The following is a 124,223-nucleotide window of genomic DNA, read 5'->3' on the forward strand; positions in this document are numbered from 1 at the left end:
TTTTTAAAGATTTTATTTTAATATTTTATTTATTTATTCATGAGAGACAGAGAGAGAGAGAGAGAGAGAGAGAGAGAGAGAGGCAGAGACACAAGCAGAGGGAGAAGCAGGCTCCCTGCAGGGATCCTGATGCAGGACTCAATCCCAGGATCCCGGGATCCCAACCTGAGCAGAAGGCAGACGCTCAACCACTGAGCCGCCCAGGCATCCCTACAATCTGGTTTTTATATTCAAAAGATGTGCTCAGTGCTTAAAACAGCGTGTGAAATCCACAGCTTTACATGGATGCAGTGGTGACACGCGGTGTGCATCACCTCCACGGCCTCGATTGGGCCCCGGGTGCCCCCCCTCCCCCGCTGGGTGCTGCCCGCTGTGAAGGCCTCCCCAGGAGGGGTGAGCCCCCAAGGGCTCATCCTGGGCACATGCATGCGCACACCAACTGGGAAAGACCAGGAAGCAGACAGGACATTCGCATGAGCTCTCAGCCTCTCTCCCTGCCCGCACCCCCATCCCCAGCCTGGCATGGGTCTGGAACGTGTAATAGCAGCCTACGGGGCAAATTAGAACAGGGAGTGAGCTCTTTCCCTGACCACAGAGAACAGGGTAGCATTTGGGGGAAGAATTGCCACAGAGCAGCAGCGCAGCCCGAGGTGAGTGTGTGTGTGTGTGTGTGTGTGTGTGTGTGTGTGTGTGTGTATGCGCGCGCTTGCACGCTCGCGTGTATGTACACATGTATGCATATGCACGCATATGCTCCCTGGTGTGTACACATGCTTGAGGGGTGTGGAAGGAGCCCAGGCTTAGGATCCAGAGGACTTATTTTTTTTTAAGATTTTATTTATTTATTCATGAGAGACACAGACACAGAGGCAGAGACACAGGCAGAGGGAGAAGCAGGCTCCCTGTGGGGAGCCCGATGTGGGACTTGATCCCAGGACCCCGGGAACATGCCCTGGGCCGAAGGCTGACGCCCAACCGCTGAGCCACCCAGGCACCCCCAGAAGCCTTCTTTATGGCCGTTTGCTTCCTGGATGGCCTATGGGAGCCTCAGTTTCCTTAGCTGAAAATGGGAGCAGCTTTGGTGGCCAGGCCCTCGGGGGCCGGGGGTGCCAGGCTGCATGGGGAGCCCGTGCGTGTGCGTGAGGGGGCAGCGAGGGGGGCAGGTTAACGCACTATCGCACGACACCAGGTGAAGATGGAAGCACTCGTCAAATGCTCACTTAGACGCCCAAGAGACCCGCGATCTGCCTTAGGTCGCAGTCGCCCTACGGGACAGATGCTGTCACAGCCCTCATTTTGCAGGTAGAGAAACTGAGGCTCAGAGAGATTAGCAATAACCCTTAGCTCCCAGCTGTTGCGCAGCTGGAACAAGATACCATAAGCCCTCGGGGAGATGCCCGGCAGCTAGGCCAGGCCCCACCAAGCGAGGGGCGAGGGTAGCCCAAGCTTGGCCGCCGACTGCTCCGACTTGGATTCGGGCCTGGCTCAGTCCGCTCTGTGGCCGTGGGCAAGTCACTTCGCCTCTCTGAGCCTCAGCATCTTCATCTGTAGAACGGGAATGAGAGCCGTACCTGCCTCCAGAGCAGGGTTTCTTGACCTCAGCGCTGTTGACATTTGGGCTGATCACTCCTTGCGGTGGGGGCTCTTCTGTGCATTGTCATATTTATCGTTTCATCATAATTAAATGCTAATAATGATTACATGTGTCTCGCCTAAGGCTATGAGCAAGGAGGTGAGTGGCTGAGAGGAGGTTTGAACCTGGGGCTGGCTGACCTTAGACCCCTTGTCATGGAGCCCTCAGAAACCCTGGATGCCATCTGGGTTGGCATTCCTTAGGAGAGGGGGTGCAGGCATGGTGGGGGGTTGGAGCTCCCCAAAGCGGGGTGTCCATCTGGCTTTGCTCCAGTGAGGGAAGGGGTGTGGTAATCAGGAGTGTGTTGACAGCAGAGGCACGTGCCCCAATGCCTCCCCTCCCCTCACCCCTAGATCCCCAATGAGGTGGACAGGGGCTGTGCCCTGGGAAGTCAGTCTTCCCCCTCCATGCCTGCACCCCAGTGGATACCTGTCCTTGCCTCAACATGCTCCCCGTTCTTACAGAACAAAGCCATCTGACATCTCCAAGATCTCTAGAAGGAGGTGTGGTCACCCCAGTCTTACAAGTAGAGAAACCAAGGCTCAGAGAGGAAGTGATTTGTCCAAGATCACATAGCTGCTGGTGTCCAGGGCCAAGACAGGAACCAAGTACATCTGATGTCAGAACCTGTGCTCCTAACCCTCCCTCCTTTGATTAGAATCACCAACAGCCCCCCAATTTATTCCCAGGGTTGGCACTGGAAATGCCTGACCTCATTTAATTCTTCCCGCAAAGCTTTGAAAACCTGTTGCCTTTACACACATTTTTTAAAAAAGATTTTATTTATTTATTCATGAGAGACACAGAGAGAGAGAGGCAGAGACACAGGCAGAGGGAGAAGCAGGCTCCACGCAGGGAGCCCGACGCAGGACTCGATCCCAGGTCTCCAGGATCATGCCCTGGGCTGAAGGCAGATGCTTAACTGCTGAGCCACTCAAGCGTCCCGTTTACACCCATTTTATTTTTATTTTTATTTTTTTTTAATTTTTATTTATTTATGATAGTCACAGAGAGAGAGAGAGAGAGAGAGAGAGAGAGAGAGAGAGAGAGAGGCAGAGACATAGGCAGAGGGAGAAGCAGGCTCCATGCACCGGGAGCCCGATGTGGGATTTGATCCCGGGTCTCCAGGATCGCGCCCTGGGCCAAAGGCAGGCGCCAAACCGCTGCGCCACCCAGGGATCCCTACACCCATTTTATTTAAAGATTTTATTTATTCATTTCTAGAGAGACAGAGCATGAGGGGAGGGGCAGAGGAGGAGGGGGAGGGAGAAGCAGACTCTGTGCTGAACACTGAGACCATGATCTGAGCTGAAACCAAGAGTCAGATGCTTAAGTGACTCAGCCACCCAGGTGCCCCTGCATCCATTTTATTTAATTTTTAAAATTTTATTTATTTATTCATGAGAGACACACAGAGAGAGGCAGAGACTCAGGCAGAGGGAGAAGCCGGCTCCCTTTGGGGAGCCTGATGTAGGACTCGATCCCAGGACCCTGGGATCACAACCTGAGCCAAAGGCAGAAGCTCAATGGCTGAGCCACTCAGGCGTCCCTGCATCCATTTTAAAGAGGAGAAAACCGAGTCTCGGGGAGCTAAAGTGACCTCTCCCAAGGTCACACTGCATGTCAATAGCAACTGGGCCTAGAACCCAGAGCTGGGTCACTCTCGAGTCTAGCCTGTCCCTCCCCACTGGTGCCCAGAGAAGGGGCCAGTCCCCGGCAGGAGCGCTGACCCTCTGTATGCCCTGTTGTACCCGCCGAGAGAGGCCTCTGGTGGTACCCCCACCTCTCTGGCCCCAGCCTTCCCTCCTGGGAGTCACAAAACAAACAAGGCGGTAACCAGTGTTTATTTGCTCCTCTGCTAATGTGTTGGGCAGGGAGAGGAAGACCTAGAAAAGAGAGCTTTTCAGACATCTCCCTGCAGCCCGGGTGGGATGGCAAGAAAGTTCCAGGAAACTCGCCCACAGTGCACCGCAGAGGGCAGCGGCCTGCCAGCCAGCCAGCGGGCACCTGGCTCCTCCCCACCCTGGCTCCTGGCTAACATTGGGCCCGGAGCGGGGGAGACCTGGGTTCTAGTCCAGCTCTCCTCCCTACAAGCTGTGTGAGTGCCCCTCCTAAAGCTCCAGTCTTGCTGTCTGAGAAATGGGAGCAAATCACACTTTTGTCTGCGAGGCACCCTTCTAGGTGTTGGGGGTGCAGGAGTGAATAAGCAGAGGTGTTCCCTGCCTCCTGGGACTCACGGCCCGGGGATGAACTAATCCCATGGAGAGATGGTCAGGGAGGGCTTCCCGGAAGGGACAATTGAGCTGGGAACACAGAGGGTAGGAGTTAGCCAGACCAACAGGGGAGGTGAGGGACGAGCACTTGGCACTGGGGAGCTGAGGTTTATAGCAAGTCAGCTATAGTGTTGGGAACTCAGTTTCCTGCTCTGCCAAAGGGGAGTTAGAAGGATGGCACCAGGGAGGATGGAGGAACGCTGGCTCACACAATGGGATTTTTGTTTTTTCTGAGCACCTCCTGGGCCCAAAGCATACATTTTATGGTCATATTTTAGTTGGTGCCTGGCACTGCGCTGGCCATGGGAATGCATGCTCTCTGCTTGGACGTGCCCATTTTACAGGTGAGAAAACCAAGGCCATGAAATATCAGCTTGCCCAACGCCACATGGTTGCTCCACATGGTGTGGAGCCTGGATGGAGGCCCGCCCTGTGGGGTCTGAAGTTGGCTGGGTTGGGCAGGAGTAAGCCCCAGGCCCCAGGTTTGGGGTCCCAGGGTGACTCTGAGGCCCTTCCTCCTCCAGCTAATGCCCAGGGTGGTTGGACCGGAGGCACATTTGCGTTTCCAGGTCCCTAAAAGAGGCTCCTGTTGCAGCTTTTGCCCGGGGCCGGCAGCCAACCACATCTGGGAGTGGTCACCCCGCACCCCTGTCATTACAACGGTGGCTTTGAAGCAGCTGGCAGCAGTGCTGTTTGCCCACGTGGGAGGGGGCTTCCTGGAGCCCCCACCTCTGGCTGGGCCCCGCCTGACTCCCCTCCTGTTCCCTTGCAGGCCGAGCAGTGCAGACGGGTCTCGGGTCGGCATGGCGGATCCCAGCGAAGGCCCCCACACCGGGCCCGGGGAGGTGGCTGAGACCCCCGGGGACGAGAGTGGCACCCCCGGCAGCGAGGCCTTCCCCCTCTCTTCGCTGGCCAACCTGTTTGAAGGGGAGGATGGCTCCCCCTCCCCCTCCCCAGCTGACACTGGTCGCCCCGCTGGCCCGGGTGACGGGAGACCAAACCTGCGCATGAAGTTCCAGGGTGCCTTCCGCAAGGGGGTGCCCAACCCCATTGACCTGCTGGAGTCCACCCTGTATGAGTCCTCCGTGGTGCCCGGACCCAAGAAGGCGCCCATGGACTCGCTCTTCGACTATGGCACTTACCGTCACCACCCCAGTGACAACAAGCGGTGGAGGAAGAAGGTCATCGAGTGAGTATTGCTGGCCGCCTGGCCAATGGTCTCCTCTGTGTTGAATCCATCCATCCACCCGTCTGTCCATCCATCCATCCATTCGCCTACCTGTCCACCCACCTGTCCACTTTTCCGTATACTTGTCTGTTCACGCATCTGTCCATCCACTCACCATCCATCCATCCATCCACCGTCTACTCATTCATTCATCCAGCTACCTGTCTTTCCACCTGCTTGTCCACTTGTCCAATCCTTCTGTCCATCATCCACCGTTCACCTATGTCTCTGCCCATTTGTCATCTCTCGCTCCAGCCATCCACCCAGAAAACCCCTAAGAACCCCCTCAGGCCCCTGTGTGTACCTGGAGGACAGTCTTGAAGGCGGGAGATGACCCGTTGTTGCCTGGTCCTTGTCTGTCCCCCTTGCCGATCACAGACTCACGTACGCCCTTGGATGAAGCCCTTGCTTGGTCCAGAGCTGTCTCCTTTAGGCACTGAGTCACTGATTCACTCAGTGCATGTTCCTCAAGCACCTTCACTGGCACACTCATCTTGGAGGGTGAGCCAGGTAATAAGCAAGTAAATAGGCATGTGAACATACCATTTGCGTTGGGGGAGGTGCTGAGGTGGAGAGGAAGCTGATACAGGAAAGGTAGTCCAGGAGGGCTTCTCGGAGGAGGCAACATCTGAGCCCCACGCTAAGGGATGACAAGGAGTAGCCACACGGGGTGAGGAAGGTGTTCCTTTGGAGGGAAGTGCACACACCAGGGCTGCTGGCTGCCTCAGCCTCTGTTCAGGGGACAGCAAAGCGCCCCAGGGTCCCCATCCCTTCCAGGTCCTGCTGGAAGCTGGTGGGCTCCGTGTCTCCCTTTCCTCTCCCTTGGAACTCTTCCTTCAAGCCCTCACCACACCCCTATTCCAGACAGGGCTAATAGCTTTGCAGGGGCTGTGCAGGAACTGGGGGGGAGGGGGGTGGCCACTAAGTGGCTGAGGTCCTAGAGGCCCTGAACACCACCTAATGAACCACGTCCCCTGGCCTGCTTCCAGCTCTCTCTGCCCCTGCAGCCCCTCCTGGCCTCAGTCTCCCCTCCCGCCCGCCCGGCTGCTATCACCTGTCCCCCTGGCTCCCCTCCTTTCTCCTCGGCTCCCTCCTTTCTGTTTCTTTCTCTGCTCTACCCTCCATTCATCTAAGGGGTTCTCCCTGTGTCCCACACACACCAGGCGCTGGGTACCTGGAGACCTAACAGAGACGATCCTTGCCCTTCCTGGGGCCCCCTGGGCTAGTGCCACTCCCAGCCCTTTGTCTCTTAAAATCTAGCACACAGTAGGTGCCTAAGTAGTGTTTGTTGAATGACCAAAGGAATATCCATTTTCTTCCTTCCTTTGTCTTTCTGCTTCCTCACTCCCAGCGCCTCGCCTCGCCTCGCCTCCTCGTGGGTCGTGTCCTTTCTCCACCCGCCTCTGCAGCTCAGCATTTCTCCTCCCACCCCCACAGCTCTGGACACACAGTGTCACCGTCGGCTAACATGTGCTGTGTCCACTGTATGGAGGGGGGTGCCTCGAACCTGGCACCCGTGTGCATGGTCTCATTTGTCTCAAATGTTTGTTGCGTGAATAAATCAATGAGCAAATGGCCCAATAAATCAATCAATTGCTTTATCTTTTAGCCCGGCGTTCCCCCTTTATTTTCTCGCTGTCTGTATCTCTTTCCATCTGGCTTTGTAAGTACTCAGTAACAGAAATGGAAGAGTGGATGGATGGATGGATGGATGGATGGATGGATGGATGGACAGATGGATGGACAGATGGATGAGTGGGTGGGTGGATGGACAAATGGATGGATGGTTGGTTGGAATGATGGGCCGATAGGTGGGTGGATGGGTGGGTGGGTGGATGGGTGGGTGGATGGGTGGATGGATGGGTGGATGGGTGGGTGGATGGATAGGTAGGCTTATATGTTTCTTTTTGTCTGTTTCTACCCAACACACAGTAGGTACTAGGTAGGGTTTGTTGGGATAAAATATTCCTTTGTTTCTCCAGCTATCCATCCCTTGTCATCCTGGTCCCTCTCTAGGGCTCCAGCTCCCCCGCCCCCAACCACAACCTCTGGGCCCCTCAGGCGGGAGATAGGGTGGGAGGGGGTCGAGCCCTCCCATCACTCTGCCTTCTGCTACCTCCAGGAAGCAGCCACAGAGTCCCAAAGCTCCTGCTCCCCAGCCGCCCCCCATCCTTAAAGTCTTCAACCGGCCTATCCTCTTTGACATCGTGTCCCGGGGCTCTACCACCGACCTGGATGGGCTGCTGCCCTTCTTGCTGACCCATAAGAAGCGCCTGACTGACGAGGAGTTCCGGGGTGAGCCACCCAGGTGGGGCTAGTGGGTGGGCCAGCCAGGGGCTGAGGGAGGCCTGGTGTTGGGGGCCCCCTTCTCTCAGCATCTTCTCCTGGGTCGGTGGGCTGCACCGGCCATGAAGAGCACTGCATAGGGAGTCTGATCCTGTGTGTCCGTTGCCATATTACTTAAGCCCTCTGGGCTTTTGCTACCATCATTCATTCATTCATTCATTCATTCTTTCAGCCTTTGTTTATGGAAAGATCAGTGTTGTAGGTAAGCAGAGTCCACTCACCTGGGTTCAAATGACGCCTCCATCACTTAAGGGATGTGTGGCCTCCGTGAGACCCAGTTTCCCCATCTGTCAACCAGGGAGTAATCATAGCGTAGTCCTCGCAGAGCATTCCCACCCAGCTTTCAGGCTCCCCTCCCTCAGCCAGAGGCTCCCTAGTCAGCCTGCCCCACACTTTTCCAGCCCAGAGAGCTCACCCCTCAGCCTTATCTGGACTCCAAACCCAAAGTCCATCAGCTCCTCTGATGCCCCAGGCCTTCCCTGCAAATTGGCAAAGTTGGCCTGTGAGCCCCTTCACCTGAGTCAGTCACCTGTTATGTGCCTGGTACCGGATGTAGGAGCCATTATTAACTGGCCAAATGACCCCATGAATCAACATGGAATGCTAGGAACCGCAGCACCTGTTACAAAGGACAGCCTGTCTTGAGAAGGCCAGGGCAGTCTACTGCTCAGGCCTGATGACGTTCAGGGATGTCAAGGAGACATTTTTTTTTTTTTTTTTAAAGATTTTATCCATCTATTTGACAGAGAGAGAGCACATGCAGGGGGAGTGAAAAAGGGAGAAGCAGGCTCCTCACTGAGCAGGGAGCCCAATCTGGGGCTTGATTGATACGGGGCTTGATTCCAGGACCCGGGGAATCACAACCTGACCCTAAGGCAGATGCCCAGCTGGCTGAGCCATGCTGGCACCCCCAGAGGGGGGGCATTATTTGAGGCTTCAAGTACTTCAGCTAAATTAAGTGGCCAAGCAGGGTGACCCAGCCAGCAGTACATTTTTCACATATGCCTCTACCAACTGGGGTCTTTGACACCAGCGCGATACAGTGCAGTTTCATGACAGTCGGAGGAGAATTCCTGAATTATCAAAAATATTCCTTCCTGGTGCTCAGCCGGCCGATGTGGCTGTTTGCGGCACGAGCTCAGAGTTGGGGCACCCTGGGGTTCCTCTCTGCGCTCAGAGGGTCTCACTGACTTCGTGAATCATCTCATTTGGAGATAACACCCACATCCAAGCCCAGACCGAAGGGTGCCTCCTGACCCCCACGTGCAGGAGGCACAGGTGGAGAAGTTGGGGGGAGAGCAAACCACCGTGTCTTCAGCGAGGCAGTACAGCTCCCGGCTGGGGCTTCCAAGGCTCTGGCTTCTCCTGGGTCTGCAGCTGAGTCGGGGGCTTCTCACCGAGGCCAGGAACCCTGGGGCCAGTGTATCTGTGTGCATGAGGGCGGGGGGTGGTCGTGCTTCCTGAAACTGGGGAGTAGTGAATGTTATTGGAGGATTAACCGGGAGACCCATGCTCGCTTGCTCGGGCCCCTTCTAAGGCCCTGCAACTAATTCTGAATTCATAATGGCGTGCTCGTTTTCATACACAGCACCCCCAAATTGTGTAAGTCTGAGGCCCTGAGAAACCTGGATCCGCCCCTGCGTGTTGTTCTAGCCAGAGGTTCAGGAGCTCGTCTGATTCTCAGGGGCATCTGTGACCACCACCCCTCAAAGTCTGACACCCTCCAATTTGACAGTAATTTTGGGCTTCCCCGCCCCCCGCCCCCAGGGCCCCCAAACCCTAGCAGCTCCCGCGGGCAGAGCCACTTCGCCACCTGGTGGTCGAGTTCTGGAACTGCGTGTCCCTCCCAGGTTCTGGGAAGATGCAGCTCTTGCCAAATCATCCCCGGACCAGGGCTGGCAGCTCCCCACCCTACGACAGCCTGTCTGGAGGTGTGGGAGCCCAAATCCAAGGTCTGGGTCCATGCCTTGCACAAACCACTTTGGGGTGTCTGTGGTTTGGAATTATCTGTGGTGACCAGCCCATCAGGTGCTGTGCGGGCATGGGGCGAACAATGACGAATGAAGCAGACACAACCCTGTCCTCAAGTTGCTCACAGTTTCCTGGGTGAGACCAACATCGATCAAGCAATCACAGAAATAAAAACAATTCTAAATTGTCACGTGTGCCGACAAGTGGCTGTGTTTGGAGGATTTGATCTAGCCAGGAAAATCTGGGAGAGCTTCCTGGGGGAGGTGACACTTAAGCTGAATCTGAATGACTTGTGATTAACCAGGTAAAACAAGAGAAAGGACCAGGGAAAGGATGAAGGGAGAGCATGTGCAAAGGCCCTGTGGCTTACTGTGATAGCATACAGAGATGACCCTCCAGCTGCTATGTGGATTGAAGGAAAGCCAGAGAGGCTGGTGGAAACCAGGCAGGTGTCTTGGGCCAGGGTGGTGGCAGTGGAGACGGGGAGTGGTGGAGGGATTGAATAAGACGTGTGGAGGAGAAGAGAGGGACAAGGCTGACACAAAGGTTTTTGGCTGGAGGGGGACACCATCCTATGCAGGCTGGGAGTGGGTTTGGGGAGTGAGCATGGAGAGCTGCAAGCTGCCTGAATTAGGAAATGGACTGACACTTCCTCAAGGCTGGAGCTGAGTGTGAGTGGGTCTGGTGAGGATCTCCAGGGCCCTTGGCCAGCTTTTAGGGCACCCCCACCCCGCACACATGCACATGAGGAACTGGAGTCTGCTCCCTGTGACTCTGGGCTGGGCGCCAATGGGTACGCCAGGAAGCAGCTGGGGACGAGACTTGCCCGAGACACCTCAGTCCTGGGGGGTGCTGAGACTGGAACCCAGGTCCCTGAGAGTCTCTCTTATTCTCCCCCACTGACTCCTGGTACCTAGGGAGAAATTCCTAAAGCACCTCCCGTGGAATAATAACCACAACAGAATATTTACTGAAGACTGTTATCTGCCTGGTGTTGGGCTCATCAACAAACATCTACCAGCTTTTCGATTTCCTCTGTGGCCTCAATTTTGCTAGAAAGGAAACCAAGGCAGAGGAAGGGTCACACAGGAATCGGGAGTAAAGCTGGGATTCGAACCCCAAGGTGCCTGGCTCCAGAGCAGGTGTCTCAGTTCACACCTGCGTCTCCCATTCCCGATCCCATTCCTGCTTCCGCCTTTCCCGAGCCCCCAGCATGATTTTGCCCCGTGCCTGGTTCACAGGGGTGTTCTCTTTTCATCAACTTGTTCTTTCTATTCTTTTTAAAGATTATTTATTTGAGAGAGACAGGGCGAGGGGGAGGGGAAGGGGCAGAGGGAGAGAACGAATCTCAAGCGGACTCCCTGCTGAGTGCGGAGCCCAATGTGAGGCTTGACCTCATGACCCTGAGATCATGACCTGAGCCAAAACCAAGAGTGGATGCTCAACCCTCAACTGACTGAGCCACCCAGGCAGCCCTCATTGACTACCTCTTTTAAGATGTAAACCAACTCATGTAACCGTAAAAATTAACACAAGGGGAAGAACATTGCACGGGGACGTTGTCAGAAGGCAGCGTTAAGGACCTGTTTGTACCAGGTGGAGACTGGCTTCATGAGATTTGACAAGGAGTTGAAAATGCTCATGGCAGGCCTTCAGTGTTATTATTGCTGCATCTGGGACCCCAGAGCCCTCTCCTGCCCTTCCTGAGGTAATTTCATGTCCACTATGGCAGGCAGTCTGCACTTTGGGGACCACTGCACCCTGTCTGCTCCCCTCTAGGGGCACTGGTGTAAATACTTCATGGGAAGAGGAGCCTCTGTTCAAATAGATGGCAAATGGGGCCTGCTGTGTCTGACTTTTAAATAGATGGCTGAGCTTCACGGTCACCATTAGCATATTAAAAGCTCTCGCAAGTGCTTAAAATAAATATGGTTGTCTTTGTTTAACCCAGGCTTCTTCACCATTTATTTGATTTTTAAAATTCCCTCCAAATTATGCTCTGGTAAATCCCAATCTCCATAGGCTGTGGCTTCCTACCTTTTGAAGAACTAACTGCCCCTCTGAGTTTCTTAGACCCCCTCAGCACCGTGAGCACAGGTAGGGAATGGGCTCAGAGGAGGGGTGACAGGGCCAGGACTCTGCCCAGTGCCCTATCCCCTGCCATCCAGTAGTCCCATACCACAGACTGAACGCCCCTCATCCTGTACGTTTATCCCCCCAGAGCCATCCACAGGGAAGACCTGCCTGCCCAAGGCCCTGCTGAATCTGAGCAATGGCCGCAATGACACCATCCCTGTGCTCCTGGACATCGCCGAGCGGACGGGCAACATGCGGGAGTTCATCAACTCGCCCTTCCGGGACATCTACTACCGAGGTGGGGTCCCGTGCCGGGGCAGGGGTGATGCAGGGTGGTGGTAGGGTGCTGTCCTTGCTCATCTGACCCCCACGCCAGCCCAAGAGCTTCCATCTATGCCCCAGGTGCCAGCATTGCAGCCAGGAACCGAGCATTGAATGACTCCCCTTTCCGATCTTGCCATTCTGAGTTTCAGAAATCCAAGATTCTGAATCCAAGACTCTGAGATGCAGTGAACCTAATGACCCATGGCCTTGGCACTCTGGACCGGAGATGCCATGGTTCCGGACACACTAAGGCTCTATGATAATTGTATGGGCCAGCATCGCTAAGAGGCAAAAATGACAGTAACCAGTCCCAGCTCCCCGGGTCTAAATTTTGAAATTCCATGAATCAGACTTGACCTTTCCAATTCCTGGATAGGAAGCTTCAAAGTCTGTGAATTTTATACTTGAGTCCAAAATTCTGTAAGATCACAATGCCCTTGTCTCCCCCTGGATTAAAGCCTCTCATGCGCCTGACAAGTTCTCACACTTGGGATCCTATGTGTGGGATCGGCTTGGAGTCTCAGTTATGCCCGCACCATGCAGTGCAGCACGGCAGGCCTTCGTGCAGCAGAGATCCCACGTCCGGGCAGCATCTGGGGGGTTCGTTTGCTGCCCTTGGGAGGAGCCGGCCAAGGCCTGGGCCTGCAGCCTACACCTGACTTCCACACTATGCACCCTGCCCCCTGCCCTCAAGCCGGGTCCAGTCCCTGCCCCCGCCGGTGACAGTCCCTCACCACCCCCACACTCCAGGTCAGACCGCCCTGCACATCGCCATCGAGCGGCGCTGCAAACACTATGTGGAGCTCCTGGTGGCCCAAGGAGCTGATGTCCATGCCCAGGCCCGAGGGCGCTTCTTCCAGCCCAAGGATGAGGGAGGCTACTTCTACTTCGGTGAGGACGGGACAGTGGGGGCTGGGGGTACATGGTGGTGTCCACAGCCCTGGCCCCTCTCAGACACTAGAGCCCTGCTGGCCAAGGGCTCAGATGGGGTCCCACGTGCTGGCTGCGTGTCGGTGTCACCGAGGTCTTGCCTATGAGGGGTAGAGCATGCTCTGGTCTCCTGGGGTCTCAGCTCCCCATCTGTACAGTGGGGATTATGAGAGCCCCTAGCTCTGTGATGGGTGTCCGCCCCGCACCCTGCACCCTGCACCTTGTCGTGCACACCCTTTAGTTCCACTGAAGCCGGGACTGGTGGTCAGATGGCAGGGCCCAAGCCTCATCGCCACCATGTCCCAGTTGAATCCACCCCGCTTAAAGGCGCACATTATTTGGGGCGCCTGGGTTGCTCAGGGTCTGCTTTCCACTCAGGGCGTGATCCTGGGGTCGCGGGATCAAGTCCCGCATCAGGTTCCCCGCAGGGAGCCTCCTTCTCCCTCTGCCCGTGTCTCTGCCTCTCTCTGTGTGTCTCTCATGAATGGATGAATAAAATGTTAAAAAAAAAAAAAAAGGCACACATTATTTGAAGTTCGGGGACAAAGTCCGTCAAAGAATCCCTCAATGCCTCCAAATCGCAAGGGGACACCCCGTCTCCCGCACGTCACCCACAAAAACGCACAACCGGCCCGGCCCGACACGCTGACACCGCCTGTCGCTGCTGTGCCCGGCGCCCCCGCTGACCCCCCCCCCGCAGGCGAGCTGCCCCTGTCCCTGGCCGCCTGCACCAACCAGCCCCACATCGTCAACTACCTGACGGAGAACCCGCACAAGAAGGCGGACATGCGGCGGCAGGACTCCCGAGGCAACACGGTGCTGCACGCGCTGGTGGCCATCGCCGACAACACCCGCGAGAACACCAAGTTCGTCACCAAGATGTACGACCTGCTGCTGCTCAAGTGCGCCCGCCTCTTCCCCGACAGCAACCTGGAGGCCGTGCTCAACAGTGACGGGCTCTCGCCCCTCATGATGGCTGCGAAGACGGGCAAGATCGGGGTGAGTGCGGCGGCGGTGCACACGCACACACGCGTGCACACCCCCAGGAGGGGCTGCTGTGGCCTGCGTCATTGCTAACACGCACACCCCCTCCTATCATGCCAGCCCCATTGTGCACATGTCCTGGCTCGAGACCCTGCTGTGGCCCCCTATTGTCCAGCCAAACTCCCCCACTTCACCCAGAGCCTGTGTCCTCATCCCGTGCCCCCGGATGCTCGGGTCCTGCTCCCACCAGCCAGGACAAGCCACTGATAGAAATCTGAGTCCCAGGCCCCCAGCCCTGTGGAAGTCCCCTGTCATCCCCTGCCAGGGTCCTAGCTCAGCCCCTCACCTGCCGAGCAGCCCTGCACAGCTTCTTTCCCTCGCTGGCCTCTTCCCGGAGAGGGTTTCTTGGGCCGGGCGCTACTGACATTTGCCTCTGGGGTGTGCGGCCTGGCCAGCGCAGTGTAGGGTGTTTAGCTGCATCCCTGACCTCGAACCACCAGATAGCAGGGGTACTCCCCGCCACTGTGACAGCCCCCCCCACCCCCCGAACTCTCCAGACATTGCCAGCTTGTCCCCTGGGCAGCACCGTTGCTCTGATTGAGAACCAAACCTGCAGGGCTCTGCAGTCCGGAGCACCTGAGTCCAAAGCCCCGCTCAGCTACTTCCCAGTGTGTGGCCACAGCCATCTCCCCTCCGTGCCTCAGTGTCCTGTTCTGTAAAATGGGAATGAAAATAGCACCCAGGGGTATCATGTGCCATCTAGATAGGGTGATCCACTTAAAGCTCTTTAATGAAGACCCTGGGATGGGTAGTAAGTGCTCAGTAAATGGCAGGGATTATTATCGTTCTATTAAAAACATAGCAAAAGCTACTAAAATTGCAATTTATTTGAGAGTCTTGAGGCAAAAGCCTGAGTTTCAATTCTGATTTTGTCCTATTAGCCTGTGTGGCCTTGGGCAGTGGCCACCCCCTCTCTGTTCCTCAGTATCCCCTGCGTGTAAGCTAGTAAGATAGTAGCAGTAGCATCAGGAAGGACTGGATATAACAATTATTCCTAGATTTAACATGTTAATAAGATTGATTTGTTGTTTTAATTATATAAAAAAAATGTCCATCACAATTCTGGTTTTTAAGGCTGGGCTGGTTCAGTCTGGCTTCAGCTGACTGCTTGTGTGGCCTCAGGGAGCAAACACCCTGACGTGAGCACAGGGGTCTGGCATGACCATAAACATTTCCTCCCTGCTACCTCCTGCGGTCTGGGGAGGCACCACCTGATGGGCTGTGCAGGGCCACCAGGGATCCCTCTGATGTGGGGGGCTGAGCATCGGTGTCCCTCCCCGGGGCTCCCTGACCCTCTCTTTTCCCCCATGCAGGTCTTTCAGCACATTATCCGCCGAGAGGTGACAGATGAGGATACAAGGCACCTGTCCCGCAAGTTCAAAGACTGGGCCTATGGGCCGGTGTATTCCTCGCTCTATGACCTCTCCTCCCTGGACACGTGTGGGGAAGAGGCCTCTGTGCTGGAGATCCTGGTGTACAACAGCAAGATCGAGGTGAGCACCGGGGCACGGGACAGGGCCTACGGACGGTGTGGGGTGGTGGCTGCTGAGAGCAGGCAAGGGGCCCTGGGGCCGGGAGGGGCTCTGTAACACATGCTGTGTGACTCAGGACAAGTGACCCAACCTCTCTGAGTCCCAGCTTCCTCTTTTGTAAAATGGGGAGAAGAATACTTCACGTCCCATAGGGTTGTTGGACGGACCAACTGAGTTCATTTGCAAACAGCCTGGCACAGAATAAACATTATATGTCAGCTATTATCATTAGTAGTCGTTAGATGAAGTTTTGAAAGCTCCTTTTTCCCACTTAACAGTATTTCTCGAACATTGTTCTGCACCATTAAATATTCCTCTGCAACATCATTGCTGCGAGTAAATGTACCACATTCTAATTAACCGTTCCTCTATTCTTGGTCATTTGGGTTTGTTTCTGCATTTAACTCTCAGGAATAACACTGCACTAGCATCTCTGTGGCTGCATTGTTGCACAGATCCATGGTTATGAAGAAACTCAGTCATTAACGGGACAGGATGCTGTGCAAAAAGGGCAGAAAACGCTGGGGACTGGGTGCAGGTCTCCTTCCCTCCCTGAGCTTGGACAGATGCCTTTCCTTGCTGGGGCTCACTTCCCTCATCTTTGAAATTAGTGACTGACTTGACTTAGGTTATGAGTGGTGGGTGGTTTAGCATCTCTGGTGCAAGCTTTGATTGACTGGTAGTGTCTGCCCGGGGACCTGTATAGAGAACTCTTGGGCGGGGTTCTCTCACTTATTGATGCCCGCCCCCCTCCAAGAATTGGAGAATTATGGTGAGTCAAGTGTCTTATCATCCTGGGGCTGAATTTCCCAATCCTGCTTCTGACTCAGAACTTATGAGGTTGGAGCCCAGGGATTCACATATTTTGACAAGCTGCCTAGGTGATTTTGTCACCAGCAGTTGGGTACCTACGGTCTGCAGGTTGGAGTTTGGGGACCATGAGAATAGCTTCCCAGCTCTGGGTTCTCCGAGTCTAGAATAGGCTGGAAAGGTAAGTTGGGGCAGAATTGGGCAGAGCCTCAAATACCGAGCCCAGGAGTGTGGGCTTGATTCTGGATCCCCATCCAGTTCCCCGTGAATCCCTGAGTGTTGCTGAAGAGAGAGTTAGGAGGAGAAAGTGCTTTCAGGGCAGAGGGTGGGGGCAGGCGCACTGGAGCCGGCCTGCCCGGATCCCACGTGGACCCTGAGCATCCTCATCCCACCTCCCCCAGAACCGCCACGAGATGCTGGCTGTGGAGCCCATCAATGAACTGCTGCGGGACAAGTGGCGCAAGTTCGGCGCCGTGTCCTTCTACATCAATGTGGTCTCCTATCTGTGTGCCATGGTCATCTTTACCCTCACCGCCTACTACCAGCCTCTGGAGGGCACCGTGAGTGGGCGGGAGGGGGCGGGAGCTGGGGCACAACTGGGTCCTCCTCCGGGGGTGCCCCCGGGAGGGACTGGAAAAGGCTTGGGAATGGGATGGGGAGGTGCCCCCAGCACCCAGGGGGAAGAGGATCCACAGGACCCAGATGGTTGGGCGGCGGTGGGGAACATCTAGATCCGGGCCCGGATGGTGGAGGGGCTGGGTGAGGACCTGCACACCATGTACCCCCCCAGCCCCCATACCTTTACCGCACCACCGTGGACTACCTGAGGCTGGCTGGCGAGATCATCACGCTCTTCACCGGGGTCCTGTTCTTCTTTACCAATGTGAGTGGCTGGCCCCCAACTGCACCCACCCTGCCCGTCCTCCTTCCCACCTTTCCTATTTCCCCCCTTCCACTCCCTTCTTCTGCCTCCTCCTCCAGGCCTCTACCCTCCTTCTCTGCTTTTTCTTCCTTCCCCAACAGAAAAGAGCCCATCATCTTGAGGCGCCTGGGTGGCTCAGTTGGTTAAGCATCTGCCTTCGGCTCAGGTCATGATCTTGGGGTCCTGGGATCGAGTCCCACGTCGGGCTTCCTGCTCAGTGGGGAGTCTGCTTCTCCCTCTCCCCCTGCCCCTCCACACTACCCCAGTCATGTTCTGTCTCTCTCAAATAAATAAAATCTTAAAAAGAAAAAGAAAAAACCCTTCATCTTGTCTTTGTATCATACTCTGCCTCCCTCTCTCCTCTCTCCTCCCCTTTGCGCTCCTGCCAACTCCACCCCTCTTACCTGCCTCCTCCCCTCTTCCAGATCAAAGACTTGTTCATGAAGAAATGCCCAGGAGTGAATTCTCTCTTCATTGATGGCTCCTTCCAACTACTCTAGTGAGTAGAGGTCCCCTCTAATGAATAAAGGTCCCCAGGCTGGCAGCTTCTGGGTGAGGAAGGTGGGATTGGGGCTGGGATATCATCTAGATTTGGGAGTGGGGTGGGAAGGTGACTCTATCAGGAGTGGATTCACACATCCTGGACAGCTGTAGCCCAAAGTCAGGACAAGGCCAATGTCAAGCAGTAGAGTCTTCTGGATAAAGTGAGATACTGGTTGCTGAAGAGTTATCACCATATACACCTTATATGGAAATAAGGTAACTTCTAATGCTGGTGATTGATTGCTAATGTCTGCCAGGAGTGCCATGTGAAGAACACATTTGTGTTTAGTGGGAAAGAGTGCTGTGCTTGATTGATGATGTCTGCTGGGGCACAGGATTAGTTGCCACATGTGTACTACATCTTTTCGCTTTTTCTTAGAGAACAGTGAAATTCACTTAACCACAAGATCTCCACTCAACACACTTTCTCTAGCAATTCCAAAGAGCATCACTGTGGGATCCTGTGGGGCCTCAGAGCCATTACACATGCATTAGTTGCCACCTAATTGAGCATTCTGCTGAACAGAATGCTAGGGAACCCAGTGAATTCACTTTTGTTTCTCTTCTGGGGATCCAGAAGGCATCTGGGTGTTCTGGTCTCCTGGAGGGCTTGGGGGCATGTCTACTCCTCTGGGGCCTCACTGTCCTCTCTCCCCTCTGGACCCTTTCATGGCCTCTACTGCCCATAGCTTCATCTACTCCGTGTTAGTGATTGTCTCAGCGGCCCTCTACCTGGCGGGAATTGAAGCCTACCTGGCTGTCATGGTCTTTGCCTTGGTCCTGGGCTGGATGAATGCCCTCTACTTTACCCGTGGGTTGAAGCTGACAGGAACCTATAGCATCATGATCCAGAAGGTATGGGCCATGGAACGCTCTGGAATGTGTGTCCCTGGAGGGAGTCACACAGGCAATGTAGATGTGCAGCTTGCACATGTAGATGGTGCCCTCAGCCCAAAGGACCTGGGGCACTGTGAGGGCCACTGGCAGGGTCTGGATATCACTGGAGGTGGGAAGGGACAAGGGGGGAGGTCGGAACACTTGGGATGGAGAAGTCGGGAAAGCGAGAAACCATGCATCTCATCTTTGTCTCCATATTCCCACTGGGGTTTTTAGATCCTCTTCAAAGACCTTTTCCGCTTCCTTCTGGTCTACTTGCTCTTCATGATCGGCTATGCTTCAGGTGAGCTCTGGGTAGCCATGGGAACTTGGTGGGGGTGGCGCCAGGACTGGAAGGGCAGCCGCGGTATGTGGAGGACAACAGTGAGCCTGTGCTAGGTTCTCCCCAGGTGCCAGGCACTGGGCTGAGTCCTGTCCCATCCCCGCCTCATTAATTGCCATCGATGGGACTGCGAAGTAAGTGCCTTCTTTTATTGTCCCCTTTCCAGGTAAGAAAACTGAGGCTTAGAAAAGTTAAATAACTTGCCTAAGTTCCTAAGCTAGGAATTGGTAAAACTGGTGTGTTAGCTATTATTGCTATTATTATTATTATAGCTATTATAATATATAATATTATAATAATATTATTATTATTATTCAGAAGCCATCCGAATTTAGGAGTTAAAACAACCACTATTTATTTATTTATTTATTTATTTATTTATTTATTTATTTATTTATTTATTATTTTAAAAAGATTTTATTTGAGAGAACGAGTGCAGAGCACAAGTGGTGGGGAGGGGCAGAGGGAGAGGGAGAAGCAGGCTCCCCGCTGAGCAGGGAGTCCCGTTTAGAGCTCAATCCCAGGACCCCGGGATTATGACCTGAGCCAAAGGGAGACGCTCAAGTGACCGAGCCACCCAGGTGCCCTGAATAACCTCTGTTTATTATTGCTCACAAATCTTGGGGTCAGCTGGGCAGTCGTGCTGACCCGGGCCAGGTTCGGCCCATTCCCATGAGCTCCTGTGTCTGCAGTTGCCTGTGGTTTGGCTGCTGGCTGGAGGGTCTAGTGAGGATGGCCTCGGTGGGGGTGACCTCACTCTCTTCCCCGTGGCCATCCATCCTCCAGTCAGCTTGGGCTTGTTCACATCATGGTCTGAGGGTTCTGAGAATGTAAGTGGAAGTGTTCAGGGTCACTGCCGGGCATCACTTCTGCTTCACTCTGTCGGCCAACACAAGTGACAGGCCAGCCTTGCTCAAAGGTGGTGAAATAGATTCTACCTCTTGATGGAAAGACGCACAAAGTCACATTGAAGGAATGTGGATGGAGGGAAGGGTGAATTTTAATACTTAATCTACCAGTTCAGGTCAATTCTGGCTGTCTCCAATATGCCTTCTCCATGATGTCATGATGCCAGCAGACCTCAGTGGCACAGGCCATGGGGCAAGGGTCAGGAATGGGGAAACTGACTGAGCCACTGGGCTGGTCCCCAAGAGGTGCGTGAGCTGCCATCAATGCCTGGCATCCAAAAGGGAGTGGCTATTTCAGGCTTCACCAGGCCATGTTCACATCTGAGGAGGTTGTTTTGGGGATGAGCACTGAAGCAGGAGTCTGATGGTGGTGATACTTTAACCCAGAGAGTCCCAAGGCTCTGCTTGGAATTTGGAGGAAGCTGAACTGTACCGTTAGCTGGGGATATAGGGACAGGACACAGCTGCCCCCTCCCAGGGTTCGGACTGGGAAGAACTAGACAGAGGGTCAAGGGTTCCATGATGTTTTGGGGTTCAGGTCCCAGAGTCAGCCCTACTGTGGTCCTAATTGTCGAAACTGAAGCAGACCTCTTAGAGGTTAAATTAGCAACTGAGTGGTCAGCGTGTTCCAAGGCTTCTCCTGCTAAGGGTCACTAGATCCCTCTTCTGAGGCTGAGCTAACACAAACATGACACATGTGCCTTTTGTGCCCATGGCAGACATCACTAATGGATCACAGAGTGATTTTTTCTGATAGGTCCAGATAAGGTCAGGTGAGGTCAAATAAGGTCTCAGAATCCTCAGTACACGTGTCAGCAGCTGCTACACACCTGAACAGCGATATCCTGTGGGTTGAAGTGTGCTCGCCATAATCCCAGGACGAAGGCACCATGAGATTGTATGCCCTGCCGACCGAGGGGCTCAGCCTCCCTATGCTCCCTGCCCTGGACATCGTAGGGGAAGTTGTTGCTGCTGAACCATGTTGAGAAAGATCCTGAAGCTTCGTTTGGGCTCAGCGGGAAGGGATGAGGGGGCAAAGGCCTTGGCAGGCATGACTTCTAGAACAGTCAGGGCTGACCCTGGGTTTTAGCTCGCACCTTTCATCTGTGAAGGAAATAGGAGCATATTAGAGGGTCTGCCCCTGGGAATGCTGGGACCTCTACCAGCAATAGGCTAGATTAGGGTTTTCCCAGCCTTGGCCCTGTTGACCCTTTGGGCCAGATAATGCTCTGTGGGCACCGTCCTGTGCAAGGTCCTGTCCAGCAGCATCCCTGGCTTTTCCCCACTAAGTATCAGGAGCGCTGCCTCTCTGGTTGTGACAACCAAGCATCGCCAGACGTCCCCTAGGGGAAACGTGGCCCCTGGTTGAGAACCGCTGGACTAGATCCCAGGAACCTCTTCCTTGTTAGCAAGAGTTTGCAGAAAGAGCAAAGGCTTTGGACATTTGGCTCAGCTCATATGCTGGGTGACCTGGGGCCAGCGCACTCCCCTCACCAAGCCTCAGCTGTCCCTTATGTTGAATGAGAATGGTGCTCTCCACCTGTCAGTGCGTGTTGTCACTCAGCAAATGTCACCCTGTCCCTCCCACAGCCCTGGTGTCCCTTCTGAACCCATGTGCCAACATGAAGGTGTGCAGCGAGGACCACACCAACTGCACGGTGCCCACATACCCGTCCTGCCGTGACAGCGAGACATTCAGCACCTTCCTCCTGGACCTCTTCAAGCTGACCATCGGCATGGGTGACCTGGAGATGCTGAGCAGCACCAAGTACCCCGTGGTCTTCATCATCCTGCTCGTCACCTACATCATCCTCACCTTCGTGCTGCTCCTCAACATGCTCATCGCCCTCATGGGGGAGACAGTGGGCCAGGTCTCCAAGGAGAGCAAGCATATCTGGAAGCTGCAGGTGACGCCCTGGGACCCTCGTCCCCACCCCGCCAGCCACCAGCTTCTTCCAAAACAGGGAGACCTGACTCACTGCACCTCCTTGGCCCTCCGCTCAGGGCAAGCTATGCCATCTCCTTCTGACTGCATCCCTGTCGTAAAATGGACATTGGAGGCTGCCACCTGCTTCCCAGAACCGCCTAGTCCATTTCCAGGTGGCTTTGTGCCTGGCTGCCAGCAGTGGTCTCAGACTCACCTTGTGGTCCAGCCTGCTGTGTGCCAGTCCAGGCACAGTCAGCTGCACCTCGCACCACTGAGTGAGCTCCATTGGCACAGGGAACGCTCAGAGTGTCAGTATTTCAGCAGGAGCCCTGCAATAACCCCAAGGGCAGCTTCTGAGCTTCCCCACAGCCCAAGAGACAGGGCTGGCATAGATGCAGGCCACTGCTGTGCCGGGAAGTGACAGTGTCCCCATCGGAGGGGCTTTTTTACCAGCCCAGATGTAGCCAGGCTCCACTGCCCCTGAGAAGCCAACGTGGACATGGGCCTCATTGGCACAGGGGAGCTGCTCTCTCTATTTATAAAAGTTTTCTATGCAATTCTAGAAGGCAATGGCTCAGGGGGTCACAGCCCTCTCAAGCCCCGTGCAGCTCACAAACCTGGGCGTTCACAATAAACAGCGCTATCACTAGGCCAGGAACGTATCAGCCACATTTTCCTTGATTCAGTGCATTTCAAGGAAATGGTGCAATAAGAAAAAAAAAAAGCCCCAAGACCATCCTCCCTGTTGTGGGTCTGGGGAAACACCTCGCTGCTCTTAATCTTTATGCATACCGCTTACTTCCTCAGGCCTCAGTTTCTCCACGGGGTGTAACTCATAAGATGCAAAGTGGCAACCTATGGACTGGGTTTGACCCGCAAAGATTTACGTTTTCTGTTTTGTCATATTTAAAAGAAGAAGAATGCAGAATTTTAAAATCAAGAGATTTTCTGTAAAAGCCTGATTTCTGGCCTTTCTCAAAAGTTGGAAGCCTGGCACGGTGGGCCCACGTTCCTTTCCAGCAATGCCCTGGGGAGGATGAGAGGCAGCTGCTTGCTCCACCGGACTTGTGCTCCCTGGTTTGCCCCAGTCCTCAACCCTCCCTGGTGTTCCCAACACCAAGTGGTGACATAGTACATGTGTCACGGGGCCTGGGCTATGGCCTTCCTACCTCTGGTCCTGCTTCACTCATTTGTGCTCCTGCCGGACCCCGTGCGTATCTGAATATAGGACCCTGCTTCCGGAGAGGTGGGGTGCGCATCATTTCTGCCATGGGGGCAGCAGGTGCTGGTGGGGAGAGGCTCACCAATCCTGCCCTCTGTCCCTCCCTGCAGTGGGCCACCACCATCCTGGACATCGAGCGGTCCTTCCCCGTGTTCCTGAGGAAGGCCTTCCGCTCTGGCGAGATGGTGACTGTGGGAAAGAGCTCGGACGGCACTCCAGACCGCAGGTGGTGCTTCAGGTGAGGCGGGGCAGGTGGGGCGGAACCATCCTGTGGGGCTCGAGTCTCCTGACCTTTTCTACCCACCGCAACTTCTTGAGCCACTGAGGCCCAATGGGTCCCACTGGAGTTCAGGTCTTTGGAGTGATCTTGGGTAAGACGGTTTCCTTCCCAGCCTGAGTTTCTTCAGTGGATCATAGCACCCCCCCCCCAAGCAAGCTGTGTGGATTTGATCGAAGGACTTGGGCCATTGCCCAGATGCTCAGGGAGTGCCCGCTTCTTAGGGAAACCCCTGGGTGAATATTTTCATAGAGTACCTAGAGTACAACTGTCATGTTTGGAGTCAGGCAAAGCCAGTTTCCTCATCTGTGATGTGGGGAAAGTGATTGCACCCACCTCATAGGCCAGCCGGTTGGTCCTATTCAGTTTCCTGACTCTAATTTGTCAGCTTTGTGTCCTTGCATGAACAGTGTGAAATGAGCCTGGGTTTTTGCATCTGTAAAAGTGGAACAGTGAATGTACCTTCCATGCTGGGTCATGATGTGTAGAAATGGCTCTGACTATGGGGGTCAAATGAAAACAACAAAAAATAATTTTACAGCGCCTGGGAGGTTCAGTGGTTGAGTGTCTGCCTTTGGCTCAGGTCATGATCCCAGAGTCCTGAGATCGAGTCCCACATTGGGCTCCCCACAGGAAGCCTGCTTCTCCCTCTGACTGTCTCTGCCTCGCTCTGTGTGTTTCTCATGAATAAATAAATAAGATCTTTTTAGAAAAATAATTTTACAAGGGGGAAATTAAATCGAGCCAGTTTGGGCCCAAGAAGCTGCCACCACTTTTGCCAGGGTGTCCCATAAATACGAGGAGAGGGTGTCAAGAGGCAGGGTGGCCATTGCAGATGAACAGATAAGCAAAACTCATGCGTCCATCATAAAAAGGACTGAAGTCCTGATGCATGCTTCAGCGTGGATGAGCCTTGAAATGCTGTGTGAAAGCAGCCACATGCAAAAGGCCGCACAGTATAGGATTCCATTTCTGCGAGATGTCCAGGATAGGCAAATCCACATAGCAGAAAGAACACAGATTACGGGGGGGCTGGCAGGAGGGGTAGTGGGACTTACTGTATGATGGGTACAAAATTTCTGTTTGGGGTGATGGTAAATATTGGGAATAGTTAGCGGTGATGGTGACAAGACACGAGGTGGGGGGAATATATTTATTCCAGTAAATCGTATACTTAAAAATGGTTAAAATGGCAAATTTTATGTTATGTGTATTTTATCAGAATTTTTAGGCAAAGGAGGAGGAAGGGGGGCTGGAGCAGGGAGGCTGCCTGGGGGTGAGGAAGGGGTGCTATCTGGGTGGTGGCTCTCCCTGACCCTTATGTCTGCTGTGGCCCTGCCAGGGTGGACGAGGTGAACTGGTCTCACTGGAACCAGAACTTGGGCATCATTAATGAGGACCCAGGCAAGAGCGAGAACTACCAGTACTATGGCTTCTCACACACCGTGGGCCGCCTCCGGAGGGGTGAGTGAAGCGGAGGTGGGGAGTATAGTGAGGGAGATCCAGAGGTGCAGAGGGGGAGCCCTGGTTATGCTGGTCTCTGATTTGCTTTGAGCAGTCCTATCCTCTTCCAGTCTTCCAGAGACTCACTGGTCCTGTCTGTAGAACGGGAGGGCCCGATGGGCTGGCCAGTGAGTTTTGGCCTTTGCTGCTCGTGAGCGTCTGGGGCTCCCTTCCCCTACACTGGGTACATGAGACACAGTGGACAGGACGCAGGCACTCAGGCATTCTGACCTGGGCTTGAATTCCGTTTACTCCTTGGTGCTCCTGGGTTTGGTGCCTAGACCTCTCTGAGCCCCAGTTTCCACCTTTGTAAAATAAGGGTGATAGTCCTCCCCCTTTAGGTCACTGTGGAGTGCTGAGTACATAGTAGGCACGCACTACATGTGTACCTCCTCCACCCGCCCTCACACCTCCCTGCCATGCTCACGACAGATCGCTGGTCCTCGGTGGTTCCGCGCGTGGTGGAGCTGAACAAGAACTCGAACCCGGACGAGGTGGTGGTGCCTCTGGACAACATGGGGAACCCCAGCTGCGATGGCCACCAGCAGAGTTACCCCCCAAAGTGGAGGACTGACGATGCTCCCCTCTAGGGGCTGTGATGGGACAGGGTCTCTGGTCTGCAGCCCAAGCTCATCCCTCCACCTGCCTGTTTCTACTCCACCTGCACTTCAGCAATGCCTCCCTGGGTGTCCTCCACATGCTCCTTTGACCTCCAGAGGCGAGGGCCAGACGGAGATGAAGGGGAGGCCCCAGGACCCTCTGGTCCCCAGGCCCTTGCCCTCAGCTCCACCTCCCCACCGGGGGTGTGAGGCTGCTGACTGCCCGTCTCACTCCCATGGAGTCACTAAGCCAATGCCAGGGCCTCTCTGCCCGCAGGGGCTCAGACCCCTGCCTCTCCATTATTTATTTGCTCTGCTCTCAGGAAAGTGGTGTGGTCCTCGCCCCCAAAAGGAACCTGGCAAAGGCCTGAGGACGCCATTCCAGGTCACTGCTGGCCAACGCCCAGCCCCAGCCTATGCCCTAGGCTGCACACAGCACCCCAAGCAGCAGTGTGGTGGCTTTGCTGAGGGGCCGGGGCCCTTGGGGTGGGGCCATGCCTTCAGTGTGTTCTGTAAAGGGTCTGGGATTTGTCGGTGCCAAATAAATGTTCATTCACTGATGGTGAAGGTGGTAGGAATGATGGTGAGTGGTAATGGCTATGGGGATAACAGTGGGAGATGGGGGAGCTCAGAAATGCTGGTGGGGGCCAGGGATGAGAATGAGGAGCCGTGGTAGTGACAAAGGTGGTATTTTTTTTTTTTTTTTTTACAAAGGTGGTATTTAGGGTAATGGTTGGAGGCCAGACTCAGGGTGGCAGTGGTGGTGTGAGCTTAAGAGATGTGGATGAGCTTAGAGTGGAGGGAAAAGATAGAGTTGAAGGGAATAAGGGAAAAGTAATGTTGGTTGGATGGGGGAGTAATGCCAGGGGTAGCATTAGCGGGGGGAAGAGTAGTGTTAGTAGGGAGGAGAGAGTGTAGGTGTGGGGAGCATCATTTTGGAGGGAAAGAGTAATGTTGGTGGGAATGAATAATGGTGGGGAGCGTAATATTGGTGGGAAAGAGTAATGTTGTGGGGAGAGTAAGATTCTGGGAAAGAGTAATATTGCTGAGGAGAGTATTAGTGGAAAGTACTATTGGTAGGGAAAGAGTGCAGGTGGATGGAATAATGGTGGGGAGAGAGTAATATTGGTGGAAAGAGTAATGTTGGTGGGGGAGAGTAAGATTGGTGAGAGGAGAGTAATACTGGTGTGGAAGATTTATGTTGGTGAGAAAAGTAATGATGAGAAAGTAATATTGGTGAGAAAAAAGTAATGTCGAGGAGAGTAATATTGATTGAAAAAGTAATGGTGGGAGGAGAGTAATGCTTGTAGGTGGACTGATGGTGAGAGGAGAGTAATGGTGGGGGAAGAGTAATGCAGGAGGGCAGAGTAATATTGGCAGGATGAGTAATGTTGGTGGGGGGAGAGTATTGCTGGTGTGGTAGGCTAATGGCTGGAGGAGAGTAATGGCGGGGGGGAGAGTAATGTTCGTGGGGGAGAGTATTGCTGGTGGGGCAGAGTAATGGCGGGGGGAGAGTAATGGCGGGGGGAAGAGTAATGTTGGTGGAGGAGAGTAATGGCGGGGCAGAGTAATGGCGGGAGGAGAGTATTGCTGGTGGGACAGAGTAATGGCGGGGGGGAACAGTAATGGTGGGGGAGAGTAATGGTGGGGGAGAGCAATGGTGGGGGGAGAGCAATGGCGGGGGGGAGAGTAATGTTGGTGGAGGAGAGTAATGGTGGGGCAGAGTAATGGCGGGAGGAGAGTATTGGCGGGGGGGGGGAGAGTAATGGCGGGGGGAGAGTAATGGTGGGGGGGAGAGTAATGGCGGGGGGGAGAGGGAGAGTAATGGCGGGGGAAGAGTAATGGCGGGGGAACAGAGTAATGTTGGTTGGAGGAGAGTAATGCGTGGGGTCAGAGTATATGGGTAGAGAGTAATTGGGGGGGGTCGGGAGAGTAATTGGCGGGGGGGGAGAAAGTACGGGGGGGGGAGAGAGTAAGTGGAGCGTGGGGAGAGTAATGAGGGGGAGAGTAATGTTGGTGGAGGAGAGTAATGGTGGGGCAGAGTTACTGGCGGGAGGAGAGTATCTGGCGGTGGGGGGGGAGCGTTACTGGGCGGGAGGGAAGTAATGGCTGGGGGGAGAGTAATGGTGGGGCAGAGTAATGGCGGGAGGAGAGTAATGGCGGAGGGAGAGTAATGGCAGGGGGGGGGGAGAGTATTGCTGGTCGGGCAGAGTAATGGCGGAGGGAAGAGTAATGGCGGGGGGAGGAGAGTAATGGTGGGGCAGAGTAATGGCGGGAGGAGAGTAATGGCAGGGGGAGAGTAATTGTGGGGGGAGAGCAATGGTGGGGCAGAGTAATGGTGGGGGGAGAGTAATGGTGGGGGGAGAGTATTGCTGGTGGGGCAGAGTAATGGCGGGAGGAGAGTAATGGTGGGGGGAGAGTAATGGTGGGGCAGAGTAATGGCGGGGGGAGAGTAATGTTGGTGGAGGAGAGTAATGGCGGGGCAGAGTAATGGCGGGAGGAGAGTATTGCTGGTGGGACAGAGTAATGGCGGGGGGGAACAGTAATGGTGGGGGAGAGTAATGGTGGGGAGAGCAATGGTGGGGGGAGAGCAATGGTGGGGCAGAGTAATGGTGGGGGGAGAGTAATGGCGGGGGGGAGAGTAATGGCAGGGGGAGAGTATTGCTGGTGGGGCAGAGTAATGGCGGGGGAAGAGTAATGGTGGGGGAGAGTAATGGCGGGGGGAAGAGTAATGGTGGGGGGAGAGCGATGGTGGGGGGGAGAGCGATGGTGGGGGGAGAGCGATGGTGGGGGGGGCAGTGATGCGGGGGGAAGGGTAACGCTGGCGCGAGGACAGCAATGGCGGTCCTTCTTGCATCTCTTTCTTATGAAGCAGGAAGCCTTTCCCTGAGCGACCGCCCCTCTGTGTTATTGGCCAGAACCTTGTCACGTGTCTCACACTCCAGCCAATCAGCGGGCAGGGAGCCACAAGGTCCTAGAGCCAATGGACCAATGGGGAAAGGTGCCCCCCCCGCCCCCCCGCGTCCGCGCAGGCGCAGGCCTGTTTCCCGACGCCCGCTCATCCCCGCAGTGGAGAGGACTCGCCGGGGCAGGCAGGGCCTGTGGGCCGCAGGGCTGGAGCCGGGGGCGGCGCGGGCTCCCGCAGGCCGCAGGGGCCGAGGGTGGACTGTGGGGGCTTCCGCAGGAGAGGTGCGCTGGAGGGTGTGGGCGCCCGGGCCTTGGCGGATGGCCTCCTCCCACTGGGCAGAGCAGAGCTGAGCACCCTGGCCTGGCGCAGCGCTCCGTGTTGACCAGCGGGCTGTGGGCAGAGACGCCTGCTGGGCGCCCCCGCCCCGCCCCGCCCCGCCCGCCCGCAGGCTGAGAGATCCGTGGAGCAGAGCCAGCCCGCTCACACCGCGGGAGCACCAAAGATGCTGTGAAAGAATGGTTTTCGTAGGCCTATGAGGGGTGTTTTGTTTTGTTTTGTTTTTAAAGATTTTATTTATTTATTCATGATAGTCACAGAGAGAGAGAGGCAGAGACACAGGCAGAGGGAGAAGCAGGCTCCATGCACCGGGAGCCCGACGTGGGATTCGATCCCGGGTCTCCAGGATCGCGCCCTGGGCCAAAGGCAGGCACCAAACCGCTGCGCCACCCAGGGATCCCTTTTTTTGTTTTGTTTTGTTTTGTCTTGTTTTGTTTTGTTTTCTTAAGGGCCGGCATCGATTTCTGTGGCAATAGCGAAGGGCTGCAGTGTCCACTGCACCCCCTGTTTTAGATGAGGAAACCAGGGCTCAGAGAGGCGAAGACATGCCCAGGGCACCCGGCTGGGAGGCGGTGGAGGTGGGATTCGAACACCCACTTTCTGCCCTTGGAGCCCATCCTGGAAAGAGAACACTCTGCCCCCCGAGGGGTGGTGACAGGTGGCAAGGCCAGCGCCCCTCTGCCCCGAAGACCCTGGCTGTGGCCCGCCACTTTTGCCAAGCCCCCCGAGACTGTCGGCTCCCATTTACAAGCCTCCTCTCTCTCTGAGCATACCCCTAACTTTATTCCAACCCGGATTTCTTATTATGTGCGTGTATGTGTATTTAATAATGATAAAGCACTCGTATGTCATATTTGACAGGAGGGCTTTTTTCATCTCAAGTTTAAAGCACTACTGGGAAATAATTAGTGCTACTAGAGTCAAAAACAATGGGACCCCATCAGAAAAGACAGTCTCCGAAACCCTCAGATCTTAATTGAACAATTACCTCTTATGCCTATGAATACTTCATTATTACATGCCCTGTTATTATTAGCTGTTATTATTGTTTTAGATGAATGCTGGGGATTTTTTAAAAATCAAAAGCCATTTTCAACCACACTGTTCATCTCCCTGGAAAGCATACTTCTGACATTTCCGAATGCAATAACGTCTTAGCCGGCAGTCTCCACGCCTTGCCCGGAATCCGGTGTATTCTGATCATTCGGTTGTTTGGATGGAGCCGGAGCCGTTCAAGACTGCAGGCCTCTGTTCATAATGTCAGTAACTGCTGACTCCCTGGTGAAAGAATTTGCATGAAAACCGTGTACTTCCTACCTTTTAATTTTTAGGAGCCCTCAGCCATCATGGCCAATGGGGAGATCTTTGTCTACCCCCCACCCCAGCTTATGAGATCAAGCGAAAGGAGGGCTGGTGGTGGCAGTAGGGGACAGGGTGGAAGGGGCGCTGGCCGTGGAGACCCAAGCCCGGGGAGGGAGGCGGGCTGGGCATCTTCTGTTCCTGGGGGTGAATCACAGAGAGGAGGAAGCAGGTGAACAGAGTGCTGGGCACTGTGCACAGTGTTTGGTGTTCGCATCTCAGGAACCATGTGTGGGAATGAGGGTCAGGTGTTTGATGGCTCTCCCAGGACGCCACCCCTCTTCTTCACAGCATCTGGTTTGTTCACTCCAGTCAGGGGCTTCCCTGAGCCAACCACTGTGACTCTATTTCCCTTACTAGGGATTGGTTGAGGAATTGCCACGTGAGCCAGTTCTGACCTATGAGACAAAAAGGGAAGTCTGCTGAAGGAGGGGGATTCTGGGAAAATAAGAGAAATATAGGAAGACAGGGTCTTCCCCTTTGCTGGGCACTGTCAGGTCTGTGATGTGATGCCTGGAACTCCAGCAGCCATTCTGTGACCCTGAAGGGGCTTGGTGGAATAGAAAGATGGAAAGGGGTCTTCAATGATACCACTGAGCTGCTGAATTAACCCTGCCCTGGGGGCCGCCCTACGGCGCTTCTTATGATTGTTGGAGATAATAGTTTTGCTTTTTCATTTAAACCAACGAGTCAGGGTTTCCTGATACCTTGCCCAAATCAGGCGGATACCAGAATATATTTTGATCCCTCTGTTACAGATGAAGAAAGTGAGCTCCAACGAAGTAGACACACAGCCTAGATGCAGTGGGGTCAGGATTTGCCCCCCTCTGTCCTGGAAGGAAAACCCTCCTAGGGGATTGGCAGAATTTTTTTCTTGCCTAGTGTTTTTCCAAAGCGTGTGCACATCCATTTCTCCCTGAGAACAGCCTGTAGTGGGTTCTAACAGGTGAGGACAGGGGAGGTTGGGTGGAGCTGGGACTGGAACCCAGACGCGTACCCTGACTCCAGCAGAGTCTTCCCAGCATCTCCACGTGCTCAGTGACATCAGAGAGTCCCTTACCACCCCCAATCCCCCCCTCCCCCCCTCCTTTTGGGCTGCGTGCGAGGGATACCACAGATCAGCCTTCGCCTGCGCAGGGTGGGACTGCTGATCCTGGAGATTGGCCACCAGGGGCCGCTGTAGTCACACCCAGGGGCCTCCTCAGAAGAGGCCCTAGGGAACTGGAACCAGCCAGTCTGGTTGGGAAGAGGCCCCAGCTGAGCTCCCCACTAGGTGTGCCCTGAGGCTGTTAGACTCAGAATTCCCTCACCTCCCAACCAGGAGAGAAGGTGACCCAGATCTGCCTCTGGGGAGTCTAGAACCTAGATGCTGTGTGCCCTCAGGTGAGTTGCCTTCCCTCTCTGAAGTTCACTCTTGTTATTTTCAAAATAGGGGTACCCACCCCCGCTTGTCAGATGAGGGCTTCCTTCTGTCCTTGGGGGTCCTTTCCCTCCTTTGGGCCTATCTCAGCACGGTGGACAAAGACCAATTAGAATGCGGTGGCCCCAGAATTGAGGCCCATGACTCTGGGTCAGGGTTGGATTCCAGTGCCAACTGGGGAAACTGAGGGCTACACATCACTAGAGAGAAGAAGGGACTTACTCAGTTTCGCTAATTGCAACACAAGAGGTAGGACTCTGTTTTCTTAAGTATTTGTTCCTAATGAATAGAAACAAACACTCAGGTGATCAAAAATATTAGGGAAAAGCTGGGTTAAAGCCAAAAGCGTACCTTGCCTGCAGGACTTTTTAGAGCCTTTAATATGCTAATGAAATTGTGCATCTCTAAGGTGGGGGAAGGGGATGCATCTGTTATCTCTAACTCTTTTTAACCTGGGAAACCCATTTTCCAAAGTGACTGCAGCTGGACCAGATGATGATAGAAATAACAAGCCTAACTTTTTGGGCATCTTGCCCCAAGCTGACTCTGTTCTTCATTCCCTAGGGGACTTGACCACTTATTCCCTATTTTCAACCCCACATGGTTGTAATGTGCTTGTAATATCAGTCTCTCTTGGCAGTGGAGACATAGGCAGCTCAAAGAGGGGTGGTTCCTTGCCAAAGGCCACATGCTCATGACAGGCAGGGTCAGGACTGGAACCAGGACTGTCTGAGCCTCAAACCTCTAGACCCCACTGCCCTCAGGTGGGTCCCTCTCACGGGACTCGTTTGCCCTGTCATCCTGATCACACATCCTGGGTGACATCCCCATCCTTCAGAGGCCACCACCTCCTTTGCCAGATCTGGAATTGAGGCTCAGAGAGGCCACACAAGTCCCCCCCCCCCCCCCAGGGTCACATATGGAGAAACTGAGGCCAGCTTTCCTGCCTCCTCCCTTCCCGCTAGGTGATGGTGGCGATTTAAATAGAAATCCTTTTGTCGGGCAGCCCGGGTGGCTCAGTGGTTTGGCGACGCCTTCAGTCCAGGGCGTGATCCTGGAATCCCTGCGTGGAGCCTGCTTCTCCCTCTGCCTGTGTCTCTGCCTCTCTCTCTCTCTGTGTGTCTCTCATGAATGATAATAAAAAAATCCTTTTGTCCAGCAGTACCCCTGGCTGCCCCACCTTCCAGACCCGTACGGGGGGTGGGGGGCAGGTGGGGACCACAAGGGTCCTTTAAGGCGGCCTGGGTTGCACAGGCACAGTGCGGTGCGGGGGGACAGGGTGCGCGTGGAACCCACGTGGGGGTGGAGTCCGGGCGCAGGTGGAAGCCCGAGGGCAGGCTGGAAGTCAGCAGGCTGTTGCCAGGGGAGTTCAGGGGGTGACCTTGTCTGTCTCCCCTCTCCAGAGGCCTGTGGAGGAGTCGGGAAAGCTCAGAGCTACCCAGGAAGGGTGAGTGTCCCCCGAGTCCCCTCCACTCAGGTGTTTGCCAGGGCCACCCTGATGTCCCTGTAAGACGGGGCGATGATCTCCTGGCAGCTGCTGCTGACAGCAGGTGTAACCCCGGGCAGGTTATGTGCCCCCCACACCTGGGGACCGTGTGGGACAGCTCAGCCCGAAGGGGTGTGAGCCCAAGACACCAAAGGGAGAGAAGGAGCCGTGTCCCCACGAGAGACTTAAGGACAGAGGAAGGCGTGCAGCTCTGCTTGAGGTGGGGGGCAGCAATGGCAGGTTCTTCCCCCGCCCCCTCACCCGGCACGGAGTCCTGCAGCCAGGGGTGCGGCCCCCAAGGCCGGACCTGTGTGCGGGAGCCAACTTGGCCATAGTTGGGGCTTGGCCCAAATATTTTCTGTTCTCTGCGCAGTGCAGCCGTTCCGACGGGCCCGGGTCCTGCCCCAGCTGTTTCTCTGTTCCCCACCCTCAGCTGCCTTGGGGCAAACTGATTGCTCTCCTGGGGGCCTCCTGGGCTCACCTGCCATGTGGGGACCTGCACCTGTCGTGCCGGGTAGTTACGAGGGGACTAGATACCGTCTAGCGCCGAGCCCGAGGACGGGTCTGCCTGCGGTGACCGCGGGCCGTTGTAGCATTGACGGCGATTCCTTGTCGTCACCTGCGCTGCCCCCCAGTGTGGCAGGTAGTCCTAGGTGATTCTATGAATGAAGGCCGGGCCTGCTTTGAGACCAATTAGCCCCCTTCCCAGGGAGGTGCCCGGCCAAGGCACCCGGGGAGCCGGTGTTAGCTGAGGGCTGGGACCCCAGCTGGACCCTGGGGCCCGGCCCAGACTGTCTGTGTCACGTGTCCCCACTGTCCTGTGCACAGAGCTGCAGACCCCGCCACAGCCATCGAGCTTTTCCCAGATCAGAGGTGGGCCCTCCGCCCACATCTCTAAATGGGAGGGACCTGACGGGAGGGTGACTCCAGTCTTGCTTCCTTGCACTCCTGATGCCCCTGCGTGGGTGGGCCTGGCAGGGAGTTCAGGACAAGGGGACCTGGACTACCCAGAGACCGTGTTGGTGTAGCGTTGGACCCTGGGAACAGCAGAGCCACAGGCCACCACCTGGCCCTAAACCTGGCCCCAGACCCTGCTGCTCCACCCCTGCCCCCAAGTCCCTGCACCGTGCTTTCGGGTCCTATCTGGTTCAGGGTCACCCCAAGCTTCAAAGCCAGGATTCCAGCCTGCTGTGAGGGTAGAAGCTGCGGGAGAGGTCTGGGGCATCTGGAGGTGGCCTGGGCCGAGGTGTGGGACCTGAAGCCGGAACTTGGCTCCCTCTTACCATCCTGTGGCCGTTCTCAGTTTCTGTGTTCCCGACTGTAAAGCAGGGATGATTTGGTTACACATCTGGTAATGTGGTTGAGACTGTTTTGGGAGGTCAGAAAAGCAGCTGCTTTCGTACCATTTGTGGTCCCTCCTGGTGGCCTTATGCGGCACTGACTCTCATTGGCTCGTCACCCAGCACCCCTGGGCTGCTCCCCAGGGTGTGACGGGTGCTGTGCTTGGCTTACTGACCCACTTGAGAAGGGCCTGGGTCCCACCCTTGCACCCAGGTAGGGCTCTGTGCATGGGAGGGGGAGACTTGCATCAAATAGGGGGCTCTCCAGGTACTCCCCCCCTCCCCCACTGAATGGCAGACTTCCCTGCCAGGGGATAAGGCAGAGCCAGGATGTGAGGAAGAGTCCATGGGGTTCAAACCCCAACTTTTCAGACTTGCTGTGTGACCTTAGGTTCACTTCACATCTCTGAGCTTCAGTTTCTTCCTCTCAGAGGCTTAGTACCTTACAGGAGATGGTAAGGCTCCAGTGAGATGTGGTGTATGTGCAATACCCAGCACCAATGCCGGATAGATGCTGAGCATCCTGGGTGGTCTCCTGCAGACGCCCCGGCACCCAGGGCCTGGGGCGCATGTGTGTTGGGCTGGCCAGGGAGGAGGTGCATGGTCAGGCCCATGGAAGCTTGGAGGGTGTCAGGCACAGAGGAGAAGCTGGGAAGGAATTTAGTACCATGAGGTGTGTGTGTGATAGAGAGAGAGAGAGAGAGAGACACCATCCCTAGACCGCCTCTGCACCTTGCAGGCAATGAGCCAAGGGGCCTAGGCTTGGTTCTGCCCCCACCACTCTGCAGACTGATCGCTGGCCACAGCCCAGTGGCCTTCGGCCTGTGTGCTAACGTGACGGCGTCCACCTCTAAAGAGCTGGCAAAGCAAGTGGGGCACGGAATGCCCAGCAGTGGGTGCCAGGAGCTCCCGGCCGGCTTCCTCGGGGCTCTGTGCCCGGCCAGCGCGGGAGGAGGCAGCCCGTTTCCCTCCTAAGGGAAGGAAGGAAGGAAGGAAGAACAAAGCGAGAGCTACAGAACAATGCCACAGCTGAGACACCATCTGTGTTTTCCTTCTTTTTTCTTTCTCTTCGTTTTTAAAACAATATAGTGCAGACTGCACTTCTCACAGTAGAATATAATGGTCAATTTTAGTATAAAAAAAAAACATTCTCAGAGATTTGTAAATGCACTTAGTGCTTGAACAGGCCTTGGAGAGATACAGTACCGCTTCCGGAGTGCCAGAGGGGCCGGGGTTTGGGGAATTCGGGCCTGGGGGATGTAACAGCGGGTGAGGGTTGGGGGGTGTCCCTGCCTGCCTCCCCCGCCCCTACCCTCAGTGGTGTGCAGCAGGCCTTGGAGGGCAGCTCGCAGGAAAGGAGTTGGATCAAGTCTCCCAACTAAAACCAGTAGGTTGCCTCCTTGCTGGTTCCCAGGAGAACCCTTGAAGAAGGCAGGGTAGGGTCCCTCTGACTGGTGTCTAAGATGGCAGGCCCACCGTTAGCCCCTGTGGTGCCTTTGTGCGAATAGGGGAAATGGCACCCCTTCCTCAAGATTCAGAAAATTGCCATAATAAATATACAAGTCTAGGATGCAAATGGTGTCTCCTTGGACAAGGTGCCCTTGTGCAGTGCACAGCCTGTACAGCTGTGCCCAGCAGCCCTGTAAGATGCGGAGAGAAGGGGGAAGGTGGTAGTACAGGGTTTGGAGAGATTGGGGACGGGGGTACAATTCTGTGTTGGGAAGGAATGGGAGGAGGGGAGGGAGGATCTAGAGGAGGAGGAGGAGCAGGGGGCCTGGTAGTCCTTGGAGCCTCTGTTAGAGTGGTCTTCACCTGGATTGGCCAATGGGGGACACTGTAGGCCCTGTGACTCCCTTTACCCTCTCTCTGCTCCTTTTCCAGGAGACTGGGGAGCTCGTGGGGGCAGGAGATGTCTGACCCCCGGGGGGCTGCTCTGACCCCACCCTGACTCTAGACCGTCACCTGTCCTCCTGTATCCCACCCTGGCCTGAGCCCCTCTCCTGGGAAAGCCAGAAAGAACCATTCCTGTTTTAAAGTGGTTTCTCTCTCCCTGCCTCTGCCAGCTTGGATGGAGGAAGTGGTGGACGGCAGTGGCTGCCCTGGGCCCTCCCATGTCCTAGGGCAGCCGATGGCAGGGAGGGGCTTAGGGGAGCCAGGTCGCCCTGCTGCTCCCCATCGGGTGGCCGCACGGCAGCGGCGGCCAGCCTGGCTTCCCTGTGGGCATCCACGGGCACTCGGGCACAGGGCGAGGTCGGGTGCCCCGGTGCGCCGCCCACCCTGTTCCGCGGCCTGCCTCCCCGCTCGGCGCCCTGTCCGTCTGTCCGTGCGGCCGCCGGGCAGGCCTTATCTGTAGACGGGCAGGCGGATGTGGGCGTGCTGGTGGTCGAGCAGCCGGGGCACAGCCACCGTCTCGTAGCCCTTGCCCAGCATCTGCTCCTTGATGCAGGGCGGCCGGATGTCATTGATGAGATACTCCAGCGACTGCAGGCTGCTGCTCAGCACGGCCGTGTTGCACACGCTCTTGCTGGGCAGGCCCGAGAGGGCTTCCACGGAGGGCCCCGCCAGCTCCCGGGCCGCCCCCGGCCCCAGCTCGGTGACCGCCACAGCGGCCGCCGGGTTGTAGCAATCGCTGGTGGGGGTCACCAGCACGCTGTTCCAGGGCGCGGCGAAGTACTGGCCCACGGTGAAGCCGGTGGGCAGCCCCATGCCGCAGTTGAGGGGCGACCCGCTGGCCCGCTCGTACACCCGCCCCCCGCAGGCCTCGGGGGACTTGCTGGCCACCGTGCCGCCGCTGTAGGCCCGCAGCGGCTGGGGCGGCGGCGGGGGCGGCTTCTGCGGCCACAGCAGGTAATCCAGGCCGCCGTCCGCGTAGCCCGCGGGCTTGGTGGCCGCAGCCAATGTCAAGGCCGCCGCGCTTCCCTGGCCCAGCTCGGCGCCCTTCCGGCAGTCGGGCAGGCCGGTGGCGGCGGCCGTGTAGGCCATGCCGGGGAAGCCGGGCACGGGGCCGTGCTTGGCCGGGCTGGGGTGGGGCCCGGCCACGGCCTGGCAGGCGGCGGGCGCGGCGCCCGGGGCCTGGCACTGCTGGTTGAGCTGGTACAGGATGCTGTGGATGGAGGGCAGGTTGGAAGGCGGCAGGGGCAGGCCGCGGCCGGGCAGGGGGATGACGGAGGCGGCGGTGGCGGCGGCCGCGGGCAGGCCGGGCGGTGGGGCGGGCGCCTCGGGCGGCTTGGGGTAGCCCAGGGGCCCCAGAGTGCTGGGCGCCGGGTAGGGCGCGATGCCCACCTGCACGGCCGCCGGCGACAGCTTGGTCCGCTTGCCCTCGGCGCTCTTGAGCACGCTTTTGGCGGGCCCGGTGGGCGCGGTGGCACCGGAGGAGGAGGAGACGGCGGCCTTGACGATGGCCAGCAGGCCCTGGTAGCCGGCGGCGTGCTGCGGGTAGGGGCTGTAGCGCTGGCCGCTGGTGTCATAGCCGTTGACGGTGCGGCCCAGGTGCTTGTGCTGGGGCACCCGGATGTTGGTGGGGAAGATCTTGATGGACAGCGGGCTGTTGGCCACCTTCTCGGCGTAGGCGTCCAGCTCGGCCGGGCTCGGGTAGCGGGACGAATGCATGGAGCTGGCCGCCGTCTCACCTGTCGGGGGGACAAGCCGGAGAGGAAAGTGCAGGTGAGAGCTGCCCCCCTCCTGCCCCGTGACCCCGCCCCACGGTGCTCACTCTGCCCCTCCCTCCATCGGTTCCCCATCCATCCCCTCGCTCCTCCACCTGTTCCTTCACTGCGAAGCTCTGGATCGGGTGTAAAGTCCGGGAAGGCAACCGCACACATCATAAGCTGAACTTTCACTGACGGAACACAGTCCTGTGACACCCCTGCGGCCCAGAGATGGGATATTCCAGAGTGTCCAGTCCCCCAGAGTCCCCCGCGGCCCCGCCCAAGCCAACAGCTGTCCCGACTTCTGACGCAGTGTCTGTAGGGTGGGGATGGAATCCGGCCATGCATCTCCATCGGCATCGGCCTCTGCCACTTAAGGTAGTCTGTGGGGTTCGCCTGGGGGGCGGTGGGTTGTGCTTTCTCACTGCTGCGCGGTCCTCGTGTGGGACACTACGTCACAGTGTACTCATCCTTCCCACCGTTGATGGCATCTGGGCCGTTTCCAGTTTGGGGCCGATACACACAGCACCACGCAGTCTGGTGCACACAGATCCGGTGCGTTCTGTTGGGACTATGCCCAGGAGGGGGATCCGGGGCAGGGGAACATGCAGCTTTAGGAGAAAATGCCCCGCAGTTTGCCAAAGAGACTGTGCCAGGCCACACTCCCCTTACAGTGCAGGAGCTCCAGGGGCTCCACGCCCTTAGGGAGGCCACTCCTCCTATTTCTTCATTATCCTCTCTGTGTCCCCCTCCCTTCCCTCATCTGTAAAATGGGGCGATGATGACGTGCCGACCTCTACGGGCTGGTTAAGTGTGCAGCTACGTGCACAGAGCCCAGCACAAGGCCTGGAACGGGGCACCCGAAGAAGGCAGACAGAAGCGCTCTGCAGCCTTCCGCTGGCTGCTCAGAGGCCCTTGCTCAGCCAGGAGGCAGGCGAGGAGGGACTTCACCCACCTTGGCTGCTCAGCCCCTCCCCGAGGCTGCCCATCACCTGCAAGGCCAGCGTGGTGATAATCACTGCTTTTTCGGCACGCTGTCAGCATGGGGCTGAGGATGCACTTTGTGTGACAGGCTGACTGTCCTACTCTTGGTGGCACAACTGGCCCCTGCCATGGGGGAGGAGGGTTGCTGGTAGGCAGACCCCCCCCCTCCCCCACTTTCTGGCATCCAAAGCCCCTCCCTGTGTAGGGAAGGGAGCAGGGACCTGCATGAGATAGAGGGGAAGACCCCGGGCTTTAGAACTGGTCGGCTGCATAGAATCCTGTCTGCTTGTGGCACTTTGTGGCTCTGGGCAAATGGCTTGCCTGGATGAACCTCAGTTTCTCCACCTGTGGAATGGGGATCATGATTGTGCCAGTCCTGTGGGATGGCCTGAGGGAATGAGCAGAGCAGAGGGCGTGAGGCACACGGTCAGTATTGGAGGGTGGCGGGCTGTCTGGGCCATTGAGCGAGGGAGGCCCTCAAGGTCTCCACAGCACCTTGCCTTCCTCCTGCCCCATGAGCACCCCTGGGGCCCACCAGTGACCCCCAGTGCAGGGACTTGAGAATGGGGCTTCCCCACTTTGAGCCTCAGTTTCCTTATCTGTAAAAAGGGGGTGATGCTGCTGGGGACATTGCCTCCCAGGGTGGCTGCGAATTCTAACAAGTTGTACATGGTGGGGTGTGTTAGTAGAAGCAGGTGCTCTCTACGCTGGGAGTGGTAACACCCTCCCCATCTGCCTGGGACAATGGTATCCTGGGGAGGAAGGGGCAGGGGCTAGCGCTATCTTTTTTTAAATTCAATTAAATTATTTGAGAGAGACAGCAGAGCAAGAGAGAGAGCACAAGCAGTGAGGAAGGGGCAGAGGGAGAAGCTGAGCAGGGAGCCCCAGCGAGGCTCAATCCCAGGAAGGCAGATGCTCAACCAACTGAGCCACCCACATGCCCTGGGCTGCCCTTCGTCTGACCAGCACAGGTGGGCCTGGCATTGTGGCTGGGGCTGAGGGCAGACCCCACCACCTTCCTCCCCATTAGTTGGAAGGCCTCACCCCACATCCCATCCTTCCAGAGCCTCACCCCCAATCCCCTTGTTGGGCTCAGCCAATCTGAGCAAAACGTGTGCTGCAATAGGAAGGCACAGGCATTTGGGGATACAGCGGAGCCTCATTCAGCCAGGCTTTGGAAATCAAGACAGCTTTCTAGAAGAAAGGGCATCCCAGTTAAGGCAATGTTGAAAGGGGTGAGGAGAGAGCAGAGAAACCTATTTCAGGCAGAAGAAACAGCAAAGGCAAGGGTCCAGAGGTGAGGAAGCATGTCCCGAGTGGGAACTGTAAGTAATTCAGAATGAGAGCAGATGCCCAGGGCAGACATGTGGAAGAAAGGGCCTGGGAGGGCATTGGGCTGGTGCAGAGGGGGCCTCTTCACTGTAGGGCAATGGTTCTCCCCCCGAGGGCACACTGGTCAGTCTAGTGATGTGTTCCATTCTCATACTTGGGTCAGGGGAGCCTCCACCCCAGCTACTGGTATCCAGTGGGTAGTGGCCAGGGATGCCACTGAACATCCTGGGGTGAACAGGAAATCCTCTCCACAAGGAGTGTTGGAGAAGCCCTGCCTGGGCCATCGGCAGCCAGGCAAGGTTTTAAGCAGGGAGGGTAGGGGCAGGGGCAGGCATGCGTATTAGAAAGGTCCTTCCTTGGGATCCCTGGGTGGCTCAGAGGTTGAGCATCTGCTTTTGACTAGGGGCATGATCCCGGAGTTCCAGGATCGAGTCCTGCATCGGGCTCCCTGCATAGAGCCTGCTTCTCCCTCTGCCTGTGTCTCTGCCTCTGTGTGTGTTTCTCATGAATAAATGAATAAAATCTTAAAAAAAAAAAAAAAATTGGAAAGGTCCTTCCCCTATACCCTGAGGTGCAGGAATGTGGTCTGACCTGGGCAGGGCAGCAGGCAGAGGAGAGGTAGGCAGCCCTCAGCCTCCCAAGGAGCCCAGGCCAGTGCCCCTCATCCCTCTGTCCTAATCCAGACCTGGCAGGTGGAGCTGACCCCTGGCGGGCCACAGGCCTCTGTCTTGACCCTGCTTGGGGCAGCCCCCTCCTAAGTGGCCTAAAATAAACTCAGTGTGGAGAATGGAAATGTCACTTTGGCCAACGGGGGAATCTTTCTCCGAGATTGGATTTAAACTACATTATACAAGCAATTTCATGGGCACTTAGCACCGCTCGGAGAGTCCCGCAAAAAAGGGACCAGCTCTTCATTTACCAGCCATAAATCAGCAGTTGCTATAATGAGCACAAAAATGTCACTTTTATGCAATTTTACAGATGAACAAAACTGGTGAAATTAACTGTGGTAACCTACTATAGTCAGCAAAAGCGGCTGCCGGGGAAAAAAAATATATCTGTATGTATTTTTGTTCCTCTTAAACCCTCTTCCCAAGCAGGTTTCTGCCATTGTGGTGTGAAAACTCATTTGTCCTCACCATTATACTTTCATTTGGAGTTTATCTTGAGTATCCAATGAGCCACCAACTGTGAAAATGATTAAATCTACAAAATCTATCTAATGGATGGAATAAATTAGGTGTTTAAAACCTTTAAGAAGAAGAAGAGAGGGGGGAGAAAAGTCCTGCCTATTACTGGTTCCCAGTTGCTGAGAGGAGACCGTCTGGGCCCCAGTGGGTCGGCAGGACTCCATGGGGGTGGGTTGGGCCCTCCGGCATTTGTGGGAGCCAGTGGAGGCTGCCCTGAGTATGAGCCAGGCTCTGCGTCCACAGCTTTTCTTGACGTCTCTTGTTTGGAGCACCTGACCACTCTGAGAGCCAGGGGCCCTCATTTTACAGATGAGGAAGTAGACCAGTTAAAGCATCTGGCAGGCAGCCTCCAAGGTCTGCCACACCCCCTTTGCAATCCTCCTCACCTCCTGGTACTCGTGCCTGTGTGCAGTCCCCTCCCAGTCCAAGCAGGGCTGACCCATGTGGCCTATGAAGTCCCGTGGAGGTGAAGCAATGTGACTGTCATGGAGGCACTGGGTTTTCCCGTCACTCACACGCTCAGATCACTTGCTCTGGGGGAAGCAGCCACCACAGGAGGATACAGAACAGCCCATGGAGAAGCCCACAGGAAAAGAAATGGGGTCTCCCACCCGCAGCCGTGTGAGGCAGCCTTCTGGAAGCAGGTCCTCCAGCCCCGGTCAAGCCTTCAGATGAGTGCAGCCCTGGCATCCTGACTACAGCTTCACGGGAGGCAAAGAGCAGAACTAAGCCACCCTGAATCCCTGACTCACAGAAACTGTGAGAGATGCTACGTGTCTGTGGATGTCTTAAGCCACCAAGTTTTGAAGCAAGCAGTTACACTGCAGTAGACACCTAGACCAGGCCCCCGGTCTACAGACGAGGAAGGGCACTCAGAGCTTCGTGAGACCATGCAACTGCTGGGGGGCGGAGCTGAGATGTGGCCCTGTTTTGGCTTCCTGCCAAGTCCCCTTCACCACCTGCATCCCCAGGAGGGACCTTAAAGTCTGCCTGGAGGCTCAGAGAGGTGGGAGGTGACCCGCCAGAGGCTGCAGGCCAGGCAGCTGTCATTCCCACCCTCGGCCTGCTCCTAGAGCCTGCCAGCTGGCTGCCCTGGGCAGGTCTTGCCTGGGCATGTGCTCAGGGATCTTCAGTGTTATGAATTCAAGTGCCTCTGTGTGGGGCATGGACCAGCCCCTGCAGGTCGCTGGAGTCCCTTGTCTCAAACCTAGCATGGGTGTCATGTCACTGTGGCCCTAGGAGTCTACAGCTCCTACTCTATGCCTTGTTCCTGAAGGGCTCTCTAAGCAGTGGTGAGGATAGGCGGCAGTGCTCACAGAGCTGATGTGTGGCAGCGAAGCGGGGGGCCTGTTGGGGAAACCCAGGGCCTATCTTTGATGTGACTCCCTCCCTGCCCAATACCCCTGGCTGGACTAGGGGACCCCACCAGAGGTTCCAGCAAGCACCTGGACTTGGTCACGGCAGCAGATTCTGATTGCCCTGGGTTTGTCCTTCTGCACCCCCAGACTTGGGCTCCCTGAGCTGGCCCACTCACTGCTGTGTCCCCGACGTCTACAGGACACATAATAGGTTTCCAGAAACATCTTACTGGACAACAAGGCTGTGTCCAAACAGACCCATCCCGGCTGTGGGCCTCTGTTCACTGCCAGCCACACTTGGGAGAATTAGTCCTTGGAGGAACCAAGCCAAGGAGACAGCCCCAGGAGAGCCGCTCCCAGAAGCCTCCCTCCAGCCTCGCATCCAGATGTCTTCCCGGGCCCTTGGCTGTGCAGGCTCCGCACAGGGCCACGGAGAAGCAGCCCCAGTCAAAGCAAACCGAAGTCCCTGCCCTCATGGAGCTGACAGTCTAGCAGGGGCGACGGTCATATATAGCACGTCAGGAAGCCACAGGCCCTGGGAACGAGGGCAGAGTAGGTGTGGTCGTTTTAAAACCTGCCCACAAATTCTTCGGCACTCCTGCCAGACCGGGGAGGCGGACTTTCCTTTGCACAAACAGGGAAGAACAGCAGCTCCGTTCTACTGAGGGGGATGTGGCAGACGTAGTGCCACGGGCTGTCCTGGTCCTGGCTGCGTGGTTACAGGCAACATGGCTTCGCATGGAGACCCAGGTGGGTCTGTCCGTCTGTCGGGTGTCCGTCCCTGGAACCCAGCCAGTGTACTCGGGGAAGCCCGGGCCCCATGGAGAGGCCATGTGTGGGTGCTTGAACCAGCTGCTGGCATCAACCACCTGATGTGTGAGGAGGCAAGCCTTTGGAAGATTCCAGCCCTGAGCCTGGGCCTTCCCAGCCCCACTCCCAGCAGCCATACCCCAGCGCTTGGCGAAGGCTCCCGACACCCTCTGCACTGTGCCCTGTCCGTATGGCCGGGCACAGCAGATGGCTGTCGGAGGCCACTGAATTTGGGAGTAATTTGTTATGCAAGCACCATAAGCAAAAGAGCAGGGCGTAGGGGGCAGGGAGGGACCTGACAGAGGGGTGCCTGGTGTGAAGGTGGCGTCTCTGAGAATGTGGCCCTTGAGGAAAGGCTGCAAAGTGGCGGAGAGAGCCTTCTGGCTATCTGACGCAACGGCGGTCTCGGCAGGGCCCAGAAAGGGACCAGGTGTGTCTGGGGAAACCGAGTCAGCAGGGAAGGGTTGTAGAAGAGGGGGGAGGGCTGGGGCACCGTGAGGACCTGGGCTTTTCCTCAGGGGCCTAGGGAGGGACATGACCTACTCTGAGTTTTGATGGGACCCCTCTGGCTACTGGGTTGAAAACCGGGCAGGATGAGGGGTCTTAGGAAGAAGGCCCGGGAGCAACCTGACTGTTCCCACGAGACAGAGCACCCAGCAGATCCACAGCAGAAATGTACTTCGCTGGGCACTAAAATTTGGGTTCCAGAAGTCTGACGAAGCGGGCAAAGGTGTACAGTACAGGTACGTGGACAGAGAGAGGTTACAGGGGGGCCGTACCCACGAGCCCGCGGTCCCCCTCCCTCCCTCTCGAAGGGGCTCAGACCGAGGCTGGAAGTAAAAAGCCTGCGGTGCTAGCAGGGCCCGGCTGGTGAGGGCGTGCGCTGTTTCTTCTCTGTGCTTTTCTGCAGTCGCCAGGGCCTGGCGGTGACCGTGTGTGTCGAGCGAGGCTGGGGAGGCTGGGGATCGGGCACGCAGCTCTCCCTTCTCCCGGGCCCCGCCCTTGATGCCTGCGTCATGCCGCCTGCTTCAAAGCCGCTCCTCTTCCCTGGGCCTTGAGCAGCCCGAGGCCTCCCTGGCTCCTTGCCTGGGCCCCGACCACCACCGTCAGGCCGCCTCTGCCCCGGAGCAGAGCACAGAGGGCGGTTGGCAGCCTTCTGAGAAGGCATCACGGTGCAGGGGGGCAAATGTGGGCTGAGCTCAAATCCCAGCTCTACCACACGCTGTGTGGCTTCAGGTGGGCCGCTACCCCTCTGTGAGCCTCAGTTTTCTTGTGTGTAAAATGGGGATACTGATGCTGGTCTTAGAGAGTTTTTATGAAGACCAAAAAGGGGCCTATTTTCAGGGTGCCTCTCTGTAAGACACTCCATTGAGCCCCTGTTTGTGTGAAGTCTGAACCGCTCAGGATGGCATTTGAGGTCTTGGTCATGTGAGGGCTCCCTCTGCAGCCCTCCTTCCCCACAGGCCCCTGGACACACACATGGTGTCCCCTGGGCCAGGCACGATGTCAAATCCTTACAGCCCTGCCCTTCTGACGTCCTCACGGTAGCCTGAGAGGTGGCCCTGGGTTCCAGAAGGGGAGGGGTAGACATTCAGGTAACAGGGTATCAAGTGAGGATTGCAATATGTGATTCCCTGCATGTTTTTGCTGAGAACTGGAGGACAGATGGGCTGGGAGTGGGCCAGGGAGCTGTGCCCTGCCCAGAGGTGTGCACCCTTGAAGCTATGCTCAAACACTGAGCAGGGCAAACCACACACCACCAGTCTGAGAGCTCTCGTGGTACAGAAAGGATCCATGAGCCAAGTTCTGAGCCCCATCGTCCATTCCCTGGGCACCATGGATGCAATGGCTCCGGACTGTTGTCTCACACTGAGAAGCTTCCCCTCGGTAACCAAAAACTGGTCCTTTAGAGCACAGCTGGAATGATGCCTGCTTATGCTCACCTCAGGCAGACACCCTACTCATTGATCTGTGTCCATCTGTCTCCCACATCCTCGTGGGAAATCCCCCGTCTCCAGCTCCCTTTTCCACCCTCCTCCCGCAAGTTCCTGATCAAGAGTGATGATTCTGGGCAGCCTGGGTGGCTCAGCAGTTTAGTGCGGCCTTCAGCCCAGGGTGTGATCCTGGAGACCCAGGATGGAGTCCCACGTCGGGCTCCCTGCATGGAGCCTGCTTCTCCTTCTGCCTGTCTCTGCCTCTCTCTCTCTCTCATGAATAAATAAATAAAATCTTAAAAAAAAAAAAAAAAAAAGAGTGGTGATTCTGAGGTTGGGTGGAACTGTCCATACAGTGCCTGGTACACAGAAGGTGCTTGAATGACACGCTGGGAGAACGGAGTAAGAAGTGTTGCTCAGAGCCACCCCGGGCTGCTGGCTCTGATGCTCCACATCTTAGTGGGGATGTAAAACTCCCCTTCTTCCGCCTGAGGCTCCCAGGCTGTAACTGTCCGTTGACTTCTCTTCTGGTCTATAGACCAAGGGCAAGCCTTGCTTTCTCATCCCTGACCCCTGGAAAATTCTGGAACCACAGCAGGTGCTTGGAAAGTGCTGCAGAGTCCAGTGAATCCCTGTTCTGAGGCCTCCAGGAGGCTGCGGGGGGCGGCAGCAGACAGAACCTGGACTCCCGAGCAGCAGAAACCGCAGCACCCGCCCTGTGAACTGGGCTGTCCCTGCCCTGTAGTCCCCATTAAAGTCCTGTCGGGAAATTTAAAAGCCTGGCTGGAAGCGCAGATGAGCTGTCACTGCCATTACGTTAATGTTATAGGCTTTTTACAGGTGCGTTACAGAGACGTGGTTATTAACGAGTATATTAAGCCAATTAAAAGCAGCCCTTTGAGTGGGATTTAGTGTTGCTGCAGGGAGACAGGAGAGCGGGACTCGGTGGCAGCCGGTGGCACCCCAGCAGGAGGGGAGAAGTGTGGGTGGAGGGGCAGGAGCTCTGCTGGAGAGACAGCGCAGGTGCAAAGCTCGGACTCTGGCTGGAGGTGGCCAGGGCAGACTGATGCGCAGCGTTGCCACATGCGGTGGGTGACCTTGGCCAGGCCACTTAAACTGACCCTCAGTTTCTCATCTTTAAGGGGATGAAGAGGTCACAAATCACAGGTGGCTGAAGTCCGTGTGATACTCTGCCCTGGAAGGCCTGTGGTACTCGCTCACCAAGGGGCAGGTGGAGGAGGGCATGGTGGGGGAAGATGCCAGCCCGGAATTCCTGCTCCCACGCTCTGGGCTTCTCCCACTGCTGCCCAGCTGAATGCCACTGGACACTGGTCTACAGAAGCTGTTCCCTTGGTGAGCCCTGGATTTTTCTGACTCTAGGACAGAGCTAACTGTAGCTTTCCCACAGGAGTGGCAGGACTCAAGGTGTGCCAGGCACACAGTAGGTGTTCAGCAGATATCATTTCTTATGCGGCTGCAGATTTTGCCTGTTGCCTCTTCCCTTCAGGCTGGGGAAGCCACAGGGGCATGACGCTGCTGAATGGGGGAGGGGTGTCCCTGGCTGCTCCAGGGGATAAGGGGTCCCTGAGCACAGGACCTGGCCCAAGCCCACAGGGAGGAGCAGTCCGCATCTGCATTCCCCTTTGCTGCCGACACTCTGCCCTTGGAGGTGGCAGCCTCCTGAATGCTCAATTAACGTGACACTAATTAGCTGGTGGCACCAGCAGAATCCCTAATGAGGCCGCCCAGGAAGGGGGTGGGGGAAGGCGGCTGGGCCAGGGCAGATGCAGCTGTCCTCTGGCCTCCACTGGGAGGGATGTGCGGAGGGACGAGGGTGGCTGCCAACAACCCTGACCTGCGCCCAGCCCACCTGACCGGGCTGTGAATCCAGGCGCCCTAGTGGCCAGCGGGGGTGACCTCAGGGAGGTGACCGCAGCTCTCTGCCCTCCATTTGCCCTCAGAGTATAGAGTGGAGATTAAGTGAGAGAATGCGTGTCAGAAATCTTGGTACATTACAGTTGCTCAGAAAAGGCTGGCCCCCTCCTCCCAGCTCTTTCTGGACCAGACGAGGCAGTGCAGGGTAGTGGTTATGCCTGGGCGCTGCAGAAAGGATCCTCACGTTCTCCAGCCCTGTGTGTACATGTGTATGCAGGCTCACGCGTACACGGGCGCAGATGCTAGGGGCGCAGCGTGAAGCCACATGTGCCCAGATATTCAGGGCCATCCTGTATACGAAGACCAGCAGGTGCTCACAGGCACACGTGTGTATCCACACATGCCTTCCAGGCCCCGGAGTGCCCAAGGGGTCCCTGCAGGCAGGGCTGGGGGCACTTCAATCCCTCTGCAGCCTGACCTTCCTATCGCTCACCTGTGTCTCATCTGCGTCTCACCTGCTCTCTCTTTCCCTTACCTGCTCCCTGACGGGCCTCTGAGAGCCTGCTCCTCACCGTCTCCCCTGTGCCCAGCCTGCTGCACCGCCTGCCCGCTGCCCTTTGGAACTGCTGCCTCATCCCTCCTTTGCGCCGTGCACATACCCGTCTGTCTCCATCCACCACCGTGTTGGTCTGACTCACCTGCTCTTTCCTCCCCGTGTGCCCTGCCCCCTCCCACATTCCACCCCTCCCCATTGTGCGCATATGCTCACTTGTGTGCGTGTTCTCTCTATCTGTCGCTCTGTCTCTCTCTCTCTTTCTCTGCAGCCACCTCCCTGGCTCTGTACTGGATGCTGGTCCATTGCAAGCGTGCTGCAGACACACTCTCTCAATTTTTGGCTAGTCCTGACTTTTTTTATGGAGCATTTTGCCAAGCTGCAGTTTTTAATTTTAATGCGTTCCAATTTGTTTCCTTTGAGTTTTCTTTTTTTTTTTTTTCCTTCCCCCTTTCCGTTTGCAAATCCTTCCTGGTGGATATTCCTCATAATTTGCTTCAAAGAATGATAATGGTTTTTCGTTGCAGGGTACCAGATTTTTAGTCTGTCTGGAATTTCTTGTTGTGTGTGGTGTGAGGTAGGGCTCCAGTGTCATTCATTCCATGTGGCTAACCAGAGGTTCCAGCAGTACATGTCCATCCCCACAGGTCTGAGAGAACTGCTCTGTCCCAGACTGAGCTCACATTGCACACTGGTCCATGCCTTGGCTCCCTCTGTCTCTGTACTCATCCCACCACCTCAGCCGTAAGCCAGGGCAGTACTAGCCTGGTCCCCTACCCTTATACTTCTTTGTCAGAAGTACCTTGCCCATTCTTGGCCTTTTGTTCTTATCAACTTCAAAGTCAGCTTTTCAAGTTACACACACATGGTCAGGATGTAAGGACTAGATTGATTTTTCCCCCTACTGAATCTCTGTCCATGTGCAGGATATATATCTATGTTTATTTAGGTCTTTAAAAAAAAATCACTGAGTAAAGTTTTCTCCACAAAGGTCATTTACCTCTTTTACCAATTTATTTTAGTTCCTTAATGTAATAATACCACAACTTGGATAAAATGGACAATTCCTAGAAAGACACAAACTACCTGACTTATGAAGAAGTGGAAAATCCGAACAGACCTGTAACCCATAAAGAGGTTGAGTCAATAATCAAAACACCCCTGCCACAAATCAAAACCACAGTGAGATACCACTTCACACCTAGTAGGACAGCTAGAATCAGAAAGCCAGGTGGTAAGTTTTGGTGAAGACGTGGAGAAGCCAGAACTGCATACGCTGCTGGTGGGCACATATAACAGCATAGCTGCTTCGGAAGCTGTTTGGCAGTTCCTCAAAAAGTCAAACAGAGAGCTGCCATGTGCCCAAAGAATACCATGCTTGGTTTACCCACAAGAGAAATGGAAACCTAGGTCCCTGCAAAAACTTTTTTCTTTTCCTGCAAAAACGTATACTCAAACATGCACAGCAGCCTTACAATCGCCCCAAAGGCGGAACAGCCCAAACGTTTGTCAGCTGATATGTGGTAAATAAAACATGATGTAGTCCATGCAAGGGGAGATTATTCAGTGATGATGAGGAATGAAGTATGGATACAAGCTACTTGGTGGATGAACCCTGAAAACACGGGAAGTGAAAACAGCCAGACACAAAGGGCTGCATGTCGTAGGATTCCATTTATACAAACTGTCCAAGAGACGCAAATGCAGAGAGAGAGAGACTTGGCAAGTTTAGTGGTCAGGCGGTGAGGAGGCCAGAAGAAACGGGGACTCATAGTTAATGGGTGTGAGGTTTCTGTTTAGGGCGGAGGAAATGTTCTGAAGTTTAATGGTGATGACTGCACAACCCTGAGAATTCACACTACAGAGTATTCACTAGTACGCTTTGAATGGCTGGAGAGCGTGGTACGTGTTACCATACACGTAATGCTGTTTCCATAAAAAAAAAAAAAAGGTAATAGTATCTTTTTTAAAAATGCAATTGCCAGCCTTTTGTAGTTGGTGTAGAGTAGGAGCCAGCAAACCACAACATACAGGCCAAGCCTGGCCTGCTGCCTGCTTTTGTAAATAAAGTTTTATTGGAACACAGCCATGCCGATTCTGAGTGTCTGTGGCTGTTTTCGCGCTACCACCCGGCAGAGTGGAATAAGTTACCATAGAGACTGTATGGCCTACAGGGGTGAAAATATCAGGAATGTTACAGGAAATGTGTGCCAACTCCCGTTGTAGGGGAACACGACTGTGTTTGTATGTTGGCCTTATGTCTGCGGGCTTGGTGAATTCTTTTGCTGGAGTTTCTATGCAGCTAGTTTTACTTCTTTCTAATCCTTACAACTCATTATGTATTTTCTCTGTCTCACTGAGGTGGCCAGGACCTCTGCACAGTGTGGATAAGCAGTGACTTGGATCTTTGTCTTGCTCTGATTTTAGCAACCCTCAGGTTGGTTTGTTGTGGATTGCCCTGTAGAGAGGAAGTTGCCTTCCTTCCTAGTTTAAGAGCTGATTTTTATTTGTTAAATCATAAAAGGGGGCCAACTCCAGCTGGCTCTCTCCCAGCCCTTCATCTCTGAGCTGCTGTTCCTGTGGTGGGGGTGGCACTGGACCTTCCTTCTGTCCCCAGGCTGCACTCAGCAACAGCTATGTAATTGAATCTGCTACCAGAGGTTTGTTTTTAATTTTATTGGAATTTTAAATTGCTTTGTTTCTTCCGTATTTTATTAGTGTCAGTGGAAGCAGCTGCACCTGCAGGAATGCTCGTGGGGCTGTGGCTCCAGCCTTTTGGGGTCAAGGTTGGTGGGTGAGGGGTGGGAATTGGGGAGAAGAGCCTCCCCCTGCTCCTCCCGGGTTAGCAAGCCCTTCCTCCCCTGAAGATGGGAGGATGGGCGGGAACCTTTGGTCCCTTTGTGAGTATGGGAAGGGGGGGTTCCCTCCCTCAGTGGGACGTGGGGCAGATAAAGTGTGTGAGTCTGCTCCCAGGCCTTGGGGGGTTCTCTCTTGTACTTATTCTCACATCACAGTGGAGTTAACAGGCCCAGAGAGGGAGGGCCAGTCACTCACGTGTGCAAGACCACACACATGCACGTGCACGCCCCATTTAGGGCACAGCCAGATTTGACCCCCAGACCATCTCCATCTCAAAGCCTGTGCCCTGGAGGCTCATGGGCAGGAAGGGAGGGTGGTCATGCTACTCTCAGCTACAGAAGAGCAGTCTGAGGCAGAGAGAGGCTGTGCCACTTACCCAAGGCCTGGCAGAGCAAGGGTGGCAGCTCACACGCAGTCTCCTGGGGTGGCTGCCTCAGCTCTTCCCTTCCTGGATGGCAGATCCCCAAATGCCTCTCCCCAAGTCCCCTTGGTGCCTCTCTGGGGCTCTCTGCATAGTCTACACTTAGAGCAGCATGGACTCAGAGTTTATATATCAACACCATGATGAGAAAGTCAAATATTTATTAGGAGGGAAGGTCCTGAGCAGCTGAGAAAAACAGGCTTCTGTCCCAGGTGTGGGCAGGTCCTGTTTGGGACCCTGGGACTCTGGTCAGCTGGGAGTAGTCCAAGATCTTAGGCCTGAGGTAGGGGAGGGGAAATGGACTCCCCCCATACACGCACACACACCTTTTTAAATCGTTTTTCTCTCCAAGTCACTTTCTCTAGCCACCAGGAATAGGCTACAACAGTCAGCTGCCCAGGCTTCTGGACATAGGACCACTCATACTCCTGGCGCCTCTATCTGCCTGACCTCAGATCCCAGAGAGGTAAATTGTAGCCTTTTCTGGTTTGCTGGACATGTTCTGGGCACATGGGGCTGCTATGCCTTGTATAGCCCTGTGTCATCAGGCTGCTCTGATCCCACTTTATAGGAATGGAGGGAGGGGATCTCAGACTAAGCCACATCTTTCCTCGACCAGGCTTTTGACATTACTGTCATAGGTGGTCAGAGCTGGATGGCTTCTTTGGTCCACCTGACCCTATCCCTTGCTTTATAGAAGGGAGAACACTGGCCCTAAGAAGCTGCCCAACTTGTCCAAATCACGATACACATGGCCCAATTGAGACCTCTCTCCTGTGGTAAGAAATGCAGTGCAGCCTATGGTCTGGTGGCAAAGCTCAGGGAGAGCCCTTCCTGTCTCAGTTATGCCTGAAGGCCACAGGCACAAGAGGGCGGGACTGCCCCAGAGTCATGCCCAGGAGGAAAGGGCAGGAGCCTTCTCTGCCAATGTCCAGGCCTGGGCCAGCAGCAGGGCACCCAATTCAATTTGCTTATCTCCCTTCCTGCCTCCCTCTTTCCTGTGCTCTTCAATTACAGGCAGAGTCACTATCTTTTCCAATAAGTGCAAAGATGTCAAAGGGCCTGAGTGAGCTGGAGATGCAGGACGTCCTTGGTGGTCCCCCACACTGTCTAGATCAAGCCTAGGAGCAGAAAGGAAGGACTAGTCCAGGTCGGTCATCATGCCCAGCCTCTGCCTCCAACCAGCAGCATAGGAGCAATTAAAGGTTAAAACACACAGATCCTTTGAGCCAGTAAGTCCATGGAATAATGTTTTTTGCACAAATATACATACATGTACAAAGATTTATTACAGCACTGTTCGGAATAGGAAGAGACTAGAAACAACTTAAATGTCTATCAACAGAAGGATGGTTTAAAACGTTATTCTTTATCCATGTAATGGAATACAATGCAACTGTTAAAAAGAATGAGGGTGAGATGGATATATTGGTAATTAAAAAAGGCAAGGAACTGAAGGGTGTGTGTGTGAATGTTTATACAAAAGGTATTTATTTTTAAAAAATTTTATTTATTTATTTATTCATTCATTCATTCATTCATTCATTCATGAGAGGCACAGAGAGAGACACAGCAGAGGGAGAAGCAGACTGCCTGCAGGGAGCCCAATATGGGACTCGATCCCAGGACCCCAGGATCATGACCCAGGCCAAAGGCAGACATGCTCAACCACTGAGCCATCCAGCCATCCCACAAAAGGTATTTATTGTTCCTCCTGCATGTGTGTTTTTTTCAGGAGGGTATTTAAGAAACTGCTAACACTGATTTCCTCTGGGAAGGAGAGTTATTTTTCATTTTAAATTCTCATGCTTTCTGAATTGGGGACCATAGACAATCTATTCAGTGAAGTACTTAATTTAACAAAAGAGAACATGTTCTTCCTGAAGGTTATATAAAGGAATGAAGGGGACTATGCATGAAAAATAATATTCCTTGAAACCAAAGCCCCGCCCCCAACCAAATCATCTGACATTGTTCTGTTTTTGATAAGGTAGACAAATATTTTTCTATACCCCTATCTCTGAAAGAACACCAATAGAAGACTTCAATTTTGAGGAATGTGGATATAATACCTTCTTTTCCTACAAATGCCCCAAAAGCAACATGCAACAAAAACACTAGTTCTTCCATTTTTTGGCAAAACTAGGAGAGTGCTAAACCCATAAACAACCATACATATACAGGGTGTCCAAAGCAACAGAGATCAAATGGAGCTGAGGGAGGAAGCATAAAGAGGGTGCCTAGCTGTACATTTCAGAAAGAGCCAGCTGCATACACTTCCTAAGTGTTATAGATATCCCTTTTAGATTTGTATAAATTTAAACAAAATCTAAACCCCCTTTGCTACAGTAAAACCAGGGATGTATCAGCTGGTTATAGACCTTCCCTATGCCCACTTGGTTCTGAAAAGCAAAGAAGGTAGGGCTAAATAAGAAATCCCCCAAATAAGCCATACTTGTAGGAACCAGTTTGTCTCTGAGGCAACTGGAGGGAAACAGCTGGGCTGAGAAAAACTCATCTCCTCCAGAGGTGAGTAATAAAATTGAACTAGCATGGTACTTAATTGAAAGGAAAATGAGAAAGAAGGCAAATTCTAAGTAATGGCTGGAAAAGCAAAAACAAAAAACCAAACTACAATCCACTTCCCATCAGAAAAATGTAGCCACAGATGAGATGAAAATTATAGCCAGATAATTTCATTGTGAAAGAAAAAAACTTTACAATTGTTTCTATATAAAAAAAAAAAAAAAAAACACCACAAAGCAGATATACAAGAGTAGAAGGAAAAAACTCATAAAAGCAAAAGGGGAAAATAGAATGTACAAGAAAAACAAAAGGTGCAAAAAAAGAGCAAAGTGAAAGGGGTACACAGGGAAGACAGGCAAAAGACAGCCAATCTGTACTTAAACTAGAGTCCCCAAAGAAGGAAATTAAAATAATACAAGCCTTGGATCTGCCTGTCAAAAGGGCATGGTACTGTGTTCCAGGGAAAAGAGACTCTGAATGGCCAACCCCAGGACACATGCTAGTAAAGTAATAACATGAGAGACATGGAAAGGTCAAAGTGAAATATAAAGAAGGAAAAATCAGGCTTTAACTTCTCCATGGCAACAGTCAACATTAGAGAACAGAACATGGTCTGCAAAGATTCTCAAGGAAACAAAGTGACTTTCTGAACTTGTGGGAACTCCTGGAGTGCTGTTCACTTGAGGCCTTAAGCCATATGCCAGTGGACCAACTTTGGATCATGGGAAAAGAAGGCACAAGAACTGGTGGTGAGCACTGACCCTATTTCTCTAGGAGACAGAGAAATTACTGTAATCATGTAACCAGCATTACAACTCCTGGGAACAGAGTAAGGGTATCACTAATAACAGAAGAGGGAAGGGGAAAGAGAAGGATGGCAGTAGAAGTACACAGATATCCTCGTATTTAATAGTTGTGATCAAAAGATATATTTTTAAAGTTTATTGTTATTTTTTTAAATTTTATTTATTTATTCATTCATGAGAGACACAGAGAGAGAGAGAGAGAGAGAGGCAGAGACACAGGCAGAGGGAGAAACAGGCTCCATGCAGGGAGCCTGACATGGGACTTGATCCCAGGTCTCCAGGATCATGCTCTAGGCTGAAGGCAGCACTAAACCGCTGAGCCACTGGGGCTGCCCTGTTATTATTTTTTAATAATCTTTTTAAAAAAGAGAATTAAAAAAATTTTTTTTTTGTAATCTCTACACCCAACGTGGGGCTTGAACTCACAACTCTGAGTTCACGAGTAGCATGCTCTACTGACTGAGCCAGCCAGATGCCCCAAAAGATATCATTTAAAACTGATGTCAGGTAGGGACACCTGCGTGGCACAGGCAGTTAAGTGTTCTCTTGGTTTCAGCTCAGGTTTTCATCTCAGGGTCTATGAGATCAAGCTCCACATTAAGGTCCACGTCCATCATCAGGCTCAGTGCTCAGTGTAGCATCTGCTTGAGATTCTTTCTCTCCCCCTCTGCCCCTCCCATTTGTGCTCTCTCTCTCTCTCTCTCTAATAAATAAATCTTAAAACTGATGTCAAGTAATGGAGGCTTAGGGATGCCTGGGTGGCTCAGTGGTTGAGCATCTGCCTTTGCCTTTGGAATTCCGGGATCGAGTCCTGCATCGGGCTCCTGCCTAGAAGCCTGCTTCTCTTCTCTCTGCCTGTGTCTCTGCCTCTCTCTGTGTCTCTCATGAATAAATAAATAAAACCTTAAGAAAAAAAAAAGTAATCGAGGCTTAATAGGAAGGAGATAATTCTAAGAAAATGTAGAGAGAAAAAGGAAATACATTGATTTCATCATTTTGTTCATTCTAGGGACAGTAATAGATACTGTTCCAAAGAAATAGAGATCAGGTATTCTTTAAAGTCACACTAGAACAAAAACGACCTCCTTGGGATCCCTGGGTGGCTCAGAGGTTTAGCATCTGCCTTCAGTCCAGGGCCTGATCCTGGAGACCCTGAATCAAGTCCCACGTCAGGCTTCCTGCATGGAGCCTGCTTCTCCCTCTGCCTGTGTCTCTGCCTCTCTCTCTCTCTCTCTCATGAATAAATAAATAAAATCTTAAAAAAAAAGACCTCCTTTATGATTAAAGGTACACAAGCACAGATCACACAGACCTTTTTATTTATTTTTTTAAGATTTTAATTATTTGACAGAGAGTGAGCAAGAGAAGCAGACTCCCCACTAAGCAGGGAGCCCAATGCAGGGCTTCATCTCAGGACCCTGGGATCATGACCTGAGCCAAAGGCAGACGCTTAGCCAACGGAGCCACCCAGGCATCCCAAGATAGACTTTTCAAGGCATTAAAATAAAGCACAAAATAGATCAGACACCTGTCATATCAATAAATGTAAAAAGAAAAAATTGTTTAAAAGTCATTCAGATTGTTTCACAAAGCTTAATTCAACTCTACTGTATATGAGTCACATCTAAGTAATTCAGAAAGGCTGAAATGAAAGGACTGGTAAAGTTTCAAGGAAAATGTGAATTAAAAAAGCAGAGATTACCTACCATCTTAGATAAAACTGAACCCAGGTTCAAAAGTATTAAATATGGCAAAGAAAGTGCAATTCACTACAAAGATTTAAGATATTAATATCTCTGTGTTAAATGACATTGCATCACCGTGCATAAGGCCACAGCTCTAGGCGCTGCAAGAAGAAAGAGCCTGGAACATGTGAGTAGTAGGTGTCTAATTCATTTCTCCATCCATGACAGGTAAGCAAGGATAAGGAAGACATAACTAACATAATTAATGGGGGAGACATAATTCGTATACACCAAACTCTGAATCCCCCAAACAGCCACATTTCTTTTCAGGTCTCATCTGAAAAGTCTGAAAACTCACAAAAACTGATTACATCACAAAGGAAAATTCAAGTCCAAAAGAGTAGCAATCATGCACAACAATTCTCTGATCATAATGCATTATAACTAGAAATAATTAATTGCAGAAGCACCTACTACCTGAGTGAATAGATGGAACTCAAATGAGCCTTAGGTCAAAGAAGAAATCAAAACCACATTCCAAGAGATTTAAAAAATAATAAAAATATCTTCTATTAGGACCTATAGGATACAGCTAAAGTAGTGCTCAGAGAATTCATAGTCTTAATATTTCCTTTTTTCCCTTGTTAATCAGTATAGGGTTAAGCCCCTAACTCAGATTTTTAAAGAAATGAATACAAAGAATATTTTAATAAAAATAAAAGCATAAATCGGGCAGCCCGGGTGGCTCAGCGGTTTAGCACCGTCTTCAGCCCAGGGCGTAAGCCTGGAGACCCAGGATCGAGTCCCACATCAGGCTCCCTGCATGGAGCCTGCTTCTCCCTCTGCCTGTGTCTCTGCCTCTCTCTCTCTCTCTCTCTCTCTCTCTCTCTCTCTCTCTGTGTCTTTCATGAATAAATAAATAAAATCTTAAAAAAAAAAAAGAGGGTCACCTTTAAAAAACAGCATAAATTAATGAATTATAAGCTAGAAAAGGGTAATTACTAATAAATAAATCCCAAAGATGTATCTTGGGGGAATGGGAGGTTGGTAACCTCTTAACTAACTTACCCAATCAAGAAAAACAGGGTGGGGTGGGGGAGAGAAGCACAAAATATACTAGAAATATAAAGATGAAATTCTTCTTTAAAAGAACTGTAAATTAATTTGTTCAACCTCATGCAAGTAAATTTTACAACTGGATAAAATAAATACTTTTCTAGATATAATTTACCAAACTCATTCAAGGGGCAATAGAACAATTATAACAGATCAATTATTACAGAAGAATCAAAGAAGTACTCCCCCACCCTAAAGAAAGGCACTGGCCCAGACTGTTTCATGGAGGATCAGATAATCCATTTCTACTTAAACTGTCACAGAGTATAGAGAAAGGAGGGAAGCCTCCATTTTCTTTATGAGGCAAACAACACTGATCATGAAACCCAACAAAAATTGTTCCAAAAGACTGAAGACTAATCTCACAGATGAAATTGCAGCAAAACTCTTAAGTAACCAAGCCAATCCAGCAGTAGATAGAATTTAAAATATATGTATATATGTACATATATATGTATGTACATATATACACATATATAAATAAAATTTTTATATATGAGAAAGAGAGAAAGTGAGCGAGAGCACTAGTGGAGGGGGAAAGGCAGAGAGGGAGAAGCAGACTCCCTGCTGAGCGGTGAGCCTGATGCAGGACTTGATCCCAAGGCCCTAGGATCATCACCTGAGCCAAAGGCACACACGCTTAACCAACTGAGGCACCCAGAAGCCTCAATCCAGCAATATATTGAAATATGCACCATGACCAAGTGAGACTCAACAAGGAATGCAAAGATAGTTCAATGTTAAGGGACCTCTATCAACATTCCTATTAAAAGATCAAAGGAAAAAAATAAGATCGTCTTCATATATACTGAAAAGGCATTTGGTAAACCTCAACTTCTTGATTTTTTAAAATTCTTAATAAAACCGGAATACATGGGGATCCCTGGGTGGCGCAGCGGTTTGGCGCCTGCCTTTGGCCCAGGGCGCGATCCTGGAGACCCGGGATCGAATCCCACATCGGGCTCCCAGTGCATGGAGCCTGCTTCTCCCTCTGCCTGTGTCTCTGCCTCTCTCTCTCTCTCTCTCTGTGACTATCATAAATAAATAAATAAATTAAATAAATAATTAAAACAGGAATACATGGACACTTATTTAACCTGATAAAACATCTGCCCCTGAAACCAGCATTTTGCATGATGGGGACATTCCAAAAGCTTCTCATTAAAGTCAGGAATGAAGCAAGAGTGTCCATTATACTATGAAATAAGACAAAGAAATTAAGGTATAAAACTTCCAAAGTGGGAGGTAAGATTACGATTTGCATGTGATAGAGTAACTGGAAAATCTAAGAGACCAAATGGAAAAACCATTACAAACAATAAAAGAATTCAGACGGGGCAGGAGTTAATAGCTTTTATAGAAATAACCGCCATTTCAGAAAGAAAAGACGAGCCAAAAAAAGGGTAACTATCTAGAATTAAACTTAAAATGTGCAAGATCTAGATGAAGTGAATATTAAAACATTCCCAGGGACACAAAAATATCTGAACAAGCCAAGGGTTTCTCATGGTCCTGGAGGCCATCAACATAAAAAAATTTCTTCCTGAATTACAAATTTCATGCAACCCCAGGAAAAAAACAGGATTTTTGCTCTTATTCAGATGCGTTGATTCTATAGTTGATACAGAAAATTTTAATAGCCAGGGAAGTTGTAGGGGAAGGGTGGGGACACAACCAGGAACAAGAAAGCACCACCAAATATTAAAAGGTGTTATGTGTGTGCTACGATACGAATAAACCTTGAAAACGTGGTAAGTCAAAGAAGTCAGTCACAAGGGGTGCCTGGGTGGCTCAGTTGGTTAAGAGGCTACTTTCAGTTTAGGTCATGATCCCAGGGTCCTGGGCTAGAGCCCCCCCATTACTTTGGGCTCCTGCTCAGCAGGGAGCCTGCTTCTCCTTCCCCCTCTGCTCCTCCCCCTACTTGTGCTCTAGTGTGTGTGTGTTCTGTCAAATAAATAAATCTTTTTTTTTTTTTTTTAAAGCCAGTCGCAAAAGGCCACATACTGTCGGGTTTCTTTCCTTTAAAGTCCAAAATAGGAATCTATAAAGAAGGGAGAGTAGGGGGTCAGGGATTGACTGCTGATCAGTAAGGGGTTTCTTCCTGAGGCGATAAAAACGTTATAAAATTGACTGTGGTGATGGTTGCAAAATTCTGTAAATATACTAAACACCATTAATTGTACACTTCACATGGGTGGGTTTTATGGTATGTGAATTCTATTTCAATATAGTTAATATATTTAATGTATTATAACTAACAATTAAAACAGCATTGCCCTAATGACTTAAATATGATTGGATCCATACCTCACACTTTATACCATGTATTTTAAAAATTAAGCCATAGGGCAGCCCTGGTGGGTCAGTGGTTTAGCGCCGCCTTCAGCCCAGGGCCTGATCCTGGAGACCCGGGATTGAGTCCCGTGTTGGGCTCCCTGCACGGAGCCTGCTGCTCCCTCTGCCTGTGTCTCTGCCTGTCTCTCTCTGTGTGTCTCTCATGAATGAATAAATAAAAATCTTTAAAAACAATAAAAATTAAGCCATAAAAAAAACTAAATAATGAACTTAATAATCTCAGCATGAGGAAGGACTTTCTAAGTATGACACAAAATTTCCTTTTAGGAAATATAGATTTCACTTCACAAAGAAAATTTCTCCATGGCACAAAGACAAATGATAAACTGGGGAAACCATATGCAATTCAGATGACAGACAGAGGTCTAATTCCATCATATACAAACAGCTCCTGTAATTCAATAAGGATAAAAACCACCCAATTGAAAAAAATGGACCAAGGAGATGAATAAGTTCAAAGATAAAAGACTCCAAGATGAAAAGCTATTCATCCTCATTCATGTTAAACTTAATTTAAAACTACACTGTGATCCTGCTTTCACTGACAAGGTGACCAAGCCTAGAAATCTGCTACCATGCTGTGATGGTGAGCATGTGGGCAAACAGGCTGTCTCAGAGTCATCTGAAGATGTCACTCAGACCACATCTATCAAAATTACAAAGGTACAGACCTTTGACCCAGTATTTCTGCTTCTAGAAATTTATCCTGTAGGTTAATTCACACTTTTGTGACATGTACATGGTTGTGTATCATCGCACTACTTATAAAGGCAACAGGTCAAATAACACCCTTGCTGTGGAAAACTAAGTGGCAAAAGAAGGAAGAAGCTCTTTAGAGGCCGACCTATGGGACGTATGGCTAATTTAAAAAGGGATGCCCCAGGTGGGCTGGGTCATGCAGAGAACCATCTGGAAGGACACACAGGACAACACTGGCTGCCTCTGAGAAGGGGAGTGGGCAGCTGTGCAATAGGATTGAGGTGGAGACCTTTGTATAGCCGTCCATTCCTTTTGTACAGTGGACCACATGAATGTCCTATCTTGTCTAAAGATAAATATGTATTAAGAAAGGAAAAAGATGGGATCCCTGGGTGGCTCAGCGGTTTGGCGCCTGCCTTTGGCCCAGGGCGTGATCCTGGAGTCCCGGAATTGAGTCCCGCATCGGGCTCCCTGCATGGAGCCTGCTTCTCCCTCTGCTTGTGTCTCTGCCTCTCTCTCTCTCTCTCTCTGTCTATCATGAATGAATAAATAAATCTTAAAAAAAAAAAAAAAAGAAAAGAAAAAGAGTGAGCAACAGTGCAAGTCCAATGATGAATGGCAACCAATCCTGTGCTCCAGGACAGAGCCAATAGGCAGCTGAGGGGGGAGGAGGAGAGAGAGAGAGAATCTTTTTTTTTTTTTAAGCAAGAGAATCTTATGCAGACTCCATGCTCAGTGTGGAGCTGGACATAGGGCTCCATCTCACAATGCTAAGATCATGACCTGAGCTGAAATCTAGAGTTGGATGCTTAACCAACTAAGCCACCGAGGCACCCTGATTTTTTTTTCCCCCGAGAGACGTCAGAAATCCAGATTATGATGCAAATTTCACTGTTTTCAAATGTTTCCAAATACTTCCAATTTTTTAAAAAACCTATGGTGTCTAAAAATAATCAGATTAGATGGTTTAGTATTCCTGTCCTAGATGGTCAAGAAAGAAAAACCCTTGGAGATTACCAAGTCCAGCTCCCTAATTAGACACACTGAAAGAGCAAGGCCCAGAGAAGGGAAGGACAAGCCCAAGATCATACAGCAAACTGGGCCCCAAGCTGGGATCCCACTGAGGACTATTTGCTCCCACATTGTCCTCCTCTCGGCTAACAATGCAAGAAAATCATGGTGGGTGAGACAGACCTGGTACATTGTGGGGTCCCAGACAGGGGGCTGGGGTTGGGGGTCACACCCAGTAGGAGTCTGCTAAAAGGGGTGGGTGCTGTTGTGGAGTAGTGGTGCAGGACAGGCAAAGGCCTAGAACACAGCTCTGGGCAGAGCTGAGGTGGGCGGACGAGCTGGGGTTCAGATGGCATTACCTGCTGGGATCTGCCCCACAGAGGCCTGAAGTGGGAAAAGCTCCTGTGGACAGAGAGCAAGGAACAGAGAGCAAGCCCCTGTGCACTCAGTGGGCAGAGGAAAGCCAACAGGGGCGGGGGCTGGGGAGGCACGGACAGGGAGAGGGCATGCACTCACACTTGCGCAGCTCCAGGCTTTTGCTCGGGCAGGCCAGGTGTTGGACCGGTGGGTTCTGGGTCCTCTGGAGACAGGCCAGCATGGCTGAGCTGGGAGCCCGTGGTGGGGCACACTGTGCAGCAGGGTCTCTGTGAGGAGGGAGATGAGGTGCTTGTCACTCATGCCGCTCCATGCCCGCCTCCCACTGCCCCCCCCCCCGCTGGGAGATGCTTCCAGCAGCCACCCCGCTACCCAGCAGAACATTGAAGACTTTCAGAGCAGACACTCCTCCTTTCTCACCCAACAGATGAGGGCACAGCTGGAGGCATCAAAGGAAGGAAAGGCAAAGAATCCAGATCTCCTGAGTGGTGGATTTCCACCGTGATGGGGCCAGAACTGGTCGGTCACACATATCCTGGCCCTGCCCGTTGTGTGGGTCACCTCCTCCAGGGTGCTTCCTGGATGCCCCCAGGCCTAGTTAGAACCTCACCCCCTCAGCAGGTTGCCCTTCCAGCCAGTGGCAGCCTATGGCTCTCCTGTCACCCCCTGTGACTGGGTTTCTCTCTGCTCTTCAGCTTTGAGCTCCTAGAAGGCAGAGACCCCACCAGGTCACCTTTGGAAGCTACACGGGGTGGTGAGAGGTGGAGGGGCACCCAGGAACTGCCAGGGGATACATGAGTGTGCCAGTGTTGTTCTGGGGCATTCTCACAGCATGCCCTATAGGGAGACATCCAAGACGGTGTTCCTGTGAGAACGAGAGGCCTCCAACCCTGACAGGTGCTGAGACTGAGCCCAGGTCCTGAGGGCCCCGGGGCTCCCAGAACACAGAGCACCTGAGGAGCAGGGTGAGCCCAGGCCAGGCAGAGCCTGCCCTGGAGGCCATGAAGAGAGAGCAGGAATTTCTCTGTGGGGCCCTCCCTTCCTCTCTTCCCAGTAAGGAGCTGGAGCCAGCGGCCTGTCACCCCTGACATCCACCCAGCCAGGCCCTGGCCCCAGAGCATTCTGACCTGACCCCCTGACCCCACCCCACCCCACTCAATCACACCCCTTCCCTCCCCTCCCCAGGACCTGAGCTGCCAAGCTGGGCCAACTCAGTCCTCCTGCCAGTTCTTAAAAAAAAAGAAGAAAGACGAGGGGTGGGGGTGTGTTTAAGGGGGAAGAAAGGGGAGCTATTTAATACTAAACAGGTGTCTGGAGCCCTTAAATTCTGCTGCTTTCTTCTAATAATGAAGTATTCATGAGGAAAAGCCTTTTTTCACTACTTTCTTAAGATACTAATTTCACAACAAGCTCCTTGTTACGGCGCAATTATTCCAATCTTGAATTTCCCCGAGACGGTTGCAGCCTCCTGTCTGTCCTGGCCTCTCGGTAAATGAAAGACAATCACGTAACCACCTTTCATTATGCTCTATTTTACTTTCAGCAAAGGTACCCTGAAAGAAATGATTTACTCTGAAAGGGACTTTTATTCAGTTTCAAAACCAATTTTCTCCTATTACTGTCTCAGGGAGGAAAAAAAAAAAAAGAAAGTAGGGGGTGGATGGGGGAGGGGAGGTGGTTCTCATCCGCCCCCCCCCCCCATCTACCCCTCCCGCCAATCGCCAGTCTTAACGAAGCCACGACACAGAGCTGCAGTATCCACTTCCCGGCTTTGATTTCTGGTAATTTTAAAATATGCCATTACAATCAGGCAGAAATTATACAGTTTAAAAAGGGAATGAAGTGGGGTTTATTGCAGGGATGAAAGCCCTCGACAGCGGGAAGGAGGCACTGCTCATTGGGGACAGGGGACCTGGGCCCTTTAGGACACACCCACACACACACCCTACCCCACTCGGACACCCGGAGACACACGGGCATGACGCCTGTACACACACACACACGTCTCCCGAGATGGGCACAGTGCTGACCCCCCACACACACCACCAACCCCCCCACCCACAGTGCTGGGCCCTCCACACCCCTTGGTGCCCTCTCATGTACACGCAGGCTGTCCACTGTCATGCAGAACCACGTGCGCACCTGGAAGGGAAGAGGCTGCAGCCCAGAGTCCCCTTCTCCCTGCTCTGACAGAGGGTACAGAGGAGAGAGCCAGAGAAGGCTGGCCAGCTGCAGGTGAAAGTCCTTGCCATCCGCCGATGGGGAAACCCAAGTCAGAGAGAGGCAGCACTCAGCCCAGGGCCACCCAGGAAGCAGTGGCTAGATGAGCCTGTCCCCTTACCAGCAGGTAGCCCACCGGGCTGGTCTGGAAACCTGGAACCCACATATTCCTACCCTAGGAACCACTGCGTGTCCCCAGGGGAGCTACTGCCCCTCTCTTGTAAGACACGCTTCCTGATCCCTCCCAGGTCATTATCCACCAGCGTCCTGACCATGCCCATCATCCCCCCCATCCTCCTGCTGCCCCTGAGGGTCCTTTCCACCTCTTGCCTTTCACAGGTGCCAGGGGCCCAAGAAGCCCAGTCCCTGTCCAGGTGGTCCTCCACAACTCCCCACAGGCCACACATTCCAGCATGCTTTGCAGCTGAATGGGACAGGCTGCCTCATCTAGGGCCTCTCTGGAGTCCATCGCTGCCTTTTCTGTGGGGCTCTGGTTTTCAGAGTGCTCAGATGGTGGATGTCTAAGCAGTTCTGGGAGCTGAGAGGCTAACAGTTCAGGGAGTGACAGAGGATCCGCTAGAGGGGACAAGATCCATGTTAAGGCCTCCGCTCAGTGCAACTGCCTGGATCATTTCATCCCTTGATTCTGAAGGACCGGCAGGCAGGTCCCCAAAGCTGGAGAGACCATCTTCACTTGAAAGGGAGGGGTTGGGGATCCTTGGGTGGCTCAGCGGTTTAGCACCTGCCTTCGGCCCAGGGCGTGATCCTGGGGACCAGGGATCGAGTCTCACATCGGGTTCCCTGTATGGAGCCTGCTTCTCCTTCTGCCTGTGTGTCTGCCTCTCTTATGAATAAATAAAATCTTAAAAAAAAAAAAAAAAAAAAAGAGGGAGGGGTTTTTCCTCTCTGTGCCTCTAATCCCAATTCATTCCTCATTTTCCCAGGAACCCTGTACCCCGCTGTTGGGGCAGGTTGGGGGGTTAGCATGGGAGGGAACAGGAGCCAGCTGAGCATGATGATGAGTGGGTTACCACCAGTCCCCGCATCATCCCGACCATCTACAACAGGGCAAAGATCCCTCTCTCCTTGCCCTTAAATGTCTCTCTGACCTCAAGATAGAGCCTAACCTTCTTTGCCTATCCTCGCCAGCTCTCCTAGCCCTCCCTCCAGCTGGCTGCTCTTGCGTCCCCAAAACTTTGCCTGTGCTGGTCCTTCTGCCCACAGCACTCCCACCTCAATACATTTAACTCAAACTCTGGCTCAATTGTCCTTCTTCTGGGCACACCCCCCCGCCCCCAACAGTCCTAATCACACCAAGTTGTAATTGCCAATATTCATGTCTGTCTCTCTCCAATGGACTGTGAGTATCTCAGGGGCAAGGACCATGTCTTATTTGTCTCCTTCTCCCAGTGCCTGGCAAAGAGTAATCATTTAATAAATAAGTGTTGAATGACTGGCTGAATCAATGAATCAGTTATTGTCAGATGAAATGACTGAGGCCCAGAGAAGCCAAGCATCCTGCACAAGGTCACACAGCAAGCTGGGGACAGCAATGGGTTAGGCAGCTAACACATTTATGTTCCTCTCATGACCCCGCCCTGCCCCCACTCTGCTTGGCATCATCCCATCCGCAGAAAGCCAGCTCCTCTGTGGCCCCACCCTGACTCGTGACTCCCCCAGCCAGGGACCATCCTGGGAACACTGCTCATTTTGAAACCCTATCTGCAAATCAGGCTGTTTATAAGCCCAAGGTCTTTTGTGACTTTAATAAAAAAAAAGGGGGGGTGGGGGGGAGGGAGGGAGAAACTGTCGCAAGCCTCAATGATTAGAATGCTTTGGCATCATTCCTGACGTGGGGGCTGATAAGACGTCTTATCTCCCAGGCACCCCTAGGAAAAGGTCCCCTCCACCAGATAACGCCCCCAGCTGTCGATATGCCCTTTCACGGCTGAGGATTTAGATAAAGGAAATGTGACAGGGGAGGGGAAAGAAAGGAAGGAACTTTCCAAGTCCGAGGAGGAATTGAGTCTGTGCTGCTTGCCTTGGCAGAACAATGCAGAGCAGAAGAATGTCTAAAGGCTGTCTTTATTTTTATTAAAAGAACGGGGGGAATTGGGGCCTTTGGCCTGCCTGCCTTTTGTCATCTCTCCCTGCCTGTCTGGCTGCAGGGGGCCTTGGGAAGCCCCCAGCCGCTGGGGGAGGGAGGAGCTCACAAATAACTACACACACATTAGTACTAATAATAGCGCTACCCATTTATCGAATGTTGCTTCTGTGCCAGGTCCCACGTGCATCCTGTCCGTTACACCTCACCGCAGCTTCCTAGCAGCCTCTGTGGTGGGTTCTGTTTTTCAGTCCCATTTCACAGATTAAGAAATGGTCACAGAGAGGGGAAGTCATCTGCACAAGGTCACACAGCTTTTAGGTGTCACCCCGACCAGAGACTGCACCCTCAGCCTCACACACGTGTGGCTTCTGCCCCTGGCCCCATCATGGTGGTGGTGGGGGCCCTCAGCCCCCAGCTCCTGGGCAGCTGGGCAGGAAGGAACGGAAGCAAAGGCCTACTTCTCCCCAGTGCCCAAATCCACTTTGATTCTACTCCAGCAGGGGCTGGGATCACAGGGAGGGAGGTAAGGAGGGGAAGGAGGAGTTGGGGCTCCCAGGAGGCCACTTACTCATCCCATAAACATTCACGGAGGACAGCGTGTGAGGCCTGCATTGGGCAGAACAATACTGAGAGAAATAAATCGCAGACCCTGCCTCTGAGAGAACCATTCTGAGGTGGCTGTCATTTACTATCCATTCACTTACTCATTCATTCATTCATTCGTTCATTCGTTCAGGCAGCAAACAGTCCCTGAACATCTCTTGAAGGCCAGCCCTGTGCCATGTGTGCTGTACAAAAATCAGTAAGAATGTCCTGTCAAAGAGAACAACCAGTAAGAACTGACTTCCTTTTCTCTAATCCAGCCCACTGAAAATGAACTTCCCTGGCTTCTCCTCCAGTTGCTATTTCCCTAAAGTGGCAGGTGGGCAGAACTTTCCCTCATGCATCCTGCAGGTCAGCAGTCTACCCCTTGCCAGGCTGGGCTGGCCCTAGCGCAGGGCAGAGTATGAGGACATGCCTGGGCTCCAGAGAAGGCCGAGGCTGTGACCTCCTGAAGGCCACAGCTATACCACTTCCAGCCCCTGTCCTTCCCTACCTCTGGAGCTACCCACTCTGGCCTCGCCGGCTCTAGTCAAAGCCAAAGACAAGCTCTGGCTTGGAGAGGAAGGTCATACCAGGCCAATGTCCAATGGGAGTAGGATTTCACAAGGGAGAGCCAGCCCTGGATGCCTCAGGGTGGCACCTGCCCACACCAGGACTCTGACTGGCTCAGTGATCTAAAGGAAGTCACAGTGCTTCCCTGACTCAGTTTTCCTCACTGAATCTTGATGGGGAACAGCCCAATGGATGTTGTAGGAGGGGCTTTCAGCTTAGACATGAGGTGATATTACGAAGGGTTTTCAAACAATCCAGTGTACTGTGTTCAAGGCAATGGGCTAGGTCCTCTGTTGACATACAGGGGGGGTTCTAGATGCAGTTTGTGCTTGAGGGATTTAGAAAGTTGACCTGGGATGAGATAGGGAGCTGGAAAAGCCCAGCAGTTCACATAAAGTGCTCTGCTAGTCCTTGGGGATGCCCACAATACTCACCTGGATACCCCTTACTGGACAGGAAGCCTTGTTCTCCTTCCCCCTGTCTTGGCCACACAGGCTGACCCCAAATGGAGGGAAGAATGTGAAGTGATGGGAGGCCCAGGCCTAGGGAAGAGAATGAGCACTGGATTGGGAGCCTGAGTCTGATCCTGGCTTTATAGCCCTGAGTCACTTTTCTGTGACAGTCCCCAGTACCACAAGCCAGGCCAGCATGACGCACAGAAAGCTCAGTCCTCCCTAAACGGTGAGGGACAGGAGATTGCTTGCCACTAGCCAGGACAGTGCAGCAAAAGGACCCTTGCCCAGTAGTGCCATAGGGAGTCTGGGTGCACAGCCCCTCCCCCACAACAGGAGACTCCACCATCTTTCCTCTTCCCTCTCTCCCTTCCTCCATCTGCCTCCCTGTCCTAATGCCTCCCTTTTTTCCTGATGTCCCTCTTTCTCATTTTCCTCCTGACCCCACTCTCCCCTATTCCTTCCCTCTCTCTCCCTCTTGCCCCCCCAATCCCACTCAGTCTCTCTGCAAGGCAGCCAGAGTAAAAGCCCACCCCCAACCCCCTCCTGCCGCTCCCTCCCCCATCCCCGTTCTGAGCCTGAGGCCTTCCAGGGGACCCTGTTAATAATTAAATGTTAATCTAAAAAGCAATTTGAGCTGCGGCTAGGCAGATCTGGTTAGAGATTACATTAGCATGGAGGAGGCAAGGGTAATTTTCTTTAACCCCTTTCCTGATCTCTCAAGCCCGGGAATCTTCAAGTCACACTGCCACTGCTGATTAAACTGGCGCAGGGCTGGGCTGTGGATAAGGGGTCTGTGAAAAGTGATTATTTCCCCACTGCCATTTGGGCTGCAGCACCAGAAGGGGATTTTCACTTTTTTTTTTTTTTAAAGGTTGGGGTGGAGGGGCATTGCCCCTTTCAACAGGAGGCCTCATCTACTGCCAGGATTATTGCCACATCCATCCCCATCCCCACCCCCATAGGGCCACAGGTCTCTCTAAAATGCAAATCTGGCCATAAAGCATACCTGACTCCCTCTGTTCCCAAGACAGAGAGACGCCAACCCTGGGCCCCAGGAGACAACAACTCTCCATTCAGTCTGGGCCCGGCCCTGGGCCAGGCACTGGAACCAGACAAGTGGGTAGTTCTGGGCCACCAGGAGACACTAAAAAGTGAACCAATAATCACGAATGCCAGAGGGCAGGCAGCCACAGCCAGAGCCCTGAGGGGGGCATAAGCTTCTCACTGCCACACTTGCAGGCCTTTGCGGGTGGAATTCCTTCTGCTTGCAAGCACTTCCTGAATCTCTACTCGCCCCCTTGAAAATCTACTTGGCTTTCAGCTGAAGCCCAGGTTCCTCAAGGGCTTCTCAGAGACACACAAGGTGCTTGATAAATGTTTGATCGGTAATCGAATTGAGTTCCCCATGTGGCTCTCTCTGATCCCTCCTCCATGGGTTTATGGTGCTATGACCAGTGACCGTGCACAGCGGGCCCTCGGGAAGCCACCTCCTGAGGAAGGATGGGCGAGAAGCTGGCTCCCGTTGTTGAGGCACTGCAGGGCTCAGAAAGCGGCCGGGACCGAGGGTGCAGCCTGGGGTGGAGGCCCTCCCGCGCGCTTCAGCACCACGGCCAGCTCCCAGTGACGCAGTCCTGAAGGGGCAGGGCGGAGCCTGGGGCAGTGACGTCAGTCGCCATGGGAACTAATCCTGATGTTATCCGCCCTGGGCGGCGCTCCAACCTCTAGAGAGGAGACAAATTGAGCACCTACTGTGTGCGAGAGGCTGGGGCAGTAACAAACCCTGATGGAGGGCAGGGGGCATCAGATGGCAATTACAAGGCAAGCAAACAAGTGGTAGCCATGATGGGGCCACCCTGGCTAGCCTAGGGATGTCACAATGAAAGGACAGCCCCGCTGTCTCATAAGGAGGGTAACAATATTGTTCCAGGCTTTGGATCCTGGTATCTGAGCTTTATCCCTCAACTCTGATGTCTAGGGCACATCCAACTAAGACTCAGTTTCCTCCTCTGAAAAAGGGGTTAATTCCATGGATTGTACAAGTGTTTAGAGCACACATTGTACAAATAAGGTGCTAAGGTCATAGTAGTACCTGCCCAAGTGGTAGCTGTTATTAGTATTGCTTATGATTATCAACAGGTAGGTAGTAAATAGCCAGGTGAAGATGGGAGGAGTAGGGGTCCCCGAAGCTGTGGACGGCACAGGCAAGCACACTAAGACTTGAAAAAAAGTGGATAATGTGAAGAACTTGAAGCAGCTCCAGGAGAGATGCAGCCCTCTTGGTAACTAGGAGCAACACGTCTGTGTTAATGCCAGGCAGGGTCACCAAGGCAGAGAGAATAGGGACAGGGAGCCCAATTCCAAGGTGGCAAGATCCACTTGCTGAGGACAAGTGCTGGTTCAGGGCAGGGAAAGACTAAGAGAAGGTGCTGGGTGGGTGGTGGGCTCACAGGAGGGCTTGAAAACCACTCCCTCTGGTGATGGGGTGAGAGGGCAGCTGTTGCCACTGGCATCAGACCTGGTTGGCCTGCTCCCAGAACCACAGGCCACCCAGGAGCACCTAGGGAGTGAATGGGGGCAGGGCTTGTTCTCACAAAAATGAGCCTTTGGGAAGCCCTGGCTGGGGAGCAAAACCACCAAATCTCAGACTCCCCTATATGGCTTCCGGGATCGAGTCCCACATCAGGCTCCTTGCATGGAGCCTGCTTCTCCTCCACCTGCCTATATCTATGCCTCTATCTCTCATGAATAAGTGAAATCTTAAAAAAAAAAAAAATGTTATCAGCAGAAGGGCCCCAACCCAGTATTTTTGTTGGAGGTCATGGAACCTTTGTGGAGGAGCGACATACAAGTGGAGACCAAAATGGTAATGGGTGTTACTAGATGACTCCACAGGTACTGGGTCCAGAAGGGGGAACATTATGTAAAAGGCAAAGGTAAGACCCCTCATGGAGGTGGAAGGTACTGGTGCTCCCACCCATCCTCTCATCTATCCCCGTGCACCCCTCAGCTCCTTGCACCTACAGTTCAGGGTTAACCCAGCAACAGGGAAGGAGAAATCTAATAATCAGAGTAATAATAGGAGCTGGTTTTTATTTTTAGTGTTCCCACGGGCTCAGCACTTTACAGACATCACCTCATTTAACCCACCTCACAACCCAGAGAAAGAGAGGATTACTATGGTCTGTGTACTGGAGAGGAAAGAGAGGCTGGAGAGGGTTGGTGGGGGCTGTCCAGGGCCGCAGGGCGATCAGTTAGCTGGTGGAGGGGGTAGGAAAGCCCAGCAGAAGAGGGCCTGGGCCACAGTGCTTAGGAGATCAGGAGACAGAAGCCCAGGTTGGTGGTGGGTGGGGGTAGGTGGAGGGGGGATGGGAGGTGTCTGACAGGAGGGCTGGTCTTGACTCTGAGCCAGGAGCCAAGGATCAACAGCTGCTTCAGAGGGATCAGGCTAGAACAGAAATGAGTACAGCCTTTGGAATGGGGGCAGGGAACCAGGACAGGGCACTCTGGCCCAACAGCATCAACATATTTACTTAAATGTTAACCCCCCCCCCCCCCCCCCGGGCGAAGCCCCACTTGTGTGTGGGCCAGGCATCCTTTGCTGAGAGCTGGGCTGGTGGTACCCTAAGCGCTCTCAGGGTAGAGCAGCTCCCTTCAGCATCATCTGTCCACAGGGAACCATGATCTTAGCACCAGGATTCTGCAGCTGGACCACCTGGGTTCAAACCCCAGCTCTGCCACAGCCTGCCTATGGGACTGTGTTTATCTCTAGAGAGTTTGATTCTTTTTTGTGTTTCTAATTTTTCTACAGTGATTGTGCATCCTTTTTTTTTTTTTTTTTTAAGTAACTTTTTAAAAAGGGATTTCTACCACAGATCACCTGGAGATGAGGAGCTGGACATATTGTAAATTCTTGGACCTGACAAGGACCAGCTGCTCAGGGAGTAGACAATGACCAGAGAAGGTAGATGGGTGGAGGGAGAGGCAGGAGCATGAGAAGGCCCAAAGGCCTTGAGATCCAGGAGTGAAGGGAAGCAAATCTGCTCTAACCAACCCTCCAGCAGGTCCCTCCTACAACTCTTCTATGGCAGACCGGTGCTCTAACTGTATGCCTCATTGCATCCCAATGTCCCAGGGCCTCTTCATGTTATCCTACAGCCTGCAGGGGCCTTCTCCACTCAAAACTCCCCTACTGGCTTCCATGGCATTTCTAACAATACCCTGTAAGGCTGTGTGAACCCCTTCCCCACTCCCTGCCCACACTGTCCCTCTCCCCTTGCTTACCCTGGGGTCTTCTTACAGGTCAACCTTGGTTTCATCCCAGGACCTTTGCACTTACAGTTTTGTCTCTATCCAGTGCCCAGTGCTCTCCAGTAGGAATATAATGTAATTACAAACTTTCTAGTATCCACAAGGGAAATTATGGGTTTGGTGTTTTGTTTTGTTTTGTTTTTGGTTTATTTTTAAAGATTTTATCTTCCAGTATTCCAGTAATCTCCACACCCATTGTGGGGCTCAAACTCACAACCCTGAGATCAAGAGACACACACTCTCCCAACTGAGCCAGCCAGATGCCCTGGGAAATTATGTTTAATAACATATTTTATTTACTCTAATATATTGAAAAGTTATCACTTCAGCGTGTAATCGATATTTAAAAATAACTAATGAGATACTTTATGTTCTTTTTTTTTCCTTCTCCATTAAGTCTTCCCCACCCCCCCCATTAAGTCTTTGAAAGCTGGGGTAGATTTTACATAAGAGGGCATCAGTTCAGAAGGGGTGACAATCTCCACATCAGCTCTAACCCTTCATTCACACAACTCAAACATCACCTCCTCCAAGAGGTCCTCTTTGACCACTCCAACCACTATCCCATCCTGGCTGTAGTTCCTTCATTGTCGTTACCACTCTGAAATGATGTTATTGACGAATAGTTTAGCATCTGTCTCTTCTACTGGGGCACAGACTCCACTGTGTTTGCACTCTGGGGCACGTAGCACATAGGTGCCCAGGGTAGGCAGGTGGTAGGGAATGGGCATGGGCCCCCAGCACCCTGGACTGTGTACCTCATTCCCAATTCTACTCGGTGAGGAGAGGCAGAGGCCTGTGTGTGTGTGTGTGGGGGGGGGGATGCTGAGAGGGGGAGGATGTGCACACACACATACCCACAGACACACACATAAAGACCTCCACCCCCTCCCCTGCTTCTGAAGAGCGGGCCCAGAAGATGGGCCTCCTTTCAAAATCAGCCCGGCGCGGAAAAACAGCTGTGACAGCACAAAGCCGAGATTGAATCAGCGACGGGCCCGATTGCCTGGTGACGGTTACAAATGATCTGATGTGGAAAAGACAGGATCAGATGTGTGCAGAACAACGGCTGCTCTGAGCCCCCACATGCCAGACAATGGGCTGCTGGGCGGGCGGGTGGGCAGGTGGCTCCCAGAAGCCCAGGCCGGAATGTGCCAATCGGTGCGGGGCCCAGAGCAGGCTTAGCATGAAGTGGGCCCTTCTGGGCCAGGACTGGGCTTGGCCCTGTACCCTCACCTCCTCACACAGGGCCCACTTGACCAGGACGGTCACTTACACAAGGCAAAATCAGACACACCCCAAATGCCCAACACCTAGGAAGAAAGTCCTCAGCATGAGACGAAGTGCTGAGCTCTGGGCAGATGGATGACAGCTGAATCTTTCTTCATCAGACTCATTACCAAATACTAAAAGATGAATTTTACTTTTGTAATGGGGGGGGGGGGACTTTCTCCCTACTTCTTACACCCCACCAGCCCCTAACTTCTGCCTCAGAAGGGTGGGCAGGTGTCCTCTGCCATACATAGCTCTGCAACAGCCACTGGAACCAGCTCTTACCCTACCCCCAAGAGGCAGGGCCAGGGGATGAACCTCTGTGTGAGACTCCCAGGCTCTCAGCCACTTAGTACTGAATGTCAACTTCTGGTTGACCCTCTCCACTACCCTGTGTGAGAAAGCTGGGTCCCGAGAGACCATGGCTTGCCCAAGGGTGCACAGCGGAGGCGGCTGAGCCTGGGGCTTCACACACCTATCTCTAGTTTCTATACCAAGGCCAGGAACAGAGTAGATGCTCAGTAAATCCCATCAGAGGGATGCACTCAGCCTTTCCTTCTCGACCATTGTTTCTACCGCCCAGGGCTCACAGCTCTCCTCTCTGGTCACCTGCCCTGGCCCCTGGGGTGTCTCCCTCATTTCACAGCACAGTGTACCTATCACCTTGGTCCTATAAACCCCTCTGCTCATCTGGAACATGGAGAACCCACAGAACCAAGTGTGCTCAACAACACAGGTGGGTGAGTGGGACATGGGCTGGGCAGCAATCTGAGTCCCATCCTTAGCAGTGTCATGGAGCTTAAGGGCTGGGAAACTTCTAGAAATGGAGGAGAGGGCTCCTTAAGAGGTCTGGGCAGGGGGCTGCTTCACCCAGCCTCAAGCCCATCCCGAGAAGTATGGGCATATCCACACCTCCTGTTCTCCAGAGGCAAGGAGAGGCTCAGAGAGGACCAGGGTTTATCTAAAGCCACTTGATGGGGTCCGGAGGTGAAGCCAGGTCTGCTGCACTCTGAAGCCCATGGCAGAGCCATGCCAAGGGAAGGTTGGGATTCCAAGTGAGCACCCAGTGTCCTACTGGCCACTCCTGCAATGGGCACTGGGTCACCTCCCCTGGATGCCACCCTGGCCCCGAGTAGTGGGCATGACTGCAGGCCAAGAGGCTGATTCCAAAGGGGCTAGCTACCCTGAGTACAATGGAGTTAGTCTTCTACCACCACCACTAGGATGGTGTCCTACTGGGCCTCACGCTCCAGAGCTGCAAGGTGCTGCCCCTTATCAGCAGTATCCAGAATGGCTAAAGCACAAACCCAGAATCCTGGCTCTGCCACTTGCAGCAGGATTCTCTTGAGGAAGTCACCTGGTCCCTTGGGGGCCTCAATTTCTCCATGTGAAAAATGGGGCTAGAAACAGTACCTCTGTCACCAGGCCATGGTGAGGACTAAACTGGATGATGGTATGTGGAGTGCAGTCCCTTACTCAGTGGGGCCCTCTTAGCTCCTCGAAATCCACCAGTCACTGGGCAACCACTATGCCTGCAACATCATCAACAAGGGCTAAGGGTGATAGCAAATGGCTTCAAGATGTGAAGGGATTTTTCCACAGCCAGAGCAGAGCAGGGTAAAGGGACAGGGAGGTAGAGGCAGCCCTGTCCTGGAGACCCTTGAGACCTAAACCCCAACTCCTTCCAGCACAGTTTATGCTCAACTCCCAGGAACAAGCCCCATAAGCACCAGATGAGAGTGGGCGTGGCTCCACTCACAAAACCTTGGCTGAGCACCTGCAGTGCCAGGCTGCGGGGCCGATTAGGCACACGCCCAGCAACCTCAACCCCGGTCAGAGGGAGCCTCAAGGGAGCCCAGAGAAGAAAGGTCATTCCCAGGAGGAAGGGGGAGCATCTCAGCCCCTTGACTGTGTGCTTGGGAACTGCACAGAGCACAGAGGCACCCCATGGGCTTCGTCAGTCTGATGAGCCAGGTCTTGTAGGGCTTACTGAACGGTAGGGTTGGGGTGTGAGGGTATTCTGGGGGTGGGACCCAACCCCATGGGCAGATGCCAAAGGCAGCACTTCGCAGTTGTTCACACTGAATCTTCCTAACCTCCGTGATCATGACCACCACGCCCACAGCCCCTCAGCATAAGAGAACATGGGTGGGCAGTTTGGGTGGGTTATGCAAGAATGGACACAGCCTGGAGGGGTTGGGGTGGGGCAGTGGGCTTGAAGGCCAGGCTCAGGTCTTAGCATGTTATCCACAGACCAGAGGAAGCTACAGAGAACATGCGGTGGTTACAGAGAAGACACTGGAGCTGGCCTATCTGGATTTAAACCCCAGCTCTTCCACTCACCATCCGTGCAGTGTTGGGCAGGTCAACTAACCTCTCTGTGCTTATTTCCCCCATCTAAAGGGAGGGGCACAGGTCAATGAGGCTGAATTTTGGCACACAATGAATTTCACATGTTCAGTAATTGGGGGGAAAAAAAACAAACCCTGAAGGCTGATGGACTGAGACAGTGCCTAGTCGAGTTTGGGGACAATCTGGTCGCTGGGCCCAGGGCACATTTTGACTCAGGACAGTAGGCACAGACTGGCACGGCCCTGCCAGGGGGTGCCAGGCCCGGGGCGGGGGTTGGGGGGCTGGCAGCGGCGGTGGCGGCTCAGGGCCTTGCTGCACACAGAGTGTGCGCGCGCACGGCTGTGTCTGTTGCTGCAGCAGCTTCTATGCAAACATGTTAATTTGTTTTCATTTTGTGTTTTTTTTCCCTCGCAGGATAATTGGGTGAGTTTGAAGTCTTGGCGAGGCTGCTGATTATAGCTATTTGGGTGGTGCCCTCGCGGGGCTCTGGGCCCTGCCTCCTGCCTCTGGCAGTGAAGGCGGCGTCTGGGGGTGTCTTGAGGGGTGCACGGAGCTGCTAGATTGGCTTCTGGGGACACAGAAGGCATGACATCCTGGGACCCACACCTCATGCTCCCCGCCCAGACACCACCGTATTCCTGAAGGGTGCAAATCCCACCCACAAACATCTTTTCTTTGCCCTGTTTGCTACAGTGGAAAAAATAAACTGTGACATGGTTGCCAATATTTAAAAGAAAAGAAAAATAAAATTTCACCCCAAATTCTCATTGTCTGGTTTGCCTTGAAAACAAACAAAAATTGGCAGCTCTGGAACCTCTGAGCCCACATTCCCATGAGGCCTAGCAGCAGCTGCTTTGTTCATCATGTCACCTGGTTGGCCCCTGTGGGCACCTGAGTTTTCCACCCTGGAGATGGGCACAGGCTTTGGGGTTGCATGGTCTGAGGCTCAGACCAAGGCTCTGCCCTCAGAAACTGTGGTCTCCGCCAGTATCTGCCTTCCTGAGGCTTTTTTCCCATCTGGGAAACCCCTGCCTCGCTTTGGGAGGCTTAAAAATAAGATGGCTGAGATTTCGGGAGGAGAGTTGGGACTTGGAAGGGTTGGCTCCCTTTCGGAGAGGGTAGGCTGGGGTGGGAGCTTCCTGTTCCCAGGTGTCCTGTACTCGATCCCACCCTGGGACAGCCTCATCTCTGAGCTGTTTTGTATCTGTTTCTTCCACTGGGCAGGGACTGGGTCCCTGAGGCCAGGGCTGCGTCTCTATCTCGGACTTCACTGACAGCCTACTCTGTGCCATGCTGTAGCAGAAGAGCTGGGAGAGGCATAGGGCTTGGGGCTCTGGTGGCAGGAGGCAGGGTAAGGGACCCAGGGGGGACTCCAAGTCCCACCCGGATGGAGGACCGCTAGGGGAGTGTCGAGCGGGACTTACTCTGCTTGGAAGGGATGCATGTGTGCTGGGGTGTGCATGTGCATATATACACATGCATGCATGTGTGTGCATGTTGAGGAAGGGAACAAGGGCAGTCCCAGGGGAAGCCCTGGGCTGACAAAGGCACAGAGGAGGGAATGGCCTGGTGGGTGCAAGCTGGATCTGGTGGGTGCCACGATATGCCATGGAAAGCCAGGTGGCATTTGGGCTGCCTGGGGGTGTTCTGGGCCTCCCACAGCACAGAGGGGACTTGGTCTGTGTCTATAGTGGACAGCTGCCCGATGAGAAGAGTGGAGGTCAATAAGAGACTAAGGATTGGGCCTTCCAGGAAACTACCTGCCCTGTGTTCCTAGGACTCTGGACAAGTCACTTCAGTTATCTGAGCCTCGGTCTGCCTATCTGTGAAGTAGGGCTATGGCAGGGACCCCATGAGACAATCCCTGCCATGTGTTGATGCTCCTAAGACTTACCCCACATGCCTGCCACCTGCATACTGCCTCAGCTTGTCCTCTTCCCTCTCCTAGAAAGGGGTAGGGATGCCAGAGAGCCCAGGCCACATTCATGCAGCCTGACCATGTACAGGCTCTAAACTCAGCACTTTACCTGTGTCCTGGCACGTCTCCCAAATGCTCCCTAGGGGTGTATTCTCTTCCATTCCCATTTTTAAGCTAAGGAGACTGAGCCTCTGAGAAAGGTTAGTGGGTAGGGCAGCCCTCAACGAGGTCCTGTCCTCAAACCCCACTAAAGCTACAGCTGCTAGGGCAGAGTCTGGACAGGAAGGAGGGACAGAATGGACGCCTGGTGCCTGCCCATGGAACAAAGGCAGCCAGCAGCCTTCCCAAAGCCACTGCAGCAATGGAGACGGGCACCTCAGGTCGCAGCCCTGGTCCCGGGACCAGCAGGGTACAAAGGGCAACTCCATGGAAAGTAAAGGCATTGAAGCTGGTCAAACGCTGGCCCTGTGAGCAGCTGTGAGTACGGCACTTTCCCTGTCCTCTCTGAGCCTATGTCTTCATCTGTAACGAGACTACTGCCAAAGCTTTGCCTGCAGGGTTGCCAGAGTGTCTGGTCCCATGCTGGCGCACAGTAGGCCTACAGCCAACCAAGTTAATGACTGCCCTTGGCTTCTCTAACAGCGAGGTCCCAGAAAACAGGAGCAGGCAAATAAATGTCGGAAGGTGGCGGCAGGGGAGATAACAGGCTCCCTGGCCAGTCTCCGGGGGGTGGTGGCAGACCTCTGTGGAGGGCTCAGGCCTCCCCGGTCACACAGGGTGGCAGCTGGCAACATCCCCTCCCCCACTGAGCACCACACAAAGGGGCCTCTATTCCCTGCTCTGAGCATTTATCTCTGGCCGGCTGGGCCGCACCGCCCTCTCCCCACTGTGCTGGTGGCCCTGCCTGGCCCGAGCCTACCCAAGCCTACACAAAGGCCGGTGTGTCCCTGCCAAGCCAGGCTGGCCTTAGAAGACCCCATCCACAGAGAGCGAGAGAGCTCAAAATGGTCCTGGGGCAGGTTCATGGTGTATAGTGAGGCCTCATGTCCAGGGCCATGATGAGGAGCTGGCTAGGAAGGTGGGGAAAAGATTTTGGAGCAGATGAATCTGATTGTGGCTCCATCTGTCCTGAGCTGTGTAACTTAGGTCAGTATGGACCTCAGTTTTCTCATCTGTACAATGGAGACAATGCCCAACTCTCGGGGCTTCTAAGGGCTCAGTTAGGCGAAGCCTAGCACACAATCAGCACCCCGGAACCAGATTAGAGGTAACTGGGGGAGCCTCACCCTGAAAGCCTGGTGGGTTCAACCCCCTGGGGAAGGAGGGGGCACAGCAACCCCTGTAGACCACTCCCTCCAGCAAGATCCACGTACACTGGTGCTGACCCACAGGCCAGGGTATGCCCCCTCCTGCCTGAGCCCCTCTGCAGGCAGTAGATCACGGCAGTTATTATTTATGAGAACATGACTGTGTCCTAAGACTTTTAGATCAGTCATCTCCTTTCAACCCCACTGCTCCACTGAGAGGTGGCATACCAGCGATAGGCTCTGGAGCCCAGCGAGCCAAGTCCAAATCTCAGCACCACTTCCAGCTGTGAACCTCTTCGTGCTCCCTGGGGACAAGAAGTGCAGCCAACCCTCGTGGGGCCTGTGCAGAAACCCAATGGGAAGCACCTGCTCCATGCTCTCAGCCCGGGGCACAACCTCAGTAAGCCTGAACTCCCCACCGCTAAGCTGTCAGTCCTAACTCACAGATGAGGAAACTGAGGCCTAGCTGGCAAGCCACATGTGCCTGGTGTGCAGGAGGAGGGCGACAAACCCAACAGATCACTCAGGGTTTGAGGCTGAGCCTAGTGGACTCCCACTCCCCCTCTTCTGCCTGAGGATGCTGCAAACATATTTTGGCAGTTTTTTCTCCTCTTACAGCTGTCCTCAGCTCGGTGGGCTGTGCGGCTAGTGCAGGGTAGGGTGGGAGACCCAAGCCTGGAGCCTGACCCGTCCCCCTGGCTGACCTCCAGGAGCCCTCACCCTGCCACACAAAGTCCCCCTTCTCTCTCTCCCGCCTTCTTGGGACGGCCAAGTGAGCAGCGGAATACCAAGTAATTAAGTCGGCGCACACCATCCGGGCGCCCAGGAACACTGTGGAGTTTCCCTTTTATGTTTATAGCAATTGTATGAAAATGTGCAACATGGAGCGGCACCAGCTGACAAATGAGACGAAACAGACAGGATTCCGGGCCGGCTTTTTTCCGGGCCTGATTGGCATTAATTGTGAGCGTTTACAAAGCACAACTCGGCGCCTGACATTTGCTTCAAGCGAACATTTCCTTCTAATAGTTTTAATGATTACAACGGGAGCTGGTGATCACTGCCGGGCGGGGAATGGGCTGCCTGGTGCCTGGCCTGGGCTCCTGCCAGGGGTCTGACCAGTCTGTGCTTGCCTGGGTCCCAGGGGTCCCACTTACCCGGGCTACCTGTTGCAGGAGGGCTGCACCAAGTACCAGTCCTGGGGCACCAGGACCCCCCACATGGGGCCAAGCTGCTGGCACAAACTGAGCCGCCAGCTTACAAGTCTATGGGGAAACCCACAGGCATGGTGATCCTGAGTGCAGACCTGGGGCAGAAGGAGGGAGAAGGGAGGAGGGAAGAGCAATGGGATTTGGCTGGCTTGGTTCTGAGGCTGGAGGGCCTCAGTTGCCTCATCTTATGATGTGGGTTAGGAAGGATCCCACAAATGCTGACAGCTATTTCTTTGCCATGTGACCTTGGTGAAATCCCATCTGTGCTCTGGGCCTATCCTTCACCTACAAGGCGAGTGGCAGGGATGGGGTCAGCTCAAGTCACACATCAGCATTCCACTTCCAGCTGCAGGACCTCGGGAGACCCCTTGGTCTGAGTGTGTTTTCCTCACATGCAGAATGGAGTTCATAATCACCGCAGGCTGCAGAACACTTCTTGGACTCCACCAAAAAGGGTGCAAAAAACCCTGAATCTCTTGGCCAGCCAAGGGCCTGTATCCCATTTCCTCCCGGTGAGTCCTCCAAATACCTCACTCACTCACATGTCCACTCAGTAAACATCAAGTGTCCTGATTAGGAACCTGGGAAGGAGGGGTGCCTGCGGGGCTGAGTCAGTTGAGCGTCTGACTCTTGATTTTGTCTCAGGTCATGATCTCAGGGTCAGGCAATAGAGCCCTGCATGGTGCTCCCTGCTCAGCACAGAGGCTGCTTGAGATTCTCTCTCTTGGGATACCTGGGTGGCTCAGTGGTTGAGCTTCTGCCTTCAGCTCAGGGCGTGATTCCGGGATCCAGGATCTAGTCCCGCACTGGGCTCCTTGCAAGGAGCCTGCTTCTCCCTCTGCCTGTGTCTCTGTGTCTCTCAGGAATAAATAAAAAAATCTTAAAAAAAAAAAAAAAAAAAGATTCTCTCCTTCTCCCTCTGTCCCTCACTCCATCCATACTCACTCTCTAAACAAAGCAAAGACCTTCCCTTGAGGAAATGAGATGACAGACATAGATGCATTTTGGATGCATTATCCCATTGACTTCTCCCCATTTTACAGAGGGAGCAACCAAGGCACAGAGAGGGAGGGAGAAATGAAATCTCCCAGTCGTGATGAGGTGGCCTGGCAATCAAACCCTGGCAGGCTGCCTCAGAGCTGAGTCCTTTCAGACCCACCTGGTGACCAGCCTACTTGGGCCCTGGGTGGGAGCCCCTTCTGAGGGTCTGAGAACAGCTGACCTATGAGAGTGGGGTTCATCTGCCCAGCTGGGATCCAGGAGGCCTGGACCACCAGGAAGAAGGGAATCTGTAGGGCCGGGCTAGGATAGAAATGGAAGAGGAAGCCCCTCATCTGGGGGCCCCATGACACCATTCTTTCCCACATTTCCATCAATGCTGGGCAGTGCCCCACTCCATGACAAGTCCTGCTGTAGAGGCCAGGCAAACAGCATCAGTGAGATGGCTGCAAAAGGACAGAGGGTCCTTGGACAGCTATGTGGCATGTGCAAAGGCCCGGAGCTGTGAAATTACCCTGGGGGGTTCGAGATGCTGGCAGTCTGAAGAGGCAAACTGAGTGGTGATCAGCAGTCGGCCCTACCCCATCCGGCCCCCTGGCTTTGCCAGGCCCACTCTGTAGGAAGCCCCCCGGATGGGTCCCTGCTCTGTGCTTGGCTCCAGCCAGCTAAACCTTGGCAACTGTTCCTTTTGGAGTCAGTTTGGGGTGTGGGGCAGGGAGAATTTTTTTTTTCTAAATGGGGATTTTTTTTCCCTTTTGCATATGGTGGCACAGATGGGCCCATGATCCATAAAAACTGTTTGCAATTAAACTCCCACTTTGCATGGCTGGATTTGTCAGTTGTTTGAACCTCGAGTGTGGGGTTGGTTCCACACTGACAGGAAGATAGGACTCAGGGCAGGGTGGGGCTGGATTCTGCAGGATGGGCGGAGGCCCAGGAACCTGCTCTGGGCTTGGGGCCCGAGCTGATGGGGTGTCATGACAGCTGTGCCAACTCCCTCTCTGGGCATCCCCCAGCCCTCGCCAGGAGTCGGAGTGTGGCCAGGCGGCTGGGGTGGGGCTTGGCAGGGTTTCCCAGCCCAGCGGAGACTTGGCCAGTGCTGGGTGCCCTGGCTGTGGGGGTAATGAGGGGGGGAGAGAGAGGAGCTAATCACCACTCAGCCCTGCCAGAGACTGGGTCTGGGACAAGGACAGGCAGGAGGGTGGCTGGGCAGTGTGAGCCATAATGGGGGTCCAGCAAGCGGAGTACCATGGCAGGTTCAAGGCTGAAGAGCCAGAACCACTGGCCCAGTTGGCAGAAAAGTCTAGGATGGTGCCAAGAAGAACTGCCAAGAGCCAGCAGAACTGGATCCTTCTTCATCCCCGGGGGAACTGGACCAGTCTCCTTATGCCTCCGTGAAGCAGGTAGAGAAATCAAGGCAGACACTATGTCAGGGGCCCGGGATGCCCTTGCCAAACCAATAGGCTCTGCCTTTGGGAGCCTTTTCAGAGGGCTTCTAGAATGGGGACAAGGGGCCTGCACCCCTTTACTACCCTTGGCCTCAAAATGCCAGCCTGCCTCCCCAGCTGCCACCTGGGGATGCTTCTTGTTTGGGTTAACAAATGCAGCATTTGGCTTTGGGAAATCCTGAGATCACTAATAATTGTTCCCTGATGAAAAGAAATTCATCCCTGTTCCCTGATACCCCCTCCCCCCCCCCCCGCCCCTTCCAAGCGAGGAAAGAAAAGTCATAAAAATAGCTTGTTATCTCACCTATTGAGGCTCCGACTGGATGTTACTGCTAATTGGGTATAACATCCTTGTCTTGTTCTCTCAGAAGCTAAATCAAGAAAGCGCCACTGCTGCGAACTAATTATATCTCCGGCCTGCAGCCTGCAGCTCGTCTTTCCCTTTATTGAGTTAAAAAATGGTCACGAACCTTCATCTTTTATCCCCCCCAAGCACCGGGTCCAGGCTATCTGCATCTGGGGCGGGAAGGTTGAGGAGGGGCTGTGGGTAGGGACAGCAAGGTGTAGAGTGCTGGGAGGGAAGCCCCTGCCCCTGGTGTCCGCTTGGCTCCCTCCCCCAGCCACCACCCCAGGCCTCTGGCCTCTCTCCTCCTGGCAGCAGGGCCCACTGGGAAAGTCAGAAGCATGTCAGTCCGGTGGTCAGTCTGGTGAACATTTGTTTGCTTATTCATTCAATGCTGCTCTAGGCTAAAGCTTCTGGTAGACCGAGGTAGCCCCAAGCACCAGCTAACCTCACCCTGGGTTCAAGGAAATGCTGATTAAATACACTGAGATGAGCTGGGATCATTCCTCTGCTCAAAGAGCTGCCACAATTCCCTACCATGGAGTCCAAATGCCCAGAATGGCCCTGGCTCCTTTCACAGTCCCCCATGTCTCCATATTCCAAACAAATCCAGACATACTGGTCCCTCAACCCACACTGGGTCACTCCTGCCTGCCTGTCTCTGAGCTGCTTCTCAAGCTATTCCTTTTACCCAGAGGGGGGCCTGTCCCTTTCTTAGAAGCTCCAGCTCTGCCTGTCAGAAGACCACCAATCTTTAAGGCCTTTGAGGACACCTCCTCCAGGAAGCCTGCCCTGTCAGCCTGCCACACTCAGCCTGGCTTCAGGCTGTGAACCTCGAGACCTGAGTGGTCAATGTCAATTCAGCCACTCAGCAAGCGCACTATCCTATTCTGCTTAATGGCTCTGAACCTCAGTTTTCTCATCTCTAAAATGGGTTAAGATTTCTTCCTAGAGGTGCCAAAAGGCACACTGTAGGTGCTCTGCAGAATGATGAATGAGAGAGTATCCATGAAGGACCAGAACTCTCAGAAAGAGCTCACTAAAGGCTGTTACTATTATGTAGGATGAAAGCTTTTGGAAGCCCCCCAGGGCACTTGAAGTGAGCATGCACTCGGCCACTTGCACACAGGTCTCTTTGGAGCTGGAGGGAGGCAACACTCTTACACCTCAACAGCTCCCGCAATCGTAGAACAACCTATATCCACAGAGAGAACCTGCCAGTGTCCCTAATTCTGGTACCATATGGAGATGGGCTGGAGCGACCTCTGAGCTCATCGAGGCCAGGCAGGCAAGCAGGCTTCAGCTCACAGGCCCCACTGATTGATTGGAGCTGCCTGCCCAGAGCCCTGGAAAGAGCCCAAGGTCAGGGGAAGAACTCAGCAGGGGAAGAGGGCAGCAATTGATTGGCGATGTCTGCCAAGGGCACAGCGGTGGAAGGCAAGCCAGGCCTGCCACAGATTTGCAATCCTTGACATTTTACAGAGGACGCAGCTGAGGCTGGGTTGAGGTGGGAGGTAACTCACTCAAGGTCATGCATCTTATAAAGAAAACAGCTGGGCCAGATCTGAGTCCCTGCTGCAGCCCCTGCCCAAGGATCCTCCCAGGACAGCCCCACCCAGCCCAGGGTTCTCACAGGAGGAAGACAGGCAAAGCTTGCATGGACAACCAAGGGCATTCTGTCCACCTGCCATGTGGCCCTGGGCCATCACTTTACCTTGCTGAGCCTCAGTTTCTTCATTTATACAATAAGGATAAAAATACCCTCCCCACAATCCTATGAGGATTAAATGAGAGAACAAAATGTCAAAGCAGGAAGCTTAGTCTGGAGCACAGCAGAGGCCAGGAGTGTCCTGTGATTCCCATAATAGGCAAAGGTGTTTAGACAGAAATCTCCACCAAAGCCAGCAATCGAAAATGCTGCCACCTCCTCCTCCATGGAGCCCTCCCTGGCTATCCCAGCTGGTAGTAATAGTTTCTGCCTCTGATTTCCTAGCACGCTTTGAGAATCTGCGGCCCCAGAGGGCAGGTGCCATATGTGGCTTGTTTACCGCAATGCCCCTGCTCCTGGCATAGGGCCTGCACACTGTGCATTCTTGTACTGTAGTGACCAACCCACTGCACTGTGATGTTGTGTCTGAGGCCTCACCACCTTTTAAGGTAACTGGGCTTGTTCATTTTTGCGTCCCCAGCACCTGGCAGGGAGCCTGGCACAGAGCAGTGAGAGCTCTCTGAATGAACGGATGAATAAAGAGTAAAAATAGCAGCTCCTGTTTACTGCCCACTTGCAATGGGCTCCTGCCAAGCCTCACAGCTGCCCTCCAAAGCAGACCCCTGGCCCATCCAACAGATGTGGAGATTGAGGTCACGAAGATGCTGAGGAACAGGGCTAAGCTCCAAATTTCAGGCCCAGGAACTGGAGGCTGGGAGGCCCTGCCACCTCTACCTCTCCCAGCACCAAGCTCAGGCTTGGACCTTGTGGGGCAGCTGCCCCTGCCTTGGCAGTGCATCCTGGAGCAGACAGCTGGCAGCTGGACTTCCTCCTCCCCCTCCTCCTCCTCTTCCTCCTCCTCCAAGGGAGGCCCCCTTCCCCACAGACTCCGGGTCATTAAGTTCTGCATCATTAAGTCCCTGTCCCCAGGAGCCTGTTCACAGCCAGCCTCGGCCTTAGCCCCTGACCTCCCAGGCCTTTGTCCCCTGTGCCCTCTGCACAATGGCAGGGGCTCCCAGGGCCCCAAACAGCTGCTACGGCTGGGATACTGGTTTGCTGCGGGACCAGGGTGACTGACTGGGGCCTGTGCCTGAGCCCACCCACTACTGAGGGGCTCACACTCACCCGAGCACTCTGCGTGCTCAAGCTCATCCCACCCACAAGCCTGGGAGAAAACTGCTATTACTTCCCTGAACGGACGAGAAAAGTGAGGCCCAGAGAGGTAAAGAGACTTGTCTGAGGACACACAAGCAGGGAGAATGCAGGAGCCCAGGGTTCCATCGCAATCTGCAACTCCCAAGGCCCTGCAAAGGTTGCCAGAATGACCTGTCTGGCACCCATATCATCTCCCACCCCTCCCTGTCAGATGCCTTTGCTGCCTTCAGGTTGTGGTTCCTTTGGACACATCAAGTACTTAGCTTAGCACTCAAGGCCCTGCACACTCTCGTCGTTTTTCTCCCTTTACCTCTAGCCTCTTACAAGCTCCCCCTGTCCTTCCTGGTCATTTGTTTGAATATCAAAGACCCTCTGCCAGCAACATCATCATTTACTCCACGCAGTCCTCAGGCCTGAGAGCAAAAGCCCCCTCTGTCAGGAAGTCTGCCATGACCAGCTGCAGTTTTTTCCTCCTCCAGCCCTGCTCTGGCTCTGACCAGAATTCGACTTAGTTGCAGATTCATCTTCCTCCCCGTGGAGGCTGTGGGCCATCTGATACCTTAGAGCTCTGCCACATAGGCGGTGGCCAGAAGGGTGCCCTTGCCCAGACCCCGAAGTGGACCCAGGGGGTGATGGAGGGGATAGCTGGAGCCCAGGCTCACTCTTTCATCCTCTTCTCACTGGCCATGCTGTGTCCTGCATCCCCACTTCTGGCCCCCAACCACTTCACACTTGTGCTCCTTCCTGGCTCTGTGACCTTGGGCAGGGAAGTAGCCTCCCTGGGCTCCTTTTCTCCCCGGTAAAACAGGGGTAGTAACAGCCCCTGCATTTCTTAGGGCAATGACATACATCCGGGAAGGTCCCCGACAGGTGACCTCTACCCAGGAATGCTCACTATTATTATTTCTGTCTGCGCCCTATCTGGTGGCCAGCACATGAATTTGGGGCTCAGAGAGACTAGCGTTCCAACCGTTGATTGGGTATTTGATTCTGGGCTGGTGGCTCATTCCTCCGGGGCCTCTATTTCCCCATCTCTGAAATGGTACTAACTCCGCCCACACCAACGCGACCCGGGTCTGGGAAGCTCTCTTTTGTTCAAGGCCAGGCGAGGCATGCAGGAGGCCCTCGGATATTTCTCAACTAACGAATCAGTGGTCCAGGTGTAAGGAATCCATCCCCCTTCCAGCCTCCTCCCCGCCCACCCCTGCCTCCAGAATCCCCTTCCCCACCCCCAGCCCGTGCAGACTAAAATAGTCATTAGGCAGATTTCAAAAGATGTCAGTAGCTTATAATTATAGTCGACATCCTTCTGAGATAAAAGTGATTACCTTGGATGCAAATCACTTAGCAACCAATCAGGGCGGTGGGCGGCGCCCGCGGAGGTGACCGGCCGGCGTGCAGCCCTCCGCCCGCAGTCCGCCCGGCACAGGCGGGGAAAGCGCACAATAGCTCTTGACACGCAAATGGGTTAACACAATAAAGGCGGCTCCGGCCTCTGCTGGGGGAGAGCAGCCATCCCCGGCCCGCGGGAGGTAATAAAGCGGCCCTTTTGTGCGCGCCTCCTCGTTCTCACCCCCGCCCCGAGCCCGGAGGAATCGCCGCCTGATTGAATTACGGTTCATGAATATGAGCTGCTCCGCTTGCTTCCTCCGGTTGGTGAGGGACTGGAAGGTGGAGGGGGCCGGGAGCGGTGGGGGGTGGGGGGTGGGGGGTGGGGCTGGCCGGCCCCGGCTTCGGCCCCGTAGGAACTCGGACGGGAGGGAGCCACGTGTGCTCACCACGTGGGGGTGCTCTGGGTAGGTGGCTGGGAGAGCCAGTCGAGAGGAGTTGGAAGGGTCCTTGACTACCCTGCAGTCTGATCTGTGGCTCCAGGAGGGACAAGGAGAGCCATTCGAGGCTCTGTTCTGAGGATGAGGCTCAGAGAGGCAAAGCTACTCACCCAAGGTCACACAGCCAATAAGGGTGGACCCATTCCACAGCCTGGCTCTTAACCATGAGACACTGCCACCGCTTGGGGTTAAGCAACCCAGCCTAGCCCCTGGCCAGAGCAACTGTGAGGCTCAGAAGGGATAGGGGATGGGCTAGCTTACGAGCTTAGGTGGAATTAGACAAGTGGTGAGGATTACTGGGGGAGTTGGGGTAGAGAGTGGAGGGAGGGAGCTAACCTTGAGAGGAGACTGGTCAGGGTTACCATCCCCATTGAGGGAGCCCTAACTGGGTCCTCTCCCCTGGTTAGCCTCTCCCATCCACGAGTCTCCAGGACACGCCCACGCTGGCACCACCACTTCCCCTCATCCAGCACACCCCAGCACTCACAGGCCACATTCAGTGCCCAGAACACTCTTTGCAATCCTCTGCCTGGCAGATCCCTACTTGTCCCGAGAGTCACAGTGCACTCCTCCTTACAGGGCCCTTGCCAACCTTCAGGCTGGGTCAGGAACCACATCTACCAAGGTTGGCACTGACTCATCCACATCCTTGACTTCCCTACCAGCTGAATGCCCACCAGGAGGGTCCCTTCAGTAGGTGAGTGCAGCCTCACACCTCTCCCTGAGGGGAGCCAGAGGGGCAGATGACAATGAGCCTAGGGCCAGCTCTCTCAACCCTTCCCTCAGTGCTGGAGAAAGGCGTACCAGGGGTGAGAGAAGCAGTCTGTCCACAAGGCCAGGGCATAAGTTGCTACTCAGGTCAACATATCCTGTAGGTAATGAAGAAGCAGGATTCAAACCCAGGTTTCAGTGTGGGAAGGCATGCTGGTGAGGCCAGACTCCTACCATTGCCGAAAGCCCCCCACTGTTGCAGAGACCCTGTCCAACAAGTGGTGTAAGGCCTCCCCTTCACCCCAGAGGAAGGGGACTCTGGTGCCAAGGCACTTCGGAGTCAAACCTCTGCAGCTGCCTGGCTGAGCAACTGAGCCTGTTTCCTCATCCGCAAAATGGGCCACAGCACACAAGCCACTCCAGCAGTAACGGTAATTGAGATCCTATACAATGCCTGGCACACGGGGAGACGCGGGTAAGCTGGCACTCCCTCCTGCTCCTCGCCTGGTGCTACTGCCAAGCCCAGGGAAGGGAACAGAAGGAATTGCCCAATTCTGACAGCCTTTCCCTCCGCTTTGGCTGTGGAAGTGTAAATACTCCACGGAGGACCTCCAACTGCCTGTGTTTGTGGATCTCTGGCGCACACTCCGGGTTTGTTTCTAAACTGGGAAGCTTCGAGAGGCAGTGCAAACAGCCCTTCTGCCCACCTCTCCCACTTCTCCCCCCATCTGCTGTTGCTCTGTCCTTGGAAGCCTGTGTGTTTAACGACACCATTTCAGCTGGAAATATCATCTCCCTGCCAAGCCCCCAAAAGCAGCTCCGCTGATATTTATTGACCTGTTAATCTAGCTGGAGAGCCTGGTAGGAGAAGAGAAAAAATGCTGGCTGCATAAAGACTGGGGTCGGGCTTCTCATAATGACCCCCCCCCTTCCCTCTGTTCTCACCCCACCCTGCGCAGAAGCAGTGACACAGTTCTCTAACCTTTCCCTCCAAATGTGATCACAGCAGTTTCACCCACATCCGACAACAGGAGCAATTGCCGACAACAGGAGCAATTGCCGGGAGGAACTCAGAAGAGGAATCAAAGAACCCAACAGCAGGATACTGGCTGGGGGGTTCTCTGGGCCTTCACAAGGCACAGGGCCAGTGCTGGGGCGTGTGGGGAAGAGGGCTGGTGCCTGAGTCCCATCAAAGCTGGCCCCTGGCAGGGACACACTTTTTTCAGACCTTGGCACTGCCGGGCCTGACTTGCCCTCCATTCACTTAATGAGCACCACACTGTGCCTGTCAAAATCATCTTAAACAGCAAAAGGAGAGTGGGGCAGACAGGAGTTTAGGCCTGGCCAAGGCCCTTCATCTTGGGGTTGTACAGCACGGGGAACCCCTGGACTTGAGGGGTTGCAGGCAGCAGCTCCTCTGCACTTTCCCTGGCTGGGGGAGCACACTTTTGCTGATCAGAAGTGGCCTCTTTTAAGGTGGGGTGGGGGTGGGGGGGCACATCTCTCTGGGAACTCCAGCTGGCTGGCTGGGTGTATAGTGGGGTTTAAGGAGATCTCCATAGCATCCCTTCTGAAAGCATAAAGTTGCTCTGTTTGGCAGTCCTGAGCCCCCAGGCAGTGCCAGGCTATATGGGCAAAGCTGAACACCTGTCCTTGGGGGGAGGAGCATCCGCAGGGACAGCTGGCACTGCTTCCCTCCCCCACCTCATGGAAGAGCTGGGGATTTAGGTCAGAGAACTGCAGTCCAGGGTGGTGGCAAATCTGCCTTCACCCCTCCATAACCCAAAGGCATCCAGTCTTGCCCCTGGTTACCACGACCCCGCCCCCTCCGACCCTGGGTCAAAGCACATCAGGTCGCCACGGCAACCCCAGTGACGTCAGAGGCCTGGCATGACGTCACGCTGTGGCCCCACGGGGGAACCCACCAACCTTGCCAGCTTTTTTGAAGAAGGAGGACTGTTCGGGAGACTCTGCTGTGTTCTAGCTTTGGAGGGGACGATCCCCAAACGCAGCTACCTGCATGGTTGGGACTCCACATCCACCTCTGTCTGAGCTGAGGTCCCCTGAGGACCTCAGAGGCTGCCTGGGAGACCCCAAGGGTTCCATCCTGGATACCCCCCTCCCTGGCCCTCCAAGACACGGGAGTTCCCAGGGCATTTTCGGATGACGGAGCTGCTACCTTTGTCTGCTGGCTTTAGGGGTGGGGTGACCTTTCCTCTCCGGCATACGCCTCGCCCGGGGCTCCGTGGAGTCCCCCCAACGGGCCCCCAACCTCCTCGCCGGCCGCCTGGCCTGTCTGGACAAGTTGTGTGTGAGAGGGGAAGGGCTGGGGGGAGACCAGGAGCAGCGCTGTTCCAAGATTCCCAACAGCTCGGGGCCCCTTTATTTCCGACCCGGCCGCCCCGACGCCAGGGAGTGCCCCCGGCCCCGGCCCGGAACCAACCGCGCCCCGAGGAACTCACCGGATCCGCCAGGCCGCTGAAGGGCACCAGGTCTCAGCGGCGACGACTCTCGGCCCGCCGGGTCGCAGCCATGCGGAGGCGGCGGAGGCTGCCCGGGGGCGCGCCCCGGGGGGGCCGATGCCTCTCTCGGGGCGGAAGGGGACGCTGTCAGCGACGGTGGTCCTGGCGCCGGCCCGCGCCGTCCGGGGGCGGGGGCGGCGGCTCTCCCGGCTCAGCGTGGGTCGTGCCCGCCCGGGACCTGGGCCGCGCGGGCGCTCAGGCGGCGCATCCTCGCCGGGGCCTGTGCTCAGCGCGTCCGGCGGGCGGCGCTGCGCCTCCCCTCGGGGTCCCGCTCAGGGCTGCAGCTCGGCCCGCGCCGCTCCCCGGGGCGCCCTCTCCGCCCGCGCCGGGAGCCCGGCGGCCGCGGCCCCTCTCGCGGCCCCAGCCGCAGCCTGTCTTTGTTGCTTCCTCTCGCTCGACCGCCCGCCCGCGGCTCGCAGCCCCCGGTCCGCCCGGCGGCGGGAGGGGGTCGCCTCCTCCGGGGTTACACGCACCTGCAGCGGCCCCGGCCCCTCGCCGGGCACGCACCGGCCCCCGCAGGTTGCAAAGAGCGGCGGCTAGAATGCACCGGCCCCTCCTCCTCCTGCTCCTGCTCCAAGCCCTGGGTGTGGGGGGAGGGGAAGCTGGAGAGCAGCGGCGGCCGCGGCGGCGGCGGCGGCGGCGGCGGGCGGCGGAGGCTCGAGGCAGTCCCGGGGGCCTCGGCGCCGCCAAATAACCGGTCCGGGTGGCGCAGGGCGGACGTGGGGACGGCCCGGGGCACGGCACAGCGGGCGTGCGAGCTCGCGAGCTGCAGCAGGGGTGGCGCGCGCCGGGCTCTCACGCGCCCATGGCCCCTGGCGGCGCGCGGGGGCTCCCGGGGCCTCAGCCTCGCGCCGCCTGGCGCGCGCCGGCGCCCAGCCTCGCCTCAGGCCCCGGTGCGGCGCGCAGCGTCCGGCGGGCGGCGGGCCCGGCTCCTCACCTCCCTCGGCTGGAGCACGCAGGCTTCCCGCGGAGCCGCCAGCCCGGCCGTCCTGCCCGCTGCTCCGCTCCGGCCCGACTGACAGGCGCGAGCGCCGGCAGCGGCCGCGGCGTCTCGCCCCCCGCCCGCCCCCTGAGGTCCGGCCCAATCAGCGGCGGCCGAGAGGCGGTTACCAGGGTGACGCGGCGCCGCGTCCTGCGGGGGGCGGGGCCGGGGGCCGCCACGCGCGCTTTTCGCGGCAAAATTCAAAGGCCGGCAGGGCGGCTCTCCAACCTCCTCCCCCAAGCTGGGGCGAGGCGGGCCCGGCCTCGCAAGGACTGCAAGTCCCGGCATGCAGCGCGCCGGCGCCGGGCGGAGGGGCCCCGACATGAGGCGCAGAGCGTGCTGGTATTTGTAGTCCCTTTGTCGGGACCCAGAGGTGGAAAAACAAGTATCCTTTATTGAGCACGTGTTTGGGGCAAGGCACTGTGCGAAGAGCATTCATTATCTGCTAATCTGGAAGACAATTCTACGGGGAATTTATTAAAAATAGTAGCAAGCTACCACTTATGTAATTACATACTCTGCCATAATGCCCACAACAACCCTGTAAGGTAGATAGTATTATCCCTATTTTACAAATGAGAAAACCGACATGGTAGGTACTATTATTATACTCCCAGCTTATAGAGGAAATTGTGGTTAAGAGATGTGAAGTGACACTTTGTCCCGGAGTGTTTTGCCCCAAGATATTTTTCGGCAGTGAATGATATTTGGCATCACATTTGAGATCTGTGGACCACTGACTATACACCCAGGCACTGTGCTAAGTTCTTTACAAAGTCCACTGCGTGGTATCCACACCACATATATGGGAAGCAGGCCCCGATATTCTCCTCCATTTAACAAATGGGGAAATTGAGGCACAGTATTACCTGGTGCCAAATTTTGAGTCTATCAAACTGTACTGCACCTTGCCTTTTACTTTCTAAGCAGCTTCATAGGTTCTCAGTAGGTCTGACTGATAGCCCATGGTGGCCTGCTGTAAAAAGTCCCATTTTACAGCTGGAGAAATTGAGTCCTGGGAGGGATAGTTCCCTCAGTTGCCTTGTGTCCATCACACAGCATGCTGGGGAGCCAGCTTTCCAGGAGAGACTTCAGGATCCCTACAGAGATGCAAAGCCACAGAACTCCTCTGACCACTCTCAGGCTATGTCTGTGTGACCCCATGGAATCCCATGGAACTTGAGTGGGATTCCATCCCTGTCCTTGCTAGCTGTTGGCTTTGAACATTTACCTTCGTGGCTCTGTGCCCCAGTTTCTTGTCTATGTATCATAATTCCTATCCGAGGGAGTGGTTGTGCGGACAAAAATTATTGCTGGAAATGATTCGGAATCCATTAAGTGCTTAATAAATGCCAACTGTAGTCATCCAGACCTGGAAGGCTTTGAAGAAAGACCCTGGTGAGTGTACCCATGAGATGGGCTGCTTTTGGGGTGGGAGGCGGGTAGCTAGCCTACTTTTAGGAGCCAACACACCTCTACCCAGAGCCTGGGGGTGGGGGGGTGCCTGTGGTGGAGCTCCAGGGCCGACCAAGTAGGCCACCTGCCTCCTTATCTAGGGCAGGAGCTGGCCCTGTTTCAGGCCCTCGAGCCTCTGCCATGAGTGCCATTCCCAGCAGCTCCTGGCTTCATTGCCCTGCTCTAGTTCTCCTAGGCTGTCTCACCCAACCTTCTTGGAGTTGGAGTGGGGGTGGGGATGTACATGGGAACTTGATCCAGCTGTTTCCGCTAGCTCACTCTGCTCCAGGGCCCAGCCACAAGAGCTGCCAGTGACGTCAGGGCGGGTTACCCGGGCAACGCACTGGGTGGACCCAGGGTGTGGACAGGTGGGAAGAATATGGTGCAGCACTCCAGCCAGGTGCAATGAGAGGGATGGTGACAACCAAAACCCTGGGAAGAAAGAGAGAGCAGGAAGTGGAGAAGAAGGCTGCAGGGCCACACCATCTATTTTCTATAATTTAGGATTTTTTTTCCATCGTCAGTTAACTATGACTTGACACCTACTATGTGCAGGGCACATGCTCCATGCTGTTTATATCACATATTTCTATCTCCTTTTACCTTCACAGCACCCCGGTGAGGTCTGTTCGATTACTGTACACATCTCATAGTTGAGGATGGCCGTGTGACTGGCACAAGGTCACACAATGACAGAACCAGGTCCCAAACGCTAGAGCCTCTGATCTTGATTTACTGCACCCTATGCCAGCCACTAATTGACTGGGTGCAGCCTTGAGGGCAAGTTACCTGTCCTCTTCAGACCTCAGTTTTCTCTGTTGTAGAATGGAGGGCGGGACTAAGGACCCAGCCCTACCAATCACACTCCCTTGAGGTGGCACTCCTCCCTGACTCAGTGGCTTCCAAAGGTCTCGCTGTGGTTCCAATGCACAGCGGGGGGTTTAGAAGGTCTCAAAGGGCCCCTCCGTCTCCAAAGGTCTGGGAGCCCATGATGCACTAATGGTGGGATTTCAGACTGGAAGGCAGCTGCATAGGTGGAAAGCCCAGTCTTTCAGGTGCCCCTCATACCCGTCCAGGCAGGTAAATGGCCTCACAGATGCTCAGCTTATACCCTCCCACACTCACGCTCACACTGCCCACCTCCCTGAGGTCAGGCCTTCCTGTCAGTGCCCCCCAGGTCCCCAGTTCCCAGCCTTGATCCGGCCTCCCCTTGCTATGGTCATGTGCAATAACTCTGCATTATGTGAATGGAGACAGTGTCAAGATAGATTTGCCACGGTCCACAGAACCACCAGGCAGGCCAGTGCTTGAATGCTGGCTGCAGCCAGGGGTTCAAGAGGCCCTGAGGGGGTTGGGGGACAGAAAGCATCTCAGTCTTCACAGTCCCTTTATACCTCCTACATTCCAGCCTTGCTGAAGTGCCTGCAACATCCTCCCAGGTGTCTCTCTGACTTCCAGGTCTCTACCCATTCTGTCCCTTCCACCTAGAATATCCTCCCTTCAGGTAGTTGACTTTTGCTTCTCCTTCAGATTTTAGCTAGGGTATCCCCTCCTCCAGGAAGCCTTCCTTGACTACTGCCCTCCAGGTTGGAGCACTTCCCCCTTCATAAATGTACTTTGTCTGTTTTATAATGACTCACATATTTGACGGTCTTTCCCACCAACCTGAAGGCTCTGGGAGACCAGGGTCTGCATTTAAACTGTGTTAGCCCTAGCACAGCCCTGGTATATGGTCAGCACTCAATAAAGTTTAGTTGAATTAATCTCTGAATCCATGAATAAACATGGCCCAGGTTTTCTTTGTGGTGGAGAAGCAGAGAGAGGAGGAGGAAGTGGAATCAAGCTGACTGGGCTTGAATCCTGACTCTTCAGGTGATTAGTCATGTGACTCATCTGTGCCTTGGTTTTCCCCATCTGTGAAATGGGGTTAGTTGTCACATAGGCACAGCTCAAGGGGTCTGGAGCCTGAAACTTCTGCTCCCACTCTCCCATGTATGTAAGGTTAGTCATGCCTGTTCCCTCTTTAACTCTGTTCATTCTTTGATTCATTCATTTCATTCATTCATTCAATATCTCCTAAGTACTTGTTCTGTGGCAGCCACTAGGGATTCAGCAGTGACCCAAACAGTCCTTGACCTTGTGGGGCTCAAGTTTCATGGAGGGACAGATAAAACAACCAGCAGTGATCATCCAGGGTAACAGGAGAGGGAAAAGCCCAGAGCAGGCACCTGACCCAGCCGGTGGGCTAGTGATGGTAGAAAGGCTGATCGGCGGCCCTGTGGAAAAATGAGTAGGAGGTAGCCAAGGGATGGGTGAGGGGGAAGAATGATCCTGGCAGAGCGAACTGCCAACGCAAAGGCCTGGTGTCCCAAGTGAGGGGGCTGTGACTGTCCCAGGAGTGGAGGTGGTCAGAGGCTGAGCTGAACTGGGGAGGGAGGTGAGGAAGCAGAGGCGAGTCTTTGTCCTGGTGGGAGTGGGGGAGCAGGCCTGCCCCAGCCTCCCTCCCCAGCCCCCACCTGCCTCACCTGCCCTTGTTGCCATAATCTAGGCCAGAGCCTGGAGGGAGCCGAGCCCCCATTGGTGCGCACCACGTAGGTTTTTCAGAGATAATTTAATCAGAGCTATTAATAAGCAGAAAAGAAAGAGCTCTTTATGCTCCTCCTGGAGAAAAGGAGAAAGAAGCAGCACGTGTAACCTTGTTATTCACCCAGCTCTGCCCACCACCCCTTCCCCCCAGTACCTGGAGCCTTTCTCTAGGGCAGGCCCAGAGAGATGGGGCCAGGAGCCCAGGGGAGGGGGGTTGAGGAGGCCCACGTAGTCTCAGGGACTGGCCCCTGCCACGCTCACCTCCAGCCACTTTGGCCTCCTCTTGATTGCTGACAGGCGCCAAACTAGTTCCCCCTGAGGCCTTTGGTCAAGCTGTTCCCTCTGCCTGGAACATTATTCCTCCACTCTTTGCATGACTGTCTCATTGTCACAGTGTAGGTCTCAGTTAAATATCACCTCCTCTGAGAAGCCCTTCCTGACCACCCCATCTACGGTTATTCTCCCCAGAGGCCCTTCCTTTGCTTTGCCTCTGGAGTACTTATTACCGTCAGCAACTCCCTGGGCTCTTGTAAGTTGACTTGTTTATTTTCCATCTCCCTGTCTAGATGGTCAGCTCTGGGGCCGGGAGGACTCTTGGTCATCATCCTCAGTGCTATATCGCCAGCATCCTGTGTGATCACTTGCACACATTAGGTTCTATGTCGATCTATGTGGATGGAATTGGAGAAGGTTCAAGATGCCCGGAGAGTTCAAGATGCCGGATATCAGCCAGAAGGTGATGGGGTCCCTTCCACCTGGGAGAACCCAAGAGAATCTAGGATTCGTTAAATCCCCTTGTTTCACCCCTTGGGATTAGGAGGCCCAGAGAGGGGAAGGCACTTGCTCCAAGTCACCCAGTAAGTTTGGGCCAGAGGTGGGACTTGAGCCCAGAGCCCTCTGAGGGCACACAGTTTCACTTGAGTCTCATCTCACACACCAGCTCTGTGTTGAGGATTCTGAGGCCTCACCCGGGTTCAGAAGGGAACAAGCGCTGTGCTACCATCAATTAGTGATATTTGCTGAGTCTGGGGTTAGCCGTCGGGAGAGCTAGTAGCCCACAGGCTATTCTGTGGGCAAAGTTTGAAAGAGCACTGGACTGGGAGCCCAGGGTTTCATTCCTTCAATCAGCACCACTGTCTTGTCATGTGACCCCTAAGCCAGGCAGCTTCCCAGAGCCTCAGTTTCCTCAACCAAAAGTTGTGACTACTTACTGGGGTGCTGCCTATTTCAAGGAAGGACTATAATGAGAAAACGAGGACAACTATGTCCAAAAGCACCTAATGGGTTCTACAAACATAGCCAATGATTATTAGCGTAAAATAAAGTGGCAGCAGTGATAGGAATATGCATCTAGCGAGGCCCCACTACAGACCAGGCACCACTCCAGGTGCTTTGCATACATGATCTGCAAACCTTGCAGCAAGCCCATGAAGGGGAAACACAGGCCTGGGTTATAGATGTGGACTCTCTACAGGCTGGCATCAGTGGCCTTGCTCCAGGTGGCACTGAGCTCCTGGGTGTGCCGCACGAGGATCTGAACCCTGATGTGTCTCTGCCATAGGTTTCTGACTCAGGGAAATGGGGGCTGGATGTGGGAGTGGTCCCCAGGACCCCTGCAAGGTTGATCTCTGCTCCTCTGGCCTGGCTGGGCCTGGTTCTCCCAGGCTCTGAGTGGCAGGCAGATTTCCAGGGGATTAAACGCAGCCTGCCCGGCCTCCCCCACCCCCCACCCCGCCCCAGCCTGGAAAGGCCAGCAGGGCCTCCCAAGCCTGCCTGGCAGATCTCCTTTTGTACAAAAAGTTATTGACTTATCAAGGTTAAAATACATTCAGCGCCGGCCAATAAAACAAGGATACCGCCGCATCCCGGCTGTCATGCGCGGCCTGGTTTTCATGGCAACAGGCTCTCTCTGCACATGAAACGGTTCAGTTGTGCAAAGTTCAGGCGTTACATAAACAGGGAGTTAACAACAGCAGCAGAAATCAATGTCTAGCCAGGCATGGCCTGGGGAGATAGCATTGATTGGGCCGTATGCTGTCGATAGGCCAGGTCCCTGCTTCCTGCCCAGTTGCCTTGGGCTCCCTCCCGCGGCCCCAACCCCTGGCTCAGACCCAGAAAGCTCCAGAAAGGTGCCTCCACCCTGGCCCCGGAGCCCCTTTCTGGCTGGGATCCAGCGGGGAGGGGATCTGCTAAACTGTCTGCAGCTGTTTTGTAAACCATTATATGGCTCAAAGATGCCTTAAAATAAGTTCACCCCATTATTAATAGAAAAGGCATCCTCTTGCCTTTTGAGCCATCCTCGTGACAAAGGAAGATCTCACTGCTTCTGTGTTTAGCCATAAAAACCACCCATATTGCAAGATGTGCCCCAATCAGGTCAAATAGATCAGGATATGAAACCAAACTGGCCATGCGACCTTGGGTAAGTCACTTCACCTCTCTGAGCCTTGGCTTCCTGTTTTCTAAAATGCCAAGAGTGACATCACCAACCTCATGGAGGTAAGAAGGAAGAAATGAGGGGACACATGTAAAGCACCTCGCTTAGGGCCTGTGTCAGGAAGCTAATCCTCTGTGTCTCTCTCCTACTCTAGATTCCAGCACACACCTAGATGGGGCAAAAAGAAACGGGAAACTAGGAAGTGATATTTGGGCTCAAATCCCAGTTCCTCTGTTAGCTGTGTGACCTTAGCCAAGTCACTTTACCACTCTGAGACTTGGCATTCATTCCCTTATATAGTATGGGGAAAAAATGTCTTTGCAAGAGAGAAGAACAAAATGAGCTCAATGTTCTGGGCATGCAGAAAGTGACCAGTAGAGAGTTATCAAATCAGATCTTTCTTTCAGTCTTTCTTTCTTGCTTGCTTTCTTTCTTCCTTCTTTCTTTTCTAAGATTTTATTTATTTGAGAGAGAGAGAGAGAGAGAGAGAGAAGCAGACTCCCCGCTGAGCAGGGAACCTGATGCAGGGCTCCACCCCAGGACCCTGAGATCGTGACCTGAGCTGAAGGCAGACGCTTCAGACACTTTACCGACTGTGCCACCCAGGTGCCCCCCTCCAGTGTTCCAGTGTCAAATCTACTCACCCTCGAAGAATGGAAGCTCTCATGGGATTTCTCTCAAGAAAGGGAGGGCTCCGGAGAAAAGAGTTATTTGTTCCATTTACCGGAAGGTTCTTAAGGACAGGGGCCTAATCTTGTTCATCTTTGTGTGGTAATGCTTGGTACAGAGGCCAGGTCTACAGTAAGACCTCCGTGCGTGTTTGTTGAACAAAGTTAAATACCTCTGGAGAGCTGACCAGGCCTTCTTTATCTGGCATGATAGCATGGAGACAGGGCGATGGCTAGGATGATTTAGGATAGGTTTGGGGGTGCTTCTAGACATACTGGGTATGGCACAGACAGCCAACTCACTGCTGAAATTCATATCTCCTTCCATGGGATGAAATGGATGCTGGGAAGCAGAGCCCAGTGGGAATAAGTAGCTCGAGGCCACATTTCCAGGCATGGCTGAACGAGTAGCTTTTGCCACTGAAATGTGAGCAAGCATAGTGTAAGAAGTGATTATGCCTCTTGTACACAAGTTTTCTCTTTTGCCCCAAGGCAGACAATTGACCTTCCTAGAGCAGAGCAGGGCCAAAAGATGGATGGAGCCTGGGCCCCTAAATCACTTGCGGAGGAAAGTTGCCCACCTGTTGACCAACAACAAAGGCTTTGAACTGTTATATGAGAAATGAACATCTGTTGAGTTGCACCATTAAGATGCCAGGGTCTGTTTGTTATAGCAGTTGTGTTGCTGTTACAAATTCACAGTGCTTCCTAGAAAGGACTCAGAACACTGCTCCTCTCTCCCCGAGGCCCCCAAACACACACAGACACACACACACACACACACACACCCGGGCACAGTCCTCTCCAAGTCATGAAATTTTACAGAGCTGAGAGGGGATCCTTGTTTTTTTTTTTTTTGTTTGTTTGTTTTTTTAAGATTCTATTTATTTATTCATGAAAGACACAGAGAGGCAGAGACACAGGCAGAGGGAGAGAAGCAGGCTCCATGCAGGGAGACGACGCGGGACTTGATCCCAGGTCTCCTGGGCCGAAGGCAGGCACCAAACCGCCGAGCCACCCAGGCGGCCCAAGGGATCCTTGTTTAATAAAGCAAGGTACAATAAAACATTAATGGTATAATCCAGGTAGTGGATATTTAAGTATTCATTGTCTTTCAACTTTGCTGTATGTTTGAAATGTTTCAAAATAAAATAATTGAGAAAATATCTATTCTTATATTTTCAAACTCTTCCTAGGAACCTTTTTTTTCCCTCAAAGATTCCATTCATTCATTCATGAGAGAGAGGCAGAGACACAGGCAGAGGGAGAAGCAGGCTCCCTGTGGGGAGCCCAATGGGGGATTAGGTCCCAGGACCCCAGGAACACGACCCAAGCCAAAGGCAGATGCTCAACCACTGAGCCACCCGGGTGCCCCTCTTTCTAGGAACCTTAAGATTTTAAGAAGATATGTCAGGGACCACTATTATGGTGGGGGTAGGCTGAGGAAACTGGTAAATGGAGAGCTCTGGGTTCCCAGCTCCATCCTCTGCCCACCCACTTCAACTAGAGCAGGGTCAGTTTCATCGCTTTTTCATATTGGAGTTCTGCATGTGATTTTAATTTGAGAAAAGGTTTCCACTGTTCTAGCAATAAAAGCCTGAAAGCCACTGAGTTCAATCCTCTGGTGTGATAGATGGGGAATCTGAAGTTCAGAGGGGAAAGATACTTGCTCCAGTGAGTCAGTGACTGGGCAGGAATTCACACCCAGGTCTTCTGGTCCCCAGGACAGAGTCATTCTCCATGGCTTTCTGGAGGTTCTCCGGGGGTCTCCTCCCTGGGGGCTGCTTGAAGGCAAAGAGGGTGGTTGAGACACCAGGCAGGACTCCTTCATGCCCCACACCCTCTGGTTAGAGCCCTCTGCCTTTGGCTTTCTTATATGTTGGGGTCCAAGGCATTGACCAAAGCATTCTGCAGGTGCGGAATGTCTGCCTGTGAGGTGGTGGAGGAGGCCACTGCAGAGGACTTCAGTGGGGCCAAGGATTTCCTAAAGTGGGACCCTCCCCCCTCCATCCCAGCATCACCTCCTTCTCTCTAGCTGGGGTGAGAAGATGGATGGGAGGAGGCAGGGCTGGGACAGACCACTCAGGAATGATGGATTTGGGCCCTGACCAGAAGCTCCAGGGTCATCTGGGGCCATGGGCAGAGGTGACAGGTCATCTAGCCAGGGCCAGGGAATCAGCTTGGGGGTCTGAGGGTTAGTAATGGAAGGAGTGGGGTGTACCCTGACCCTGGAACTCCTCTAGTACCAGCTGTCTTCTTCATTCATTCTACTATTCCAGTGTGCCAGCCCAGGCCTGGGCTGATAAATGGATATTATAAAGCCAATGATTGGTCACATGTCCTCGGGCAGGTCCCATCATCCCTCAGAACTTCAGTTTCCCACTCTAGAGAATGAGAATAATTGCACTCCTAAACTGACTGTGTATGCGATGCACATGACACAGAGCTTGGTGTGAAAAATTGGTGACCCTCCTCCCCAGACTCCCAATCAGAGGAGAAGGGTCATGTTACCCCATCCGGACTGTTTCAGGGAAGATGAGCATGGGTTCAAATCTTGACTCCGTGTAGTAGCTTTGTGACCTTGGACCAAATCACTTCCCCTCTCTGGACCTTGGTTTTCTCCTCTGTAAAATAAGCTTTGTAATAATAGTAATTTCCTTATATCTGATGATTGTGAGGTTTTATTGAGTTAACGTATTGAAAGCATAGGGGTGCCTGGCCAGCACAGTCAGTGGAATGTGTAACTCTTTTTTTGTTTTGTTTTATTTTGTTTTTTAATTTTTATTTATTTATTCATGAAAGATGCAGAGAGAGAGAGAGGCAGAGACACAGGCAGAGGGAGAAGCAGGCTCCCTGTGGGGAGCCCAATGGGGGATTAGATCTCAGGACCCCAGGATCACGACCCAAGCCAAAGGCAGGTGCCCAACCAGTGAGCCACCCAGGTGCCCCAAGAATGTGTAACTCTTGACCTTGGGGTCATGAGTTGGGGTCATGATGGGTGTAGAACCTACTTTTAAAAAAAAAATCGGGATCCCTGGGTGGCGCAGCGGTTTGGCGCGCCTGCCTTTGGCCCAGGGCGCGATCCTGGAGACCCGGGATCGAGTCCCACGTCGGGCTCCCGGTGCATGGAGCCTGCTTCTCCCTCTGCCTGTGTCTCTGCCCCTCTCTCTCTCTCTCTCTCATAAAAAAATAAATAAAAATAAAAATAAAAATAAAAAAAAATCTACCTATCTATCTATCTAGACTCTGAGTCTATCAGCAGTATTAACACTATTGAATATCAACCTAGTGCTAGAAGAGACCTCGCAGACCACCTAAACCCAGCCTGGTGCTTGTATGCCAACTCTGACCCATCAGAGGGAATGCCTAGAGCTCCGGTGGACTGGCTTTGCTCTCTCCTCTCTGGGCCCAATGAGAACCGTACTGCAATTGATTAGCAATGCCTGCCACGGGCAAGGTTGGGAAGTGACAGGAGGTGTGCCTTCTGTTGGCCATTCCCAGGCCGGTCCAAGCCTCCCCTTGTACAGGTGAAGAAACTAAGTTTCAGAGAAAGAAATAAGACTTGCTCAAGGCCACATGGACAGTCACAGACATGGCTCCTGTTCCTGCCTTCCCGATTCCTCACTGGGCCCTGGTCTGTGTCATTTAATCCTGTGGAGAAAAGTCATTATTTCTCCATTACATTTCTCAGCCTGTTTTCTGGAAGGGAGTTAATTGATTTAAACTTTTCCAGGATGGTTCTCCCTCCTCCTCCCCTCCCCTGGGCCCCCGATTCTATTATCGCTCTGCCTTTCGGAAATGAGTAGGTGGCATTTGTGAGGACAGGCACAGAAGTCTCTAGGCAGGGCCTGCAAGCGGGTGTGAAGAGTGTGGACCTTGCCTGGGGCTGGGTCTTCTGGGGACCTCCACAGCTAATGATAGTAACTGCCAGGATTCGAGTGTGTGGTATTCCTTATCCTCATGGCAGCTGCCACGAATGCTGCGAGCTTGGCGCGGCTCAGAGCCATCATTGGCCAGTCACATCCTCCTAATTTTTTTTTTTTTTGAAGATTTTACCCATTTACTCATTAGAGGCAGAGACACAGGCAGAGGGAGAAGCAAGGCTCCACGCAGGGAGCCCGACATGGGACTCGATCCCGGGTCTCCAGGATCAGGCCCTGGGTGGATGGCAGGCACTAAACCGCTGAGCCACCCGGGCTGCCCACATCCTCCTAATTTACAGAAGGAGAAACCGAGACACCAGGATAGTCCCAGAACTGGGATTCAAACCCAAGACTTCCTGGCCCCGAATTCTCTGTTCTTTACTGTTTATAATCACTGCCTCCTTGGCTCTGTCAAAACCCGGTCATCCCAACCCTTTCAGATTGTCCCTCCAGACTCGTGGGCTTGGCTGAGGGCTGGTCATTGATACCCCACTTGATGGGTAAGGAAGTCGAGGCCAAGCTGTGGGAGCAGGGTGTGTGATGGATCCTGAGCTGTGGTTCAGGCAAGTGGGGCCAAGGCTCTGTCTTTGTCCCCAGGGGGAAGACACAGAACAAGAGAGGCTCCAAGTAGGGTTGGTGTGGCGGTCCTCCTGACCAATTCATCTTCCAAGCTGAAATATTTATTTATGCACCCCATTTAATCAGGATATGCCGTAATTAGCGGCAGATTTGTGCCTCCTGCCTGTGGTATTATTTATTTCGGGTTCTGGGCAGCCACTTCCCTGGGCCGAGTGTGCACTGGGCCTGGATTTCAATCAGATGGGGCCATGGCAGAGCTGTCTCGGGGGACATCACGGCGGCAATGCCCCCCTCGGAATGATAAATGAGCCCGCAGACAGCAGAAATGCTGCCCAGCTGCTCTGGGGGGCTGGTGTGCGCCGCGTGGGGAAGGGGTATTCTCACCAGTCTCAGGATCCTGTCACTGAGGAACTCTCCCTCCCCCAGTGCCAGACAATAGCCTGGCATCCCCAGCCTCAGACAGAAACAGCCAAGAGAGGCAGCACCATGCAGGCCCCACCGCTGTCCTGCTTCTGGAGTCCCAGGGTGGGAAGGAACTCGAAAGGGCCACCTGTCCCTCTTGCTGGCTTGGTTCACATTTCTATCTCGGCATCTCTTGGCCTTGACTGTGGGGAACACACTCTTCTCCTCTCAGCCCCCATGGCTCAGAAGTTCCTTCTGCTGTCTAACTCTAGTCAAGGTAAAAGCATTTACAACTCTGCCCCCCAGGTGATCCCATGAATACCACCCTTTGAAGCTGTCTACAAGGAGGCGGAAGATACAGGAAGGGTGGGGAGTGTGGGCAGGGATTCTTTGGTCGCTAAAGGGAGTGGAACAGAAATAAAAGCCAGCTTTTATTGATTTGGCCTCCTGTGCTAAGGCCTTTATCTGTGTTTGGGTGAGTTTCTTGACCTCTTGCTGCCTCCGCTCAACCATAAAATGGGGATAACAGCAAGGAGCTACTTCCTGTGGTTGCTTTGAAGGTTGAGTTAATACACATAGAGCCGCTAAAAAGTACCCAGCACACAGTAGGTGCTCAATAATTGTGCACTCTTGTTATTATTTGGTGGTTAATTATTATACTAACCTGGCAGGTGAGACCCACACCATTTTACAGATGAGAAAACCGAGGCCAGTGGCCAGTGCCTTCCGCACAAGATGGCCCTCATCATCCTCATTTTCCAGCTTGGAAACTGGGGTCTGGAACATCAGGGAGCCCCTCAAGGGCTGCATCCAGCATGGTGAGGGCTCTGTGGGTGGTCCCCTCCCCTGCTTTGCCTTGGGACTCTTTTGCAAGACAGGGGCAGAGGTACTGACCTCACTGGGTGCTTTGGAAACCAAGTGAAGGCATCTATGGGAGGCACCCAGGATGGGCCTGGCAGGGAGAGAAGCCCGGTCGGGGCTGGGGGGATGAAGCTCGTACTCCAGCCACAGAGGAGGTGCGTCCTGGGGTTGGCTCAAAGGTGCTCCAGGCGAGTGTTTCCTGGGTTGTAAAATGATCGCAGCGAAGCTGGCACAGCTCCCAGGGGTCTGATGCCAATTAGGCCAAATGCCCACAGGGGGAGCCCATTGTGGCTGGCCTAGTTGGGACAGGGTTTGAGCCGAGCTTCCACCAGGGACGGCTGCTTCCAGGCCAACTGCCCTAATGAGGTCAGTGAGAGATGTGACTGTAACAGGTGTTGGGGGGACTTCATTTTGCAGATGAAGAAATTGAGACTCCGCAAAGACAGGTGACATGCTGGGGGCACAGGCTGTAAACCCTGATAAACAGCCCCCTGATGCCCACATCCACCAAGCTGCTCCGGATCCAAAGTGTCTTTGCTGTGTGGCCTTGGGCGAGTTACCCAACCTCTCTGAGCCTCCCTTGCCTCAGATGCCATAATGGGAGTATTGCCTTACGTGGGGATGGGCATGGGGGCATGGTGGATGTGAGAAGCACTCTGCTGCTCAGAGGACTCTGATCTTGAAATGGAACAAAGGAGTTTTGAGGGGGAGGTCCCTTCTGTGTCTATACCCTATCCCTTCTCACTTTCCCCAGGCTGTTCCCTCTGCCTGAAATGCCCTTCCCAGCCCCCATTCCAGGCTAACTTCTCATGGTTCGGGTCCCAGCTCAACTGTCACCTCCACCAGGAAGCGGTCTCACTGCCCTTCCTCCACATATCGATTGAGTTTCACTTCTGCTCTTCCTTGCCTCTCCTTGATCACACCGGACTGTGTCACCTGCTTTCTCGCAGTCAGTTCTACAGGGGCAGGGACCCAGGCGATCTGGTTTTACACTGCAGCTGTGGTGTCCGGCATGCAGCCTGGCACATGGTAAGTGGTAATAAACATTTGTTCAATGGCTGACTCACTCACTAAATGAGTGGATGATGGAACCGATTAATAGAATTCACTGGCATGCTTCTATGGTCTGAATGTGTGTCTCCCTAAAATTCATGTGTTGAAAACCTAATGCCCCAGGTCATGGTAGTGGGAGGGGGGGCCTTTGGGAGGTGACAAGGTCCTGAGGGCAGATCCCTTGGGAATGAGTTCTGTGCCCTTATAAAAGAGGCCCCAAGAGCCCCCTCGCCCCTTCAGCCATGTGAGGACACAGTGAGAAGTCTGTATCCCAAAAAAGGGTCCTTGCCTGACCATGCTGGTCCCGACAACAGACATCAAGCCTCCAAAACTATGAGAAACAATTCTCTGTGGTTTATAAGCCCTCAAAGCTCTGGCATTTTGTTAATAGCAGCCCGAACAGAGTAAAACACCTGCCCCCCGCCCCTGCCCCAGGTCAACCTCTGCAGAGAACCCAGAAGCTGGCAGCTGGAGTGGCAACAGCTCAACCCAAATCCCCATCGCAGGAGGTGCACTGATGTAAAGCCAGGTTCTCTCTCGGCTCCGGGGGCTCACTGGTTTCTCCAGAATGGCCAGGCCAGGTAGATGCTCTGGGGAGAAGCCGGCTGTGGGATGCTTCCTTTTGGCACCTATGCGAGTGGCAGAAAAGGCTGGAATCGTGCAGGGCCTGTGTTTGAATTCCAGTCTCAGTTCAGCTGAGTTGGGGGACCACAGGCAAATGCCTTCATTGCCCTGGGCTGAAATTTCCTCATCTGGGAAATGGGCTTGTCACCCTGAAGCTGCCGTGTGTACTGCAGGAAGATCCGAAGTACGGGGCAGGAGGATACGTGCAGGCATAGTCTGTCCCACATCTTGGGTGCCTCCTCACCCAAGGGAGGGCCCAGGCATCAGCTCCCTGTGTGCTGGTTTGGGGGACCCTCATCCTGTCGATCCTGTTCCTCCCTCCCTTTTTTCACAGATGCTCAGTTCTCCCTATGGAAACTCCCACTGAGAGAAGAGCTGAAAGTATCCATGGTCATTTACTGAGCACCTACTACATACCAGGCACTGGCTGTTCCTGCCCTCATGGGATCCTTCCCACTGCCCCCCATTTTACAGATAAGGAAATTGAGACCCAGAGAGGGAGAACAGAGCTCCAGGACTTGAACGCCCATCCTCCCCACCCCACCTCTGGAAACAGCTTTGCTTTGAGTGATGGCTCTGTGGCCCCTCTGACTTCACAGAAAACATAGATCAAAACACCCCTCCCAACTGGGGCCCTGTGGCATGAGGGCAGAAGGGGAAGTTATCTCAGGAGAGTGGGAGCCAAAGCAAAGCAGCCCCCTGTAGAGACCACTGATTATGATTATTGTGTCTGATTAACAGTAATAATCACCCAGGAAAGGTTTTGAGCCCTGCTCATGGGGCATGCCCACACATCTGCCTTAGGACAGGTTCAAAATGTAGCTTCATTTTACAGATAAGGAAACTGAGGCACAGGAAGGTGAGGTGGTTTTTTTGGAAGGCACCCAGATTGGAAGGGGTAGCACTGGGATTTGGATCCTGGTAATGTCCAAGCTTATGCTCCTTGGCCAGAGGCCTTGTATGACAATGTTCAGAAAGTGATTGTTGATTGAGTGAGTGACTGAAGGAAGGAAGGAATGATTTAAGGAATGAATGATCAGCTCTAGGATGCCGACAGACTAAGGGGCTGGCAGAGGCTGGAGAAGAAACTCCAAGTCCAACCCAACACCCCCTCACCCCCCGCCCCAGACCTCCCAAGGGGTAGAGGTGGGTGGCCATCCGGTGGCAGAGCAGGGGTAGAGGCCTGACTCCCCCAGCCTCCATCCTGCCCCTGAATGCTCACCCTGTTTGTGACTTATTGTTTAACTTTACAAGCTCCTTGGCTTTTATGAGGGCTATTTATAAAGCTCTGGGCTTTGATCCGCAGCATAAAAAAGCAAACCCCTGTGTCTGAAACTGTCACCAGGGATTAGGGAGCCTTTGAAGTCCCCTCCCTGCAGGCAGCACCCGCCCAGCTTCCACTCCCAAGGGGCCTCTAAGCCTGGGAGCCCTGGCCAGGGCCTGGAGGCCCTCCTTTAGGGTGAAAGTAGCCCCTGTCCAGATAACTGACAGGTAGGGGTCCCCTTCCCCCTCTACCCTGGAGCACTCCACCCAGCTGGGCACTGTTCCCAGTTCGTCAGGACTGAGCCTTCCTGATCTCCAGATGTTGGCAACATCTGTCTTTCATGTTTATGGACAGCCAGAGGCTGCTATCTCACATCCCTGAGCCCAGAAGTCAGGACTGTGGGGGTTTTTTAAATGGATTATTATTATTACTGGCTTATTAGGAGGGAGAGGGGGAGGGAATGTAAATAGGCAGGTAGGGTAGAAAGAACAGCTCTAGGTGAGGCAGGTGACTATCCCCTTCCTCCTAGTCCTGGGGTCTAACCTTCTCTCCTGCCTGGTAGAGAGGGACCCCTCATTAGTTTCTCCCCTTCTCTCAGTGAGGTGACAGCTGGAGTGGTTTGGGCTACTTTGTGGTAGGGGGCTGGTAGAGAGAGGGAACCAAGTAGCCAGTCTAGAGAAGCAGTGTTCCCTGCCCCCTACTTGGGTCACAGAGGATCCTGGAGGGAGGAACAGGATGACCCAGCCCAGGTCCATTCCAACATTCCCAATGGCCTGAGTGTGTCTAGGACTTATTTCCACTCCTCACCCCCCGCCCCGATCTTGAGGGGCCTCCAAGCACCTCAGTAGCGAGCAGGTGAGGAGGTGAAATTCCAGCCTGTCCTCGCTCTGAGCTGGGTGATCTCCAGCAAGCCCTTGCCCTCTCTAAGCTGCCCTTTCCCTATTTCCAAACTGGGGAGTCTCATACCATGCAAGGTGGTATAGGGATTAAACTAGGTCATTCCCAGAAGCATGGGGAATGCTTGGCAGCCCTGGAAGGATCCAGTCCTGGCTTCTTTCTCCAGACCCAGAGTAGGCGATGGTGGAGTCTCAACCAAGAGAATCTTCAGCCAAGGCCCTCTGTCTGGCTCTCTGCCCAGGTGTCTCCCAAACTCAAGGCCTGGCCTCAGCTGGTGGAGGAGGCAGCTGCCATGACCATCCAACTGGCCTCAACTGCCACCACCTTTACCTAATTGCTGTTAAAGATCACGGAAGAGGAATGTAGTCCCTCCCTACATGGGGGAAAGGCAACAACTTTGCAGCTGGTGTGTGCAGGGTGCTGGAGGTGAGGCCATGTGAGCAGATGTGTGAACAGATAAGTGAGGAGAATGAAGTGGTGATTGAATAGTCAAATTGTGATCCCCTGATACCTGAAACGCTACTCAGAGATGCAAAGGAATGAAATCCTGAGATAGGCAGTAATATGCCTAAATCTCAAAAAACAAAATCAAACCAAACCACAGTATGTTTGCACCTGCTAAGCTAGCTGCCTGCAAAGCTGCTTTCCTGACCCATCACCTCATTCCCTTTCACGGGGCTAAACTCCCCCTCAACCTTCAGAGCCAGACTCAAAAGACTATGTACTATGTGATTTCATGTGTATGAAATTCCAGAAAAAGACAAAAAGCAGATGGAGGATGGCTGGGGGTGGGGGTGGGGTGCAAAAAGGGGGCAGGGGCAAAGTGTATGGATGGGAATAGATGACAGAGGGGCAACAGGGAAGGTGATGGAAATGTTCTATACCTTGATTATGGGATTGTTTACATGACTGTATTCATTTGTATACAAGCTGTATGCCTTCGTATACATTCATATATCCATCTAGTTTCTTGCTTACCATCAGTGAATTTGGTTGCGTGTAAATCACACTTTGCTAAAGCTAAATGATTAAAGTAGAAAAAAAACACAAGCAAATAGAACACTACTAGTCACAGAAGAATATAGGATCAAAAAGTAAACAAGTAAAACTCTCTCCTACCTTCAACTCTTCTCCCCAGAAACGACAATGCATTCCTTTATTAAGTCACTCAATTAATCTTGTTTGACTATCTACTATGTGTCAAGCACCGCTGTAGTCACTCTCAATAATTTTATGTATATGTGTGTGTGTGTGTGTGTGTGTGTCTTTCTGGAAACACTTTTTGGGTACACTTTGCTTTTAGGTGAATGTGAACAGACAACAGCCTATTTTGCACATTTTACTCATCCAAAGCCCAGCCTAGGGAGAGGTGTTTTTTTTTTTTTTTTAAGATTTTAATTATTTATTCATGAGAGACACAGAGAGGCAGAGACAAAGGCAGAGGGAGAAGCAAGGAGCCCGATGCAAGGAGCTCCCTGTAAGGAACCCGATGTGGGACTCGATCCCAGGACCCCAGAATCACAACTTGAACCAAAGGCAGAAGCTCAATCGCTGAGCCACCCAGGCATCCCAACCTAGAGAGAGTTCTGTGTGAACATATTTACATCTCCCTTTGCTTTTATTTATTTTTTTAAAGATTTATTTATACATAGACACAGAGAGAGAGAGAGAGAGAGAGAGAGAGAGGCAGGGACACAGGCAGAGGGAGAAGCAGGCTCCATGCAGGGAGCCCGATGTGGGACTCGATCCGGGTCTCCAGGATCAGGCCCTGGGCTGAAGGTGGCGCTAAACCGCTGAGCCACCGGGGCTGCCCTCCCTTTGCTTTTAAAAGGCTGTTTGTGGGTCCACTGAATGGTTGAACCAAATTTATTAAACCTGTCCCCCTTTTAAAAAAAGATTTTTATTTATTTATTTGACAAAGAGAGAGCATGCAGGGGGAGCAGCAGACGGAGAGGGAGAAGAAGTTCCCTGCTGAGCCCTAATGTGGGGCTCCATCTCAGGACTCTGGGATCATGACCTGAGCCAAAGGCAGACGCTTAACTGATCCACCCGGGTGCCTCTGCATTCCATTTTTTATCATATACAGCACTGCAGTGAACATCCTTGTACAAGAAGGTGGCCTTATTCACAAGGCAAACTCCTGGAGGTCAAAGAATCTTTACATTTCAAAACTTGAAAAAATTCAAAATTTAAATCTCTCAAGTCAGCCCTCTATTTGACATTTAGGTGTGTTTCCACTCCCCTTAGAAAATGAACCCAAATCCCCACTCATGCCCCTATTGGCTCCTCCAGCTTCATCTCACTCTGCTCTGGCCATGCCGATCTCTCCCACCACAGGGTCTTTGCACCTGCTATGCCATCTGCCTGCAAAGCTTCCTCCCTCCCTCCTGTCCCCTTCACCTGCTAAACTCCCCCTTATCCTTTGGACTTCATCCTACAGGAAGAAAGCATCACTTTGTCTAGGGAGCCTTCCTGCGTGCTCTGACAGGCCATGTCTCTGTTACAGCTCTCAGAGACTCTGTTCCTGACTCTGCTTCCCTTTAAAGCACTGATATTCATTTATAAAGAAATTTGTTTTGGGGGTGCCTGGGTGGCTCAGTTGGTTATGTGTCTTGACTCTTGATTTCAGCTCAAGTCACGATCTCAGGATCGTGAGATGGAGCCCTACCTCTGCTCAGCACTGAGGGGATCTGCTTGAGATTCTCTCTCCCTCTCCCTCTGCCTCTACCCTGCCTAGCCTCTATCTCTCTAAAATAAATAAATCTTAAAAAAAAAAAAATTTGTTTTTCTAAGACCCTGTGAACAATGCCTCTCTCCCCACTAAGCTATGAGCCTCGCAGAGCAAGTCTTGGGTTGGACCTCAGCGTGCAAGTGATTGTTTAAGGAAGTGATCCCATGGGAAATGAATAAGGGAGTGGGGGAAGCAGGACAGGGAACGGGAGAAAGCCAAGTAGGGTGCAATTTCAGGCAAAACCCCATGGAGGGTGGCTTCCCCTGATCTCATTCAAGAGCTTGGGAGCATGAGTGACACCACACAGTTATCTTGACCTGATGCAAGGGAAATGGACTTTTGCCTGCTGCCAGCCATTGATTAAGAACTGCCCCAGCACACCTGGGTGTCTCAGTGGTTGACCGTTTGCCTTCAGTTCAGGTCATGATCTGGGGTCCTGGGATCGAATCCCACATCGGGCTCCCCGCATGGAGCCTGCTTCTCCCTCTCCTATATCTCTGCCTCTCTCTCTGTGTCTCTCATGAATAAATAAATAAAATCTTTTTTTAAAATTTTTATTTATTTATGATAGTCACACACACAGAGAGAGAGAGAGAGAGAGAGGCAGAGACATAGGCAGAGGGAGAAGCAGGCTCCATGCATCAGGAGTGGGATTTGATCCCGGGTCTCCAGGATCGCGCCCTGGGCCAAAGGCAGGCGCCAAACCACTGCGCCACCCAGGGATCCCAATAAATAAAATCTTAAAAAAAAATTAAAAGAACTACCTCAGCATGGAGATGAGGGGGTGTCCACCCCCTGGCTCTCTACACAGGCCAGCAAAGTGGCTCCAACAGCAAGAAGATAGTTCTTTAAAGGAGTCACAAATGTAGTAGGCAAATGGGAGAAAAGTACGGGAAGCTGGTAGAGAGGCACACAGAGATGGCCAAAGGGCCCCAGGGGATGTGAGCCAGGCACTAATTGTACCCATTGAGGTGATGTCTATTTTCTTCACCATCCCAAGCACCTAGTATAGCTTGGCAAAGAGCATGCACTCAAGAGAGACTTGGTCAATAGGCAAGTGCATAAAAAAGTAAACATGGTGTAGGGAGCACCTTCCGGCAGAAAAGTAACAGCGTGAGTGAAGGCTCAGAAGTGGAAGCAGACGGTGGTGTTATCAGTCCAATGAGAACCAATTGTGACATTGTTAGGAACTGTGATCTGGTTGTGAAACACAGGATTTCTCAACTGGCACACCGTAATTCAGTCCAGTTCTGATGCTTCACCACCTGGAATTAGCCTCAGACTCCACGGGTGAAGGGCCATGTATCCCAACAAGACTGCAAGTTTGGGGGTCCCTACACTCGAAACCAAAAGGGGGAAATTCAGGGGAATCCCCAGAACCGCCTTTGCGTTTGATACATTGCTGGAACAGATGGTAGAACTCAAGAAAGCACTACACTTGAGATTACAGTTTTATTATAAAGGATCAAATCAGGACCAGTCAAATGAAGGGTGAGGGTTCCCAAACTCAAAGCTTCCGTGCCCTCTCCCCGTGGAATGTGGGCTCATCGCCTTCCCAGCCCATCAGTGCGTTCACCAACCAGGAAGCAGTACAGAGCTTTGAGGTCCGGCATTTTTATTGGCTTTCCATTACCTAGGCATGTTTGGTTGACTCCCTGGCCACATGATTGAACTCAATCTCCAGGCCTCCCCACTAATTGGGGAGGGGGCCCTGAAAGCCTCAATCTCCTGATCACATGGTCTGTCTTTCTGTTGACCCGCCCCATCCTGAGTCACCCCATCACTTAGCATAAACTCAGAGGTGATCCAAACGGCTCATGAATACGTATAGACGCTCCTATCACTTCAGAAAGCCTAAAGATTTAGTCTTCTTCCAGGCACCAGGGTCAAAGGTCAGCCACATTCTTTTTACACAACACACGGTGATTATTGACATTTAAATTACATACACTTACAGCTAAATCAATCATTTGACAAACAGTAGTAAATATTCAAAACTCATCATTTCTTAATGTCTTCCTTTTTTTAAAAAAAGATTTATTTATTTATTTATTTATTTATTTATTTATTTATTCATTCATGAGAGAGAGAGGCAGAGACACAGGTGGAGGGAAAAGCAGGCTCCATGCAGGGAGCGATCCCATGGGAGCAATCTCTCTATGTGGGACTTGATCCTGGAACGTCAGGATCATGCCCTGGGCCAAAGGCAGGTGCTAAACCTCTGAGCCAGCCATGGATCCCTCTTAGTATTTTATTACATTTTGTTACTATCGATGCGCTTGAGGTTATTTTTACCTATTGCATCTCTAGGGTGGAAATGTTACACAGTGAAATCTTTTTTTTTAAATGATTTTATTTATTTATTCATGAGAGACACATAGAGAGAGGCAGAAACATAGGCAGAGAGAGAAGCAGGCTCCTCACAGGGAGCCCGATGTGGGACTCGATCCCAGGACCCCAGGATCATGCCCTGAGCCAAAGGCAGATGCTCAACCACTGAGCCACCCAGGTGCCCCTACACAGTGGAATCTATGCATCTCTCTCCAAGCCCACATTCACCAACATGTTGGTAGGTTTGAAATCAGAGCATCTGACGACTGATAATTGGTAATTGTCAAGTGTTATGAATCTGGGCTTAACTTATTCTGCATTGATTGTCTACAGTTAGCAATGGAGAAGATGTTAACACAGATGAAACCCCAAAGTGTGTTGTGTTTATAGCCATTACCTGGGAATAGCACAAGAAACATAGGAAACATTCTTCCAGTATTCAAAAATCATTATGCAGTTTAGCAAAGGAGTTGCTTACATCACCGACACGAGTGAAGTTTTGACATCCACTTTCACCATTCCACTATCAACCTGCCCATTAACACTCAAATGAAAAACATCAACCCAGATTCAAGTCTGAGCTACACTTGTTTATCACTTCCCACCATAGGCTGGCAATTGACACCAGAGTTCGGCAAAAATTAACGAAAGCGTTTTATGAGAATCAATCCATTCTAGGAATTTACAATAAAGACAATTGTAGGGCAGCCCCAGTGGCTCAGTGGTTTAGCTCCACCTGCAGTCTGGGGTGTGATCCTGGAGACCCCGGATCAAGTCCCACGTCGGGCTCCCTGCATGGAGCCTGCTTCTCCCTCTGCCTGTGTCTCTGCGTCTCTCTCTCTCTGAATAAACAAATAAATCTTAAAAAAATAAATAAATAAAGGGGCGCCTGGATGGCTCAGTGGTTGAGCGTCTGCCTTTGACTCAGGTCGTGATCCTGGGGTCCTGGGATCGGGTCCCACATCGGGCTCCCTGCATGGAGCCTGTTTCTCCTCCCTCTTCCTGTATCTCTGCCTCCCTCTCTCTGTGTGTCTCTCATGAATAAATAAAATCTTTTAAAAAATAAAGACAATTGTATATTTTGCTATTATTTTAAAATTGTGTGCCACATGTCAATATCAATATCATATATATCAGTAGAAGTTATATTCATACACACACACACACACACACACACACACACACACACCTATCATGTAGATACTTTTTCCCCCTGGAGAAGTGGGACTAAGCTGTGATCCGGCAGGCTGGATGGAGGGGAAGGGCCAGCATGCCTGAGGAGTGGAGGTTGGACAGACGAGGTCCAGTTCAGATAGTGCAGGAGCCTGAATGCAAGATTCAGAGAGGGAGACAACCTAGTCTAAGTCACACAGCTAGGAAGTGGCAAGCTGGGTTAATATGAGGGTTATAGTGGGGTCCTCCCTCTGTCCTGGGTCCTCTGCTTCCCCTCCTGCCTGAGGCTCCAGCTCACATTTTAGGGGCAAACCTGGAGGGGTTTGGGTGCATGACGTGAACCCAGCCCAGCCTGGGAAACCCACAAACAGAGCCATTTGTCAGATCTCTGAGTGCCAATGAGTGTGCCACGAGCCTGATGAGTCCCTGTGGCATGGCGGACTTGGGGGAATTAATCAGGCTGGAGGTGGTGGCAGGAAAGGGGAGGATGGGGAGGAGAGGGGAAAGGTGGCCATGGATGCTGAATGCTGGAGGACCTGGGTGATCATTCCTTACATGTCCATTGGGCTGTCTGGGGAGGAGCAGCCACAGCTCCTGGGAGATGCTGGGCAAGAGGGATATTCTAGAGGGTCAGGAGGGCCTGCCCACCCTTCCCTAGAAAGATGGTACTGGTTTTTAGGTCCAGGTGGTTCAGGAAATGGCCACAGATGGAGCACTGCCTTCCATGCCTGGACTTTAGAGGGTAGAGGGGGTGGATGATAGGGGGTCATTGGGGTAGGATGGGATGTTCTCCTGCAGTTGAGCAGAACGGACAAAGTCCCATCCCCCCCCCCCCCCCCCCGTTGGCCCCAACTTCCCTAGGAGAATGTACTTGCCTTTTAAAATGTGTTTCCATCAGGAGTTCAGGGAGCCCATGAAGGGGCTTTGTTGGCGTTAGGAAAAAGCATCCTGTCTGGGCAGACCGATTAGGAAAAATCACCCTTCCGGGTACAATAATTACCAAAAGGCTGCATTTTCTCTAGGCTCTTGAAGGCTCGTGGTACAAGCCTCAGCTGAATTTGAGATACATTTCATCTCCAATCCCACTGCGTCAACCAAGTGCCTCTGGGTATAGTACAACTCAACAAGTGTGTCCTGCAGCCCTGTTCCCACCTTTGGGCCGCCGGGGACGGCCTCAGTCCCCTGCAACACCATGGAAAGAGCATGGGCTACAGAATCAACTAGCACTGGGTCCGAATCCCAGTACTGCCTCTACTGTGTGTGTCCTCCCACTCCTCTCGCCGGACCTCCATGTCCTCATCTTTAAAACGGGGATGGTAACAGCTCTTCCATCCCAAGGGTTGGGGATGATCGAAGGGGATGACATGTGAGGCCCCTCAGGAGTGTTCCATACATATCTGGGCCTGAATTCCCTGGTATCAGCCCAGATCCTGGCCTGCACCCTCCTGAGAACCAGGTCTGCCTGTCTCTCTCCCTGTGGCAGGGGAAGAACGGGGCTGGGGTCTGATGACTAATGAGGCTGGTAGATGGACCAAGGACTGAGCCTGGAGTCTGGGGCAGGATAGCATGTGACAAGAGTCTGGACCAGACCTTCAGAGTCCTTGGGTTTTGGGGGGTCATGGACCCCTTTGGACATTTTTTTTAAAGATTTTATTTATTTATTCATGAGACTACATAGAGAGGAGAGAGAGAGAGGCAGAGACACAGGCAGAGGGAGAAGCAGGCTCCATGCAGGGAGCCCGATGTGGGACTCCATCCAGGGTCTCCAGGATCACACACTGGGCTGCAGGCAGCGCCAAACCGCTGAGCCACCAGGGCTGTCCCCCATTGGACATTTGATGGAAGCTATAGACTCTCCACTCAGAAAAATGCATCTGCACACACACAGTTTTGCTTAATATTCCTGGGGCTCATGAACACAGTAAGACCTATTCATGGATCCCAAAGAACTCCCACCCTATAAGCAGCAGGTTCTTCTCCACCTCTCTCCAGAGGGGCCATCAGGGCACTGGATTCTTCCCCAGGGCAAGAAGAGGAGATGGAAGAAAGGAAATCTTTATCTAATGAGCTGACTTTACATGTATTAGCGCATCTAAGGTTGTCAGTGAACCCTGAGTTATAGTAACTAGTCCCCTTATGACAGATGAAGAACCTGTCTCAAAGAGTCGCAGAGACTTGTGCAAGCTCACACAGCTGGTGACAGGACCACGACTTGCATCTTCGTTGTCTGATTTCAGAGCTGTTCTAGTCAAGGTGAAGGCTTTTTCCTGACAGGCAAATGCCTTGGTTATGCCTTTGCAAGGAAAAAGAAGGGAGTCAAAGGCCTGGTTTTTCTGTTCTTTCTGTCTGTTCATCTATCCATTTATCCATCTCACCTAGGCACCCATCCATCTCCATCCATCTATCCATCCATCCACCCACCCATCCACCTACCAACCTGCTCATCCATCCATCTACCAACTACAAATCCTTTGTTCATCTTTCTGTGTATCCGTATCATCCATCCATCCATCCATCCATCCATCCATCCATCCATATATCCATCTATTCATCATTCATCCTTCCATTATCCGACTATGTTCCCTTAGCACCTCCTCAATGTGAATTTCCAGAGATAAAGATAAAAGAAAGCATCATCTTTGCTTTTAAGAACTTCTGGGTCTCCAGGGGAAGATGAGATACATAGATTATTTTCTCATATGTGTCTTCCCTGCCCTACCCTAGGGTGTCAGGAAAAGAAATGTGGGAAATGTTGCCTATTAGATCCCCCTCTGGGTGATTCACTACTCACATTATTAGCACATTAAAAGATCTGACAAGTCCTACAGTCAAGAACTCTTTTCAACCCTTTTCAACCACTATTACCCCAAATGACTTGTCTCTAGAACCTATTTTAAGAGGATTGCCTGTTAAAAATCCCGTGGAATGAGATTGTCTCAGAATAGATTTTGGAAAATGCTGATAAACCAAGGAAGAGAGAACCAAGTGTCACTTAAAAACTACAGAGTAGTATTGGATTATAACCCAAAATATAAAATAAATATCCACGAGTCCATACCGATATAAATAAATGACTGATGGATTGGCAGAATTAATATTGTGAAAATGTCAATGTTACCCAGGGCAATATACACGTTTAATGCAATCCCTATCAAAATACCATGGACTTTCTTCAGAGAGTTAGAACAAATTATTTTAAGATTTGTGTGGAATCAGAAAAGACCCCGAATAGCCAGGGGAATTTTAAAAAAGAAAACCATATCTGGGGGCATCACAATGCCAGATTTCAGGTTGTACTACAAAGCTGTGGTCATCAAGACAGTGTGGTACTGGCACAAAAACAGACACATAGATCAGTGGAACAGAATAGAGAATCCAGAAGTGGACCCTGAACTTTATGGGCAACTAATATTCGATAAAGGAGGAAAGACTATCCATTGGAAGAAAGACAGTCTCTTCAATAAATGGTGCTGGGAAAATTGGACATCCACATGCAGAAGAATGAAACTAGACCACTCTCTTTCACCATACACAAAGATAAACTCAAAATGGATGAAAGATCTAAATGTGAGACAAGATTCCATCAAAATCCTAGAGAAGAACACAGGCAACACCCTTTTTGAACTCGGCCACAGTAACTTCTTGCAAGATACATCCACGAAGGCAAAAGAAACAAAAGCAAAAATGAACTATTGGGACTTCCTCAAGATAAGAAGCTTTTGCACAGCAAAGGATACAGTCAACAAAACTCAAAGACAACCTACAGAATGGGAGAAGATATTTGCAAATGACATATCAGATAAAGGGCTAGTTTCCAAGATCTATAAAGAACTTATTAAACTCAACACCAAAGAAACAAACAATCCAATCATGAAATGGGCAAAAGACATGAACAGAAATCTCACAGAGGAAGACATAGACATGGCCAACATGCATATGAGAAAATGTTCTGCATCACTTGCCATCAGGGAAATACAAATCAAAACTACAATGAGATACCACCTCACACCAGTGAGAATGGGGAAAATTAACAAGGCAGGAAACAACAAATGTTGGAGAGGATGCGGAGAAAAGGGAACCCTCTTACACTGTTGGTGGGAATGTGAACTGGTGCAGCCACTCTGGAAAACTGTGTGGAGGTTCCTCAAACAGTTAAAAATATACCTGCCCTACGACCCAGCAATTGCACTGTTGGGGATTTACCCCAAAGATACAAATGCAATGAAACGCCGGGACACCTGCACCCCGATGTTTATAGCAGCAATGGCCACGATAGCCAAACTGTGGAAGGAGCCTCGGTGTCCAACGAAAGATGAATGGATAAAGAAGATGTGGTTTATGTATACAATGGAATATTACTCAGCTATTAGAAATGACAAATACCCACCATTTGCTTCAACGTGGATGGAACTGGAGGGTATTATGCTGAGTGAAGTAAGTCAGTCGGAGAAGGACAAACATTATATGTTCTCATTCATTTGGGGAATATAAATAATAGTGAAAGGGAATATAAGGGAAGGGAGAAGAAATGTGTAGGAAATATCAGAAAGGGAGACAGAACGTAAAGACTGCTAACTCTGGGAAACGAACTAGGGGTGGTAGAAGGGGAGGAGGGTGGGGGGTGGGAGTGAATGGGTGACGGGCACTGGGTGTTATTCTGTATGTTAGTAAATTGAACACCAATAAAAAATAAATTAAAAATAAATAAATAAATAAATAAATGACTGAATCAATGAACAAAAGGGAGAATATACAAATCCCCTGTGTAGAAGAATTCCAAATAATTTATGTAGATACTCTGCTCTCAAGGAGTGGGAGTGTAACTCCCCGGTCCTTAAGTCAAAAAACAGTACATACAGTAGGCACAAAAGAAGTGAAGAAGCCAGACAAATGCTACTCCAGCCACATGATCATGATTAAGATCAATAGCAATATCTCGAATTGCTATGCTATTGCTATGTACCCTTGATGTGATGAGAGTGGCACTTTACCTCTGTGGTCTTCCTAAAACACATAACCTCAGTCTAATTATGAGAAAAATATCAGACAAATCCTAGCTGCGGTACATTTTACAAAATACCTGAACAGCAATCCTCTGCATTGTCCAAGTCATCAAAAACAAGGAAAGATCCAAGAAACTGTTGCAGCCAAGAGGACTCTAAGAAGTGACAACTGAATGCACTGTGGTACCCTGGGTGGGATCCTGAAACAGAAACAGGACACTAAGTAGAAACTAAAGAAATCAGAATAAAGAATGGACTTTAGTTAATAATAATGTATCAATATCAGCTCATTAATTGTGACAGATGTAAGATGTTAATAATAAGAGAAACTGGGTGTAGGGCATATGCGAAATCTTTGTATTATCTGTGTAATTTTTCTGTAAGTCTAAGATTGTTCTGAGATTAAAAATTATTTTCGAGGCGCCTGGTGGCTCAGTGGGTTGGGCGGCGGACTCTTGGTTTCGGCTCAGGTCGTGATCTCAGGGTCGTAGGATCGAGCCCCGCATCAGGCTTGGGGCTGAATGTGGAGTCTGCTTGTCCCTCTCCCTCCCCCTCTGGCCCTCTTCCTGCTTTCTCGCTCTCTCTCTAAAATAAATAAATAAAATCCTTTAAAAATTATTTTAAAAATAAGTAAATAGAGAAACAAGTAAATAAAATTGAACAAGCCAAGCACAGTGTTTGGGAAATGGCCTGGGGAAGACAATATTCGTGGTTGGGAGAAGAGATCTGCAATCAGAGAAGCCTGAGTTCTACAGCTCACCTACTGTGTTACCTTGAGCAACCTGCTTAATCTTTCTGAACTGGTTTCCTCGTCTGTAAAATGGGGAATTTAAAATGCCGACTATCAGTTGATTTGGATTAAATGAGGCAATGCATATAGAGTGCCAGGCACCAAGAAACATTGTGGGACTGTTAAATATACTAGCTTGTTATTTTTGGCAGGTGAGTGGAGGACCTGGGAAGGCTGCAGGGAGTGGGAATATTGGCACCCAACCCTTGGAGAACTGGTAAAATAGAAATAGGGTTGGGAGTGGAAGATCAGTTCCCCTCAAAGCAGAGAGGTCTTTTCCTCCATCCTAACTCCTGCCCTTTGGTTCCAGAGCAAGGCTAAGGGGCCTGGGAGGAGATAGAGACCTCACAGATAGGCTCCTGACTTCCCACCCTAGCTATGGCCAAGGCTTGCCCTTCCGTCTGCCAGGGTCTCTGGGCTAAGTAATCGCTAATTCCTCCCTGATGAAGCACCTGTATCTGTAAGCAAATGAGCTGGCAGGTGGCGGCCCGGATAAAATATGACCTGCTCAGCAGGGGATTTGCTTACCAGTCGGGAGGCAGCCCATCCTGCTGCCTGCAGCCTGGAGGCCTCCAGGAAAATGCATAAATCACCGGCGCCCGCAGGGCAGGTGGGACCCGAAGAGTAAATACCCCCTGCTCAGTCCCCTGGCCGCAGGTCTATGAATACTTTCTCAGTGGCTTGGAAAAGAACCAGGAAGGGGGGGGGTTGGTGGGAATCAGGAGACTAGGGGAGTTCATTCCAGCTCCGCCACAACCCCAAGCTGTGGAGCCTTGGGCAAGTCACTTCCCCCCCTCTGGGCCTTAGTTCTCAACTCTCTCAAATAAGAAGCAATCTTTCCCTCGGATTTGCTCCAAAGAACATAGAAGAAACTGTATGGAGTATTTGTTGTAATTCTGATTGCTACCATGTTGATACTATGTTGCTCTGGTGAAACCCAGGTGAGAGCTTAGGGGCTGGTAAAGTTCCCGTGGGCTGGTAGCTTTAGGGAATTACCTTTAAGGCTATAGTATCAGTTGGCAGAAAACTGATCAGAGGCTTTTGCAAGGAGACACCATGATGTACAGAGAAGCAGAAGTGCCAGAGGCATCAGAGCTTGATTTGAATCCTACAGCTGCTGCTTGTTAGCTGAAGGGACTCGGGCCAGTCACCTTTCCCCTCTGATCCTCAGTTAAACTGATCTATAGAGCAGAATGAAGAACACGATCTTTTAGGTGGTGGTTATAAGGTGTAAATGAGATTACATTCCACAGTGCCTGGCTCATAAGTAACCACCTGATAAAGGCTAGTTCTTCGAGGCTGAACCAGGTTTATAAATCAGATTTCCTAACTTTCTACTCAGCTCCTTGCTGAGACCTCAGAAATCTTGGGGGAATCTCCAGGCCTCTGTGAGCTGAATCACTGCCCCCACCCCCAGTCCCCTGCCAGGAGACTTCTGCAACTTGGACCTGGAAGACCCCTTGGGAGGTGCTCCAGCCCGGAGGCTGCGGGGACTGCATGATGAAGACAGAGCCGTTTGCTAATACCATGTGGCTGCTGTGACAGTCTGTTAATGCCATTTACAACGTGCTGTAATTATGTCTCACACATGCTGGCGGCCCAGCCAGCAGGAACATTCCCTGGGAGGGGCCTCGGAAAGATTCCTTTAGCAGGATGGGGGGTTGGGCTTTTTCAGGAGGCTGGGGGCTAGGGGGTTGGAAGCCTCTCTGAAGGTAGAGGAATTCCTCCCCTTGCACAGACCTACTTGGCTATCCTGGGCACCTGAGAAAGAGTTCACCCTGGCTTGGACCAGTGGTTTCCACCCAGAATTGCTATGGAACTTTGGCCAAGTCTTGGTTCCTCTCTGGGCCTCAGTATTCTCTTCCATAAAATAAGGATGTGGCGAAAGACAAATGTAGTTCTTAACACGTGTTGTGCATCTCCCTAGAAAACTGCACATAATCACATCCAATCCCATTGTATCCTGCATTTTCGGGGAGTTCACCGGCCACTGAAGCTCATTATAAAGTGCCAATGACCGTAGGCCAAGAAGCTCAGTTCTAGATCAATTCATGGACCCACTACAGATATATTTCAGCCTGTTTCTCCATCTGGGTTGTGAGGTCTCTATCTGCTGGATGCTGCTGCCTGTTGTTTGAGACATAGGTGTTCATGACAGTTAGGTGCTCACTCTAGATTGGGCTCCTTATCATAAAGTGCTCTAAAGGCTTTCTGCCTTGAATTTAATGGGACAGCTAATTTCTATAATGCTGCCCCAAACTCTGACATTCCAGGATCTTGGTGGTAGGTGATGTGCATTATCCTTGAGGCCTCAGCTTTGGAGTCAGACAGGTCCGAGTTACAATCAAGGCCCTTCAGGTGCCTCGCACAGGATAAGCGCCCAACACATGCCAGTTCTTCTGCTCTCATCACCCCACCGCCACCACCACAGCCATGCTGTGCTCAGACCCTCCTCTTCCTTTCTGGAGGAAGCTGAGAAGGAGTCTTGGGGAAAAGCTCTCGGGAATGGAGAAGCCTATTTCCAAGTCATTAGTCCCCCAGTGTCGGGCTGCAGGATGGATTTTGATCAAGAGCGGGGTGACATTTGGCAAAAGTTGCTGATGAGGGATTGAATGATTAATCGTCATGACAACCGGGCTGGAGTAATGACAGGGATGCGATGGCGCCCGAGTTAAACACAAAGCGGCCCCGCGAGCCGGGGCGGTAAATTACTAGGCATGTCACCGCTGTGCTTTTGGAGAAAGCGGCCGTGCGTTCCTAATGAGAGGTTAACTGTGTCCCCAAAGTAATTACAGCCGATTGAAGAGGTGGCTGGTAATTAGAGGATTAGCAGTGATGAGGCTCACCTGCATGGTTGCCATGGTGACAGAGGGTGGGTGGGGTAGGGAGGAGAGGACGGGTCCGGACTCCTCCCCAAGGCAGGTGCCAGAGACCTCTTTAATGGTGCCAGCCTTGGTGTCCACGACCCATGCGACAGGCCCAGGAGAACTGGTGAGCAAGCCCCAGGGTTCTGCCTCTGGTGGCTGGGCCTCAGTCTTCCCATCTGTAACGTGAGGTCTCGAACCCATTCAAGAACATGGAATAACAAAGCTGGAATTCTGGAACGTGCTGGTCTAGTCACATGACGTGTCTTTCAGACTCCAAATAGTCTTTAATTTGCCACCCTCCTCCCAAGCCTGGCATTGCTGGGACCCAGGGAACCATATGCAAATCCCACTTCTTGGCTGAGTGGCTCAAAGTCAAGAGTCTGAGCATGAGCCCCCACTTCCTCACCTATGAAATGGAGAGAACAATGGTTCCTACTTCCAAGGGCTGTCTGGAGAATGAAGTGAGATCGTAACTGCAGAGCCCGGGCAGCCCTGGTGGCTCAGCGGTTTAGCGCCACCTTCAGCTCAGGGCCGGATCCTGGAGACCTAGGATCGACTCCCACATCAGGCTCCCTGCATGGAGCCTGCCTCTCCCTCTGCCTGTGTCTCTGCCTCTCTCTCTCTCTCTCTCTCTCAATCTGTTATAAATAAATAAATAAATAAATAAATAAATAATAAATAAATAAATCAATCTGCAGAGCCTGTAGGACAATGCCTGGCCCCTGCAAGAATTCTGTAACTGTTAGTGCTTATGGTCACCTTTATAAACACCTCTTTTTTTCCACTGACCTGGGGTAGCTGGGGGCAGAGAAGGGCCAGGGACCTCAATCTTTTGTTGGGGAATGGCTGAGCCCTCCCACATGTGACAGATGACAGGAACTCTAGGTGAAGATAGTAGGTGCCCA

At 52.9% G+C, this 124,223-nt stretch overlaps 2 protein-coding genes and 2 long non-coding RNA genes across 11 annotated transcripts; 2 read left to right on the plus strand and 2 right to left on the minus strand.

Moving 5' to 3' along the window:
• The first annotated feature begins 4,709 nt into the window (after positions 1–4,709).
• On the plus strand, positions 4,710–25,278 carry TRPV4 (transient receptor potential cation channel subfamily V member 4). Its single transcript, NM_001127315.1, is given in 15 exon segments — positions 4,710–5,095; positions 7,257–7,429; positions 11,673–11,825; positions 12,602–12,742; positions 13,482–13,780; positions 15,139–15,318; positions 16,569–16,727; positions 16,958–17,050; positions 17,515–17,588; positions 18,322–18,487; positions 18,746–18,812; positions 21,350–21,666; positions 23,019–23,146; positions 24,528–24,649; positions 25,121–25,278. Coding segments are annotated over 15 exon segments (2,616 nt in total).
• Positions 25,279–35,166: 9,888 nt separating this feature from the next.
• Positions 35,167–90,818, minus strand: FAM222A (family with sequence similarity 222 member A). 8 transcript variants are annotated; one of them, XM_038575385.1, is made up of 5 exons: positions 90,633–90,818; positions 67,589–67,696; positions 61,814–61,941; positions 37,897–38,001; positions 35,167–37,765 (listed from the first exon to the last, which is right to left on the minus strand). In XM_038575385.1, the coding sequence occupies exons 3-5, from the start codon at positions 61,893–61,895 to the stop codon at positions 36,480–36,482; spliced, it is 1,473 nt and encodes a 490-aa protein (XP_038431313.1). In that variant the 5' UTR covers positions 61,896–61,941; positions 67,589–67,696; positions 90,633–90,818; the 3' UTR covers positions 35,167–36,479. The 8 variants fall into 8 exon arrangements, with proteins under 8 accessions (XP_038431313.1, XP_038431314.1, XP_038431315.1 ...); XM_038575386.1 differs by lacking the exon at positions 90,633–90,818 and adding an exon at positions 86,959–87,257; XM_038575387.1 differs by lacking the exon at positions 90,633–90,818 and adding an exon at positions 69,097–69,403.
• On the plus strand, positions 87,058–99,715 carry LOC119866184. The gene is made up of 3 exons (XR_005379283.1): positions 87,058–87,282; positions 88,039–88,156; positions 96,282–99,715. It is a non-coding gene; the product is annotated as an uncharacterized LOC119866184 (long non-coding RNA).
• A 16,712-nt stretch (positions 99,716–116,427) lies between these two features.
• On the minus strand, positions 116,428–121,628 carry LOC111092709. The gene is made up of 3 exons (XR_005379006.1): positions 121,448–121,628; positions 119,739–119,861; positions 116,428–116,951 (listed from the first exon to the last, which is right to left on the minus strand). It is a non-coding gene; the product is annotated as an uncharacterized LOC111092709 (long non-coding RNA).
• Positions 121,629–124,223: the final 2,595 nt, after the last annotated feature.

This window comes from Canis lupus, chromosome 26 (assembly GCF_011100685.1).
Source record: "Canis lupus familiaris isolate Mischka breed German Shepherd chromosome 26, alternate assembly UU_Cfam_GSD_1.0, whole genome shotgun sequence".
Lineage (NCBI taxonomy): Eukaryota > Metazoa > Chordata > Mammalia > Carnivora > Canidae > Canis > Canis lupus.

Bases quoted from the DNA above. Each gene is read 5' to 3' on its own strand.
- FAM222A (XM_038575383.1), bottom strand. From the start codon at position 61,895: ATGCTGGCCTGTCTCCAGAGGACCCAGAACCCACCGGTCCAACACCTG. The intron at 38,002-61,813 runs GTGAGTGCATGC...TCTGGGCCGCAG, and splicing joins AAGCCTGGAGCTGCGCAAGT to GGGTGTCACAGGACTGTGTT. The intron at 37,766-37,896 runs GTGGAGGAGCGA...TCCCCCCGACAG, and splicing joins GCTTCGCAGTGAAGGAACAG to GTGAGACGGCGGCCAGCTCC.